Source organism: Hyperolius riggenbachi, chromosome 7 (assembly GCF_040937935.1).
Source record: "Hyperolius riggenbachi isolate aHypRig1 chromosome 7, aHypRig1.pri, whole genome shotgun sequence".
In the NCBI taxonomy this organism is placed as follows: domain Eukaryota; kingdom Metazoa; phylum Chordata; class Amphibia; order Anura; family Hyperoliidae; genus Hyperolius; species Hyperolius riggenbachi.
The window spans coordinates 11,534,898-11,679,076 of NC_090652.1; the positions used below are offsets into that span (position 1 = coordinate 11,534,898).

Here is a 144,179-nt window from a genome sequence, read left to right on the forward strand (position 1 = left end):
GTAAATAATTCATAGATTTGAGCTCTGGCATACTCAATGAAGGTGTCATTGAGCAGACATAATGAAACAGTAAAAACTTAAAAACTAGATTTAAATATAAAATAAAACTGTGGGATATCTTAAAAAGTCATTTTTAGGAGAAGTAGGATAGATATAATTGTTTTTCTCAGAAGTTTATTTTCACCTCGTAAGTCCTTTAAGGACTTCCGAGGCCAAATAAAAAAAAAAGTTAAATACCTGCATCATATTTGAAGGCACGGAGGACGCCGCCCGCGCCGTTCCGCCGGGTCCCCGCCGCTGAATAGCCCTTCGGCCGCCTCCTGACCTCACGGTCCGGGTCGGGCTCTCCTGCCTCTACAAACATGGCTGGCTGCGGCTACGCAGCTCTAGGGCCAACCCCCCCCCGATCCAAGCTACTGTAGCGTGGATCGGGGGGTTGGCCCTAGAGCTGCGCAGCTGCACTCACGGCTATGCGGACTGCGCAGACGCGACCAGCTCATGCATCCATGTTTGTAGAGGCAGGAGAGCCCGGCCCGGGCCGTGAGGTCGAGAGCCGGCCCGGGGGGCTATTGAGCGGCGGGGACCCCGCCCCCCTCCCCCCCCCCGGTTGGACCCACAAAAATCTGGTCACTCTATGTACATATGTACCTCCGTTGCTCCAGCACAGTATCCGCTCTCTGCACAAAGATAGGCGAAAATAGCCAATCTCCGCCAGGCCGCTCTACTGCGCAGGAGACTTGGGCCTGCGCAGTAGAGCGGCCCGACGGAGATCGGCTATTTTCGCCTATCTTCGTGCAGAGAGCGGATACTGCGCCTGCGCTGGAGCCCGAAAAGGTAAATATTGCACAGCCTGACAAATTGTCGGCAGTGCGTTCCGTGGGCTGCAGAGAGACCGCTGTGGGACACAGGAGGATGGGGGAAGACTCAATAGGATCCGGTGGCTTCCCCCTACCGAGGTAAGTAGCCCCCGGGGAGTTTTTTTTTCGTTACAGGTTTTCTTTAACACAGAAGGTATTTATAATTGTTCAGGTTGGAGTGAGCTCTGAGATGTCTGCCAGTGCCTCCTGGGAGTTCTGGTTCACCATGAGCTTGCTGGGTACTCTATAATCAAAATAAATCAAGCACATCATCATCATCAATCATCTAGAGATATCCTATTCAATTGAAAACATAAATATGCCAGTAGCTTAAACCCACATAAGGCATGCTGGGACATGTAGTGTGTCCGTCTATTCAGAGAATGAACGCTTTCTGCAGTGAGAGGAATGAGATCCTGGCCGCAGGACAGGTTTAGGCAGTATGCGGAACTTTGTGGCTTTGACTGTTTCCGGCCGGGACAGATTACACGCGCACACGCCGGTCTCCTGCTGCTGGAGGTAAGCAAGGGGCAGAGACGCGCTGTAGTAGTTGCCATGGTGATAGCTATAGTCCATTCTATGCGGCCCCGGGCGGGGCTGGGGGCGCGAGCCGCTGTTGCTAGACCGCGCGCGGAGGATTCTGGGAGATTCCCACAAGCCAGAAAAGGGCGCGGCGGGGATAAAATGGCGGCGCCCAGTGAGCTGCTGTGTTATGTCTTATTACAGCCAGGCTCTCACTGCTGCTGCATGTTACAGTGTAGTGACACAGTGCAGTGAAATATAATGTGTGAGGCTAGAGCAGTGCTGGGCAAACTATGACCCATGGGCTGGATTCTGCCCGCGGCCGCCATGATGCCAGCCTGGCGATAGAGGGCGGGATACCGCTCACCTTCTCGCTGTCCTTTAATAAATATACTGCTGGGCACATGTTGCGATTTCCTGCTCGATTGGCGGGATCGATCCCAGTCGATCGATTATTTCCGACACGTTCGATCAGGTCTCGATCGATACAGCCATTGATTTACTCATGTTAAGTGTGCAAAATCGACGGCTGTATCGATTGAAACCCGATCGAACGTGTCGGAAATAATCGATCGACCGTGATCGATCCCGCCGATCCAGCGGGAAATCGAAACGCGTGTACCCGACATTAGAGAAGCAACTTACCCAATGGTGATCTGCAGCGCCCATCTCCATAGCAGCAGTGGTGTCATGTGACCTGTTGTCAGTGTGTCACATGACGCTGCTGTCGCCATGGAAATTGCCGCTGGAAAGAGCGATTGGGTGAGTTACCGCCCAATCTTTCAGCTGTGCGCTTATTTTCTGAAGGGAGGGAGACAGTCAAGCTGTGCCCCAGGCTAGTCATTTTTATTTATGGAAGTATTTATATAGTGCCTTCATATTACGCAGCGCTGTATAGAGTATATTGTCTTGTCATTAACTGTCCCTCAGAGGAGCTCACAATCTAGTCCCTGTCATAGTCATATGTCTATGTATGTATCGCATAGCTCCCAACTGTCCCTCTTTCCTCCTCATTTGTCCCGCTTTCAGGACTTTGTCCCTCTTTCTATGTAAATATATATATTTCTCTACTAAAAAAATGTTTGACTCTAAACTTTATTCCCATCCTTTCATTTGATATATTACTAATTTTAAAATGTTACTATGAAGGAAAATTAAACAGGATAGAAAGGACCAGTGTGGTTTGAATTATAAAACAACATATTTTTCTTATGAAATCTTTATGGCGTGGCTTACGTGTCCCTCTTTCTCATCTCAAAAAGTTGGGAGGTATGTTCTAGACTGCAGCCTGACCCAAGAAAAGTTTTCCATCAGGGCTAGAGTGAGTCAGGGCCTGTTTCCACTACACGCAGAGTCTGCATGCAGAAAACTGACTCAAATGAATGTCTATGAGTCTGTTTCCTAGGGTTGCCAGGTGTCCGGTTTTACACCGGACAGTTCCGGTTTTTGTGCGCTGTGTCCGGTGCAAAAAGGCATGCTAAACCGCAGCGCAGGAGGAGAACAGCGCAGCAGAGAGAGAGCTGGGAGCAGCGGTGGAGAAGGGGGGCAATCTCCCCCCCCCCTTCCCTCACCTTAGGGTTCTCTCTCTCCCCCGCTGTCTCCTCCAGGATGATGTGCAGGCTGGCGAGTGGCTGCAGGCGGAACTTACCTCTGTGTCGCTCCAGCGCCGGAAGTTCGGGTCCCGCAGCCGCTGAGATTCGACTCAAAAAAGATCCGGATCAAAGATCCGAATCATTCATGAGCCGGACAACACTAATCAGTCTGAATAGTGTTGTCCGGCTCATGAATGATTCGAATCTTTGATCCGGATCTTTTTTGAGTCGAATCTCAGCGGCTGCGGGACCCGAACTTCCGGCGCCTGCGACACAGAGGTAAGTTCCGCCCGCAGCCACCCGCCAGCCTGCACATCATATTGGAGGAGACAGCGGGGGAGAGAGAGCACCCTAAGGTGAGGGAAGGGGGGGGGGAGAGTGCCCCCCTTCTCCACCGCTGCTCCCAGCTCTCTCTCTGCTGCACTGTTCTCCTCCTGCGGGGGGGGGGGGGGGGGCGGGGGGCACCTGGCTACCTATTCTGGGCACATATAGCCCCTGGCTACCTATTCCGGGCACATATACCCCCTGGCTACCTATTCTGGGCACATATAGCCCCTGGCTACCTATTCTGGGCACATATACCCCCTGGCTACCTATTCCGGGCACATATAGCCCCTGGCTACCTATTCCGGGCACATATAGCCCCTGGCTACCTATTCTGGGCACATATAGCCCCTGGCTACCTATTCTGGGCACATATAGCCCCTGGCTACCTATTCTGGGCACATATAGCTCCTGGCTACCTATTCTGGGCACATATACCCCCTGGCTACATATACTGGGACATATATACCCCTGCCTACGTATACTGGGACATTTACACCCCTGCCTACATATACTGGGACATATATACCCCCTGGCTACATATACTGGGCACATATATCCCTGGCTACATATACTGGGAACACTAGCTGTTTGTCATTATGTGCATTTAGTGGTGAAAAGCTGTCTCTTTTGTGCATTTACTGGTGAAAAGCTGTCTCTTATTATGTGCATTTACTGGCGAAAAGGTGTCTCTTATAATGTGCATTTACTGGTGAAAAGCTGTGTCTTATTATGTGCATTTACTGGTGAAAAGCTGTCTCTTGTGCATTTACTGGGGAAAAGCTGTCTCTTATTATGTGCATTTACTGGTGAAAAGCTGTGTCTTATTATGTGCATTTACTGGTGAAAAGCTGTGTCTTATTATGTGCATTTACTGGTGAAAAGCTGTGTCTTATTATGTGCATTTACTGGTGAAAAGCTGTCTCTTGTGCATTTACTGGGGAAAAGCTGTCTCTTATTATGTGCATTTACTGGCGAAAAGGTGTCTCTTATAATGTGCATTTACTGGTGAAAAGCTGTCTCTTATGTGCAGTTACTGGTGAAAAACTGTCTCTTATGTGCACTGGACCAGTACTACTGGTGAGGACAGTTAGTGACATGGCTATGTACTCTGTAAAGTGCTGCAGAAGATGTCAGTGCGATATAAATACTATAAATTTTTTTTTTTAAAAAGCCCATTGCTTAGCCCCACTCTACATAAAAGTGCGCTTCTGACTCCTCCCCTAACTCCACCCCTAACTCCACCCCCTGTCCGGTTTTCTCCATCAGCCGACCTGGCAACCCTAGTTTCCACTGAACGCAATTTTTCTGATGCAGATTTGTCATAGGCATTCATTGGAGTCAGTTTTCTGCATGCAGAATCTGCGTGTAGTGGAAACAGGCCCTCACTCTTGCAAAAAATCGCAGGTGTTTACCACAATGAGAAAACTCACCTAATGGTTCCCAGTGCACAACCGCAGCGCCCTGGGAGCAACTGCCGTTTTCTGCATTCACTGGCACTGTGCCATCACGTTACTTTTTATCGCACAATGCGTACGATTCCCATTGTACAGCTCCCAACTGTCCCTCTTTATAATTTGTCCGTCTTTCTTACCTCAAAATGTTGGCAGGTATGCCATTGCTGAAAGTCACCTGCTCTCACAGACTGAGACGGGCTGTTGAAATCCACGCCCTGGCAGAGATGGCGGCGTCTTGGCTGCAAACAGACGGGACGTAGATTTCTACATCTTGCATCTGGGAGAGGCTAAAATCAGCTGGTAAATTTGTGTTGAAATAGGGCCACTGGCAGTTTTGATAAAAGTAATTGAATCTGCCTTTCAGATGGACTGTCTTTTTTTTTTTTTTTAAATCAAATACCACCATTCACTTCATCCATAGCTCCCAACTGTCCCTTTTTCGGAGGGACAGTCCCTTTTTGGGAGCCCCGTCCCTCTGTCCCTCTTTCACCCTCATTTGTCCCTCTTTCCGGACTTTGTCCCTCTTTCTATGTAAATATATATATTTCTATACTAAAAATGTGTTTGATTGACTCTAAACTTTATTCCCAACCTTTAAATTGATATAATACTACTTTTAAAATGTTACTATGAAGTAAAATGAACCAGGATAGAAAGGACCAATGTGGTTTGAATTATAACACAATATATTTTTCTTATGAAATCTTTATGGTATGCGTGACTAGAGGCGTGGTGAGGGCGTGGCCAGGGGTGTGACAGAGGCGTGGCTTAAGTGTCCCTTTTTCTCATCTCAAAAAGTTGTGAGGTATGCTTCATCTGTTTAGACTGATGTGCCGCTGTGAATAAATAAATGTAAAAAAATGCATAAAATAATTTTATCAAGCGGGTGACAGCAGCTTATTCTGTGTCTTCTGAATTTTATCTCAGTTGTGCTGTGCTTCCATCTGCGTGGGTGGACGTTGCCAGGCTGCCACTGCTTACCTTAAAATAAGGCTATGTGTATTTTTAAACACAGCTACATTGTTATTATACTAAGAGGGGAAGGGCTCATTAGTTTCATATAATATTTGCCTATACTGAGAGGTCAGGTACACATAATGGGAAGCCAAAAGGAAAAAAAAAAGATACTTACCCTCAAATGGAAGAGCCAGTGCTGGAACGCAGGGACTATTATTATTATTATTTAGTATTTTATATAGCGCTGACATCTTCTGCAGCGCTATACAGAGTATATATAGTCTTGTCAGTAACTGTCCCTCAGAGCAGCTCACAATCTAGTCACTACCATAGTCATAAGTCTATGAACTGTATGTATTGTGCAGTAGTATATGCATCGTAGTCTGGGGCCATTTTTTTTTTAGGGGGAAGCCAATTAACTTATCTGTCTGTTTTTGTGATGTAGGAGGAAACCAGAGTACCCGGAGGAAACCCACACAGACACGGGGAGAACATACAAACTACTTGCAGATGTTGACCTGGTTGGGAATCTGGTATTTAAACCAGGGTCCCAGCGTTGCAACAGCAAGGCTCTACAGAACCCAGAGCCTTCCCTCTCTTTAGGTATCTGGGTTTTTTGGGGCTTCCCATTAGCTTTAATAAATGGCATGCTTCCACCGATAGATATGGGGGGAAGATGAGGTATGTGACATACGCATGTCTCCGCACCCCTCAACCTAATAGGAAGGGATAGTTTTAAGCCACGCCCCTGCCCCACCCCTAGTCATGAATACCTCATAGAATTTATAAGCAAAACATGTAGTTTTATCATTCTAGCCAGGTGGCCCTTTTTATCATAATTTGTTTTCCTTCATATTAACTTCTTGTTCACATACTAATAGTACGCACGGGAAAGTAATGTGCAAGGACATCTTATGGCCAAATAGTAAAATTACACCTAGATACATTATTTAAATTAAAGACCTACACTTACATTTAAAATTACCCCCTTACCACCCACACTCTCCCATAGTTACCTAAACTAATGCGTAAAAAAAATAAAATTATAATTTAAAAAATACATAAAGTTACCTTAGGGACTGAGCTTTTTTTAATATGTATGTCAAGAGGGTATATTAATGTTATTTTTTAAATTATGGGCTTGTAATAAGTGATGGACGCAAAACTGAAAAAATGCACCTTTTTTTCCAAGTAAAATTTTTGCGCCGAACATTGTACTAGGGAAATATTTTAAACGTTGCAATAACCAGGGAAAGTGGGCAAATAAAATGTGTGGCTTTTCCACAGTAGAATGTTTTATTTTAAAACTATAATGGCTGAGAAATGATTTTTTTTCCTTTTTTTTTCCTTATTATTCCCATTAACCACTTGCCGACCAAGTGATTTCCCATTGATCTGTGCTGGGTGGGCTCTTCAGCCCCCAGCACAGATCGTATTGCAGGCAGGGGGATCAGACTTCACCCCCTTTTTTCCCCACTAGGGGGATGTCCTGCTGGGGGGATCTGATCGCCGCCGCTCTGCTTTGCCTTGCGGGGGCTCCTCAAAGCCCCCCTCCGCAGCGCTATTCCCCCCTCCCTCTCCTTCCCTCCCTCTCCCTTGCTCTGTGGGCAGTACAGGACGGCTATACGTCCTGTACCGCCTCTGATAGGCTTCAGCCTATCAGACGGCGGCGATCCCCGGCCTATCAGAGGCCGGGGATCGCCAATCTCCTTTACAGCGCTGCTGCAGTGCCGTACAGTGTAAACACCGGGGATTTCTTCCCCGTGTGTTTACATTTCACCTGCGAGCCGCGATCGGAGGCTCGCAGGCAGTTCACGGAGACACCCTCCGTGAACTGACATGGAACGGCCGCTTCCATGGAAACACGCAGACAACCAGTTTACGCCGATACGGCGTTAGCTGGTCGTCAAGAGGTTAAAATGCATTTACAATAAAATAATTCTTAGCATAATGTATTACCCAAAGAAGGCTTAATTGGTGGCAAAAACCAAGATATAGATCATTTTGTTGTGAGGAGTAGTGATAAAGTTATTGGCGAAAGAAAGAGAGGAGCACTGAAAGGTGAAAATTGCTCTTGTCCAGAAGGGGAAAAACCCCTCAGTGCCTCTCTATGGCTGAAAGTATCAGCAGGACTGCCAGTTAACTGGTATTGTTTAAAAGGAATAAATATGGCAGCTTCCATATCACTCTCACTTCAAGTGTCCTTTAACACTTTGTTGCCAGCACTACTTGTTTTCAGTATTGTCTTATCTGCACAGGGGAGATTTTCCCTTACTTCCTGTTTCCTTGTTCCTTTAATTTGCATTAAAATGGCGCGCTAGAGCGATTTCAAGGGCGGTTTATGATAGCCGGCAATCCCAAAAATCGCTATGCCAATGAAAGTGCATGCAGGTGAGCCCACTTTGGCCAAATGGCAATCGTGGGTCCTGCAGCATTTTTTTGAGCTTTTGTAATTGAATGTGAGGCAAAGGAGAGCTGCAAAATCACTTTTCAATCACTGTACAAAAAGACTTTAGGCCCTATTCACACTTGTGCGTTTTCAGAGCGATTTCAGCATTGCTGAAAATCACTAGCTGTTTGAAAAACTTGTGTACAATGAAAGTATATTGAAGTGTTCTCATCTAAGCGATTTGCGATTTGCTGAAACGCAAACTCGAAGCCTGCAGCATTTTCTGGAGCGATTCTGCAGGTTTATTTTGAACTAGAAATCGCAAAACGCTAATCGCTGGAAAAACGCTTTCTATACAGTGAAAAATCGCTGGGAAGTCACTAAGAGAAAACGCCAGAAAATCGCTCAGCGTTTGCGTTTAGCGATTTCTAGTGTGAATGAGGCCTAACGGCGATTCTGCAGAACTTTTACTACCCAGAACCACCAGCTGTAAATAAAAACCCTTGCAACACCAATCAGTTTGTGAATTGCTTACCGCAATTGCTTTCAGGCTGGGCGGCCACTGGAAATGGTTAATCACAATCGCTCTGCATTTTGCTAGCGATTTGTAAAGTGATTCCCAGCATTTTTTATGGGGATTTTTATTTTAGTGCTAGTTGCAAAAGCGATTGCAATTAGTGATTATGATTAAGGTTTTTATTGTGTGGTTTAGGTAGTAAAATCGCTGCAAAATCACTTTTGTACAGCAATTGCAAAGCGATTTTAAGGCTCATTTCTATCCACTATTATTGGCACAGCGATTTTTAGAATCAATGGCGATCATCAGCGATTCCAAATCGCTGCTGTAATCGCTCTAGTGGGCTATCACCCTAAAAATCGATTCTAAGTGCTCGTTTACACCTAGGCCTCTTTTCAAGCGCAGGCGATTTTCAAAATCGCCCACAAAACGCTTGTGCAATGATTCCCTGTGAAAAGGTTCATATCAGCGCGTTTTGTCCGCTTTGAGCTTTGCAAAGCGGTGCCTGTACCATTTTTGGGGTGATTTTGCTGTAATGGACGATTCAGGAAGAGCGCTAACCGCTCACAAAATCCCTTTATGCGGTGATTGCATTTTTAAGAATAAATATATTGTATTTGTTATTTTCTGGATCAAAGAGTTCACTTTCTGACTCAGAGCGGAATCGCTCTGCAAAAGCGCTTTGCACAAAATTGTAGCGCGCAGGGGAGCGCCAGGAGTAGGGAAATACACGCGAAAAATGGAAAATCGATGGCGTCACCGATATCTTTTTTAGAACAAAGCCTCAAAGCGCCATAAATTGCTCCGGAAATCGCTGTACAAAACGTTAGCCAAAATGCAGAGCGATTACGGCAGCGACTAGCGATCTGTAGCGAGTCCCCTGGCCTTATTGATCAGGGGCAGTTTGGGGCTTATTTAATATTACTGTGGCTGCATATTTTATTCTATTAGCTGCTGTTCATCTCGGGTAAACTGAACCAAACTTATGCTACGTGCACACTTGTGACTATGGTCATTTGTAACAGCAGCTTAACGATCAGTCTGACGACAATCGGGGAAAGAACTTTACCAAACGATCATTAAGAAGAATGATGAACGAACGATAACATCCGTCAGGATGGATCATATTGAACGACAATCGTTACAAATCTATAGTGTGTACAGACACCGGCGGACAACGATTGTTACAAGGGCCAATGCGCCTGCGTTGGATTTTGCCCCGCTTCCGTACTTCCTGTGTAGCACTGTCGATTGTTACATTATAAATTTCAAACTTTGTTTTCAAGTTAACTATAATATATTTTTATCTATTGTCCATGTTTTTTTTTTTTATTTTATATACAGTGGGTTGCAAAAGTATTCGGCCCCCTTGAAGTTTTCCACATTTTGTCACATTACTTCCACAAACATGCATCAGTTTTATTGGAATTCCATGTGAAAGACCAATACTAAGTGGTGTACATGTGAGAAGTGGAACGAAAATCATACATTATTACAAACATTTTTTACAAATAAATAACTGCAAAGTGGGGTGTGCGTAATTATTCAGCCCCCTGAGTCAATACTTTGTAGAACCACCTTTTGCTGCAATTATAGCTGCCAGTCTTTTAGGGTATGTCTCTACCAGCTTTGCACATCTAGAGACTGAAATCCTTGCCCATTCTTCTTTGCAAAACAGCTCCAGCTCAGTCAGATTAGATGGACAGCGTTTGTGAGCAGCAGTTTTCAGATCTTGCCACAGATTCTCGTTTGGATTTAGATCTGGACTTTGACTGGGCCATTCTAACACATAGATATGTTTTGTTTTACACCATTCCATTGTTGCCCTGCCTTTATGTTTAGGGTCATTGTCCTGCTGGAAGGTGAACCTCCGCCCCAGTCTCAAGTCTTTTGCAGTCTCCAAGAGGTTTTCTTCCAAGTTTGCCCTTGTATTTGGATCCATTCATCTTCCCATCAACTCTGACCAGCTTCCCTGTCCCTGCTGAAGAGATGCAACCCCCGAGCATGATGCTGCCACCACCATATTTGACAGTGGGGATGGTGTGTTCAGAGTGATGTGCAGTGTTAGTTTTCCGCCACACATAGCGTTTTGCATTTTGGCCAAAAAGTTCAATTTTGGTCTCATCTGACCAGAGCACCTTCTTCCACATGGTTGCTGTGTCCCCCACATGGCTTGTGGCAAACTGCAAACGGGACTTCTTATGCTTTCTGTTAACAATGCCTTTCTTCTTGCCACTCTTCCATAAAGGCCAACTTTGTACAGTGCATGACTAATAGTTGTCCTATGGACAGAGTCTCCCACCTGAGCTGTAGATCTCTGCAGCTCGTCCAGACAGAGTCACCATAGGCCTCTTGACTGCATTTTTGATCAGCGCTCTCCTTGTTCGGCCTGTGAGTTTAGGTGGATGGCCTTGTCTTGGTAGGTTTACAGTTGTGCCATACTCCTTCCATTTCTGAATGATCGCTTGAACAGTGCTCCGTGCGATGTTCAAAGCTTTGGAAATCTTTTTGTAGCCTAAGCCTGCTTTAAATTTCTAAATAACTTGATCCCTGACCTGTCTTGTGTGTTCTTTGGACTTCACGGTGTTGTTGCTCCCAATATTCTCTTAGACAACCTCTGAGGCCCTCACAGAGCAGCTGTATTTGTACTGACATTAGATTACACACAGGTGCACTCTATTTAGTCATTAGCACTCATCAGGCAGTGTCTATAGGCAACTGACTGCACTCAGATGAAAGTGGGCCGAATAATTATGCACACACCACTTTGCAGTTATTGATTTGTAAAAAATGTTTGGAATCATGTATGATTTTTGTTCCACTTCTCACGTGTACACCGCTTTGTGTTGGTCTTTCATGTGGAATTCCAATAAAATTGATGCATGTTTGTGGCAGTAATGTGACAAAATGTGGAAAACTTCAAGTGGGCCGAATACCTTCACAACCCACTGTAAATACTGTATATACGCAACATTTCCCTCTTATCGTTCTTTTCTGCTAGAACGCTCGTTAATATGTGTATGATGATTGCAGTATGCCATTTTTGCATTCCAATTGTTCCAATATTGTTCATCTGGTAATTATCGTTCCTTGTAAACGATCGTTATCGCAAGTGTGTATGCAGCATTAGGCTGGATGATGACTAATAGAATTCGTGTGTCTCTGCAGGGAGGAATGGATGAAGATGGCGCGCTGGACGTGGTGTCGGAGCTGAAGGGGAAGTCACTCGGTGGATGGGGGCTGCTGCAGATAGCGGGGGGCACAGGCCTGGTGGCGTACTCTGTCTGGGCACTGGTGCTCATGCCTGGATTTAGGAGAGTGCCTTTAAAATTGCAGGTAATGCTTCCCACACCGAGCTCCCAACAAACTTTTTATTGTTAAAGTGTACCGGAGGCGACATGTGACTTGATGAGATAAACATGTGTATGGACAGTACAAAACATACTAATAACCAGGCTGTTTTGTTTTATTTTGCTGCCTGAAAGAGTTAATTTCCAGGCATGGAAGTGGCAGCTCCTGTCTTGTCAGTACCTTGTCCGGAATATAGTAATAATCACTGATAAACTAATTACAGCCATAAAAGTTTTTCTGGCAGAATACAACTTCTGAGGGCAGGGAGAGATAAAATACATGAACTTTTTACCTTTATTTTCTATCTCTGGGACACTTAATAGGTTGCCACTGAGCAGAGGCAACAAAACATTAAATGTAAATTTGTAAGTGTTTAACCACTTGGCCCTATCTGGACGGATATATCCGTCCAGATAGACTGTGCTGCTCCTGCAGCGTGGTGCGCGCGATCAGGCGCGCGCTACCGCTGCCTGCCGCTAGCCCCCGATCAGTGAATGGGAATATAATTCCCATTCACCGGTCTAAGTCCCCCGGAGAAATACCAACGCTTTCTAAGCAGAGAGCGTGGTATTTCTGCCCGGAAAAAAAAATTGCAGCCTCCTAATAGTTCCTGGCAGCGTGATCGTATGCTCCAGGAACTTTTTTGACTGTGGCTATCCAAATAGTAAACTGCACCCACATACATTTTTTAAATAAAGAATTACATTATATTACATCTAAAAATAGCTGTTTACCTCCCAAACTAAAATCACCCACATACATTTTTTTTATTAAAAAATAAATAAAAAAATTACAATTTAAAAAAAAAAAAAAAAAAATCTACATAAATAGTTACCTAAGGGTCTAAACTTTATAAATATACATGTTAAGAGAGCATCTTATAATTTTTTTTTTAAATTATAAGCTTGTAAATAGTGATGAACGCAAATTGAAAAAATGCACCTTTATTTCTAAATAAAATATCGGCGCCATAAATTGTGATAGGGACAAAATTTAAAAGGCGTAATAAGCGGGACAAATACGCAAATAAAATACATGGGTTTTAATAACGGTAGCATGTATCTATATATATAAAATCGGATGTGTGTATGTGTGTGTGTGTATGTATGTGCCGCGATCACGTGAAAACGGCTTGACCGATTTGAACGAAACTTGGTATACAGATCCCTTACTACCTGGGATGATATGTTCTGGGGGTCTCGCGTCCCCCCTGCACACGTGGGCGGAGCTACAAACAGCCAATCAGATTTCACCCATGCAAGTCAATGGAAAAAATGTAAAAGGCTGCCATTCTCACAGCAAACAAGCCAGAGTCCCCACACTTGGCACAGTTGGTCACTTGGTGACCGAGGTTACAAATCCAGGAAAAGTGGGCGGAGCATAAAACAGCCAATCAAATTTCAGCCATTCATTTTAAATGGGAAAATGTAAACTGCAACCATTCATAGACTGTTAATCGCAGGGTTCTCAAACTTGCCACAGTTGGTCACTGGGTGAATGCGATTAAGATTCAAGAAAGTGGGTGGAGCCTACAACAGCCAATCAAAATTCACCTATTGATTATCAAGGGGAATATTTAAACTGCTGCCATTCTTACAACTGTTAATGGCAGAGGCTTCAAACTTGCTACAGTCGGTCTTTGGGTGACTGGGGTCAAAATTCACAAAAGGGGCGGGGCCACAAACAGCCAATCAGATTTCCTTGGTGGATAAACTGCTTCCATTCACACATTTTTGATACCAGGAACCTGAAAGCTCACAAACTTGGCCATTGAGTGACTGTGTGTCCAGGTTACAGAAAGTGGGTGGAGCCAAAAACAAATTTTACTGGGAAAATATAAACTGTAGCCATTCTTACACCGTTAATGGCAGTGTTCTCAAACTTTGCACAGTTGGTCACTGGGTGAATGAGATTAAGAATTTGGAAGGTAGGTGGAGCCTACAACAGCCAATAAAAATTCACCTTTTTTCAAAGGGAATATTTAAGCTGCTACCATTCTTATACTGTTAATAGCAGATGCCTCAAACCTGGTACAATTGGTCACTGGGTGATTAGGGTTCAAATTCAGAAAGGGTGCGGAGCCACAAACAGCCAATCAGATTTGTTTATTTTTCAATGGGAATATACAAAGTATTGATACCAAGGACCCCAAAGCTGATAAACTTGATAATTGAGTGACTGTATGTCAAGGTTAGAAAAAGTATGTGGCGCCAACAACTTAATTTTTTACATGGCAGGGTTCCCAAACTTGACACAATTGGCCACTGGGTGACTGGGATTAATATTCAGAAATGTGGGTGGAGCCTAAAAACAGCCAATCAAAATTTACCTATTGATTTTCAAGGGGGAACATTTACATTGCTACCATTCTTACACTGTTAATGGCAGAGTTCTCAAACCTGATACAGTCAGTTATTGGGTGACTGGGGTCCGAATTCACTAAAGTGGGTGGAACCACAAACAGCCAATCTGATTTTTTTGATTGATTTCAGCCATTCTGTTATTGGCAGGGTTCTCAAACTTGACACAGTTGGCCACTGGGTGACTGGGACTAATATTCAGGAAAGTGGGTGGAGCCTACAGCAGCCAATCAAAATTAACCTTTTGATTTTCAAGGGGAATATTTACATTGCTCCTATTCATATACTCTTAATGGCAGAGGCCTCAAATCTGGTACAGTCAGTCACTGGGAGACTGGGGTTTAAATTCTGAAAAGGGAGTGGGCCAAAACAGCCAATCAGATTTGTTTAATTTCAATGGTAAAATGCAACTTATTGATGCCAAAAACCCCACAGCTCATAAACTTGGTCATTGAGTGACTGTATGTCAAGGTTAGAAATAGTGGGTGGAGCCTACAAGAGCCAATCAAAATTCACCTATTGATTTTCAAGGGGTATATTGAAACTGCTGTCATTCTTACACTGTTAATGGCAGAGGCCTCAAACCTGCTACAGTCAGTCGTTAAGTGTTTGGGGTTCAAATTCACTAAAGGGGTGGAGCCACAGCCAATCAGATTTGCTTTTTTTGGATAAACTGCTTCTATTCACACAATTTTGATGCCAGGAACCCAAAAGCTCATAAAATTGGTCATTGAGTAGTGACTGTGTGTCAAGGTTACAAAAAGTGGGTGGAGTCAAAAACAGATTTTTCTGGGAAATTGTAAACTGCAGCCCTTCTTCGCTGTTAATGGCAGGGTTCTCAAACTTTGCACAGCTGGTTACTGGGTGACTGGGATTAATATTCAGAAAAGTGGGTGGAGCTAAAAGTCAATCAAAATCACCTGTTGATTTTCAAGGGGAATATTAAAAATGCTACCATTCATTGCACTGTTAATGGCACAAGCCTCAAACCTGGTACAGTTAGTCATTGGGGTTCAAATTTAGAAAAGGGGACAGAGCCACAAACAGTATCATTTCTTGGGAAAATACAAATTATTAATGCCAAGGACCCCAAAGTTCACAAACTTGGTCATTGAGTGACTGTATGTCCAGGTTACAAAAAGTAAGCGGAGCAAAAACCGATTTCCCTGGGAAAATGTAAACTGCAGCCCTTCTTCACTGTTAATGGCAGGGTTCTCAAACGTTGCACAGCTGGTCACTGGGTGACTGAGATTAATATTCAGGGAAGTGGGTGGAGCCTATAATCGCCAATCAAAATTCACCTGTTGATTTTCAAGGGGAATATTTAAATTGCTGCCATTTTTATACTGCAAATAGCAGATGCCTTAAACCTGCTACAGTTGGTCATTGGGTGACTGGGGTTCAAATGCTGGAGAGGGGCAGAGCCACAAACAGCCAATCTGATTTGTTTAATTTCTATGGGAATATACAAATTATTGATGCTAAAGACACCAAAGCTCACAATCTTGGTCATTGAGTAATTGTGTGTTAGGGTTAGAAAAAGTGGTTGGAGCCGACACCAGCCAAATACATACCCGGGCAATGCCGGGCAATCAGCTAGTTAATTTTAAACTACAATGGCCAAAAAGTGAGAAATAATGATTTTTTTCCATTTCGTTCTTAATCTTCCTGTTAAAATGGATTTAGAAAAAAATTATTCTTAGCAAAATGTACCACCCAAAGAAAGCCTAATTAGTGGCGGAAAAAACAAGATATAGGTCAATTAATTGTGATTAGTAGCGATAAAGTTATTGGCGAATGAATGGGAGGTGAACGTTGCTAGGATGCATGAGATTTTCCACGCTGTAGGCTGAAGTGGTTAAATATAAAATAAAACCATGCATGCGATATCTAAAAAAAAGATATCAGTCATTTTTAAGAGTAGGAGGATAAATACAATTGTTTATCACATCAGTTTATTTTCACCTCGAGTATCCTTTAAATGTGGGCACTTCTCTGTCTTGTTATTGCTTTTCCTGTCCTAAAGAATTTGCCTAGTGACAAGGGATGAGCAGGCAAATGTTTTACTTTCCAAACTCGTGGCGAATGGGTCTATTTTCGCATACCGATGGTTTTGGTGAAAACGTTGCCTTTTTGTATTAAAATTCGCCTTTATACATTTCTGTAAATTCGCCGGCAGATTTTGAGGCAAAATAGCAGTAAAGAACACTGTGACTATAGAAGTTAATAGCAAATCCCCCACACATGCTACATTCACCACATTAGCTAGGTTTGTTCAGGAGAACAGTGGGAGCAAGGGCAAAAAAGGGTGACCTGGGTGTTAGCAGCGTGGATGCTATGTGTGTGTGTGTGGGATGGGTGCTGGTGGCAGTCACGTCAGGGCTTAAAGGGGTTCTCTTGGGGGGTTTTTAAAAATAAAAACGGACACTAACCTGGGGTTTCTACCGGCCCCCTGAAGCTGTAATGTCCTGCGCTGTCCTCCTCCGATGCTCTGTTCGCCGACGCCGGTCCCGGTCTGATCAGCACTGCGGATACGCGGCCGTGCCCGCCCACCTGCTCACTCCTGCGCGCGTCATTGGCAGCTTACTGCGCAGGCGCAGTACAGAAAATGCGCCTGCGCAGTAAGCTCCCGATGACGCGCGCGGGAGCGAGCATTATTTGTCTTAGACGAATATATTATCGGGACCAGCAGCGGGGAACCGAGGATTGTAGGAGGACGGCGTGGGACATTACAGCTTCAGGGGCTGGTAGAATAACACCAGGAACAAGCATGCAGCTAATCTTGTCAGATCTGACAATAATGTCAGAAACACCTGATCTGCTGCATGCTTGTTCAGGGGCTACGGCTAAAAGCATTAGAGGCAGAGGATCAGCAGGAAAGCCAGGTAACTGGTATTGCTTAAAAGGAAATAAATATGGCAGCCTCCATATACGTTTTGTTTCAGTTGTCCTTTAAGGGACTAATGAAGAGTGTTAGTGTTTATGGTTAATTAAGACTAATAAAATACTTTTTTTTAAATGTTACCGTATTTCTTTTGTAACTCTTTGTGGAAATGGGTGAGGGATACTTCAGTACCCCTATACCCACTTCACCTGGGGGGAGAGCATCTGGGGGTCCCCTTGTTTGGTGATTTTAGCATCTATAAAGTTTGGTATTTAGCCGGCGCCATTGACGTCAGTGTAATTGGCAGAACTGTTTTGGCAGTGGAGATGATGTCACTGAGCATGGAGTTTTTAGTTTAGCGGACAGTATGGCTGCCGCTGCCGGCGATGTCCACCATCCCTCGCTTATTTCCTGCCGTCTTTCCTCCGCCCAGGTGCCATACATTCCAGCCAGCGCCAGACAAGTGGAGAATGTGATGACGCTGCTGAAGGGCCGGTCAGGGAAGATGGCGGACCTCGGCTCCGGTGACGGCAGAATAGTGAGAGCACATAGCAATCTTGTATCCATCCTGCTCATGCTTATGTTTTGACTTCCGCTAGTTCTTAGGATGGGGGAGGGGCTTTGATTAGACGGCAGCTATTTCTGTTTTCTGTTTAGCAGAGTCTGTGGTTTTGGGCAGCTTTTCTGCTCAACTCAATTACGGAAGCATCTGGCAGATCAGTGGTGTAGGGACCACCATAGTGGCGGCTATGGGCCCCATAGTCACGGTGGGAGGGGGGGCAATGTGCATGGCCATTGGTGAAACGAAGGTCTGGCTACCTATACTGGTGGGGGCAAAGCTTCAATGACCAATTATACCACCTCCATGCAGTGTGAGGGCCAACAGAGTTTGAATACTATGAGCAGATTGTGTAGGCAAAGCTCTCGTACTACATGGAAGTGGTAAGACTGGCCAATTACAGGAAACATCCGGATATCTCCCAGTAAACATGTGCGGGGGGGGGGGGGGGGTGTCAGCCTTACCCGTCTGATGTCTTCTTAGGTCTGTCCCTCGGCGCCTTCCACGATGCGCTCCACGCGTGTCACGTGATTACAAACACTTCCTCCTTGAACCCGGAAGGAGGAAGTGTTTGTAATCATGTGACTTCCGCTTGGACTGCATTGTGGGAGGCGCCGAGGGACAGACCTAAGAGGACGTCAGACAGGTAAGATTGACCCATCCGCGCACCCCCCCCCCCCCCCCCCGGAGGTTTACTGGGAGATTTCAGGATAGCTACTATCCGGATGTCTCCCGGATCGGATATGAGCAGCCCTGTTGGCCAATTAAAGCTGGATGCATGTACTGGGTTTTAGTCGAGGTAAAACACCTGTCCGCACAGCCCACTAATCATGTGTGTAACCTCATATGAGTGAAGGGAAAGTTGTGGAGCAGAGAGACACCTGCTGGCGGCAGGGAAAAACAACATCAGAAATTCTCAAACAAAAAGTTAGTTCTGACTGTCCGACACTTTGGCCCAGTGCACACCAAACACCTAACCATTCTAGGCATGTTTAGAGAGGTTTTTTAAACATGCCTAGCGGTTTTTGTAGCGTTTTTGTGTAGCAGATTACAAATATTGCTACAGTAAAGCTGTTACTGAACAGCTTCTGTAACAAAAACGCCTGGAAAACCGCTCTGATCTGGCGTTTTTCAGAGTAGTTTTCCACTTTCCTATACTTTACATTGTGGCAGAAACGGCTCAGAAATGTAAAAAATGCTGCAGCCCCCGAGTTTGCGTTTGTGGGAAAAACGAGCCGCTCTGGTGTGCACCAGCCCATTGAAATACATTACCCTAGCAGTTTTCTATCCCCAAGCGTTTTTAAAAACGCTGCAGAACCGCTCTGGTGTGCACCAGCCCTTTGAGCTAAAGAGGATGACGCTGTGGCAAAGCGCCCCCTGCCAGCAGCTATTTTTCCTATGCCAGACTATGTCCAACATTTGGCCTATATTGGAAAAGGTCAATGGCGAACATAGTCCAACTATAGATTGGAAAGAGTTAAAGTGGACCTGAACTCTTGCACAGGACAGAAGGGAAACAGAGAGAAATGCACCCTGTATGTATTTAGAGAGTTTAGCCCAGGCATGGGCATACTTGGCCCTCCAGCTGTTACGGAACTACAAGTCCCACAATGCATTGCAGGAGTCTGACAGCCACACTCATGACTCATAAAGGGAAATGCATTGTGGGATTTGTAGTTCCTTAACAGCTGGAGGGCCAAGTTTGCCCATGCCTGGTTTCGCCTGTCCAATTCCCCCTCATCTATGACTAGTCACCAGTGTAATTTGATCTCTCAGCTGTGTCAGTTGGCTGCCTCGGCAGAGCAGCTAATTTATAAACACAGGATGTTAACCCTATGGGCTTGATTCACAAAGCGGTGCAAAGTGTTTGCACGCCTGTGAAAAGCCCTTTATCACGCCTAAACTTAGTTTAGGAGTGATAAGAAAAAACTCGCGCGATCTCCCGCGCGCAAGGTTTTGCGCGCTGCGCGCGCAGTGTGCCGTGCTTCGCGCGCAGCGTCCATTGAGCCCTATGGGACTTTGCGCGCGCAGCGCGGTGCGCTACGCGCGCAAAACTTTGCGCGCGGGAGCTTCGCGCGAAGAGCAGCACAAATCGGTGATAACTCAGCTTTGCACCGCTTATCACGCCTAAAGTCTTTTAGGCGTGATAACTGAGTTATCACCGCTTTGTGAATCAAGCCCTATGTCTGCTTCCATGAAAGCAGGAAGTGGACACACTGCAGAATTACTGCAGGATTTGTATCAGCTGTAACAGAAAAATGTTTTTCTTTAGAGGTTATTATGCTGTTGCATATCTTTTAGAGCAGAGAGGAAGTTCTGAGTTCAGGTCCACTTTAGAGCAAATTTTATACAGCTTAGAAATCGGTCACTCAGAATCATCAGAAAGTGTTTGATTGGTGATTGGTCCCGCCCCCAGCCGCATACGGTTTGTAATATATTTGCATGCCAGCAGCAAGAATCATCAGGAAGTCCATGTGATTGGTCCCGCCCCCAGCCGCATACGGTTTGTAATATATTTGCATGCCAGCAGCCGTTGACCATGTGTAATCATGCAGGTGCTGGAGGCAGCCAGGCGGGGGTTCTGTCCAGCAGTGGGGTACGAGCTGAACCCCTGGCTAATACGTCTGTCCTACTTCTATGCCTGGAAGTCCGGCTATCACAGCCAAGTGTCTTACCTGCGAGAGGACCTGTGGAAGGTAAGAGTCTTTGTCTCACCTGGAAGAATTATAATAATAATAATTCCTATATTTGTATAGCATTTTTCTCCTGTTGGACTCAAAGCGCCAGAGCTGCAGCCACTAGGGGGCACTCTATAGGCAGTAGCAGTGTTAGGCCAGAGCTGCAGCCGCTAGGGGCACTCTATAGGCATTAGCAGTGTTAGGCCAGAGCTGCAGCCACTAGGGGACGCTCTATAGGCAGTAGCAGTGTTAGGCCAGAGCTGCAGCCCCTAGGGGGCCCTCTATAGGCAGTAGCAGTGTTAGGCCAGAGCTGCAGCCACTAGGGGCACTCTATAGGCATTAGCAGTGTTAGGCCAGAGCTGCAGCCACTAGGAGGCGCTCTATAGGCAGTAGCAGTGTTAGGCCAGAGCTGCAGCCACTAGAGAGCACTCTATAGGCAGTAGCAGTGTTAGGCCAGAGCTGCATCCGCTAGGGGGCCCTCTATAGGCAGTAGCAGTGTTAGGCCAGAGCTGCAGCCACTAGGGGCACTCTATAGGCATTAGCAGTGTTAGGCCAAAGCTGCAGCCACTAGGGGGCGCTCTATAGGCAGTAGCAGTGTTAGACCAGAGCTGCATCCGCTAGGGGGCGCTCTATAGGCAGTAGCAGTGTTAGGCCAGAGCTGCAGCCACTAGGGGGCGCTCTATAGGCAGTAGCAGTTTTAGACCAGAGCTGCAGCCGCTAGGGGGCGCTCTATAGGCAATAGCAGTGTTAGGCCAGAGCTGCAGCCACTAGGGCACACTCTATAGGCAGTAGCAGTGTTAGGCCAGAGCTGCAGCCACTAGGGGGCGCTCTATAGGCAGTAGCAGTGTTAGGGAGACTTACCCGAGCACTCCTTACTGAATAGGTGCTGGCTTACTGAACAGCAAGAGCCGAGATTTCAGTCGTTTTCACTTTATGCATCCAAGCAATGTTCACCTCCCATTCATTAGCCTATAACTTTATCACTACTTATCACAATGCACTGATCTCTATCTTGTTTTTCCGCCACCAATTAGGCTTTCTTTGGGGGGTACATTTTGCTAAGAGCCACTTTACTGTAAATGCATTTTAACAGGAAGAATAAGAAAAAAAAAAACTGAAAAAAAAATCATTATTTCTCAGTTTTCGGCCATTTTTGTTTTAAAATAATACATGCCTCCATAATTAAAACCCACGTATTGTATTTGCCCATTTGTCCCGGTTATTACACCATTTAAATTACATCTTTATCGCAATCTATGGCGACAATATTTTATTTGGAAATAAAGGTGCATTTTCAAGCTTATAGTAAAAAAAAAAATTTGAAATATTTCATCTTTACATTGATATTTAAAAAGTTTAGACCCTTAGGTAAATATTAAGTGTTTTTTTATTTCTATTTATTGCAATGTTTTTTTTTGTTTTTTTTTAATTAAACATTTTATGTATTTTTGGGAGGGTGGGATCTAAATAGTAAATTTTTTTATGTAAATATATGTTTATTTTTATTTATTTTTTTACACGTAGATGTATTTTTACTTTTTGGCCACAAGATGGCAGCCATGACGTCACTCTAAGCGTAACATGTACGCTTAGAGAGACGTAGGGCGACGCAAGAGGCAGAAAAAGCGAGGCTTCTGAGAGAAGCAGACGCTTTTTCTGCGGGGGAGAGGAATCAATCATCGGGCACCATGTCCCGATTGATTGATTCCTGGGGTAACGATCCGTTGCCGGGAGCGCGCGGGAGCGCACATGGCCTTCTGGACGTAGCTTCTACGTCCAGAAAGCTTAAGTGGTTAAAAAGAGTCTGAAGCGAAAATAATTCTGGATTTTTACCTGCTATTTACTTTAGTATGAAAAAAGGTGAAACGCCGCATTCCTGCGGCAAAATGAGGGCTTTTGACCCCCCAAATCCCCGTGGGGCAAAATGCTGGCCGGCGCTGTAACTCTGCCTCTACTGTAGTCAATCTGTGCCGATCGCCGCCTCTCCCCGCCCCTCTCAGTCTTCCTTCACTGAGAGGGGCGGGGAGAGGCGGAGATCTGCGCACAGAATGACTTCATTAGAGGCAGAGCTACAGCACTAAGCTCTGCCTCCCCGGGCAGCAAAATCCACAAAGTTGTGGATGTTTGCCCCGGGATTTTGGGTGTTTAAACCCCTCGTTTTGTAGCAGGAATGCAGCGTTTCACTTCTCACTCCTCATACTGCTTAAAGCAAATAGCAGGTAAAAATCAAGAATTATTTTCGCTTCAGACTCTTTTTAACTATTACACTATCCAGCCACTGATTTGTTTTTTGTGGCAAAAAAGGGAGATTTGAGCGCACTGCAGTGCCTGATATCGGACGCCTCTGGCTTTCGGAATTTTTCTTTGCCGTTAAATGTGGCTTTGCGGCAGCGCCTTCGGGCACCCAAATTCACTTTTTTTGGGTGAAAATCGTGGCTCTGAGGCAGAGGGGGATTAAGGTTTAGTCATGGGGGACTAGGGTTAGGTGCCACCGGGAAGGGGGGTTAGGTTAGGGTTAGGCCCCTTTGTGGGGGGGAGGGGGTCTTAGGGTTAGGCACCACCTGAGGAATCTTAGGGCTAGGGACCACCGAGGGGGGGGGGGTCTTAGGGTCAAGCACCACCAGGGAATTCTTAGGGTTATGCATCAACGGGGGGGGGGGGGGGGGGGTCGGGTCTTAGCATTAGGAAAGATGTCTTAGGGTTAGGCACCACCAGGGAAGTCTTAGGGTTAGGCATCAATGGGGGGGGGGGCTTAGGGTTAGGCATGAACGAGGGGGGGGGGGGTCTTAGGGTTAGGCACCACCAGGGAGGTCTTAGGAGGGTTCTGTGGGAGAGTAAGGTTAGGTTTAGCAATAGTAAAATATCGGTAAAGATTACCGATACTTTACTATTGGAATCCAGCAGTGAAAAAGAAGAGAGGTCTGTGATCGCCACCGGAGCTGTTGAATGAGGTGAGCCAAGCTGCTGAGGGGAAGGAGGACTGGGAGACACAGGAGGAATCAGTAGACACAGGGGCAGAGCTGAGGGCAAATGGAGTAGCAGGTGACATGGGGGGACAATGCAGGGAGTTCTCGACAGTGTGGCGTGTCGGCGGGCAATCGTAAGTCGGGGACTCCCATTTGGGGGGGGGGGGGGAGAAAAAGTCTTATATGCAAAAAATCCTTTTTTTTTAACTTGTTAATATTACATATTCCCTTACATTTTTTATACAGGTGAGACTCCATGACTGTAAGAATGTCTCCGTGTTTCTGGCCCCAAGTGTGGTGAGTAGAAGCTGCATTTCCTGTCTCCGATATTCTTGTCTAGCACACTTACCGCGCCGCGTTGTGCCAGAAGTTTCCGAATCGCTACCGACACGGATTGTTACCGTATCACTTCGGCGGCGAAGTCATTGAAATCAATGGGGAATTTCATCAAGGGGAGTGCGTCGCGGCACGCATGTGCAGACTGACGGGAATACCAGTGACACACTACCTGCCCAGAGGTCAGCGTGTGGAGCGGGTCAATCAGATAGATCCCTCTTTGATCAGATAACAATCTGCCTCATAGACACCTCGACCCGTGTATGGCCTGTTTAACACGGATCATGTGACCACACAGCTGATTTCTAAAGTAAGGTATTTTTTTGTATCATTGCCGTTAGGCAACGTTACACTTATCGAAGCACACAGGTGGTAGAACAATAAAAATTGAGACCAGAGAGGAACTTCAAATTACACCTGAAGCGAGAGGGATATGGAGGCTGCCATATTTATTTATTTTTTAAAGCGGATCCGAGATGAAAAACTAACTATGACAAGTAACTTGTATACTAAAGCTCTAATACTTACCCGGGGCTTTCTCCCGCCCCATAAGCACGTCTGAGTCCCTCGCCGTCCTCCCGCGATCTGCCGTTCAGCCGTGATTAGCCCTAGTAACAGGCTCAATTAATGACAGTCATGGTCTACTGCGTATGCACAGACCTCCCACGCATGCGCAGTAGACCCGGACTGACATAATTGAGCCTGTTACCAGGGCTGAACGGCAGACCGCGGGAGGACGGCGAGGGACTTAGACGTGCTTATGGGGTGGGAGAAAGCCCCGGGTAAGTATCAGAGCTTTAGTATTCTTCGTCTCTGAGCCTCTTTGAGTTTGCGCAGCGTTGATAAATGTTCTATAAATACTTTGTTGACCAAGGCAGTTACAATTCAGCATGCTTTTGTTGTTACAGCTGTCCTTGCTGGAGAAGAAGATGCTGGAGGAGCTTCCTGATGACACGCGGGTGGTGGCCGGGCGCTTTCCTCTTCCCTCATGGGCACCCAGCACCGTCATTGGGGAGGGCGCAGAAAGAGCCTGGGCTTATGATATGAGGACTGTACGGCAAGCAGCAGCAGCCAAACAGCCCGGGACAGAGGTGTGACTTGTGTCAAAGCCAGCCCTAGTCACCTCCACGGACCCAGAACAATCACCGGGCATTAGAGATGTCCCAGGAAATACTGTAACGGCTGGACTGGGGGGCTGACAAGGGTTTGAAAAGTTGTATTTGTCTTTTATTTATATGCGTGTAAGTGTGTGTTGTCTTATATGGTCACAGACACAGCAGCACCATTTGGGAGCAGCTTCCCAACTTAAAGGGGACATAAAGTGACAGGAGTACGGAAGCTGCCATATTGCTGTCATGTTTTTTATCTGCCACTTGGTTTGCTCTTGTGCTGGCTTTTTGTCTTTAGGGCTACTTCCCAGTGCTCAGTGGCGTTGCAGATTCTGCATGGTAAAGTGGACCTAAACTCTTGCACAGGACAGAAGGAAACCAGTGAGAAATGCACCCTGTATGTATTTAGATAGAGTTTAGCCTAAACTCTAACACTCTAGTTTTCCCACTAATCTGTGACTAATCACAAATTGTAATTTGATCCCTCAGCCGCGCCAGCTAACTGCCACGGCAGAGAGCTCATTTGTAAACACAGGATGTTAACAATATATCTGCTTCCATGAAAGCAGGAAGTAGACAGACTGCAGATTTATTGTATTTGTATCAGCTGTAACAGAGAAATGTTTTTTTCTTTAAAGGTTATTATGCTGTTGCTTATCTTTTAGAGCAGAGAGGAAGTTATGAGTTCAGGTCCGCTTTCACTCACTGGCCGTTACCGGTGGCGTGGTAATCTTTGCGCCAAAGTGAACGTTACAGCATAGGGCAGGTTTGTGCATCAACTCCACAAAAGCAGAAATCTTAAAGGATACCCGAAGTGACATGTGACATGATGAGATAGACATGTGTATGTACAGCGCCTAGCACACAAATAACTAGGCTGTGTTCCTTTTATTCTTTATCTGCCTGAAAGAGTTAAATATCAGGTATGTAAGTGGCTGACTCAGTCCTGACTCAGACAGGAAGTAACTACAGTGTGACCCTCACTGATAAAAAAAAATCCAACTATAAAACACTTTCCTAGCAGAAAATGGCTTCTGAGAGCAAGAAAGAGGTAAAAAGGGGAATTTCTTATCAGTGAGGGTCACGCTGTAGTCATTTCCTGTCTGAGTCAGGACTGAGTTTAAGTTTAACTCTTTCAGGCAGAGAAAGAAAAAAAGGGACACAGCATAGTTATTTGTGTGCTAGGCACTGTAGATACACATGTCTATCTCATGTCACATGTCACTTCGGGTATCCTTTAAGGTGGCCACTAATGGTCCAATTTCTAGCGAAAAATCGTTTGAGCGATCAGAAATTCTGATCGGAAGTGAAATCGTTCACTACACCATCAACGATCCAATCTTTGCTTCCTATCACAACCAACAAGTAAATTCAAATTTTGGTTCAACGAAAATCCAATCGGACGACTGATTTTATAATCGTCTTTAATTGATTGTGCCCATCAACTGAGATTATTAACAACCAATCCGATCAGAATTTCTGATCGCTCAAACGATTTTTCGCTAGAAATTGGACCGTTAGTGGCCACCTTTAGAGAGGAGCTGTAGCGAAAATAACATAATAAATGTATTTATTTTTTTACAATATTAATTTACAAATTATTTACAATATTCATTTATAAATGATTTAGTCAGTGTTTGTCCATTGTAAAATGTTTCCTCTCCCTGATTTACATTCTGAAATGTATCACATGGTGACATCTTCACTGCTGGCAGGTGCAGCTCTGCGGAATATTCGGTTACTGAACGTTCTGAAGTCAGTGAAAATATACCTGGTCTCCCATAATGCTTTGGGAGGAGAATTATGCATAGCTAAACAGCCTAAGCTGTGACATCACTGGTAGGGCGTAACTATACACCAATATACAGCAAAATATACTGTAGATATAGGGAAGTGATTCTGATGCTGAAACCAGGATTATTACCATAAAAATGGGTATCCTCAATCATTTACTGCATTCTCCAACGTCACTACAGGGCCTCTTTAACCACTTAAGGACCAGCGGTCTCTGGGCACTTAAGGACCAGAGACCGCTGGTCCAATCCCGACGAAATCCCGACGAATCACCGCACATACCCGCCGCAACCGCCATCATCGCCGCTCGCCAGGACCCCCAGGACATAGACTCTGCCTGTCTCTATGACGGCAGAGTCATGTGAGCTGACCCTGTTTTTCAATGTAAGCCAATGGGAACGGCTTACATTGAAAGACTGGGCCAGGAGCCAATTAAATCGGCTCCTGCCCGGCTCACAAATGACTATGCCGTCATAGAGACAGGCAGAGCCTGTGAGATGCGGCGAAAATCGTCGGGTTTGAGCGGTGCGATCTTCGGGGAGCGGCGGAAACGGCAGATGCGTGCTGCGGACAGTGATTGAGATCTACGCCCTGCCAGCCAAAAGCGCACCAAAACAGGGCGTAGATTTCAATCACTGCGGTCCTTTAATGGTTAATATTATAACAGGAATATTATAACAAGGCCACCTGTAGCAGAATAATGCACGGCATAAACAGGACCCCAAATCATGTATGGCATAAATACTGTATTTGTTTCGGTCATCTTCTATTGTCATTTTCTGATACGTTTTGTTTTAAAATATTTTATTGTCATATTTATAGAAGAATACTTTTATCCTATTTTGATTTTTAAATATTAGATCTAATATATTTGTATAAAAAAAATACAAAACAACTATCTAAATATTTATATGCAATAAATAAAATTCTGTGATCTGGAACCTGAATCTTGTGGTGGCTTTGAGCATGTCGGCAATAGTGAATGACGGTGAAAGGGCCTGAGCTCCACAACAGACTGTTTTTGGGGGTAATGTCTATAAAACTGTACACAGCTGAAGTCAGCTTGGCCTCGAAGCAGGAAAAAAAAAAGGGAGCAGGAGCCCTTCCGGAAAAAAACAGCACTGCCGTAGGCGCCTATTATAAAAGCCGCAATTAGTGGCAAAGAAAAAATTTTGGGCGCATGGTGGCAGCCTCTTTTTGCACCTCCGGGTTAGGCACTACGGTGGGAGGGTTCTTAGGGTTAGGCACCACCAAGGAGGGTCTTATGTTTAGGCACTACAGTGGGAGGGATCTTAGGGTTAGGCACCACCAAGGAGGGTCTTATGGTTAGGCACTACGGTGGGAGGGATCTTAGGATTAGGCACCACCAAGGAGGGTCTTATGGTTAGGCACTACGGTGGGAGGGATCTTAGGATTAGGCACCACCAAGGAGGGTCTTATGGTTAGGCACTACGGTGGGAGGGATCTTAGGGTTAGGCACCACCAAGGAGGGTCTTATGTTTAGGCACTACGGTGGGAGGGTTCTTAGGGTTAGGCACCACCAAGGAGGGTCTTATGTTTAGGCACTACGGTGGGAGGGTTCTTAGGGTTAGGCACCATCAAGGAGGGTCTTATGGTTAGGCACTACAGTGGGAGGGATCTTAGGGTTAGGCACCACCAAGGAGGGTCTTATGGTTAGGCACTACAGTGGGAGGGATCTTAGGGTTAGGCACCACAAAGGAGGGTCTAATGGTTAGGCACTACAGTGGGAGGGATCTTAGGGTTAGGCACCACCAAGGAGGGTCTTATGGTTAGGCACTACGATGGGAGGGTTCTTAGGGTTAGGCACCACAAAGGAGGGTCTTATGGTTAGGCACTACGGTGGGAGGGATCTTAGGATTAGGCACCACCAAGGAGGGTCTTATGGTTAGGCACTACGGTGGGAGGGATCTTAGGGTTAGGCACCACCAGGGGAGGGTCTTATGGTTAGGCACTACGATGGGAGGGTTCTTAGGGTTAGGCACCACCAAGGAGGGTCTTATGGTTAGGCACTACGGTGGGAGGGTTCTTAGGGTTAGGCACCACCAGGGGAGGGTTTTAGCGTTAGGCACCACCAGAGGGGTCTTAGGGTTGGGCATCAGTAAATGGTGGGTTCTGTGTGAGAGAGTAGGGTTAGGTTTAGCCATAGTAAAATATCGGTAAATATGACCTATATTTTACTGTCGGAATTCAGTAGTAGAATATTGGTAATCTTAGCAATATTCTTCTATTGGCAAACCCCTGCATCCTTTTTTTCCAGGTGCCCTTTTACATGTATGTTGGCCTAGGCACAGGTGATTCTGCAGTGTCAGGCTATGGCTGTGTTGTGCAGTGCAGAGGAAGGCCTGCAGGGGGAGCTGGTCACATCTCATGGCTGGTCCGTCTCACTCTAGTTTGGTAGGAGTGCGGTGCTTCGGCGCTGAAGGCTCGCGGCCCCTCGTTGCCGAGAAGCTTGCGTAGACGCATGATCTCTTGTTTGTACCTGTGCAAGAAGAAAAATGCAAACATGAACCGGCCGGGTCATCGAGACAAATAGAAACGGAACTGAAACAACAGTGGAGCAGATGTCAGAGTAGTCAGATTTGCATGCTCATTGTATGCTGCTTGAATCTGGGCTAGTCCAATGCAGCTGCAGCGGGCTTGGGCATACAGCCAATCAGATTTCACCCATTCACCTCAATGGGATAATTGAAAAGGCTGCCATTCTTACAGTAATAAAGCCCCACACTTGGCACAGTTGGTCACTTGGTGACCGAGGTTACAAATTCAGGAAAAGTGGGTGGAGCCTATAACAGCTTATCAAAATTCACCTAATAATGTTCAAGGGGAATATTTAATTACTACCATTCTTGCACTGTTAATGGCACAGGTCTCAAACCTGGTACAGTTGGTCATTGGGTGACTGGGGTTCAAATTCAGAATAGGGGCGGAGCTACAAAGAGCCAATCAGATTTGTTTGCTTGATTTTAATGAGTATCTAATGCTGGGTACACACGATGCGATTTCCCGCTCGATAGACTGGGCGATCGATTATTTCCTACAGGTCCAATCGGGTCTCGATCGATACAGCGGTTTATTTTCTAATGCTAAGTGTGCAAAATCGACCACTGTATCGATTGAGACCCGATCAGACATGTCGGAAATAATTGATCGATTCCGTCCATCGAGAATCGAGTCCATCAAGAGATCGAGCGGGAAATCGCATCATGTGTACCCAGCATAACTTCTTTTCAGCGTTGCTTCAGCTTGAAGTATGAACTAGGCCATCGATTGACATTGGTTCTCAGTTGTCCTGTGCGTGTGGCACCCTTTATGTCGTAGTACACCTACCTTCCTAAGTGTTTGTCCACGTATTCCTGCAGCTCCACCACTTGTTCTTCCGCAACCACCGCCCGTGACATCAGCTGACTCCTCTCCCTCTCTAGCTCCTCCTTCAGGACAGAAGAGCACATTTCATTTGTACATTATTGACTTTATTTTAATAGAACTTGACGCCCAGTACAGTCTGATCTCAGTCATGTCAGGTGATAGCTTTACTAAACACCAACAGTCAAATGTTGGGTTTTTTTTGCATCAAGCAAGGCACCTGCAGCTAAAGCTCTGGTCATGTGACTCAGAATAGCACCTCCTACTAAACTTAAAGAGAATCTGTATTGTTAAAATCGCACAAAAGTAAACATACCAGTGCGTTAGGGGACATCTCCTATTCCCCTCTGTCACAATTTCGCAGCTCCCCGATGCATCAAAAGTAGTCAAAAAAAGTTTTTAAAAGTTTGTTTATAAACAAACAAAATGGCCACCAAAACAGGAAGTAGGTTGATGTACAGTATGTCCACACATAGAAAATACATCCAGACACAAGCAGGCTGTATAAAGCTTTCCTTTTGAATCTCAAGAGATAATTTGTGTGTTTACCTTCTTCCCCCTGCAGCTCTCATCCACTGAAGAATGACAGGCTGATCGTTTCTTGCTGCAGACAGCTCTGCAAGTGTCTCTAATTCATCAGTATGTGACAGCCCAGCCAGCTCAGAGGACGATTTATCCAGCTTGTAAAAGGCAGCTCTCTTCTCTCACTGACAAGAGAGCAGAGAGGCTGCCTAATGTAAATAACACACACGGGAGTGTGCATAGAGAGGGTGTGGGGGGGTCGCGTGCATAACAGATCAACAACACTGAAGAGTTGGCAGCCTTCCAGACTCAGGGCGACAAATCCGACAGGGGAAAGATGAGTTGATTTATTACAGAGACGATGATAGTAGAAAGTGCTGCAGTAAGCCAGAGCACATTAGAATAGGTTTAGGAACTTGTAGGATAGTAGAAAAAAGGATGACATTTTTTGTTACAGAGTCTCTTTAAATCTCTGGCAAACTTTAAGGTACAGTCCAGCATCTTCCAACAAGTATGTGGCATGACAGAGTCACTGGGTAGTGGGAGTTGAGGTCTGGCTATGTACAGCCTTCATTTACACAAATAAAACGTGTGCCCACTCTGTACTCGCCCCCACCTGACTGTGTGTAGCAGCCAGAAGCCTCCTGGCATGCCCAGTTCTGATTCTTTCCAATCTGTGCATGTCCAGGAGTAGTGATGGTCATGTTTAGGAGGAGCATGGGATTTGTTTGATCAGCTGATAGATTTGCAAAGCTCTGATTTTCTCTGATCACATCCTGCTTTAGCACATGATCATGACCAGCAAATCAGAGACTTACATATCTATCATCTGAATGACCTGATCACATACTTCTCCATGAGTTCTTCTAGAAATGACCACCACTACCCAGGGGGCTCTCGGCCACGGCCACCGTACACAGCCATGCAGGAGTATGATACACGGGTGCGCAGAGTGTACCATGCATGGGTAGGACTCAAAACTGGTTCAAGTCACAACCAGTTATGGGGTATACAGTGGCCAGATGGACGGGAGGCCGGAAGAAAGAAGTAGCTTGGAGGAATCAGAAGAGTCTATAGAACATTGAGGTAAGTACACACTGTATTCATAGTTTTCTCAGGTATACTTTAAATAGATTGTGTTTTACATCCATTAAAGTATACCCGAGGTGACATGTGACATGATGAGATAGACATGTGTATGTACAGTGCCTAGCGCACAAATAACTATGCTGTGTTCCTTTTTTTCTTTCTCTGCCTGAAAGAGTTAAATATCAGGTATGTAAGTGGCTGACTCAGTCCTGACTCAGACAGGAAGTGACTACAGTGTGACCTTCACTGATAAAAAAATTCCAACTATAAAACACTTTCTTAGCAGAAAATGGCTTCTGAGAGCAGGAAAGAGATAAAAAGGGGAATTTCTTATCAGTGAGGGTCAAACTGTAATCACTTCCTGTCTGAGTCAGGACTGAGTCAGCCACTTACATACCAGATATTTAACTCTTTCAGGCAGAGAAAGAAGAAAAAGGAACACAGCCTAGTTATTTGTGTGCTAGGCACTGTACATGTGACATGTCTATCTCATCATGTCACATGTCACTTCGGGTATCCTTTACTCTACTCTGGAATGCCCACCACTGCCACACGTGGCATCTGCCCAACATCATGCAGCCACAGTGTTACCATACCAAGAAGGAGAAGCTGGAGGTACATAGTGCCCCATTCAACCATTACAATGCTCATGTCCTGCTGTTTGGATATGAAAATAAAGACTTTAAAGACCACAGTTGGTTGAAGGGAGTGTTTTCGAATATGGCCATTTTTTAAGGCATAAGTTCTGAGAAAATGTGACTATTTCGCACCCCTTTGAATGTTGAGGTGTTTCTAGTTGCCGGAGCAGGGACTAAAGTAATGGATAAAGGGATGTTTAGGCTAAATAAAAGCCTGGTACTCACCTTCAATTTTGATTGGCCAATTTTACCTCCTCCATGCAGTAGGAGGGTCAACAAATATTGAATACTATGAGTAGATTGTGTAGGTAATCCCTAATACTACTTGGAGGTGGTAAAATTGTCCAATGATTGGCCAATCACAATTGAAGGTGTGTGCCAGGCTTTAGATCACCAGGAAGGCTAAAGCATATATTAGGAGGGTTGTGGTTAGGCTCAGGGACCACTAATGTTCTTTTGCTATAGTAAACTATCCTCAGACCATACTTCTATTACTGTCTGCAGCTGTGAATCAATCTGTGGAGTCCCTGCTATTCCCCTAGCTGGATTCTGATTAGTGGCTGCAGAGGAAGTTGTTACTGATAACTCTTAAGGTGGCCACTAATGATCCAACCTTTTTCATCCAATCTTACCATTTCTATGTAATATAAGGTAACTGCCTGAAGTATCCATTCAGTATATTCACTCAATTTACCCTTATACTACATAGATTTGGTAAGATTGGATGAAAAAGATTGGATCATTAGTGGCCACCATTAGAAGGTGTGGCTTGCTGTACATAGTCACATAGCTACATAGATATTTGGGTTAAAAAAAGACATACCAGAAAACAAAGTACAACACCAGCCTGCTCCCTCACATATCACTGCTGATCCAGAGGAAGGCACAACACCAGCCTGCTCCCTCACATATCCCTGCTGATCCAGAGGAAGGTACAACACCAGCCTGCACCCTCACATATCCCTGCTGATCCAGAGGAAGGCACAACACCAGCCTGCACCCTCACATATCCCTGCTGATCCAGAGGAAGACACAACACCAGCCCGCTCCCTCACATATCCCTGCTGATCCAGAGGAAGACACAACACCAGCCCGCTCCCTCACATATCCCTGCTGATCCAGAGGAAGCCACAACACCAGCCTGCACGCTCACATATCCCTGCTGATCCAGAGGAAGGCACAACACCAGCCTGCTCCCTCACGTATCCCTGCTGATCCAGAGGAAGGTACAACACCAGCCTGCACCCTCACATATCCCTGCTGATCCAGAGGAAGGCACAACACCAGCATGCTCCCTCACATATCCCTGCTGATCCAGAGGAAGGCACAACACCAGCCTGCTCCCTCACATATCCCTGCTGATCCAGAGGAAGGCACAACACCAGCCTGCTCCCTCACATATCCCTGCTGATCCAGAGGAAGGTACAACACCAGCCTGCACCCTCACATATCCCTGCTGATCCAGAGGAAGGCACAACACCAGCCTGCACCCTCACATATCCCTGCTGATCCAGAGGAAGGTACAACACCAGCCTGCTCCCTCACATATCCCTGCTGATCCAGAGGTAGGCACAACACCAGCCTGCACCCTCACATATCCCTGCTGATCCAGAGGAAGGTACAACACCAGCCTGCACCCTCACATATCCCTGCTGATCCAGAGGAAGGCACAACACCAGCCTGCTCCCTCACATATCCCTGCTGATCCAGAGGAAGGCACAACACCAGCCTGCACCCTCACATATCCCTGCTGATCCAGAGGAAGGTACAACACCAGCCTGCTCCCTCACATATCCCTGCTGATCCAGAGGTAGGCACAACACCAGCCTGCACCCTCACATATCCCTGCTGATCCAGAGGAAGGTACAACACCAGCCTGCTCCCTCACATATCCCTGCTGATCCAGAGGAAGGTACAACACCAGCCTGCTCCCTCACATATCCCTGCTGATCCAGAGGAAGGTACAACACCAGCCTGCTCACTCATATATCACTGCTGATCCAGAGGAAGGCACAACACCAGCCTGCACCCTCACATATCCCTGCTGATCCAGAGGAAGGTGCAACACCAGCCTGCTCCCTCACATATCCCTGCTGATCCAGAGGCACAACTCCAGCCTGCTCCCTCACATATCCCTGCTGATCCAGAGGAAGACACAACACCAGCCTGCACCCTCACATATTCCTGTTGATCCAGAGGAACACACAACACCAGCCTGCACCCTCACATATCCTTGCTGATCCAGAGGAAGGCACAACACCAGCCTGCTCCCTCACATATCCCTGTTGATCCAGAGGAAGGCGAAAAACCCTTACAAGGCATGGTCCAATTAGCCCCAAAAGGGAAAAAAATCCTTCCTGACTCCAGATGGCAATCAGATAAAATCCCTGGATCAACATCTTTAGGCATTACCTAGTAATTGTAGTAGCCATGGATGTCTTTCAACGCAAGGAAAGCCACCAAGCCCCCTTTAAATGCAGATATAGAATTTGCCATAACTACTTCCTGTGGCAATGCGTTTCACATCTTAATCACTCTTACTGTGGGCGGCCATTATTGTTGTACTGACCTGTGTGTTGTGGGTAAACTCCCTCAGCTGTTTCCTGATCTCTCCCCATTGCTCCTCATTCAGCTGTCCATGTCCGGAGCTGTACAATAAAGAAGACACTCCGGTTACTGGATCCCTGAACAGCCTTTGGGGGATTCTGATATGCAGAGGACTCTACAACGGTGCTGGTGAAATGGATTATGGGAGCTCCTGAGGGGAGCCGAGTTTTGGCAATGGCTGCAGCACATGGACACACACACCAGAGCTGGACCCACTTAGTTGGGTAGCAGGGCTGGTTCTAGTAACAATAGGGCCACCAAGAAAAATTAACTGACTACCCCCTGACCGACCCCCCGACCAACCACACCTCCCTCTCCCTCCTTCCCTAAAGCGGCATTAGGGGCCCTTAATCCCCAATAACCCCCAGGGCCCCAAAACTTGCCGCCGGCCCCCAGGTCAGCCCCCATCCCCCCTCACTTACCTGTTGCTCCCCAGGCCCTCGACAGAGTCTTCGGCAGAGTGGTGTCTCACCTGTCCCGGCAAGCTTTCTCCTTTGTCAGTCCATGGCTCTATGTTTCCCGTCTTTATCCTCGTAGGGGCGACTCTCTCATGGTATTATGTAATAACATGCAGCGGGTCACTGAGAAGATGCAGCCAGAAGTGGATGAAGACAGGGACTCACAGAGGAACAGCGCCCCCGCATGGACAGGGGAGACACTACTCTGTCAAGGATTCTGCGGGGTCCCTGGGGAGCACAGTTAAAGGGAACCTGAGCACTGGGTAAAAAATGAAATATTGAATTACCTGGGGCTTCCTCCAGCCCAGCGTAGGCCACAAGGCCCCCTGGCATCCTCCTGGCTCCTCTCCCGGTCCCGGCTAGTGGTGTTATTACACCAGCCAGCGTAAGAGTCCTGTACATGCGTGGTTCTCTAACATTGAACTACGCATGTGCAGGACTCTAGCTGGCCGGCGTGAAGGCGCTAAGTAAGGGAGAGGGAAGCAGACCTGATGACTTCGGGCCCAAGTCATCTGATCATGGAGCCGGGAGCGGGAGAGGACTACTTGCGGCCTACGCTGGACTGGAGGGAGCCCCGGGTAAGTCAATATTTCATATTTTACCCAGTGCTCATGGTCCCTTTAAGTTGTGAACCATACATCATACTTGCTGAAATCTGTCGGAAATCTATCTGTAGTGAGTGGGCAGGCAATAGATCTAATCAGAGAGGGATCTACCTATTTGGTGGTAGATCGAGAGATGTACGGCCACCTTAACTTCCCAGCTGTAGCCAGCTACATTAATACAGTAGTTGGCAAAAGTATTCAGCCCCCTTGAAGTTTTCCATATTTTGTCATATTACTGCCACAAACATTAATCAATTTTATTGGAATTCCACGTGAAAGACCAATACAATACAAAGTGGTGTACACGTGAGAAGTGAAACAAAAATCATACATGATTCCAAACATTTTTTACAAATCAATAACTGCAAAGTGGGGTGTGCGTAATTATTCGGCCCCCTAAGTCAATGCTTTGTAGAACCACCTTTTGCTGCAATTACAGCTGCCAGTCTTTTAGGGTATGTCTCTACCAGCTTTGCACATCTAGGAGACTGAAATCCTTGCCCATTCTTCTTTGCAAAACAGCTCCAGCTCAGTCAGATTAGATGGACAGCGTTTGTGAACAGCAGTTTTCAGATCTTGCCACAGATTCTCAATTGGATTTAGATCTGGACTTTGACTGGGCCATTCTAATACATGGATATGTTTTGTTTTAAACCATTCCATTGTTGCTTTGGCTTTATGTTTAGGGTCGTTGTCCTGCTGGAAAGTGAACCTGCGCCCCAGTCTCAAGTCTTTTGCAGACTCCAAGAGGTTTTCTTCCAAGATTGCCCTGTATTTGGCTCCATCCATCTTCCCGTCAACTCTGACCAGCTTCCCTGTGCCTGCTGAAGAGAAGCACCCCCAGAGCATGATGCTGCCACCACCATATATGACAGTGGGGATGGTATGTTCTGAGTGATGTGCAGTATTAGTTTTCTGCCACACATAGCGTTTTGCAATTTTGGTCTCATCTGACCAGAGCACCTTCTTCCACATATTTGCTGTGTCCCCCACATGGCTTGTGGCAAACTGCAAACGGGACTTCTTATGCTTTTCTGTTAACAATGGCTTTCTTCTTGCCACTCTTCCATAAAGGCCAACTTTGTGCAGTGCGAGACTAATAGTTGTCCTCAGAGCAGGGACAAGGTCATCCAGCAACCAAGGCTGAGACACCTAAGTGCGCCCCTCCATCCCTCCCACCCCAGCTGTCACACACTGATTGCTATTAGACTAAGAGGGCCACAGGGCCCACAACCTCACCAACACCTTAATCTCTAGTTATCTGGCTTGCAGTCACTGCTATGTATCCCCTTTTCTTATTTCTTTCTGCTTCATACACAATTAGGAATGACAGCTGAATGAATTGTGCGCCCCCTCCTACACTGCGCCCTGAGGCTGGAGCCTCTCCAGCCTATGCCTCGGCCCGGCCCTGGTTGTCCTATGGACAGATTCCCCCACCTGAGCTGTAGATCTCTGCAGCTCGTCCAGAGTCACCATGGGGCTCTGACTGCATTTCTGATCAAAGCTCTCCTTGTTCGGCCTGTGAGTTTAGGTGGACGGCCTTGTCTTGGTAGGTTTACAGTTGTGCCATACTCCTTCCATTTCTGAATGAGCGCTTGAACAGTGCTCCGTGGGATGTTCAAGGCTTTGGAAATCTTTTTGTAGCCTAAGCCTGCTTTACATCTCTCAATAACTTTATCCCTGACCTGTATTGTGTGTTCTTTGGACTTCATGGTGTTGTTGCTCCCAATATTCTCTTAGACAACCTCTGAGGCCGTCACAGAGCAGCTGTATTTGTACTGACATTGGATTACACACAGGCATACTCTATTTAGTCATTAGCACTCATCGGGCAATGTCTATGGACAACTGACTGCACTCAGACCAAAGGGGGCTGAATAATTACTCACACCCCACTTTGCAGTTGTTGATTTGTAAAAAAAAATGTTTGGAATGATGTATGATTTTCGTTCCACTTCTCATGTGTACACCACTTTGTATTGGTCTTTCATGTGGAATTCCAATAAAATTGATTCATGTTTGTGGCAGTAGTGTGACAAAATGTGGAAAACTTCAAGGGGGCCGAATACTTTTGCAAACCACTGTATATAGTGTGAAAGACACCTCGTTGTCTGTGCTATAAAAATGTATTATGGTGTATCCGATAATGCAGCCAGTTGCCAGAAAGATCAGAGCCTTACAAATATTAAAACAAATGAATAACTGACAGTCTTGTTTCTCTCCTTCCCTCCCAATACTTACTTTTGATTGGATATTCTATTCTCCTGTAGATGCTTCTGAAAATGAGATATTACACAGTTAGTAAAGAATGAAATTGAAGGCATATCAGACTTACCTACACTGGGGTCCCTCGGGCTGCCTATACTGAGGGGGCTACCTATACCAGTGTAGCAGTGGTGGGGACAATTTCAGGCTTTCTATACTGGGAGGGGCGGGGGGCCTACCTATTGGGAGGGTACAGCTGGCTACCATTACTAGAGGGCTACTTAAAACTGGGGTCCCTTTAACTTCTTTTTTTTGGGGGGGACACAACAAAAAGTTTGCTATGGAACCCCGTGATATGTAACCCCCTGCATACACCCTAGGTGGTTCTTGGCCGAGGCAGAGAGAGGGAGCTACCTCTATTCATAATCTAGCGTGTGTGTATGTCGCTGAGAGATCCTCATCCCCCTCCCACTGCAAAATGTTCCGCCTCCTCCCTCTTCCATAGCAACAGAACGCGTTGCTAGTCTGTGGACCAGTGATGTTGGCCACCCCTACAGTGGATCCTTGCAGAAGATCCCAGCATCCCATACCAACCTTCTCCTTCAAATCCTGGAGCTGTGTCTCCAGCCTGGCCTTGTCCTCCCGCAGACGGTTCAGTTCCAACACAGATTGGGTCTGCAATTCGGGGTCTGTAATGGAGAAGTGATGTTCTGGAGGTCCAGGATCCACATCACTGTTCCCCAGAGCCATGATCTGCTCCCTCTGCATCCTGCAAGACAAGACGGGATGGTTATCTCACGAGTATGGGCCTTACCCTAAACTCACCGAGCAGCAGAGCAACCATGGATGATTGTCGCTATACATTGACTTCCTCTGTTTGTACCACAGTAGTGCAGATTTTGGTGGCATTATAGAGCCAGGAGAATTTCAGGAGATGAAAGGTCATCATACACATGTATACATCAGTTTAGCAGAGGCAGCAGCCAGAGGCAATAAGGTTTTTCTGAAGAAAATTGGTATTAATAATTATTACACTGAGTGCCAAAAAAATGAGAGACACCCTCAAATAAAGAGTTGGTCCACCATTAGCTCTGATCACAGCTGATATTATTCTTGGCATGGACTCCACAAGACGCTGATACCGTTGCTGAGGAATGGTGGCCCATGCTGACATAATGGCAGCTCTAACTTGGGTTAGATTGGATGGTGGCGTTTCTAATCTTTGAAGTGATCTATTGACTATCGACTTCGTCCCACAAATGCTCAATAGGATTGAGGTCAGGGGACTGAGCTGGTCATGGAAGCAGGTTAAACTCTGACTGATGTTCATCAAACTATTTTGAGATTGATCTAGCATGGTGGCAATGGCCCACAACAGGTGTCTTTTTCTATTTTTCTGTTTCAAAGGCACTCTTGATGGTCTCCTGCTTCTGAAGCCCATCTTTTGCTAAAGTCCATCTTGTTGTGCACTGGGATATGCTTTGCAATACACCTCCATTGAATTCAGCTGTAGTATGTCATGTTGTTGCCCTTCTGTTGCTGCAGATGTGTGTTTCTCGCCTCTCTCTCGTTCACCAGCCTTTTTCCACCAGAATAGTCCTTATCATTTGAAGTTTTTTTTTTTCCCCCTCAACTACCACTCTCTAAACACCTAAGATACTGACATTAACTTCTGTAATTACTACTTTGTCTGAAACTGAGCGTTCCTTATATAAGCAACTCTGCATTGTTACGTCACTCTACACCACTGCTGGACTGGTTTTCGTTCAAGTAAGGGCGTTCTGTAATTTTTGGGCCACTCGGCATATGTACGACGTGCACTTCTAAAAAACATATAGAATACTTCTGCCCAGTATGGTCAAATAGTGTTTTAAAGAGACTCTGAAGCGAAAAAAAACTGCTATTTTTACCTGGTAGTTTGCTTCAGTGGTCTCAGTAGATGTAAACCGCAGCAAAACGAGGGGTTTAGACCCTCCAAATCCCGGGGCAAACATCCACGACCATCTTGGTCGTGGATTGTGCTGCCCTGAGAGGCAGAGCTTTCAGCTGCAGCTCTGCCTCTCCTGACGCCCATCACCGTGCGGATCTCCGCCTCTCCCTGCCCCTCTCTGTGAAGGAAGAGTGAGAGGGGCGGGGAGAGGCGGCAATCCATGGCGATTGACATCAGGAGAGGCAGAGCTGCAGCTGAAAGCTCTGCCTCTTTCAGGAAGTGCCAGATGGATTGCCCCCCGGGGATTTTGGGGGGTCTAAAGCCCTCGTTTTGCGGCGGTTTACATCTACTGAGAGTACTGAAGCGAACTAGAAGGTAAAAATAGCAATTTTTGTACACTTCAGTCTCTCTTTAAGGGCTGGTTCACTCTGCGCCACATTCAAACGCTGGCGTTATTTTACGCCAGCGTTTACCGCTAGCTTTTGAAGGCTTTTGGGAAGCTTTCAAGGCTAGCGGTTCGGGTCCCTACACTGGTTTCCCGGCATTTACCGCCTCTGAGAGCAACATGTTGCTTTTGAGACGCGGTGCTGGGATCTACCACCAGGCTTTCATGAAAACCTGCAAAAGCATGCCCCGAATAATCCCATTCACTTGAATGGGACGGCGGTAGATCCCGAAAAATGTTACGTCTAAAACGTCACATTAAAGGGACACCGTAGGGGTCGGGGGGAAAATGAGTTGAACTTACCCGGGGCTTCTAATGGTCCCCCGCAGACATCCTGTGCCTGCGCAGCCACTCACTGATGCTCCGGCCCCGCCTCCGGTTCACTTCTGGAATTTCAGACTTTAAAGTCTGAAAACCACTGCGCCTGCGTTGCCATGTCCTCAATCCCGCTGATGTCACCAGGAACATACTGGTCTGTGTCAGCGCAGTACGCTCCTAGTGACATCAGCGGGATCGAGGACACGGCAACGCAGGCGCAGTGGTTTTCAGACTTTAAAGTCTGAAATTCCAGAAGTGAACCGGAGGCAGGGCCGGAGCATTGGTGAGTGGCTGGGCAGGCACAGGATGTCTGCGGGGAACCATTAGAAGCCCCGGGTAAGTTCAACTCATTTTCCCCCGACCCCCCTACAGTATTCCTTTAAACATTGGAAAAACGTCTGTCTGAACCAGCACTAAAGTAATTTTAAAAGGGAAGGCTAACTGCTGGTTCTGTATACATATGGGCAATAAACGTTTAACAGGATTTATAATTCTGTGCTTCCTATGGATTGAAACTAATTGGTTTAACTCTGCCTGTAAAAGTGCCCATTAATGATCCAATTTCTTTCACAATCGACTAACCGATCTGATCATTATAAACGATTGGAAACGATCCTTCGGGCCCACCAACGGAGGGGAAAATGATAAGGGATCCAATCAGACTAAAAGAATCGTTCTGAAATTCTAATCGACAGTCGTCAATTGGCACCATTAGCGTTACCTGATCCGATCAATCGTTCGGAAGACAGATAAGGGGGCCCTATAATCACAGGGTAGTTTATCCAATCAGATTCTAGTGTCAGAGGGTCACGCTTCACCTGTAATGCAGAAATATCTCTCTGTGTGTGGATGCTGTGCACACGTTGGTAGTGCTCACCGATAGGCAATAAGAAGGCTCTCGTGTTTTTTCACCAGGTTCTGCATTCTCTTTTTGTACTGCCGGGTGGCGCTGGCGAGCTGCTCCTCTCTGGACCTGTGCGAGGATTTGATGTCACTCAGCATGCTGTCCACATACTGCTTCATGCGGGCGGGCTCCAGCTGGGATTTACCACCGGTGCCATTTCCCAGACTCCCATCCACGTAATCCTAAACATAAAAGACAACACACACGTCACCAACCAGCCACGGAAGGCCACGTAATAGACCGGGAGATGGAGGACTGCAGCACAGTTCTGCCGTGCCGAAACCTAGAGCTGCAGTGCAAGGAAATTCTCCTAACAGGCAGACGATATATACTCGAGTATAAGTCTAGAAATTTAGGCCTGACTCACTAAATAAAAGTATAGGTGTCGACTTATACATGAGTCACTGGCAACACTGAGCACACTGAGTAATGTGTGTACTATTAGTGACATTCCCATTTGTAGCAATTTACCCTGTGCTAAGGGGCACATTCTTGATAGTGGAAATGCCAAGAAAACACAGGTGTGAAAGTCCTGGCTGGCCACAACAGTTAACAAGGAAAGGGGCAGGGGAAGGGGGGGGGGGGACTGGGGTTCTGGAAGTGGAGTGAATAATAGCTGCACTTGGGGGCCTGGAGGAGTTATTGGCTGCACTTAAAGCGGAATATAACCCTGCATTTCAACTTTGCTCTAAAACATTATTTACTGCATATTATATGCAAAAAGCATTTTTTTTTACTAGACCAGCATTGGAAGGGTTAAACACAGAGGTTTAAAATTCCATGGAGAGATATGCAGAAGTTCAGGTTGTTACATTCTATTTAGTTATATGTATCTATTGAGAAATGTTACACACTCTTTGGCTGTCCTCCAACTCCTTCTCAGTCAGAGAGATGAGTCACATTCAACACTTAGATACATTTGTGTAAACAAAATGTATCTTTGTCAGCTTCGGATGCGTCTGCAGAAATCTCCAGGAACTTTAAAGCACTGTGTAACCCTTCCAATGCTGGTCTAGTAAAAAAAAAATATGCTGGTTGCATATAATATACTGTAAATAATGTTTTAGAGCAACGTTGAAATGCAGGGTTATATTCCGCTTTAAGGGTCAGGAGCGGTTAATGGCTGCAATACTGTATTCAGTGTGGTCATTAACTCCTCCTGGTCTCCAAATGCAGCCATTAACTTTGCTGGATAGACTTATACCCGAGTCAATAAAAAATTCCATTCTAGTGGAGTCGACTTATACATGAGGTTGACTTGTATTTGAGTATATGCAGTAATTATTGCTTTGGCTGGCTTCATCTAGTCCTGTTTGGGTCGATGGACATTTGCATCTTTTTCCTCACCGGTACAGAATCTGATGGATACTTACGGCCAGGTCTTGGATATAACGGTTGAGGCGAGATCGATATTCCTCGTTAAGCTCCTTCAGCTGCAGCTGGAGACGCGAGTTTTCAGCATCGATTTCTTTCTGCTGGCTCTGAGCCGTCAGGAGGACCTGGAAGAGGGAGAACTTTGATGTCATCGCTGTCGTCCAGAGCTGTTGGAGGCTCCAACTACCAACCTTCCCTTCCTCCGATACAGGCGACTATACTTCAGATCAGGTGTTTGTTTTGTGGCTATACTTGTTATGGGTGCGAAAATCATGATGGCAACACTTGTTTTATGACCCTTGTGAGATGGGCCCCCTATCTGTGAAGGGCACGATGGGGAGGCAAGGGAAGGGGTGTGGACATATGTTGACCCCATCAACATTTTGCTGCGGGCGGGGCAATGAATTTTAGTTGGAATTTGGTTGGCAGCATATTTTAGCTCTAGTTTATTCCTGTTCAAGCCTTTCCCTCACCCTCCACAGTGAGTTTACAGAAGACATGTGTACATCTCATCATCCTGTCTGCATTACGAAACCATTTCTCACTGCTCATCATTATCAGGGCGGAATTTACCATAAGGCAATGTAGGGACTTGCCTACAGGCGCCTGATGATGGAAAGACACTCGCCTCCCCAAGCGCCTTCCTCTCTCCATCATTCCCTATGCAGAGTACTAATAAGAGTGTATATGAGAGGTTACTCACTGTGGTCTCGGCATTCCACTGACCAGATCTCCCTTTAGTCAGGAGCACCTCTAGCTACTCAATACTGAGGTTCCTCTAGCTACCTAATACTTGGGGTCACCTCTAGCTACTTAATATTAACCACTTCAGCCCACAGGGTTGAGAATTTTTTACATCTGAGCAACTTTCACCTCCCATTCATTTGCCAATAACTTTATCACTACTCATCACAATGAATTGATCTATATCTTGTTTTTTCCGCCAACAATTAGGCTTTCTGTGGGTGGTACATTTTGCTAAGAGACACTTTACTGTAAATGCATTTTAACAGGAAGAATAAGAAAAAAACTGAAAAAATTCATTATTTCTCAGTTTTCAGCCATTATAGTTTTAAAATAATACATACCTCCATAATTAAAACTCACGTATTGTATTTGCCCATATGTCCCGGGTATTACACCGTTAAAATTATGTCCCTATCACAATGTATGGCGACAATATTTTATTTGGAAATAAAGGTGCATTTTTTCAATTTGCGTCCATCACTATTTAGAAGCCCACAATTTAATAAATCATATTAATATACTCCTTTGACATGAATATTTAAAAAGTTTAGACCCTTAGGTAACTATTTATGTTTTTTTTTATTTTTTTATTATTGTAATTTTTTATTTTATTTTTTTATTAAAACTTGTATGTGGGTATTTTTTGGTGTGGGAGGTAAACAGGGGATTTTACATGTATAAAAATGTATTTTATTCAATGTAAGGTGATTTTGGTGTAGTTTGCTATTTGGCCACAAGATGGCCACAGTCAAAAAGTCCTGAAGAAGAAGATAGACCACAGGGGAACTTTTTGATCTCAGAAAAACTGCAGTGTCTGAAGAGACGCTGTCGGCTTTTCTCCGGGGGAGGGGGAGTCCGATCAGTGAAAGGGATTTATAATCCCTTTCATTGATCGCTGAGCTAACGGCCCCCAGCGGGAGCGCGCACGGGGGGGCCCACGGGAGCGCGCACGACCCGCGGGAATGCGCGCAGCCTAACTGGACGAAAATTTTCGTCCAGTTAGGCTTAAGTGGTTAAGGATACTTCTGGCTAACTAATACTAAGGGGCACCTGTAGGTACCTATGATGGGCAAGGGAACTAAGAGAGAAGTAACCGATGGGACAGCCAGCATACTTCCGGTGTGGTTCGGCGGGGGTTTGTAAGTTCATGGAGGGCGAACTCTAAGGTGCCAGGACATCTGTGCCTATAGGCTCCTGTGATGTAAATCTGGGCCTGATCATTATTGTGTATTTATATGGAGCTGTTTCTCAACACTTTACATAGTATATAGTCATGTCACTGACTGACTTGCTTAGTTTATTCGGACTCCAATTTTTTGCTGCCTGTCCTTGACTTTCGGCTTGTTACTTAAAGGAGTACTATAGGGGGTAGGGGTAAAAACAGTTGAACTTACCCGGGGCTTCTAATGGTCCCCCACAACCGTCCTGCACCCACGCAGCCACTTACCAATGCTCCGGTCCCCACCGCCGGTTCACTTCTGGAATTTGCGACTTTAAAGTCGGAAAACCACTGCACCTGTTGAGGTCGTGTCCTCGCTCCCCCTGATGTCACCGGGAGCGTACTGCACAAGCGCAGACCGTACTGGGCCTGCGCAATACTGTACACTCCTGGTGACATCAGTGGGAGCGAGGACACGGCTGCACTTGCGCAGTGGTTTCCCGACTTTAAAGTCTGAAATTCCAGAAGTGAACTGGAGGCGGGGCCAAGCATTGGTAAGTGGCTGCGCGGGCACAGGATGTCTGCGGGGGACCATTAGAAGTCCCAGGTAAGTTCAACTATTTTTCCCCTGACCCCCCCTATAGTACTCCCTTAACTTTGTTATCTGTTTCTCTTCTTGGCCTCCTGCTTCTCCCTGGCTATGCGCTCCTGCTTGACATTGCTCTGTACTCCAACCAACCACCATTCGGTCACCATTTGTGCAATCCCAGGAGTCACAACCAAGTAGAGTAGGCCAGGGGCCACTGGGATCGGCGGCCCATCATCCCTTGCAGCGTGCTCTGGTGGAGAGATGTACCTACCTGTGCCTTAGGAGAGCGAACACCGACTACTGATGCCTCGATTAGCAGCTGGGTACACACGAGTTATAAATGTCTCTTAGAGACGAGAGACAAAAAAAAAAAAAGTCAGACAGTTCGTCGCCAGGTCCCTCTGTGCAACAGCCATACACACGGCCCACAGAGGGACAGAGATGCGGCGGAAGCTGTCGCCGAAGGTTCCTTTCCCCCGCCGGAAGCTCCATACATTGTGTATGAGGCTGCTGTCGCTGGTCTGCATACACACGCGGTACGCGTGGCGTAGTAGCGACAGTTGCGGTGAAGTTGAGGCGACAGCTGTTGACGGCGATTGGCGACAGCTCTGAGTAGCGACGGTTCGGGGTGCGCGCCTACACACGGGCGACCTGTCGCTGCAACACGCGTGTGCCAACAGTTGTAGCCCGTGTGTATGTACCATAAGGGCTGGTTCATACTTGTAGCTGATCCATTTATAATGGATCAGGGTTTTTTTTAAAACAAATCTGTTTTCCACAATTTTGTACATTTTGTAGCACCCGTTTCCAGTATGTTTTAACATGTGGAAAAAACGTGGTGCCTGTTCTTAATATGTTAATATAGTTTTTTTTTTGACCAATAGGAATGAATTGGGAGTGGTTATGCTGTACCAAGCAATTTCTCACCCATATGGCCTTGTTTAACCACTTCACCACTGAGAGGGTTTTACCCGTTGAACACCAGAGCAATTTTCACCTTTCAGCGCTCCTTCCATTAATTTGTCTATAACTTTATTATTACTTATCGCAATTAAATGAACTATATATTGTTTTCTTCGCCACCAATTAGACTTTCTTTAGGTGGGACATTATGCCAAGAATGATTTTATTCTAAATGTGTTTTAATGGGAAAATAGGAAAAAATGTGGGAATATTATTTTTCAGTTTTCGTCCATTATAGTTTTTACATAATGCATGCTACTGTAATTAAAACCCATGAAATGTATTTGCCCATTTGTCCCGGTTATAAAACCATTTAAATTATGTCCCTATCACAATGTTTGGCGCCAATATTTTATTTGGAAATAAAAAGGTGCATTTTTTTCAGTTTTGCGTCCATCCCTAATTACAAGCCCATCTATATATATAAAATCGGATGTATGTGTGTGTGTGTGTGTGTGTGTATGTGTGTGTGTGTGTGTGTATGTGCCGCGATCACGCGAAAACGGCTTGACCGATTTGAACGAAACTTGGTACACAGATCCCTTACTGCCTGGGATGATATGTTCTGGGGGTCTCGCGGCCCCCCTGCACACGTGGGCGGAGCTAAAAACAGCAAATCAGATTCCACCCATTCAAGTCAATGGAAAAAATGTAAAAGACTGCCATTCTCACAGTAATCAAGCCAGAGTCCCCACACTTGGCACAGTTGGTCACTTGGTGACCGAGGTTGCAAATCCAGGAAAAGGGGGTGGAGCATAAAACAGCCAATCAAATTTCAGCCGTTCATTTTAAATGGGTAAATGTAAACGGCAGCCATTCTTAGACTGTTAATCGCAGGGTTCTCAAACTTGCCACACTTGGTCACTGGGTGAATGCGATTAATATTCAAGAAAATGGGTGGAGCCTATAACAGCCAATCAAAATTCACCTATTGATTTTCAAGGGGAATATTTGAACTGCTGCTATTCTTACACTGTTAATGGCAGAGGCTTCAAATTTGCTACAGTCGGTCATTGGGTGACTGGGGTCCAAATTCACTAAAGGGGCGGGGCCACATACAGCCAATCAGATTTCCTTGGTGGATAAACTGCTTCCATTCACACATTTTTGATGCCAGGAACCTGACAGCTCACAAACTTGGTCATTGAGTGACTGTGTGTCAAGGTTTCAAAAAGTGGGCGGAGCCAAAAGAACTTTTACTGGGAAAATATAAACTGCAACCATTTTTAAACCGTTAATGGCAGGGTTCTCAAACTTTGCACAGTTGGTCATTGGTTGACAGATTAAGATTTTGGAAGGTGGGTGGAGCCTACAACAGCCAATAAAAATTCACCTTTTGATTTTCAAAGGGAATATTTCATCTGCTACCATTCTCTTATACTGGTAAAAGCAGATGCCTCAAACCTGGTACAGTTGGTCACTGGGTTACTAGGGTCCAAATTCAGGAAGGGGGCGGAGCCACAAACAGACAGATTTGTTTATTTTTCAATGGGAATATACAAAGTATTGATACCAAGGACCCCAAAGCTGATAAACTTGATAATTGAGTGACTGTATGTCAAGGTTAGAAAAAAAGTGGGCGGTGCCAACGACTTCATTTTTTACATTGCAGGGTTCCCAAACTTTACACAATTGGCCACTGGGTGACTTGGATGAATATTCAGAAATCTGGGTGGAGCCTACAACAGCCAATCAAAATGTACCTATTGATTTTCAAGGGGAATATTCACATTGCTACCATTCTTACACTGTTAGTGGCAGAGGCCTCAAACCTGATACAGTCAGTCATTGGATGACTGGGGTCCAAATTCACTAAAGGGGTGGAACCACAAACAGCCAATCAGATTTGTTAGATTGATTTCAGCCATTCTGTTATTGGCAGGGTTCTCAAACGTGACACAGTTGGCCACTGGGTGACTGGGATATAATATTCAGAAAAGTGGGTGGAGCCTACAGCAGCCAATCAAAATTCACCTTTTGATTTTCAAGGGGAATATTTACATTGCTGCCATTCATGCTCTCTTAATGGCAGAGGCCTAACATCATAAACTTGGTCATTAAGTGACTGTATGTCAAGATTAGAAATAGTGGGTGGAGCCAAAAACAACTAACTTTTTACATGGGGAAATGTAAACTGCAGTTTTTCTTACACTGTTAATGACAGGGTTCTCAAACTTCACACAGTTGGTCACTGGGTGACTAGGATTAATATTCGGAAAAGTAGGTGGAGCCTACAACAGCCAATCAAAATTCACCTATTGATTTTCAAGGGGAATATTGAAACTGCAGCCATTCTCACACTGTTAATAGCAGAGGCCTCAAACCTGCTACAGTCAGTTGTTAAGTGTTCGGGGTTCAAATTTAGTAAATGGGCGGAGCCAAAAACAGCCAGATTTCTTTGCTGGATAAACTGCTTCCATTAGCACAATTTTGATGCCAGGAACCCAAAAGCTCACAAACTTGGTCATTGAGTAGTGACTGTGTGTCAAGGTTACAAAAAGTGGGTGGAGTTAAAAACAGATTTTTCTGGTAAATTGTAAACTGCAGCCCTTCTTCACAGTTAATTGTTACTGGGTGACTGGGATTAATATTCATAAAAGTGGGTGGAGCCTAAAAATGCCAATCAAAAATCACATGTCACTTTTCGAGGAGAATATAAAAATTGCTGCCATTCTTGCACTGTTAATGGCACAAGCCTCAAACCTGGTACAGTTGGTCATTGGGTCACTGAGGTTCAAATTCAGAAAAGGGGACAGAGCCACAAACAGTGCATCAGATTTGTTTCATTTCATGGGAAAATACAAATTATTGATGCCAAGGACCCCCAAAACTCTCAAACTTGGGCATTGAGTAGTGACTTTGTGTCCAGGTTACAAAAAGTGGGCGGAGCCAAAACAAATTACACTGGGAAAGTGTAAACTGCAGCCCTTCTTACACTGTTTATTTCAGGGTTCCTAATCTTTGCCCAGATGGTCACTGAGTGACTGAGATTAATATTCAGGGAAGTGGGTGGAGCCTATAATAGCCAATCAAAATTCACTTGTTGATTTTCAAGTGGAATATTTAAATTGCTGTCATTTTCACACTGCTAATAGTAGATGCCTCAAACCTGCTACAGTTGGTCATTGGGTGACTGGGGTTCAAATGCTGGAGAGGGGTGGAGCCACAAACAGCCTATCTGATTTGTTTAATTTCTATGGGAATATACAAATTATTGATGCCAAGGACCCCAAAGCTCACAAACTTTGTCATTGAGTGTTTGAGTGTTAGGGTTAGAAAGTGGGCGGAGCCAACACCAGTCAAATACATACCCGGGCAACGCCGGGTCATCAGTGGGTGGAGACAAATACAAATTTCACTGGGAAAATGTATACTGCAGCCATTCTGTTAATAGCAGGGTTTTTAAACTTTGCACAGTTGGTCACTGGGTGACTGGGATTAATATTCAGAAAAGTGGGTGGAGCCTACAAAAGTGAATCAAACTTCACCTGTTGCTTTTCAAGGGGAATATTTAATTGCTACCATTCTTGAACTGTTAATGGCACAGGCCTCAAACCTGGTACAGTTGGTTATTGGGTGACTGGGGTTCAAATTCAGAAAAGGGGGTGGAGCCACACACAGCCAATCAGATTTGTTTCATTTCAAAGCAGATTATTGATACCAAAGACCGCAAAGCTCACAAACTTGGTCAGTGAGTAATTGTGTGTTAGGGTTAGAAAAAGTAGGCGGAGCTAACACCAGCCAAATACATACCCGGGCAACGCCGGGCAATCAGCTAGTAGTTTATAAAGTAACAGTGTTATACCCTCTTGACATAAATATTTAAAAAGTTCAGTCCCTAAGGTAACTATTTATGTTTTTTTTTATTGTATTTTTGTTTTGTTTTTTTAAATGAAGAGGAAAAAGAATGCCTATAAGGTCTTAAAACAGGAGGGGACCGAGGCTGCACTAAGCAATTATAAGGAGTGCAATAAAAATTGTAAAAAAGAAATTAGGCAGGCAAAGATTGAAGCTGAAAAACAAATCGCTAAGGATATCAAATCTAACCCAAAAAAGTTTTACAAGTACATTAACTCTAAAAAAAGAAAGGTTGACTGTATAGGACTCCTAAAGGATGAGGATGGGAACTCAATGGTGGATGACCAAGGTAAGGCAGAGTTATTAAATGCTTTCTTTGCTTCTGTCTTCACAAAAGAAACAGCACTGTTGCAAACTACAGAGGCAGAAGAGTCTCAATCTTCTAACTGTAATATTAAGTACTTAACGCAGGAAGAAGTGAAGGCAAGACTAAATAAATTAAAAATAGACAAGGCACCTGGCCCGGATGGCATGCATCCTCGGGTCCTAAGGGAATTAAGTTCAGTTATAGATAAACCCCTTTATCTTATCTTTTGTGACTCTCTTGCAACTGGCAGAGTCCCAGTGGATTGGCGTACAGCCCACGTTTTCCCATTATTTAAGAAGGGCAAAAAATCTGATCCAGGAAATTATAGACCTGTAAGTTTAACATCAGTTGTATGCAAACTATTTGAGGGGTTACTAAGAGATACTATACATGACTTCATAGTAGAAAATAATCTTATTTCTCAGCATCAACATGGGTTTACTAAAGACAGGTCCTGTTTGACTAACATGCTCAGCTTTTATGAGGTAGTGAATGCTAATATGGATATTGGGAATGCTGTAGATGTGATATACTTGGACTTTGCAAAGGCCTTCGACACTGTTCCACACAAAAGTCTGGTGCAAAAGTTGAGGATGCAAGGACTGGGGAAGAGTCTGTGTTCATGGATAGGGAACTGGCTAATGGACAGAAAACAAAGAGTTGTGGTCAATGGATCGTACTCAAAATGGGAGACTGTTAGCAGTGGGGTCCCACAGGGGTCTGTTCTGGGTCCAGTGCTCTTCAATTTATTTATTAATGACCTAGTAGATGCAGTAGTGAGCAATGTTGCTATTTTTGCAGATGATACAAAATTGTGCAGAATCATCAACTCTCAGGAAGATAGTGTCATATTGCAACAGGATCTGGATAGGATGGCTATATGGGCACATACATGGCAGATGAAATTCAATGTTGACAAATGTAAGGTCATGCATTTTGGACGTACTAATGGTCTAGCACCATACAAAATAAATGGGATACAGTTGGGGACATCAAACTTGGAGAAGGACTTAGGAGTACTCATTGACAACAAGTTAAATAATCGTACTCAATGCCAAGCAGCTGCAGCTAAAGCTAACAAAATTTTGGGATGCATTAAAAGGGAAATAAAAACTCGAGATGCTAGCATAATATTGCCCCTGTTTAACTCTCTAGTAAGGCCACATCTGGAATATGGAATTCAGTTCTGGGCACCACATTACAAAAAAGATATTGCAGTTTTAGAGCAGGTGCAGAGACGAGCAACAAAATTGATGCGTGGGATGGAAGGTCTCACTTATCGAGAAAGGTTAGATAAACTGGGGTTATTTAGTCTAGAGAAAAGACGCCTTAGAGGGGATCTAATTAACATGTATAAATACATCAGAGGGCAATATAATACCTTGGCGGATGAGCTTTTTGTCCCTAGGCCTTCTCAAAGGACTAGAGGACATGATCTGCGCATGGAGAAAAAACGTTTTAACCATTTATTTAGGAAAGGGTTCTTTACAGTAAGAGTGATTAAGATGTGGAATGCATTGCCACAGGAAGTCGTTATGGCAAACTCTATACCTGCATTTAAAGGGAGCTTAGATGCTTTCCTTGCGTTGAAAGACATCCATGGCTACAATTACTAGGTAATGCCTAATGATGTTGATCCAGGGATTTTATCTGATTGCCATCTGGAGTCGGGAAGGAATTTTTCCCTTTAGGGGCTAATTGGACCATGCCTTGTAAGGGGTTTTTCGCCTTCCTCTGGGTCAACAGGGATATGTGAGGGAGCAGGCTGGTGTTGTACTTTATACTGGTTGAACTCGATGGACGTATGTCTTTTTTCAACCAAAATAACTATGTAACTATGTAACTATGTAAATTATAAAAAAATAATAATTGGGGAGTGTGGGACGTAATGAGTTAATTTATTGTGTAATCCAATGTAATTGTATGTGTAAAATGCTTTAGGGTGTAGTTTACTATTTGGCCACAAGATGGCCACAGTGAGTCTGTTTACATGCGACCTGTAAGCGTCCGGAAGGATGCTTACAGGAAGCAGTAGGAGGCTGGGAGAATCACAATGATCGCGCTGTTTCTAATAGATGCAGCGGATCATTGCGGGGGCTTAGATCAACGAGCGGGAATGGATTTTCCCGGTCATTGATCTCCGGGCGAGCGGGCGGCGGTGTGCACAAGCGGCGGGTGCGCGCGCACGAGCGGCGGGAGCGCAGACAGCGGCGGTGGCGCGGAAGGTACGGATTCCTCCGTCCCTGGGGGTGAAAGGATGGAAAAAGGGACAGAGAAATTCGTACCGCCGGGGGTAAAGTGGTTAATGTACCACTTTATTTTTAATGTACCGTGTAATGTATAGTATACTGTTAATATACCGTTTTACATGTTAATGTGAGACTGCTGGTACGCAAGTGGTTAATATGCTGCTAAAATACAGCTGGGTCGGCATATCTGAAGCCCTGCACGAGCCCTGCTTGTAAACAGGAAGTCCGAAAGATAGCGCTGAGGGGAGGAGCAGGAAGTTTAGGCAATCCGCTTTGGCATATGATTTGTGTGCAAAGGAAAGTCCTTTTTTGCATTGACTCCATATGGATCCACTCTCTGGAAAAAAGTGCAAAGACTCTCCGCCAAGTCTTCAGGAATATATCCAACGTCCAATTTTTGTAACATTACGTTCCTCTCCATTTTTGATGGTTTGAAAAAGCATACGGAACAGGAACATTTTTATTGCAAGTGTGAACTGGCCCTAACAGTTTTTGTGGCACAGTCTGCAGAACCGAAGACTCCGGAAGTCCCCCCAATCCCCACCCCCATGCAGCCACGAGGCACGGCAAACACTGGAGGGTTTAAATGCTGGTTCACTTACCGCCGACTGTTCAGCCATCTTGTGCTGAGTGTTGCGAATGGCCCTCTTTGCCTCCTGTAGCTCCTTACCCATGGATATCCTGTTGATTGATTGACCACAGTTACCGCCAGATAAAATAAACACTAAAGGTGGCCACACACCATACAATTTTTTAAATATCTGTTCAATTTAAGAATTGCAATCAATTTTTCTGACTGATTGTAACGTTTCAAAAATATGACCAATGTACCACACACCTATGTTCAATTTTTCCCCAATTATGATAAAAATGATTGGAAACTCTGACAAAATTGCTAGGGTGTGTATATTAATAAATTGATAATCTAACACACACCATACAATCTTTAGAGAGATTGAAGAAAAATATCGGGCATTCCGGATCGATAAAAATCGCATAAACGGGAAATCCGATCGGATTTTTTAGTCGAATGAAAAAAAAAAGCTTTCGATTTTTTCGGGAAATTCAATAGTTTTTATCGAATTGCCGTAAAATCGGATCATTTTGTTGTATCGTGTGTGGCCACCTTAAGGCTCAACACACACCATACAATCTTGGTTGTACAGATTTACCAAATCTATGTAGTATAAGGGCCAACAGATTGAAAATACCTTGAGGCTAATTTCACACCAGGACGTTGCGTTAGAGGGGGCGTTAAGGTCGCATAACGTCCCCCTAACGGAACGCCTGGTGGTGCTAGATCTGGACGTCAGAGTGAGCCGCGTTGTGCAGCTCACTCTGGCGTCAGTGATGCCGTGATGCGCACTCTTGTGCGCATGCGGCATCACGTGGTCCCGCCGGCCAATCGCCGCACAGAGCGGCTGCTCCAGGAAGTAAACACTGCACGTCATAACGTGCAGTGCATATTAATTAGCCATGTGCCTGGCCGCTCTCCGCTCCTCCCCAACATTACTGAGCATGTGCAAGCAGTCTAACGTCTAAAGTACTGCATGCAGTACGTTGTCTTGTGACGCAGCGTTACAATGTAACGCAACGTCCGCACTGTGAACAGCCCCATTGATTTTTCATTACTGTGCGGTGGGCTGCGTTACAGGCTGCTCTAACGTGCGCCTGTAACGTCCCTCTGTGAAACCAGCCTGAATGATTGATTGGATAAGCTCTTAAGGTGGCCACACACGATACAATAAAATGATCTGATTTTACGGCAATTCGATAAAAATGATCGGATCTCCTGAAAAAAATCGAAAGCTTTTTTTTCATTCGACTGAAAAATCCGATCGCATCTCCCGTTTCCTTCAATTTTTATTGATCTGGAATGCCAGATATTTTTCTACAATCTTTCTAAAGATTTTATGGTGTGTGTTAGATTGTCAATTTATTAATATATACACACCCTAGCAATTTTGTCAGAGTTTCCAATCATTTTTATCATAATTGGGGAAAAATTGAACATAGGTGTGTGGTACATAGGTAAGAAAGAGGGAGACTTTTAGACACACCCCTGAAGCCATTGAAGAAAAAAAAAAGCCAGTTTAAAGAGGACCCGTGACAAAGAATTGACCTTCAGCCCAATCAGTAGCTGATACCCCCTTTTCCATGAGAAATCTTTTCCTTTTCTCAAACGGATCATCAGGGGGCGCTGTATGGCTGATATTGTGTTGAAACCCCTCCCATAGTGTTCCTGTCTGTGAACCTCATTGCATTGTGGGAAATAACAGTTGTTTTACTGTTTACAGCTGTTTCCAACTGCCAAAAAAAGCAAGCAGCATCTCCTTCCACTGACATCACCTGCCAGCAGTAAAAATGTCACCATGGGATGAATGTCAGAATGTAAATCAGGATGAGGAAAGATTTTACAATGGGGAAACACTGACTAAATCATTTATACATAATTATTGTAAAAATGAAGCACTTTTTATTATATTATTTTCACTGGAGTTCCTATTTAATTTACCTGGGGCTTCTACTGGCCCCCTGCAGCTGCCCTGTGCCCATGCCGGGACAAACCGATCCTCCGATCTCCTGCAGTGACCCACTTTAGTCGGTGGTAACTGCGCCTGCGTGGCCCTGGTCGCCCGTGTCCTGTATCGTGCTCCCATCGCCGGGAACGTTCCTGTGCATGCGCAGTACGAGATTTTTCCTGCTCCCAGGCTCAGTGGCCATCAACTGGCTGAGTCACCAAAAACGTAAGTGGGTCGCTGCGAGGGACCGTAGGATCAGTTTGTCACAGCGCGGGCACAGCGAGGCTGTTGGGGTGCAGGGGGCCGGCAGAAGCCCCAGGTAAGTTAAACTGGCTCTTCTCAATTACTTTAGGTTTCATTTAAAGGACCTCTGTCGTGAAAATCTTACAATTTAAAATACATGTAAACACATACAAATAAGAAGTACGTTTCTTCCAGAGTTAAATGAGCCATAAATTACTTTTCTCCCATGTTGCTGTCACCTACAGTAAGTAGTAGAAATCTGACATTACCAACAGATTTTGGACTAGCCCATCTTCTCATAGGGGGTTCTTAGGGTTTCCTTTATTTTCAAAAGCACTTAGTGAATGGCAGTTGCTCCGTCCAACTGCCAAAAATGTGTAAGGTGAGCAGGGAGGCTGGCCAGCATCTTTGTATAAATCTTTTTCAGGGAGTGTCTTTATAAAGAATAAAGGCCATGCTGAGATTCCCCTATGGAGAGATGGACTAGCCCAAAACCTGTCAGTAATGTCAGATTTGTACTACTTACAAGTACGTTACTTGTAAGTGACAGCAAAATAGGAGAAAGTCATTTATGGCTCATTTTACTCTGGAAGAAATGTACTTCTTATTTATATGTGTTTTAAATTTTAAGATTTTCGCTACAGTTACTCTTCAAATAGTTTCTCTGAAGCCTGATACACACCAAACAATTTCCATCCAGGATGACGGGTCGAATCGATAATTTACAACATGCGATTTATAGATTAGTACTGCACAAAATCAATCCCATTCTCCATCGGGAGCAGTCGACGGGAAATTGATTGGCGTGTACCAGGCAATAATTACACAATAATGATCTTACAGATGATGTTTAGATTCACTTTATTGAAAGTCCCTGATCACGACTTACACTCTCTCCTCCAGCTTCTGCTGCTGAGTGCCGTGGATCTTTTTCATGCTTTCTATCTCCTCCTTGATTTCATCTTGATTGCCAAAAAGCTGTAATAAAACAATAGAAGGCGTTACACTATGCAGGTAGGGCAGGATCATCCACCAGGCAATATAGGCGGGTGCCTGGGGCCTAGTGGTTTGTACCATCCTACTCTGTGGTCTACCAAAGACCAGACTGACACCTTTCCAGTCCTTACTGACCGCTGCTTCCCATCTCATCCACCTCTTCTCTCGCTCCTCTGATGCTGCACCTCTCTGCCAATCCCTACTGACCTCTGCTGCCCGCCTCATCCACCTCTCCTCCCACTCCTCTGATGTCACCCCTCCCTGCCAATCCCTACTGACCTCTGCTGCCCCTCTCATCCACCTCTCCTCCCACTCCTCTGATGTCACCCCTCTCTGCCAATCCCTACTGATCTCTGCTGCCCGCCTCATCCACCTCTCCTCCCACTCCTCTGATGTCACCCCTCTCTGCCAATCCCTACTGATCTCTGCTGCCCGCCTCATCCACCTCTCCTCCCACTCCTCTGATGTCACCCCTCTCTGCCAATCCCTACTGACCTCTGCTGCCCATCTCATCCACCTCTCCTCCCACTCCTCTGATGCTGCCCCTCTCTGCCAATCCCTACTGACCTCTGCTGCCCATCTCATCCACCTCTCCTCCTGCTCCTCTGATGCTGCCCCTCTCTGCCAATCCCTACTGACCTCTGCTGCCCATCTCATCCACCTCTTCTCTCGCTCCTCTGATGCTGCCCCTCTCTGCCAATCCCTACTGACCTCTGCTTCCCATCTCATCCACCTCTCCTTCCGCTCCTCTGATACTGCCCCTCTCTGCCAATCCCTACTGACCTCTGCTGCCCATCTCATCCACCTCTCCTCCCGCTCCTCTGATGCTGCCCCTCTCTGCCAATCCCTACTGACCTCTGCTGCCTATCTCATCCACCTCTTCTCTCGCTCCTCTGATGCTGCCCCTCTCTGCCAGTAACTCCATTGTCTACCAAATACCAAAAGGATCCAGTTTAAACTATATACAAACCACACAAGTTGTCACCGCCTTCAATTTCCTCATTAACCTCAAGAAACCAACTCGGGCAGAACCTCCTCTCCTCCCAGGAGACTCTCTTGTCCTTTAGCTTTGGTCACCTGCTCTTACTCTCACATCCAGGACTTCTCACAAGCCTCACCTCTACTTTGGAACGCTCTCCCACTGGCTGTCCGTCATACTTCAAGCCTGGAAACCTTCAAATGTACCTTCAAAACACACCTGTTCGGACAAGCCTACAATTTACTGTAGGTAGCATTGGAGGCTCACTGCCTCATCTGCTAACCCCTGGGTTTCCTCCCTAATATCTCCACCTCACTACCCTCTAGACCAGGCATGGGCAAACTCGGCCCTCCAGCTGTTACGGAACTACAAGTCCCACAATGCATTTGCCTTTATGAGTCATGACTGTGGCTGTCAGACTCCTGCAATGCATTGTGGGACTTGTAGTTCCTTAACAGCAGGATGGCCAAGTTTGCCCATGCCTGCTCTAGACTGTAAGCTCACAAGGCCAGGCTCCTCCCCTAATGGCTTCACCCTACTACCCTCTAGATTGTAAGCTCACAAGGCCAGGCTCCTCCCCTAATGTCTCCACTACACTACCCTCTAGATTGTAAGCTCACAAGGCCAGGCTCCTCCCTTAATGTCTCCACCCCACTACCCTCTACACTGTAAGCTGACAAAGCCAGGCTCCTCCCCTAATGCCTCCACCCCACTACCCTCTAGATTGTAAGCTCACAAGGCCAGGCTCCTCCCCTAATGGCTTCACCCCACTACCCTCTAGATTGTAAGCTCACAAGGCCAGGCTCCTCCCCTAATGTCTCCACTACACTACCCTCTAGATTGTAAGCTCACAAGGCCAGGCTCCTCCCTTAATGTCTCCACCCCACTACCCTCTACACTGTAAGCTGACAAAGCCAGGCTCCTCCCCTAATGCCTCCACCCCACTACCCTCTAGATTGTAAGCTCACAAGGCCAGGCTCCTCCCCTAATGGCTTCACCCCACTACCCTCTAGATTGTAAGCTCACAAGGCCAGGCTCCTCCCCTAATGTCTCCACCACACTACCCTCTAGACTGTAAGCTCACAAGGCCAGGCTCCTCCCTTAATGTCTCCACCCCACTACCCTCTACACTGTAAGCTGACAAAGCCAGGCTCCTCCCCTAATGCCTCCACCCCACTACCCTCTAGACTGTAAGCTCACAAGGTCAGGCTCCTCCCCTAATGTCTCTACCCCACTACCCTCTAGACCAGGGGTCCCCAAACCCTTTGGGTCGAGGGCCGGGTCATCATACTTCAGACTGCTGGTGGGCCGGAGTACACATAAAATGATGTAGAAGTCTTGGGGGGCCAGACAGTGAAGCATAACCAGGTGACAACCTGCAGTCCAATTGGACAACAGTGTCACCTGATGTGGAACTTGATTGGAAACCAGCGAATTACTGCTTTCTGGCTCCATTCTATATGCGGATCACCAATATTTAAAGATGTAACTGACCGCATCTATAATACATTTTGTGTGTGGGGGGCCATTAAAAAAGCCTCAGGGGGCCACATTCGGCCTTAGTTTGAGGACCACTGCTCTAGACTGTAAGCTTGTAAGGGCAAGGACCTCCTCCTAGTGTTTCTTATTCTTGCTGTAATTTATCCTATGAACATCCACCAGTATTGATGACGTCTCAAACCTCTCATCAGCCCTGTCTGTATTCGTATTGCTGGATGTCCTGATTGTACAGAGTTCTGAACGTCTCGTGTATCTATGCTCCCCAATATTTGTTTTGTACAGCGCTACTGAAGATGTTGGCGCTAAATACAAAAATAATATTAATAATAAAAGAGAGGATGTGAATATACTGTAGTGCCAGACAAAGTGATTCATATACATCTGTGGATAGGACTTGGGAAATAGGAGCATTACAGGGTTCTTACCTCAGTCATGCTGAAACAGAACCACTAGGATTTTGTAAAGGACTAAAAGGAACCTAAAACTGCAGATTATTTACAGCCACAATTTGGAGGGGTTGAAACCGCCGCCCCCCGAGGTGGACTAAACGGCCAGGTAACAATAGTGGCTGGACTGTGTACTGGTTATGGGCTCTGCCTCTGACACAGGAGATCTGGGCCTAACACTGCTACTGCCTATAGAGCGCCCCTAGTGGCTGCAGCTCTGGCCTAACACTGCTACTGCCTATAGAGCGCCCCCTAGTGGCTGCAGCTCTGGCCTAACACTGCTACTGCCTATAGAGCGCCCCCTAGTGTCTGCAGCTCTGGCCTAACACTGCTACTGCCTATAGAGCGCCCCCTAGTGGCTGCAGCTCCGGCCTAACACTGCTACTGCCTATAGAGCGCCCCCTAGTGGCTGCAGCTCTGGCCTAACGCTGCTACTGCCTATAGAGCGCCCCCTAGTGGCTGCAGCTCCGGCCTAACACTGCTACTGCCTATAGAGCGCCCCCTAGTGGCTGCAGCTCTGGCCTAACACTGCTACTGCCTATAGAGCGCCCCCTAGTGGCTGCAGCTCTGGCCTAACACTGCTACTGCCTATAGAGCGCCCCCTAGTGGCTGCAGCTCTGGCCTAACACTGCTACTGCCTATAGAGCGCCCTCTAGTGGCTGCAGCTCTGGCCTAACACTGCTACTGCCTATAGTGCGCCCCCTAGTGGCTGCAGCTCTGACCTAACACTGCTACTGCCTATAGAGCGCCCCTAGTGGCTGCAGCTCTGGCCTAACACTGCTACTGCCTATAGAGCGCCCCCCTAGTGGCTGCAGCTCTGGCCTAACACTGCTACTGCCTATAGAGCTCCCCCTAGTGGCTTCAGCTCTGGCCTAACACTGCTACTGCCTATAGAGGGCACCCTGGTGGCTGCAGCTATGGCGCTTTGAGTCCTCCAGGAGAAAAACATTATATAAATGTTCTGTGTCTTGTCTAGATTGTATGTATTCTGTACTACTGGGGATTTGATGGCATGTAGGTTAGGGGATAAAGGAATGCCACTAATGCCACTAAGGAAACATGCTGCAGAGACAGGTTGCCCTGTGATATAAGATAATGTTGTACATTTAATATATTTAGATTTTCTGTTTTATGGGCTCCCCAGTTGTGCTGATCTATGGGAGGATGGGGACTTACACTTCTCTCCAGTTTCCTCCTCTCGTGCTCGGAGGCAAGAAGTTCTTCTGGCTGAAAGAGAAGAGGACAGATGAAAATGCAATTTTATTTATTTTAAATTTACTTATTTTTATAAATTTTTATTGAATTTAATTCTAATAAAGTTTTGAATGCACTTAAAGTTTACCTGAGTCCAAAGAGATCTCAGGTTTTATACTCACTTTGGGCTTCCTCCAGCCCCCTTGAGGTCGCTTGGTCCCTCGCCGCCCCCACCCCCAGTTGGCTCTGCCTCTTCCTGGATGGCTTAGTACTCTGACCGAGTCGCGCTTTATTGCACATGTGCGGCCCAGCCACTTCCGCTCCCCTGTCGCACTCCTGCAACCAGGAAAGTTTTGTGCCTGTGCAGTAATTTACATGTGCGATGAAGCGCAAATCAGGCAGAGTACCGGGCCATCCAGCGGGAGACAAAAGCGCCCCGGGGAGCCTCAAGGGGGCTGGAGGAAGCCCCAGGTAAGTATAAAACCTCTTTGGTCTCAGGTACCCTTTAACCCTTTCTTATAAATAAGTAGAGCTGACCCCTTTACACTATTTACCTTGGAGAGGGCAGATATCTGGGGGCCCCTAGTTATTAAAGCTGGTTCCTTCTTTGGAAACCCAATCGCTCTGTCCTTCTTTCTCCCTCATTTGTCCCTCTTCCTGGACTGATGTGCAGATCTGTTTAAATATTTGTATTTTGTTACTGAAAATGTGTTTAACTGATTCTAAACTTTATTCTCATCATTTTAATCAATATGTTTATTTATTTCAAGTGTTATTATGAAATAAAACTACTGATGCTAGAAAGGACCAGTGTGGTTTGAATTATACAACTACATTTTTGCTTATGAATTCTTTGTGGTATACATGACTAGGGGTGTGACTGGGCGTGGCTAGAGGTGTGGCTGGGCGTGGTTAGGGTTGTGGCAGGGGCGTGTCTTAAATGTCTCTCTTTCTTATGTCAAAAAGTCGGGAGGTATGCCAGAAGCTTCCCTTTTCTTAGGTAAATATCTTTTTTTTTTCTTGTTTTATTGCTGCCTTTGGTTTACTTTAATATACAAAAACTTTAGAATGTTTTTTTCTTTAGCTCTAGCCCTTGAGTATATGTGTCATATTGGTTCCTTTACCTTGATCTTCCGTGCGGACAGCCGGTCCACCATGGCCCTCACCCTCTCCAGCTCCACAGCAGCCTCACTGACAAGGGCTCGGGACTGGGAGTAATTGTCCTCATCCCCCCTCTTGGCCAGGTTCAGCAGCTCCATACTCAGTTCATCGTTCTTGGCCACCTGCAAAAATAGACTCTCAGGGTTACTCCATAACGCTGGGAAAAAGCACAAAACAGCCGTGACTTCTCACAACCAATTAGAATACAGTTTACTGAAGTGAGATGAAGTGATGATGAACAAACAGCTGCTACTTTCGTTTTTGTGCCCCTGTGAGTAACTATTAATTATTATGTATGAGTTTTACAGAGAACAGTGGGAGGCGAGACATCTGCATGCACTGGCGTAACTAGAGGGGTGCAGGTATGGCTCATGCCATGGGTGCCACAGTCCAGGCATGGACATCATTGATACTTTTAACTGGAATTATGTGATTACTCTATTCTTGTTTGTGGGAGCATTTCACTTTTGATTGAATTTTGAGGCACCCGGCTACTTAATCCTTATATCTACCATCCATGACTTCTCAATTTATGTATCTGGGTACCTATTAAACTCTGTTATTTGGGTAACCCAGCTGCTTAATTCTGGTATTTAGGGACAACACAATTGTCTGCCTACAGACAGGCTCATGAGGCGGGGTGAAACATTTGCCTCTGGCGGCAAACTTCTAGGGGCGGCACCCGCCCGGGGGGGCCGGCCGCCGAGCCGGAGGGGTAGCGGGCAGGTCGGGGGTATTGGGCCTAGCGGTGGGGAGGGGGTCAGACCCCCCTCCCTCGCCTGGGTCCCCCGATCTGTGCTCCCCTCCAGCCTGTAATTAGGAAGCAGCCGCTGCCAGATCGTAAGAGGCACGGGCGGGGAGGACTCACCTTTTCCGCGTTCCAGCCAGCGCTCCACTGACGTCACTTCCTGCATCGCCGCCCACTGTATTGTAAGAGGGGCACATTTCAGTGTTTGCCTAAGGCTCTATATTTCCCAGATACGATAAGCTAGGGTGACGGTCATAGAAGTCTTCTAACAACAGAGATGGACAGTGACAGATAGTGTCAAACAGGCAAAGGAAGGATCCAAAAACGTCTTGCTTTTTTTCCATAGATACATATAGCCTGGTCAATGGAGGTTTCCACAGATCATTTAAGAATATAAGTTACCCATTCAATTCTGTCTGAACTCATGAAAAATTGTCTGCTAATTGACTGCAGAAGCCTGAAACCACCAAAAGTTGCAAAAAGGTCAATATAGGTGTGGACATATTAATAGGGAATTGACCTGATTTGGAATTGAGGATCCAGTTTGTCCATTCGATGGCCCAGCAGGAATTTGATGGGAGAAAATTGAATGATAAGCATTAGCTGTATCTTTTTTAGAAGCCCTGGCCACCTAAATCCTGAGTTTCATCCATCAGCCATGAATGGCGTACTTATGAAAGCACTACCTATAGAAATGGGCACAAAATAACTGCAATAGAGTATCTGTAATTTTACCAGTATTTTGCTTTGTCCTAACCTAACCCATTCTCAAACAGAATCCCCCCTCTTAACGCCTAACACTAATCTTAAACCCCCCCACGCTTAACCCTTAAAGTGACTCTGTAACAACATTTTCAGCCTTGTTTCTTGTATCCTATATGTTCCTATACCTGGTCTAATGTGCTCTGGCTTACTGCAGCCTTTTCTAGTTGCACTGTCTCTGTAATATATCTAATCTTCTTCTCTTTGTCAAGCTTTGTCGAGCCAGAGAGGAATGCACTGCCTCTGCTGTGATAGGGACAAGTTATGCACGCCCCCTGCAGGCTCTGTGTGTGTGTGCGGTGTGTATGAGTCACATGCAAGGTCTCTGCTCACAGCCAGCCTGTCTGTGTCCTCAGCTGTGAGTGCAGAAAGATCAGTTCAAAGCCCAGAGAAGCAGCTAAGGCAACACTTGGAGTAACATTCCAGCAGTCAAGTCACGTTTGAGAGGAGCCTCTGCAAATGGGCACCTGCTCTGATGATGTATTTCCTGTTTGGCGGCCATCTTCATTGTTTACAAAAACAATGAATAAAACAGTGATTTTAACACCAGGAAAGCAGCGGGGAGCGGCAAAAATGTCACAGAGGGGGCTAGGAGAAGACAACAAACAGGTTGGTCTCTTTAAGACCTCCTCATGCCTAACCCTTAAGACCCCCCTCCCCATCTTACCCAGTGAGGAGCAAGCACCCACTATATATCGGGCGCTGCAGGCTCCCCAAACTCCCCTCAATGCCAATATTTTAATGGGCACGCTGTCATAACCGCATAACTGCACCAAAATGTAACCGTATGCACCAACGACATACCGGCGCCCACATTTCATTGTGGCTTAATTGCTGTGACCGCCATAAATGTAGTCACATAAACTCATCTGCACTGGGACAAGTTATTTTTCATCGATTTAAACTGCTATAGAGTTATGTAAAAAAAAATTCTCCACTGAGTTCTGGGCCAGGAGAATTAAGTAAATGAAGTCCATAAACTCAATGCAGCTGATTTTTACCTATGTAAAGTTTGAGATAGGCTACTCACCTCCCGCTCATGCTCCTTGCTCAGTGCCAGGTAGTTGCTCTTCAGGACAATGTACTCGTCGGCCAGCTCCTTGCGGTTGGTCTCCACCGCTCGCAGACGTTCTTTGACGGCCTCATGTTCACCGGTCAGCTTCTCCTTCTGAAGCTCGAGAGACATCAGCCGGTTCTCCAATGCCAGGACCTGCAGGAAAGGTCAGGAGAGCTCAGACCGCAAATACTTATATCAACCATTTCTAGGCATGCTCTTCACACTTCTTCGGTTTCTTCAGATAAAGTTTTGTCAGGACAATATATGTAGCCAACGGTGGGTCTGAGTTATTAATGGCTCATTCACACTACATGCAATACTGTCTGTTATGGCGCACCGCACATTATATTCGATACACATGATCGCATGAAAGTCCATTGACTTTGATGTTACCGTTCACAGTACAGAGAGCATTCTTGCGCATAGTATAGCCGCGTTTGTACACGGAGGAGAGCACGTCCACTAAAACTTATCCAACAAGCTCTTGTTGGGTATGTTCCGAGGGACCCTGTGCAGCGACAGTGGGGTCGTGGATGGATTGGGGGGCCTCTGGACCACCTAGAGGCGCTTGCCTCTACATAGGTAAGTATCTAAATTTGTTGGTTTTTTGGGTGGGGGTGTCTGGGTGGGCACACTGCAGTTATGCTTTAAAATTCAGCTTTAAAGCTTGTTTTTTCAGTCTGTTGAGTTGACCAAAAAAGTGTTGCCTAAAGCTGGCCACTAACGGTCCAATTTCTAGCGAAAAATCGTTCGAGCGCTCAGAAATTCTGATCGGATTGGTTGTAAATAATCTCCATTGGTGGACACAATCGATTATGAACGAGTGAAAAAATGTCGCCCGAATGAATTTTCGTCGAACGAAAATTTGGATTTTCTTGGTGGTCGTGATAGATAGGAAGCAATGGTTGGTTAGTTGATGGTGTAGTGAACGATTTTTCGTCCGATCAGAATTTCTGATCGCTCGAACGATTTTTCGCTAGAAATTGGACCGTTAGTGGCCAGCTTTAATCTTATTGCTTTAAAGGAATACTATCAATTCACATATTTTTTTCAATTGACACAGGAATTGTTTGGGAAGTGCTGCTAAGTACTGGTGTATACATTTTAGTAGCAACTTCTTTGTTTACTGTTATCAAAATACATTCAAACTTTACTGATGCCAAAACTGACCGCTGACTAAGCCATGAGGAGAGGGGAAATTCCCCTCACACTTGATCAGTTAACTTTATGTGTAGCTCTGTGTGTGACAGAGAGAACAGCTGCAGCTCCTGTGTCCTGTGTTTCAGACTGACCTGTCTGAAGAGAGCAGAGGAAATGTAACTAATTGTCACAGCTTTTTCATACTGTTTTTGCTTTCAGAGTTTGATATGTTTGATATTTGCTTTCTGTAGTTTGATATGCAACTCTGGCTGTGCATTGAAGCAGACACCCCTTCTGCAATTGATTTGTCCCAATACAGCTAAATCCTACACTCAATAAATTACAGCTTTTGCCTCTGATATTTAACATGAAAAGTAGGAAAATGTTTACACAGCTACTTAGACATTATTTGCACACTGTCATTTTAGAACACTTGGGGACCGATAGTATTCCTTTAAGTACCCTATTGGTAAAGCGAGTAAAGCAAGTTAGAAGGGTGACCCACCTCATCACACCAATAAAACCGATAAAACATCCGGCATGTGGAGCACAGCTTACCGTGTTCTTCAGCTCAAACGTCTCCGCCTCATAATGCTCCCTTATTTTATTGGTTTCGATCTGAAGTTCAATCAGCTCCTTTGATATCTGCAAAAGTGGAAACAGATCATAAAACAGTGGAGAGGATTAACTGGAACCCGCGGGATTCAGGCTCATACAGATGTAGAGCAGACACCGAGTATCGGCAAACGGGCGCAACTACAGGAGAGTATCCCCTGCAACTGCAGGGAGGCCCAGAGCTGCAAGCCCCCCCCCCCCCCCCCCAATTACCAACCTTCCCTCTGTCCAATAAATGGGTCCATCCTTTAGAACAGATGTGTCTACACCTATTATCTACTTCGCATCCAGACCTTGTTTTCCCACTTATGGACCAGAGCAGTTTTCACAGTTTAGCTATGTCCTTATTTAATCAGAAATAACTTTATCCCTACTTATGACACAGAAATGAAATATATATTGTTTTTTTCAAGACAAACTAGGCTTTCATTGTATGCCATTTTTTCCCTCGAACAATTTTGTTTTCTATGAATTTTAATGGGAAAACAAGGAAAGAAATAGAAAAAACACATTATATCTCAGTTTTACCAAAATAAAAAGTGCTACTGTAGATAAAAAAACACAAATTTTGTTTGGCTATTTATTCTTACCGCTTATCACAAAAGTTAGATTAAGTTTCCGGTCACAATTTGTGGTGAAGATATTTGATTGTGAAATAATGCTACAGAGCGTATTTTTCACTATGAACTGAGAAAATAAAAGTACTTTTAATGGTAAAAATCAATCTTATTGGCTCAGGAAACATATATTCCCATTCACCAATTAGTGCTGCATCAGATAGTGCCAGAAATGTGCACAGGAGCAAGCCCAATCCTGCACAGCACTGCTTCTGCTACAAGACGTATATCTACTGACTCGTGGCTTAGATGAAGTCACAGAGGACGTGGTGGATAAAGTGGTTAAGAGTGTGAAGATCATGATGGTAACACTTGTGAGATGGGCCCCAAGGCCATGATTGGCACCAAGGGGGGGAGGGGCAAGGGAAGGGGTGTGAACACTGGGGGGTCCATCAAAGTTATACTGGAGGGCCCCATGATTTGTAGTTAGCCCACTGTCGGGAAATGATTCCAGCCCCATTGATACTATCAAAAAGGAGAAGAAAGAAAACCCGAACTCTAATTATCCGAATAATCCGAAGGTGATGAGGATGGCAAACAAAGCCAGTTCTGGTCACTGGTCTGATGTGCTCATCCAGTAACCAACCAATAGGGTGATGGTGTCACCTCTGTCCAGAGGTGGTCCAGGTTGGCTCTGGTTATCTATTACAAATCCTTCTATTGGCTGCTATTTTTTTCACTGACTTGGTTGGAGTGTGATGCTCCAACTGCTAGAAAAAAATTCATCAGGCCCATGAAGCTGTAGTGCAAGGCAAAATCATGGGAATAGGGCTGCCGTCAAAATTCACTGTTACCCATACAAAGAAAAGTTCAGGGTACCCCTCGGGCCCAAGTCAAGATTACATTATGGGCCTCATACAACTACAGGGACCAGTTGGTCCTTGTGAAAGTAAACTTCTGGGCCCACTTACCAAAGGCCCATTACGGAGATCTGCTTGTTGTCCACCCTCAATGGTGACCCTGTATGGCAGGAGTGATCAACTCCAGTCCTTGAGGGCCATATCCATGCCAGTGTTTAGGATGGACTGAGAAATGGAGAAGTGCTATATCTAATGAACTATGCCTTTCCTGATTCATCAATTAATTTGAGCTGTGCTAAAAATGTGTGAGGCCCTCGGCCCCTGAGGACTGGAGTTGGACAGTCCTGCTGCATGGGAAGTTGAACACCAGACATGGTGCATGGGTCACCAGCTGAGAGATCAGGGTGTTACTGTAATGAATAGCGGAGATGCTGCCGTGTGGGCAAGCGGCATGGCGGCTATCTTCGCGTTCCAGCCGGCGGCCTCTGCCGCGCAGCAACATGCTGCTGGTTCGCCTGGTCCTTCTAGTGCACACAGATTGAGAGCTACGCGCACGCGCGCCAGGTGACAGGACCTTTATGCTAGCAGAAGGGGAGTCAGCTGATCATGCCGATCAGCTGACTCCAGCTATGCTCCGGATTGGCTGAGTGACTGGGGGGGCGCTGTGGAGCGCTCTGGGTACATATAGGACTTGCCTGTCAGTTGCAAGTTGTCTGCTGTTGCGAATGCTATGTGTTGGCACTCAGACCCTAGTCAGATCTTACAGTGTGTTAGAAGCAGCCGGAGCTGGGAATTCACACTTAGTCAGATTCCGTTGATAGCCTTAAAAGTATTATTGTATTGTGAGACTTGCTTACCATTCTGTAGACTAGTTCCCAGGTGTTGAAACCAAGGACTTCACACCTAAGACTAGGAGATTGCTACATTGCTATTGTTTTTGTGTTAGACTAGTTCTCAGGTGTTGAAACCAAGGACTTCACACCTAGATTAGGATTGTTATATATATTGTTACCTGTTATGATCTCTGGCTTTCCTGACCACTCTCCTGCTTACTGATTCGGTACCTTTGCCTATCTGATAACCTGTTGCCGACATTGCCTGTACCCGGATACCGAATCAGTCTTCCGTCTCTGTACTTTATCTGTCCGTGTGTTGCCAACCTTGCTTGTCTGACCTTTCTGGCTGTCACCGAACCCTTGGGTGATCAGCCTTACTGTACTATCCGTGACACTTGCTCTTCAGGTGTTCATTAGCTGTAAGCTCAGTCTTAGGGTCACCTGCTCCTCAGGAGACCATCTTGCAGCTCAGTCAGTGGTCTCTACCCCTTAGGAGTCCACTGGCTGCAGTGCAGTCTGATTCCCTGCCCCTCAGGGAATGCTTGGCTGCAGCACAGTCTGATTCCCTGCTCCTCAGGGAGTCCCTGGCTGCAGTCCGATCATATCTCTCATTACACCAGTTATCACTCTTGCAGTCCAGTCAGTGGTCCCTGCTCCTCAGGTGTCCACTAGCTGCAGTACCATCTGATTTCCTGCTCCTCAGGGAATCCTCGGCTGCAGTTTTATCATATCACTCTTTCACCCAGTTCTCTCTCCTGCAGCTCAGCCAGTGGTTCCTGCTCCTCAGGTGTCCACTGGCTGCAGTACAATCCAAAATTCCCTGCTCCTCAGGGAATTCCCGGCTGCAGTACAGTCTGTATTTCCTCCACATCAGGAGATCATCTTGCAGCACAGTCAGTGGAAACCTGCCCCTCAGGGGTCCACTGGCTGCAGTGCAGTCTGATTCCCTGCTCCTCAGGGAATCCTTGGCTGCAGTAGTGTCTGTATCTCCCGCTTCTCGAGAGATAACTTCTCTGATTACTGTTGCACCGAACACAATATCACATTGGGTGTCCTGTGTCTAGCTATACTAGTATTATTGGTAATTCTGCAGATCACCACATAATCAGGTATAGCATCTGTATTGTTGGTGATACTGCAGATCGCCAATAATCAGAAAAACTCTGTGTTGCTGACACCAATCATTACAGAACGGCAGACCAAAACAATATGGATGCACTACACAGCCGAGTTGACGAATTAGCCACTCCGGTGGATAATCTCATCAGGGTGCTTGATGGCCAACAGACTCAGATCACAGCTTTGTCTGGGTCATTACAGGTCCTCCAAACGGCTGTGAATGCAGTGCGATCCCCTCCAGTTACAGACCTTCGCATGTCTGTACCTGAAAAGCTTTCTGGACATAGATCTGACTTTCAGAATTTCAGAAATCGAGTGCTATCATATTTTGAGTTGAGGGCTACCCTGTCGGGAACTGAAACTCAGAGAGTTACGTTTATAAAGACCCTTTTATCAGGGGATTCACAAACATGGGCATATAGTCTTCATGCAGAGCCTGAGGCTTTATCATCAGTTCAGGAATTTTTTAAGGCCATGGCCATTATATATGATGATCCGGATATTGCTTCCACCGCTGAACGGAAGCTAAAGACCCTGCGCCAGGGTCGAGATCCGGTAGAGGTTTATTTCAGAATTCAGGAAGTGGGCTGTATCAGCTAGATGGGGAACATATGCACTGTTGGACTGTTTTTTGTCAGGTTTATCTGATGCAGTTTCTGATTTGATGTTAGGACATCCTGAGCCCAAGTCCATTGACGAGGCAATCTCTTTGGCTGTACGGGTAGATCGCCGCTTACGCTATCAAAAACAGACCCGGGGTAGAAATGCTGTAAGATATGTCTCCTACGCCTCCTCTCCAACCTCGTCACCTCCGCCTGAGCCGATGCAAATCGGACACTCGAGATTGACGCAGGTGGAAAAGAATCGCAGGAAATCAGAAAGACTCTGTTTATACTGTGCGGAGGAGGGACACATGGTTCAGAATTGTCCTAAAAAGTCGGGAAACGCTGCCGCCTAGGTGTAGTCAGAGGTAATACCCTAGGCGAGCAGTCTTTACCTCTAAACAATGATCGTCTGCTCCTTCCCTGCTCTATCACGTGGGAAGGTCAGACTGTTCCCACAGAAGCCTTTATAGACTCTGGTTCTGCGGCCAACTTCATAGATTATGATTTTGTAAAAAGATTGGGAATTCTCTTACTCCCGTTAGACCGACAGATTCTGGTCACTGCAGTTGATGACTCTCCATTGCAGAGTAGACAACCTCTTTCTCAAACCCCCTTGTTGGTGTGTAGTGTAGGGGTGCTACATAAAGAGAGTTTACAATTCCTTGTCCTGCATATGGCAACCTCCACCATTATCCTTGGTATGCCTTGGTTGCAACTTCACTCCCCTCAGATTGACTGGGCTTCAGGTCAGCTAAAGAGCTGGTCGGCCCATTGTCATCATCATTGTTTGGAGAAAGTAACCGTTTGTGCTACCAAGATTCAGGTTAAAGGTGTGCCAGTACAGTATTCGGAATTCGCTGATGTGTTCTGTCCCAAATCTGCAGATAAACTCCCACCTCACCGTAGCTTCGATTGTCCCATTGATTTAAGATCTGGTTGTATGCCTCCTAGGGGTCACCTTTATAATCTGTCAGGACCTGAGAAAGTGGCAATGCAGGAGTACATCAAAGAGAATTTAGCCAAAGGCTTCATCCGCCCTTCCCGCTCACCAGCTGGGGCAGGATTCTTTTTCGTGCAGAAAAAAGATGGAGGCCTCCGACCCTGCATTGACTACCAAGGTTTAAATAAGATTACAGTGAAAAATCGTTACCCTTTGCCTTTGATTGACGATTTGTTCGCTCAGGTGACCAATGCCAGTATTTTTTCCAAATTGGATTTACGAGGTGCATACAACCTGGTACGGATTAGAGATGGTGACGAATGGAAGACGGCGTTCAACACGCCCGAAGGGCACTACGAGTATCTGGTTATGCCCTTCGGGTTGTGTAACGCCCCTGCCGTCTTCCAGGAGTTGATTAATGAAGTCTTCAGGGAGGTGCTGGGGAAATTCATGCTAGTGTATCTAGACGACATACTGATTTTCTCTCCTAATCTGACGGAACATCGTAAACATGTCAAATTTGTGTTAAAGAAATTAAGACAGAACTCACTCTATGCCAAGTTAGAAATTCGAGGTCACGTCCGTTCCTTTGTTGGGTTATATTATTTCTACATCTGGTCTCTCCATGGATCCAGAGAAAGTCTCTGCTGTTTTGGAGTGGCCTCAGCCTGTAGGTTTGAAGGCACTCCAAAGATTTTTGGGCTTTGCCAATTACTACAGGAGATTCATCGAGGGGTTATCCTCGGTAGTGTCACCCCTCACCAGTCTTACCAAGAAAGGGGCTGACACTTACCACTGGTCAGCAGAGGCACATTCTGCCTTTTCTACACTGAAAAAACTGTTCTGTTCTGCTCCCATTTTGAGACATGTGGATGTCACCTTCCCCTTTATAGTAGAGGTCGATGCCTCAGAGGTCGGGGTTGGGGCTGTACTGTCTCAACGCTCTGGTTTGCAGGGCAAACTTCACCTATGTGCCTACTTTTCCCGTAGGTTCTCTCCTGCAGAGAAGAACTACGATATTGGCAACCGAGAGCTTTTGGCCATTAAATTAGTCTTTGAAGAATGGCGACACTGGCTAGAAGGGGCAGAGCATACTATCACAGTCTATACGGATCATAAGAACTTGGAGTACATAGAAGGGGTCAAAAGACTTAGCCCTCGACAGGCCCATTGGTCCTTATTCTTTTCAAGATTCAGATTTGTCATAACGTATACACCAGGTAGTAAGAACGTCAAAGCTGACGCCCTATCTAGGTGTTTCAACCCCTGAAACCATCCTACCTCAGAAAGTAGTCTTGGCAGCTACTGAGACCTGGAAGGACTGGACAGCTACTCTGGGCCCTTATCAACAGGATGTTTCAGAGGGGAAGCCTGAGGGAGTTATGTTCGTACCACTGCCTTTCCACCTGCAACTCTTACAATTATTCCATTCCCATAAAAATGCGGGGCATCCTGGGGCTGCCAGAACTCAGGATTTGCTGGCCAGATGCGCTTGGTGGCCTACGCTAGCAACAGATTGTAAGGAGTTTGTAAGAGAGTGCTCAGTTTGTGCTAGAAGCAAGCCCTCTCACCAGGCACCAGTGGGTACACTACAACCCTTACCAGTGCCAAATAAACCTGGACTCATTTGTCAATGGACTTTGTAGGAGAACTCCCCAAGTCTGAGGGCAAGACGGTCATTTGGGTGGTAGTAGATAGGTTCAGTAAGATGGCTCATTTTGTCCCTTTAAAAGGACTCCCCTTGGCCAAGGAGTTAGCTGATCTCCTCATCCAGCACGTTTTCTGGCTGCATGGCATTCCGGAGAATGTGGTGTCAGATCGGGGAGTCCAGTTCGTGTCAAAATTTTGGAAAGCCTTTTGCCATCAGCTGGGTATGGACCTTTCATTTTCATCAGGCTACCACCCACAGACCAATGGTCAGACCGAGAGAGTTAACCAGTCCCTTGAGCAGTTTCTCAGATGTTATGTGGCAGATGCACAGTCCGATTGGGTAAAGTTTTTGCCATTCACGGAATTTGCACATAACAATCTGAAGAGTTCCTCTTCAGGATTTTCCCAGTTTCAGGAAGTTTCGGGAAGATCTCCCAAGTTTGCTCCGTTACCTGTGGCATCTACCCCATTTCTGGCCCTGGAGGATTGTCAGAGGGCGTGGAGGGAGATTTGGGGAATGGTTAAGAGGAATTTGGGGAAAGCCTTCCAGACCCAGAAGAAACAGGCAGATAAGAGACGGTCTGTAGAGTGGAAGTTTTCCCCAGGGGACATGGTGTGGGTATCTACTCGGCATTTAGCTTTAAAACAACCGTCACCTAAGCTGGGACCCAGATTTGTAGGGCCATACCCAGTGTCCAGAAAGATTAATGACGTCACTTATGCGATTGATCTACCAGCCAGCATGAGAGGTGTGAGATCATTCCATGTGTCTCTGTTGAAGTCTGCAGTGCAGGTGGATTCCTCTCCCCCCCCCCCCCCCCCTGTGATGGTTGACGACCAACCTGAGTATGAGATCGAGAAGATTCTGGATTCTCGGTTAGTGCAAAATTCTGTGCAGTATCTGGTCCACTGGAAGGGGTATGGTCTGGAGGAGAGAACTTGGGTGCCGGATTGTCGCATGCACGCTGAAGAATTAAAGAAAGAGTTTCATGACTTACACCCTGAGAAGCCGGGTAGGAAGTGTCCGGGGTCCACTCCTCAGGGGGAGGGGGGGGGGGGGTACTGTAATGAATAGCGGAGATGCCGGTGTGTGGGCAAGTGGCATGGCGGCTATCTCCGCGTTCCAGCCGGCGGCTTCTGCCGCGCAGCAACATGCTGCTGGTTCGCCTGGTCCTTCTAGTGCACACAGATTGAGAGCTACGCGCGCGCCAGGCGACAGGACCTTTATGCTAGCATAAGGGGAGTCAGCTGATCATGCTGATCATGCCGATCAGCTGACTCCAGCTATGCTCCGGATTGGCTGAGTGACTGGGGGGGCGCTGTGGAGCGCTCTGGGTATATATAGGACTTGCCTGTCAGTTGCAAGTTGTCTGCTGTTGCGAATGCTTACGTGTGAGCACTCAGACCCTAGTCAGATCTTACAGTGTGTTAGAAGCAGCCGGAGCTGGGAATTCACACTTAGTCAGATTCCGTTCATAGCCTTAAAAGTATTATTGTATTGTGAGACTTGCTTACCATTCTGTAGACTAGTTCCCAGGTGTTGAAACCAAGGACTTCACACCTAAGACTAGGAGATTGCTACATTGCTATTGTTTAAGTGTTAGACTAGTTCCCAGGCAGGGCCGGTTTAAGCAACAATGGGGCCCCAGGGTAAAATAAACCTTGGGGGCCCCCCCAACATATACCCCGGAACAAAAATCGGCATTAGGGGACCTTTTTTGCAGCTGGTATAACAGGGTGTGAAGTCCCAATCGGTCGGAGCTCCACATTCTGGCTATCCCAGCCTGCATGGGGGACAAGGGGTTAAAAAGGTTCAGGAGGGGGGACCCCACATAATTAAAAAAAAAAAATTCCTGCACTCTAAACATAAAAAAAAAATAAAAATTGGGAAAATAGGAAAAAATGCCAGGGATCTTTATACAGCCATATTGCGGCTGTATAGCGATCCCTGGCCAAAGCACTGCGGCTGCATATAGACCCCCTGGAAACCCCGTCAGGAAATTTATTGCGCTTTCGTTTGATGCATGTAAAATTATACTACCGTTAGGTTTGCTACTAAAAGTGACATTTACCGCATTTAAAAGTATACTTTTTTCCTTTGAAACTTTAGAATCGATTTTCTCAAAAACTAGAAGGTCTTTTTGAAAAAATGTTTTTTCCTCTTATTCCTAATGATCTCCTTAACATATCCTGCAAATTTAGGGTTTCTAGCATTTAAGGTGGATTTGCTATTAACCATTAAATTCGGCAGGTTTTTAAATGTGTTTTTTTTCCTTTGAAACTTTAAAATCGATTTTCTCAAAAACTATAATGCCTCCTTTGCCTTAATGAGCAAAAAGAAATGGTCCGCACTTGTCAATGAAGGTTTCCTTTATTGTTGGACATATCCAAAACATCTGAGGCAAACATCAGATAGCTGACATGTTTCGGACTAACTGTCCTTAATCATAGCGCCGGCCCTGTTCCCAGGTGTTGAAACCAAGGACTTCACACCTAGATTAGGATTGTTATATATACTGTTTCCTGTTGTGATCTCTGGCTTTCCTGACCACTCTCCTGCTTACTGATTCGGTACCTTTGCTATCTGATAACCTGTTACCGACATTGCCTGTACCCGCATACCGAATCAGTCTTCCGTCTCTGTACTTTATCTGTCCGTGTGTTGCCAACCTTGCTTGTCTGACCTTTCTGGCTGTCACCGAACCCTTGGGTGATCAGCCTTACTGTACTATCCGTGACACTTGCTCTTCAGGTGTTCATTAGCTGCAAGCTCAGTCTTAGGGTCACCTGCTCCTCAGGAGACCATCTTGCAGCTCAGTCAGTGGTCTCTACCCCTTAGGAGTCCACTGGCTGCAGTACAGTCTGATTCCCTGCCCCTCAGGGAATGCTTGGCTGCAGCACAGTCTGATTCCCTGCTCCTCAGGGAGTCCCTGGCTGCAGTCTGATCATATCTCTCATTACACCAGTTATCACTCTTGCAGTCCAGTCAGTGGTCCCTGCTCCTCAGGTGTCCACTGGCTGCAGTACCATCTGATTTCCTGCTCCTCGGGGAATCCTCGGCTGCAGTTCTATCATATCACTCTTTCACCCAGTTCTCTCTCCTGCAGCTCAGCCAGTGGTTCCTGCTCCTCAGGTGTCCACTGGCTGCACTACAATCCAAAATTCCCTGCTCCTCAGGGAATTCCCGGCTGCAGTACAGTCTGTATTTCCTCCACATCAGGAGATCATCTTGCAGCACAGTCAGTGGAAACCTGCCCCTCAGGGGTCCACTGGCTGCAGTGCAGTCTGATTCCCTGCTCTTCAGGGAATCCTTGGCTGCAGTAGCGTCTGTATCTCCCGCTTCTCGAGAGATAACTTCTCTGATTACTGTTGCACCTAACACAATATCACATTGGGTGTCCTGTGTCTAGCTATACTAGTATTATTGGTGATTCTGCAGATCACCACATAATCAGGTATAGCATCTGTATTATTGGTGATACTGCAGATCGCCAATAATCAGAAAAATCTGAGTTGCTGACACCAATCGTTACAGTTACCTTCGGAAACGTAAATTCGGGCGCCTGAGGCAAGTGGACAAAAAGGGCGCCGCCATTTACTCCCATAATAAATATTGTTTAATGGGCACCCAACAGGAAAAAAGGGCGCCGGAGAAAAATAACGTATTACAAGCGGCGCCCGGAGACTTTTAATGTTTTATAACTGCTTATCATGATCACACATTATTTAATGATTTATAATTTTTTAAACATTATTTCTAAACAAAAAACAGTACAATATTTTTTTACAACGTTATTAATGGTTATCACAGGGGGGTCTTAGGTTTAGGCACCAACAGGGGGGTCTTAGGTTTAGGCACCACCAGGGGGGTCTTAGGTTTAGGCACCACCAGGGGGGTCTTAGGTTTAGGCACCACCAGGGGGGTCTTAGCTTTAGGCACCACTAGGGGGGGTCTTAGGTTTAACAATGCAAGATAGTTCACCGGCCTCAGGATATTATCATGCAGATCACGGGGAGTCCTATTGGGATGAGGGGTCCATCACACCTCTCAATTTCAAAGTCCACAATCATAGAAATTCCCATCCAGGACTCGACCCACAGACGGATGTGATATAAATCACTGGTGTTTATTCCATTATAGCAGAAATGTATACAGTACAATGAGACAGCACGACGTTTCGGGCATCGGCCCTTTATCAAGTGCTCAAACTTCTGATATGACAGTGCAACATATATAGACACACCTTAACACACCACACCCAACAATTGGGGGGCGGGCACATGCTTAGTTACTAGTTAACCCTTTCCAGGGTAAAGAACTGCTACCTGTTAAAGAAAACATCTGAGACTAAAGTCTTCATTCAAGCCACCAGGTGATTGAGTCCCCAAACACTCCATCCAGTAGGCCTCACGTCTAAGGAGCGTGTTTCTGTGGGGCTTGCCCTCCTGAGAGGATACAACTTCCAATATCTGCCATCTTAATTGGCTCACGCTATGTCTTGACTCGACAAAATGTCGTGCCAGGGGGGACACTGTGTTTATGTCCTCTCCCCTATCCCTGGCTTTTTTCAGGACCTGGATGTTACTTTTGTGTTCGTTGAGCCTAATCTTGATTTCCCTTGTGGACTGACCCACGTACCCCAGGCCACAGGGGCACTTGATGTAATAAACCACCCCCTTTGTGTCGCATGTGGCAAAATCTCTAAGTGTGACAGCTGCTCCTGTGCGGGGGTGATGTACCTCTGGGCCCTTAATGATGTTGTTACAATGCTGGCAGTGGAGGCACGGGAATGTCCCTGTCTTAGGGGGGCCCAGAAATCTCTGGACTACACCCCCTGTCCTACCAATGTCAGCCCTTACCAGATGGTCTCTCAGTGACTTTGCTTTTCTATACACAAATCTAGGTGGAGCTCTACAGATTGGAGCAATTTGTGGATCCATCTCAATCACCGGCCAGAATTTCAACATTACGTCTCTCAATATTGCAGATTCTCTGCAATATGTGGTGACAAAATTTACTTCGTCTACTTGATCACATTCAACAGTTTTATATTGTCTCAACATTTCTCTGGTCATCCCTGACACCTCCAATGCTAACTCCTCACATCGCTTTCTGTTATACCCCCTACTCACAAAATCCTCAGTGAGGAGTTGCGCCTGTTTGTGATATAAATTATCAGTGGAGGTAATCCTCCTTGCCCTGATATATTGGCTCTTAGGGAGCCCATTCACCAATGGCCTAGGGTGACAGCTGCTGGCCAAAAGAAAGCCATTCTTATCAGTCTCTTTTCTGTATAGATCGGTTTCAAAACCATGTTCTCCCTTCCTGATCTCTACATCAAGGAAGTGTAAGCTGCTGTCACCATACTCCATTTTAAATTTTAAGGTACTATGTTTCTGATTTAAGGCATCAAAAATAGATGATCTATTTTTTGGTTGGACAGGAAGTGAGATAGAGTTGCGCGTGTTTTTTGATGCCTTAAATCAGGGCAAGGAGGATTACCTCCACTGATAATTTATATCACAAACAGGCGCAACTCCTCACTGAGGATTTTGTGAGTAGGGGGTATAACAGAAAGCGATGTGAGGAGTTAGCATTGGAGGTGTCAGGGATGACCAGAGAAATGTTGAGACAATATAAAACTGTTGAATGTGATCAAGTAGACGAAGTAAATTTTGTCACCACATATTGCAGAGAATCTGCAATATTGAGAGACGTAATGTTGAAATTCTGGCCGGTGATTGAGATGGATCCACAAATTGCTCCAATCTGTAGAGCTCCACCTAGATTTGTGTATAGAAAAGCAAAGTCACTGAGAGACCATCTGGTAAGGGCTGACATTGGTAGGACAGGGGGTGTAGTCCAGAGATTTCTGGGCCCCCCTAAGACAGGGACATTCCCGTGCCTCCACTGCCAGCATTGTAACAACATCATTAAGGGCCCAGAGGTACATCACCCCCGCACAGGAGCAGCTGTCACACTTAGAGATTTTGCCACATGCGACACAAAGGGGGTGGTTTATTACATCAAGTGCCCCTGTGGCCTGGGGTACGTGGGTCAGTCCACAAGGGAAATCAAGATTAGGCTCAACGAACACAAAAGTAACATCCAGGTCCTGAAAAAAGCCAGGGATAGGGGAGAGGACATAAACACAGTGTCCCCCCTGGCACGACATTTTGTCGAGTCAAGACATAGCGTGAGCCAATTAAGATGGCAGATATTGGAAGTTGTATCCTCTCAGGAGGGCAAGCCCCACAGAAACACGCTCCTTAGACGTGAGGCCTACTGGATGGAGTGTTTGGGGACTCAATCACCTGGTGGCTTGAATGAAGACTTTAGTCTCAGATGTTTTCTTTAACAGGTAGCAGTTCTTTACCCTGGAAAGGGTTAACTAGTAACTAAGCATGTGCCCGCCCCCCAATTGTTGGGTGTGGTGTGTTAAGGTGTGTCTATATATGTTGCACTGTCATATCAGAAGTTTGAGCACTTGATAAAGGGCCGATGCCCGAAACGTCGTGCTGTCTCATTGTACTGTATACATTTCTGCTATAATGGAATAAACACCAGTGATTTATATCACATCCGTCTGTGGGTCGAGTCCTGGATGGGAATTTCTATGATTGGGGTCTTAGGTTTAGGCACCACCAGGGGGGTCTAGGGGTTAGGGGTAGGTACAGGGACGGTTCTGTGTGAGAGTAGCGTTAGGTATAGTTTTAGTAAAAATCTTATTTATCTTTTATAAAACGTTATTATACATTTCACTTTTTAAACAGGGAAGATTAACGTTTTTACAATTGCAGATGTCATACACATAACTTTATTAAACATTATTTTTAAACGAAATATAGCACAATTTTTTTTAATAGTTATTCATGCTTATTGTTTAACCTCCTTGCCGGTCTAAAAAATCCGGCAAGGAGGCAGCACCGCACTTTTTTTTTTTTTTTTTTAAATCATGTAGCGAGCCAAGGGCTCGCTACATGATAGCCGCTGAGCGGCGGCATCCCCCTACCTACTCCGATCGCCTTCGGCGATCAGAGTATGCAAGAAATCCCGTTGAGAACGGGATTTCTTGCAGGGCTTCCCTGGTCGCCATAGCGACCGGGCGGGATGACGTCACCGACGTCATGGACGTCGTGACGTCAGAGGGAACCCCGATCCGCCCCTTAGCGCTGCCTGGCACTGATTGGCCAGGCTGCGCAGGGGTCTGGGGCGGGGGGGGGGGCGGCTCGGCGCGGCGGGTAGCGGCGAATCGGCGGCGAGCGGCGGCGATCGCAAGTTACAAGCAGCTAGCAAAGTGCTAGCTGCTTGTAACAAAAAAAAAAAATTATGCAAATCGGCCCAGCGGGGCCTGAGAAATCCTCCTGCGCAGGTTACCCCGAACTGTGTTCGGGATAACCGGCAAGGAGGTTAAAATCCTGTGCCCTTTTTTCCCGACGCCCTTTTTTAACGTGCGCGTTACCTTCAGCTTCTCTTCCTCGCTGAACACCAGCCTGGAGGACAGGTCGGTCTTGGAGCCAGCCAGTTTTCCCATCTTGTCCTGCATCTCGTTCAGCTTGGCGTACAATCTCTCATTGCGATCCTGCAGCTGGATCTGATGGACAGAAAAACAAGGCTGGATTTAACTCATGAATTACCTCTGCTTATAGCTGAGGCTATATCTGGCTTCTTATACTGGGGGCACCTACACCTGGCTACCTATACTGGGGGCACCTATACCTGGCTTGCTATACGGGGGGGGCACCTATACCTGGCTATCTATACTGGGGGGCACCTATACCTTGCTTGCTATACTGGGGGCACCTATATCTGGCTTGCTATACTGGGGGCACCTATACCTGGCTTGCTATACAGGGGGGGGGGCACCTATACCTGGCTACCTATACTGGGGGGCCCCTATACCTGGCTTGCTATACTGGGGGGCACCTATACCTGGCTTGCTATACTGGGGGCACCTATACCTGGCTTGCTATACTGGGGGCACCTATACCTGGCTACCTATACTGGGGGCACCTATACCAGCTCTCTAAACTGGGGGCACCTATATCTAGCTATCTTTATGGTATGTGTGACTAGGGGTGTGGTGGGGGCGTAGTTAGGGGTATGACAGGGGTGTGGCTTAAGTGTCCCTCTTTCTCATCTCAAAAAGTTGGGAGGTATGCCAGTAAAGTTGCTATGCACTCACTGCACCTTTACTGTAGGTTGGTGAATACACCCCCTTTATCGGTATAACTCATAATTTCTCTCTCCTTGGGGTGGATGCATGAAGCAGTGGTAGTATTGCTGTGCAGTGTGCACAGACAGCAAACGTCAATACTACCGTTACTACCGCCAGTAGCATTTTGTGAGTTACGTTACTACAGTAGCCTGCGGCATTCAAGTACTCGAATACTGCGGGATCGCTAATAGGTGGTAATAACAGTAATATTACCGCTGTGTCGTGCAAGGGAGGGAGGATAAGAAATGTTGTACCCCCCCATGGGCTAGCCCCTCATGTGACTGCAAGGCATTGGTCCCCCTCTACCCCACATCATGCATTATCGATAAATGTTGTCACCACCTCTTCTGATCAGTTTTCAATCACTAATTTGATTGAAATTGTTCGGCAGAAGCCCTCACTTTTACTTTTTTCTGTTCATCGTGTTTATCAAAATCAAAGTCCAATCGATTACAAAAAAAGTTGCATAGGGCTTGATTCACAAAGCGGTGCTAACTGCTAGCTTGTAAAAAAGCCCCTTATCATGCCGAAAAATCCTTTGCGCGTTCTAATTAGCGATCGGCCTTTGCGCGCGAAATGTCGCCTCAGGTGCGACGAAAGCGGTGCACCTGATGCACCTATAACGGCGCATTGGATGTGCCCTAAACGGCGCATGGGTGAGACGTTTAGGGCGCACCTACTGCGCCGTTATACGCACATCGGTGCACCATTTTTGTCGCACCTAATGCGACATTTCGCGTGCACCGGCCTTTGCGCCCACAAAGTTTTGCGCGCGATCTGATTCAGCTTGGAATGTGCTAACTACTTAGCACCCTAGTTAGCACGCCCAAAGCCTTTAGGTGTGCTAACTAGGTTAGCACCGGTTAGTGAATCAGGCCCATAGTGTATGGCTGGCTTTAGGGCCCATTCACACTTGAGCGGGAATCGCACGATTCCCGCTCACTGCAAACCGCTAGTGGTTCTGCAAGAACCGCTACACAATGTAGCGAATGGCAGTGTTCTCACTGCCACGGTTGCGGTTAGCGATAACCGCAACCGCGCTGCATGCAGCGGTTTGCCGGCGACGAGCGTTCCGCGATTTGCGATCGTGATTAGCGTGCAAAGCACGCTAATCGCGATCGCTCCAAAACCGCCGCAGTGTCCAGTGATTTTTCCGCGATAATCACGGGAAAATCACTCCCGCAAAACGCCGGCGGTAATCGCCGGCGTTCTGCGGTTCTAAGTGTGAATGGGCCCTTACTCAAGTAAAAAACTAATATATCTAATCTGTATAAAGTGTTCCTATAAAGGGAACCTGAGGTGAGAGGGATAGGGAGGCTGCCATATTGATTTCCTTTTAAACAATACACATTGCCTGGCTGCCCTGCTGCCACAGACCCTGAACAAGCATGCAGCAGATCTAGTGTTCTGACTGAAGTGCTTGTTTCAGGTGTGTGATTCAGACACTACTGCAGCCAAAGTGATCAGCAGGGGACAGCCAGGTAACTGGTATTGTTTAACAGGAAATAAATATGGCAGCTTCCATAGGTCTCACCTCGGGTTCCTTTTAAATTGCATTAACGAAGCCATACACTGTACAATTTTAGTTTTACTCAATTAGACATTTATTTCGAGGAAAATGTCTAATTGATCGTAAATTGAAGTGAATTTAAACATTTATGATTGATATTACGATTGACTTAAGGGCTAAAATTCATTGAAAATCCGCCATTCCAGTGTTTTGTAAGTCGAAAAATAATGTCTTGTTATTGTTGTATTTTATTATTATAATTTATTTATAAAGCACAAACATATTCCGCGGCGTTGTATATTGATTGTAATATCGATTCGATTGTAATATCGAGTGGTAATTGAGTTGTCTGTGGCCAGTTTTGCAGCAGTGGGTGAGACAGACAGCGCCGTGTGCGATAGCTGACGCTGGTGGAGACTGTAAGGCTGTGTGTAATCGTATATTAGGGATTTACTCACATTCTCATTGCTCAGCTGCCTGACTTGCTCTTTCAGAGGGAAGCCATCAGAGGTATCCATGATGGTTAGAGGGAGAGATATCGCAGCAGCAGGCACAATGCACCTGGGGCTGGTCTGTTTACCATCCAGCAAAGGGTTGCTATGGAGACCTGGTCTGCAGGCAATGGCTGAACCTCTGACGGGGAGGGGACGATGGCTGCAAACAGGACAGACCTGCGCAGGAAGCAAGCTAAGCCATCTCCTCCTGTGTAATGCAGGGAATACACCATGAGTTTTTTTTTTGTTTGTTTTTTTTTGTCAGGTTTACTTTCTAATCCATTTTCCAATTTTCTTTCTAATGGATTTTCCAAACGTTTTTTTCTGATTGATTTCCAATCTTTTCTATGAGAAAATCATAGTTACATAGTTATTTGAGTTGAAAAAAGACATACGTCCATCAAGTTCAACCAGTATAAAGTACAACACCAGCCTGCTCCCTCACATATCCCTGTTGATCCAGAGGAAGGTACAACACCAGCCTGCACCCTCACATATCCCTGCTGATCCAGAGGAAGGCACAACACCAGCCTGCTCCCTCACATATCCCTGCTGATCCAGAGGAAGGTACAACACCAGCCTGCTCCCTCACTTATCCCTGCTGATCCAGAGGAAGGCACAACACCAGCCTGCACCCTCACATATCCCTGCTGATCCAGAGGAAGGCACAACACCAGCCTGCTCCCTCACTTATCCCTGCTGATCCAGAGGAAGGTACAACACCAGCCTGCTCCCTCACATATCCCTGTTGATCCAGAGGAAGGCACAACACCAGCCTGCTCCCTCACTTATCCCTGCTGATCCAGAGGAAGGTACAACACCAGCCTGCACCCTCACATATCCCTGCTGATCCAGAGGAAGGCACAACACCAGCCTGCTCCCTCACATATCCCTGCTGATCCAGAGGAAGGTACAACACCAGCCTGCTCCCTCACTTATCCCTGCTGATCCAGAGGAAGGCACAACACCAGCCTGCACCCTCACATATCCCTGCTGATCCAGAGGAAGGCACAACACCAGCCTGCTCCCTCACATATCACTGCTGATCCAGAGGAAGGCACAACACCAGCCTGCACCCTCACTTATCCCTGCTGATCCAGAGGAAGGTACAACACCAGCCTGCTCCCTCACTTATCCCTGCTGATCCAGAGGAAGGTACAACACCAGCCTGCACCCTCACATATCCCTGCTGATCCAGAGGAAGGCACAACACCAGCCTGCTCCCTCACATATCCCTGCTGATCCAGAGGAAGGCACAACACCAGCCTGCTCCCTCACATATCCCTGCTGATCCAGAGGAAGGCACAACACCAGCCTGCTCCCTCACATATCCCTGCTGATCCAGAGGAAGGCACAACACCAGCCTGCTCCCTCACATATCCCTGCTGATCCAGAGGAAGGCACAACACCAGCCTGCACCCTCACATATCCCTGCTGATCCAGAGGAAGGCGCAACACCAGCCTGCACCCTCACATATCCCTGCTGATCCTGAGGAAGGTACAACACCAGCCTGCACCCTCACATATCCCTGCTGATCCAGAGGAAGGTACAACATCAGCCTGCTCCCTCACATATCCCTGCTGATCCAGAGGAAGGCACAACACCAGCCTGCACCCTCACATATCCCTGCTGATCCAGAGGAAGGCATGGTCCAATTAGCCCCAAAAGGGAAAAATTCCTTCCCGACTCCAGATGGCAATCAGATAAAATCCCTGGATCATCATCAACAGAACATTTATATCGCACTTTTCTCCTGGCGGACTGAAAGCGCCAGAGCTGCAGCCACTAGGGCACACTCTATAGGCAGTAGCAGTGTTAGGGAGACTTGCCTAAGGTCTCCTACTGAATAGGTGCTGGCTTACTGAACAGGCAGAGCTGAGATTCGAACCCTGGACTCCTGTGTCAGAGGCAGAGCCCTTATCCATTACACCATCCAGCCACATTACCTAGTAATTATAGCCATGGATGTCTTTCAACGCAAGGAAAGCATCTAAGCCCCCTTTAAATGAAGGTATAGAATTTGCCATAACTACTTCCTGTGGCAATGCATCTTAATCACTCTTACTGTAAATAGCCCTTTCCTAAATAAATGGCAGAAAAAATAAATGGCAGACAAACGATCGAAATCAGATTGGACCTGTCGTAAATTATCTATCAACACATCTATCTGCCAAAATATCTCATTGTGTATTCCCAGCATTAGGAGGCAAAAGTTTACTTTGCAGTTCTAAGAAAGAAAACAAAAAAAACCCAACATAACAGACGATAGCTTCAACTAGAATAAGACCAGATTTGTATTGTTTAACATAACTCATTTTTTTTACAAGAATGTAATGGAATTGTCACAGGATACATATTTTTGGGAAAACGAGACCTTTCTTGAACATGTGTTTTCTCCCGCTCACTGGCTTCAGTACATTTGGAGACATAAATCTTCTTGTGCCCACACATTTTTGCAAAAAATGCTTGTCTGCGCGGAAATGTATTACCTAATAGTAGGGATGTAACTATAGGGGAGAAGACCCTGCGATTGCACGGGGGCCCAGAGCTGTGGGGAGGGGGGGGGGGGGGTCCTCAACTACTAATCTTCCCTTCCTCCGATACTTCACATCTGAGCACTCATGCAATAAACTTTTTCTCTTAGGAAATACATTTTCATCTTCTAGAAATTTTCAGCACTTTGCAATTGAAAAGGTATCAAAAAGTAGTAGAAAAAGTACTATCAAAATTATTTTGAGTGTTTTCTTGCTTTACTGGTGGTTTAAAAGGTATTTTATTAACAGGTTTGAAAATGTCACCTAGGAGAGAGGAAAAAGTTATGGTAATAGCATATGGGCCCTGATTTTTTTTTGAGATGGGCCTGCAGGCTGTGAAGGGCACCAAGGGGAAGCAAGGGAAAGGGGTGTAAACACTGGGGGGGAGAGGGGCATCAAAGTTTCGCTGGGGGCCCCCCATGAATTCTAGTACCGCCACTGCCTAATAGTCAGGGCCGTTTCTTGTGCAGGGCGTCAGGGCAACCCCCCTGGGAGGAGACCGGAAAGTAGAAGAAGGGGGGGGGGGGGTGCAGGCAGAAGGACATAACCGCTAGGGAGCTGGTGACGCGTGGTGCAGCCAAATGGAAGAAGAAAGAAGAATACCAGTGCGATCACCTTCCTTGACTCCTCCCAGGCTGCCTGCATCAGACGTCAAGTCATCATCACGTCACCACCGCGTGATGACACCTGATGTCCTGTAGCGGTACTGCAGGCTGTCACCACCACGTGATGACACCTGCTGTCCTGTAGCGGTACTGCAGGCTGTCACCCCCGTGTGATGACATCTGATGTACTGTAGCGGTACTGCAGGCTGTTACCACCGCGTGATGACACCTGATGTCCTGTAGCGGTACTGCAGGCTGCCACCACCGCGTGATGACACCTGATGTCCTGTAGCGGTACTGCAGGCTGTCACCCCCGCGTGATGACATCTGATATCCTGGAGCAGTACTGCAGGCTGCCACCACCGTGTGATGACATCTGATGTCCTGTAGCGGTACTGCAGGCTGTCAGTGCGCGGCGCCCATGGACGACTCGGCTTTCCAGGCTCTCTTCACCTGTGTGTTCTCCTGGTCCTGCTTCCTCTTGGATGAGCGGCTGGTCACTAGTAAGTAGGCGGATCTACTTGTGACCTGTGACTGTGATCCGGTCCCTAAAGAGTAAGGGTTCGGGAGTCCACGGGGGGGTGGGGGGTGCAATTTTTACAGCCTAGAAACTGCCCTGCTAATAGGGATGACCGAAATAGTTTCTGGCAGTTTTGCAACATTTTCATCAAAACCTCCAATCGGTTAACAGAAATCTTGAAAATCAGTTTTGAGACACTGGCGCAATCGAATAGACAAAAGGATCATAAATCAAAGTGAAACGGTCCTAAATCAAAGTGAAATGATCATTAAGTCGTGTTTTTTAAATTATGCTAAGATCGCCAATAGATCAAATTCTGCTAACATTCACTTCAATTTATGAATGTTTTATCTATGATTTTTTATACGGAAAATCCTCATTTTTACTTCACGTGGCAACACGGCAAAACCGTCTGTCAAACTCGCGGGAATCTCTCTACAGGTGGCCACACACGGTTCAATTTTCATTAGATTCAAACATTCCAGTCAATTTTTTGGTTGGATGAAACTTTTGAGAGATCCACCCAGTGTATGACACACTTGTGTTCCATTCTCCCACAATTATGGAAGATTTTTTTTGAAAAACATGAAAAAAATCAATGCATACATAGTATCAACCTATCACAGACTATTCAACTTCAGAAAATGTGATCAGAACTATATATATATATAAATGTAAATATTAAAGAGAACCAGAGATGAAGCAACCTCATGTATTTTACCTTATAAATCAGTGGGAACATGACAGTAAACACCTAATCTGCTCTTGTTACATTGTTCTCTGTTTAATTTGCCTGTTATCACCTCTAAGATAAGAATCCCGACTAAGCAGTCGGTCTGGCTTTGCTACAGAATAATTATAGCTGAGACTGTGTTCTTTAGGGCTCGTTTCCACTAGTGCGGCGTGCGTCTCGTAGACGCACGCCGGCACTGAGCGGGTGGGCGGGATCGCAGGCGATTCCCATCAGCCGTGCCATGCACGGCTATGGGAATCGCAGCCTCCGCCGCGAATTCTGTGGGGGTTTCCGGCCGAATCGCTACTGCAAGCGATTCGGCCGGCGGCGCCGTTATCCTCTATGGCAGAGTTTCCCCGCGCGATTTGCCTGCGGGGAAACTCTGCGGATTCGCGGCCGTTTCCGCGAGAGTGGAAACGGGCCCTTGCTGTCTTCAAGTCCAAGCCTGCCCCCTGCTGGCTTTGCTCAGGAATCATTATAGCTGAGTCATTATAGCAAAGCCAGACTCAATGCTCAGTCCGGGATTCTTATCTCAGCTAGATAACAGACACTTTTAGCAGTGAGGATGGAACAGAGAGCATGGTAAATGTTTTCTCTAATGTTCCCACTGATTTCTATGGTAAAATACACAAGGGTGCTTCGTCTCTGGTTCACTTTAAACATTTTGGTTGAATTGTGCGTGGCCATTTTAAAGAGAGCTACACACCATACAATTTTTTATACTATCTTCAATTCGAGAATTATGATCAATTTTTCCAATGTATTATAACCTTTTAAAAAACATCTGAATAATGCTGTGTGTGTTCAATTTCTCCCCAATTATAAAAAAAAATGATCGAAAACTCAGAAACAAGAAAATTGCTTTGGTCTGTAAATCAAGAAATTTCCAACCTATCCTACACCATTGCATTTTCTGAAATATTTATCAGAATTTTCAGCCACAAATACTTGTGATCGATTTTTATAGAAAAAATAATTGATCACATGTCTCACTAGAAAAAAAAATGAAACTTTACAAAACTTTAAATTTTTCTGTACAAATGATTATTTATAGAAAAAAAAGAAAAAGAAAATGTAATCTTTTTATTGTATCGTGTATGTGATCACGTTAAGGGGATACTGAGCACCTTTTAAAAACACAATTTGCACTTAAAGTGGACCCAAATTAAAAATACAAGATTTCAGAAATAAAATCAATTTTCTAAATTATAATAATAAATAGCAGCCTTTTTTCAGCTGCATGATGACAAATATATAATATTTTACATTTATTGGAGGAACCCCTCCCTTCCTTTCATATTTCAGGGATTTTTCCGGCAAACTGGTGGAGTAGGTGGTGTCTGGCGAAGGAAGAATTGCTAATGGCTGCCCCCAGTATAACCCTAGTTATGGAAAGAGAAGGGTGAAAAGCATGCACTGAAATGCTCATAGGCTTGAAGGAGTGTTTATTTATCTTTGTATGTGTCAGAGTGCTGCAACTAAATATGTTTGGTTTGGGTCCGCTTTAACTGGTGCTTCCGGCCGGCGCGATGAGGCGTAGTGTGCGCGGCTGGGACGCGTACTGACAACTTCAGGCGGAAGCCGCTGATTAACGGATCCACCTGCGGGACCGAGACAGGAGTCAGGAGGATGCCAGGGGACCTTGTGGCCTACGGTGGGCTGGAGGAAGCTTTACGGTAGGCCCACCGTACGGTAGGCCCACCATAGGCCCACCGTAAGTGCAAATTGTGTTTTTTAAAGGTGATCAGTATCCCTTTAAAGTGGACCTGAACTCTTACACAGGAGAGAAGGAAAACAGAGAAATGCACCCTGTATGTATTTAGAGAGATTAGCCTGTCTAATTCCCCCTCATCTGTGACTAAGCACAAGTTGTAATTTGATCCCTTAGCTGTGCCAGCTGACTGCCTCAGCAGAGCAGCTATTTTGTAAACACAGAATGTTAACCCTATATCTGCTTCCATGAAAGCAGGAAGTAGACACACTGCAAACTAGTTGCAGGATTTTTATCAGCTGTAATAAAGAAAGGCTATTATGCTGTTGCTTATCTTTTAGAGCAGAGACAAAGTTTTGAGTTCAGGTCCGCTTTAAGGGCTGGTTCACACTACGAGCGCTTATGTAAGCGCCAGCAATTTGAAAAGTGCTTGCTATGTGTGATCTAAAAAAAAAAAAAAAAAAAATCACACGGTTCAAGTAAGAACGAAAACTGTACAAACTTTTATCGACAAACGTTTAATGACAGTGAGATGAGACGTTACTGACACAATGCTCAAGCATTCCGCCTGAGCTTGAGTTGCCAGGCAACCAGGACTCATTGCAGCAGACAGGAAGTACGAAGGTTGTGTATTTCACATGACCGAGGACGGGCGTGGCTCTTGAAGGAATTGTTGCCTAGCAACATGACAAGCACTTGGAAGTATGCACTGTGGGGTGATTGCTGACAGTCGCGCTCGCTCGGAAGACATGAGCTTATAATTCAGCTGTAGCCGGTGATTTCCTGATAAGCTCTGTACAACGTTCCAGTTCACACGCTGGCAATTATAGAGGAAAAGATTTACGGCTATGAGGAATCGCAAAAATATGCTGCCAACCGTTTTTTTTCCCCCAGCCGAATTCGCATGCGGGGAATTGCACCGATTTGCCTCTACTTGAGTCGCTTGCATACATGAAACAAAAGTGCCTGGGAAAAAAAGGGTGCAGGGGATTGCCGCTGGTAGAATCTCGCTAAAATCAGCGATATTCTACTACTGACTTACAATTGTAAAATATCGGTAATATTTACAGATATTTTACTATGGCTAAATTTAACCCTACTCTCACACACAACCCTCCCTCTATTGATGCCAACCCCCCCGGTGGTACCTAACCCTAACACCCAGGCAGGGCCGGGCCGAGGCAAGAGAGGCTCCAGCCTCAGGGCGCAGTGTAGGAGGGCGCAGGGCAGGGCTGAGGCAGAGGTGAGAGAGGCTCCAGCCCCAGGGCGCAGTGTAGGAGGGGGCGCAGGGCAGGGCCGAGGCAGAGGCAAGAGAGGCTCCAGCCTCAGGGCGGAGTGTAGGAGATGGTGCAGGGTGGTGCAGGGCTGGGCCGAGGCAGAAGTGAGAGAGGCTCCAGCCTCAGGGCACAGTGTAGGAGGAGACACAGGGCGGAGCAGAGGCGAGAGAGGCTCCAGCCTCAGGGCACAGTGTAGGAGGGGGAGCATAACTCACTCAGCTATCATTCCCCTATTGTGTTTGAAGCAGAGAGAAATAAGAAAAGGGGTACATGGCAGTGACTGCAAGCCAGATAACCAGAGATTAAGGTGTTGGGAGGGGGGTCACTGGGACACTTCTTAGTCTAATAGCAATCAGTGTGTGACAGCTGAGGTGGGAGGGATGGAGGCAGAGGCGGGACAAGGTCCTCCAGCACCCAAGGCTGAGACACCAAAGTGCGCCCCTCCATCCCTCCCACCCCAGCCGTCACACACTGATTGCTATTAGACTAAGAAGCGCCACAGGGCCCACAACCTCCCCAACACCTTAATATCTAGTTATCTGGCTTGCAGTCACTGCCATGTATCCCCTTTTCTTATTTGTTTCTGCTTCAAACACAATTAGGAATGACAGCTGAATGAATTGTGCGCCCCCTCCTACACTGCGCCCTGAGGCTGGAGCCTCTCCAGCCTATGCCTCGGCCCGGCCCTGGATGGAGGGGTGCACTTTGGTGTCTCAGCCTTGGCTGCTGGAGGACCTTGTCCCAGCTCTGCCCCCTTGTGGTACCTAACCCTTATCAGTGAGGGTCACACTGTAGTCACTTCCTGTCTGAGTCAACCACTTACATACCTGATATTTAACTCTTTCAGGCCGAGAAAGAAAAAAAGGAGCACAGCCTAGTTATTTGTGTGCTAGGCACTGTACATACACACGTCTATCTCATCATGTCACATGTCACTTCGGGTATCCTTTAATGTTAGGGGGAGTGGGGTATTATAAGGGGAGCGCAACTGATAATCATTTTTATAATTAATTTTCTTAAAAACGTCTTTTTGCAAAATTATTTTTTTTGCCTCCACTCCTCCATGAGGAAGCTGGTGGATGTTAGGGACATTGCGCTCCTCCACCTTCACTATGAGGATGCCCCACAGACACTCCACAGACATGCTTGGCCAGTCCAGCACCTTAGGGTTAGTGTCAGAGTGTGTGTGGATGTCCTTAGGGGTTAAGATTAGGCATCATTGGGTTTAAAGAGACTCTGTAACAAAAAATGCATCCTGTTTTTTATCATCCTACAAGTTCCAAAAGCTATTCTAATGTGTTCTGGCTTACTGCAGCACTTTGTACTATCACAGTCTCTGTAATAAATCAATGTATCTTTCCCTTGTCAGACTTGTCAGCCTGTGTCTGGAAGGCTGCCAAGTTCTTCAGTGTTGTGGTTCTGCTATGCACTCCCCCCTCAGGGGGGAAAGAAACACACAAATGATCTCTTGAGATTCAAAAGGAATGCTGTATACAGCCAGCTTGTGTATGGATGTATTTTCTATGTGTGGACATACTGTACATCAACCTACTTCCTGTTTTGGTGGCCATTTTGTTTGTTTATAAACAAACTTTTTAAAACTGTTTTTAACCACTTTTAATGCGGCGAGGAGCGGCGAAATTGTGTCAGAGGGTAATAGGAGATGTCCCCTAACGCACTGGTATGTTTACTTTTGTGCGATTTTAACAATACAGATTCTCTTTAAGGTTAAAGGGAACCTTAACTGAGAGAGATATGGCTGTTTCCTATTAAACAATACCAGTTTCCTGGCAGTGCTGCTGATCTCTTTGGCTGCAGTAGTGGCTGAATCACACACCTGAAACAAGCATGCAGCTAATCCAGTCTGACTTCAGTCAGAGCACCTGATCTGCATGCTTGTTCAGGGGCTGTGGCTGAAAGTATTAGAGACACAGGATCAGCAGGAGAGTCAGGCAACCGGTATTATTTTAAAAGGAAAAATTCATATCCTTCTCAGTTTAGGTTCCCTTTAAGGTTAGGCACCAGGGCAGGTTTTAAGGTTAGGCTCCACCAGGGAGTCTTAGGGTTAGGCAGCACCAGGGCAAGGTTAAAGTTAGGCATGACTAGGAAGTCTTAGGGTTAGGCATCGTGGAGGGTGACCTCTGTATGAGAGTATGGTTAGGTCATAGTAACATTTCAGTAAAGGTACTGATATTTTACTAGCAGAATGAAGTAGTACAATAGGAGTAATTTCACCGTTATTCTACTATCTGCACTTTCCTGCGCTATTTTTATCGGGTGCCTTTTTTACATTTGTGCTAATGGAGGCCTCCGTATGATTTTATAGAATTTAAAGTGAATAGATGACTATTAGGGTATTTTGTGCTGGGTCAGTATTGATCACTCGTTCCTCAAAGTGCTGGAATGTTTGTCCTTGTACAGGTCAGCCGTTCCAGGACATCATGTTCTCTATAGAGTCCTAGAAAAAGCTGCTACATCAGTGTTTTACCCTGACACATAGCAGTATTATCTTAGGTAAATACACAACTGTACCTGACATTCACATTCCAACCTCTAGTGGGCGTCAGTTCCCTGATCTGAAAAACCAGCCCATGTACCTGAAGTCGCTTAAAGTGAATCGGAGGTGAGAGGGATATGGAGGCTGCCATATTTATTTCCCTTTAAACAATACCAGTTGCCTGGCTTTCCTGCTGATCTATTTGGCTGCAGTAGTGTCTGAATCACACTAGAAACAAGCATGCAGCTAATCTTGTCAGATCTGACATTAATGTCAGGAACACCTGATCTGCTGCATGCTTGTTCTGGGTTGATGGCTAAAAGTATTAGAGGCATAGATTCATCAGGACTACCAGGCAACTGGTATTGTTTAAATTGAAATAAATATGGCAGCCTCCATTCCCCTCTTGATTCAGTTGTACTTTAAAGATTTCAAAGGTTGGAGAGTGACGGATGTGTTTTGGAAGGGGATTCCAGAGGAAGGGTGCAGCATGTGGGAAATCTTGTGTACGTGAATGTGAGAAGGTGATTCTAGAGGAGCAGAAAAGAAGTTTGTGTGCAGATCTGAGATTGCGGTTGGGTCGGTATCTGAAAAATAGTGAGGAGATGTACAGAGGAGAGAGATTGTGGAGAGCTTTGTAGGTTAGGGTTAAGAGCTTGAACTGGATCCTCTGGGTAATTGGCAGCCAGTGAAGAGCTTGATGGAGAGGAGCAGCAGAGGAAGAGCGAGAGGAGAGATGAATGAGACGAGCAGCGAGTTCAGTACAGATCGGGAGCAGTGCCATTTTGGTAGTTGGTAGCACGTCCAAACAAGCCCTCAAAACTTACCTCTTCATGGAGGCCAACCCCAACTCACTGCGATCCTACCTCTCTCCTCCGGTAACCTCTTGATACAGCCCCCCTCCAATCATGTCACCACCCCTCCCTTTAGATTGTAAGACTTCAGGCAGGGCCCTCCCTGCTTGTGCATCATACTTGATTGTGTATCCTGCCCACAGAATAACGTGAACTTGTATTATTGGGACTACTATACTACTATTGGGCAGCACGGTGGTGTAGTGGTTAGCACTATCGCCTTGCAGCGCTGGGTCTCGGGTTCATATAACATCCAGGGCACCATTTGCACTGAGTTTGTATGTTCTCCCCATGTCTGTGTGAGTTTCCTCTAGGCACTGCAGTTTCCTCCCACATCGCAAAAACATACAGATAAGTTAGTTGCCTCTCCCTAAATTGGCCCTAGACTATGATACATGAACTACATGATACATACATAGACATGTGACTATGGTAGGAATTAGATTGTGAGCTCCTCTGAGGACAGTGCTATATAAATACATAATAATAATATGGTAGGACATTACACTATGACTATGGTAGGATTAGAGTGTGAGCTCCTCTGCGGACAGTCAGTGACATGACTATGTACTCTGTAATGTGCTGCAGAAGATGTCAGTGCTATATAAATACATAATAATAATATGGTAGAACATTAGACTATGACTATGGTAGCATTAGATTGTGAGCTCCTCTGAGGACAGTCAGTGACATGACTATGTACTCTGTAATGTGCTGCAGAAGATGTCAGTGCTATATAAATACATAATAATAATATGGTAGGACATTACACTAGGACTATGGTAGGATTAGATTGTGTGCTCCTCTGAGGACAGTCAGTGACATGACTATGTACTCTGTAAAGTGCTGCAGAAGATGTCAGTGCTATATAAATACATAATAATAATATGGTAGGACATTACACTAGGACTATGGTAGGATTAGATTGTGTGCTCCTCTGAGGACAGTCAGCGACATGAATATGTACCCTGTAAAGTGCTGCAGAAGATGTCAGTGCTGTATAAATACATAATAATAATATGGAAAGACATTACACTAAGTCTATGACTATGGTAGGATTAGATTGTGAGCTCCTCTGAGGGCAGTCAGTGCCATGACTAATATGTACTCTGTAAAGTGCTGCAGAAGATGTCAGTGCTATATAAATACATAATAATAATATGATAGGACATTAGACTATGACTATGGTAGGATTAGATTGTGCGCTCCTCTGAGGACAGTCAGTGACATGACTATGTACTCTGTAATGTGCTGCAGAAGATGTCAGTGCTATATAAATACATAATAATATGGTAGGACATTACACTATGACTATGGTAGGATTAGATTGTGAGCTCCTCTGAGGACAGTCAGTGACATGACTATGTACTCTGTAATGTGCTGCAGAAGATGTCAGTGCTGTATAAATACAGAATAATAATATGGAAAGACATTAGACTATGACTATAGAAGATTTAGATTGTGAGCTCCTCTGAGGACAGTCAGTGACATGGCTATGTACTCTGTAATGTGCTGCAGAAGATGTCAGTGCTATATAAATACATAATAATAATATGGTTGGACATTATACTATGACTGTTAGGATTAGATTGTGCGCTCCTCTGAGGACAGTCAGTGACATGACTATGTACTCTGTAATGTGCTGCAGAAGATGTCAGTGCTATATAAATACATAATAATAATATGGTAGGACATTACACTAGGACTATGGTAGGATTAAAGTGTGAGCTCCTCTGAGGACAGTCAGTGATATGACTATGTACTCTGTAATGTGCTGCAGAAGATGTCAGTGCTATATAAATACATAATAATAATATGGTAGGACATTAGACTATGACTATGGTAGGATTAGAGTGTGAGCTCCTCTGAGGACAGTCAGTGATATGACTATGTACTCTGTAATGTGCTGTAGAAGATGTTGGAGCTATATAAATAATAATTTGGACACACTACTCCGGTGTATGATCTGGCATTGTGTATCTTATTACCTCTATTGGGCTGTTGGTCACCCCTTTTATCACTGTCTGTAATCTTATTTATTGTCCAGTGTGCTGTTTAACCACCCTGGCGTTCTATTAACTGCGCCAGGGTGGCGACGCAGCAGTTTTTTTAAAATATTTTTTTTTTTAAACCATGTAGCTAGCCTAGCGCTAGCTACATGATGCCCCCCTCCCTGCGTACCTTCGATCGCCGCCGGCGCGTACCTTCCCAAGGAAATCCCGTTCTGAATGTGATTTCCTTTAGGGCTTCCCCCGTCACCATGACAACGATCGCGATGCCGTCATACGGAGTCCCGATCCACCCCTTAGCGCTGTCTGGCACTGATTGGCCAGGCTGCGCAGGGGTCTCGGAGGGGAGGGGGGGGGGCGTTACGTGGCGGGTAGCGACGCATTGGCGGGTAGCGGCGGCGATCGGGACCAACACGCGGCAAGCAAAGTGCTTACTGCGTGTTTTAAAAAAAAATTGTGAAAATCGGCCCAGCAGGGCCTGAGCGGCGCCCTCCGGCGGTCATGGATGAGCTGAGCTCGTCCATACCGCCAAGGAGGTTAATATGATGGCGCTATATAAATCCAATAAATAATAGTGATAGTAATTTAGTCACAAAGCAGACACGGCTACTTGGAGGGTGTCAGGAATGTTACCTCTCATGTGGTCATGTAATTGCGGTTGACTACTTCTTTTCTTTATACCTGTTTGACACGGCAGGCGGACAGAGAAGGGCAGTGACCTGCTGGGCATCATCATTGATTTTTATGGTGACCATCCCGCTTTAAGCAGTCGATTGCTCTCTCCCCGCTGGGGGTCAGTGACCGGGCAGGTATCCATGGTCGGTGCTCAACCCAAATCTCTGATAAAATTAAAAGGATAATTTCGAGCAGCAGCGGTATTGTAAGATTACAGGAAGGTCCTGTCCCAGGGCGAATGACCTGGAGGACAACGCAGAATCCTGCTGTACAGTATGAATATAATAGCAGCTGCTCTGACTGTCTATACCTAGAGAGAGAGAGACAGCAGTAAAGGGCAAGTCACTGTTTGACAATTCAATTCATAGTTCACAAAGTGCACGAAAATCCAGTGTCACGAAATTAACTACCTACCAGATGACCAGTGGCGTAACAACAGGGGCTGCAGCCACTGCAGTGGGGGAGGGGGGGCAGGGCAGTTTTGGGGGGCAAGAGGGGTCGCAGCATGAGTGGAGAGTATGGCCACACATCGAACAGTCCCCTCACCTCGGGGCTCTCCCTTCAGCGCTCCCCTTCAGCATCAATCAGCAGCATGCGTTCCATATGCCGGAGATTCAGCGCTCTAAGTGTCTTACGCTACTTCCTGTTTACACAGGAAGTAGCTTGAGGCACTAAGGCTTTGCTCACATCATAAATCGCCTGCGCTATCGCTTTTCTAAGCACTTTTCTAAGCGCTTTTGCAGATCGATTTGTTTTTTGAACTCTTTCACCTGGAAATGAATAAATACAATTGGCTCGATTCAGTAAACGGTGCTAAGTGTTAGCACGCCTACTTGGCATGCCTCTTCACGCCTAAACCAGCTGTTCGCGCATTAAAACGCATGCGAAACGCATTGTGTGCAAAACTTTGCGCGTGCAAAGTCCGATGCGCGCAAAATTTTGCATCGCGGTGCGACAAAAATGTCGCACCTAATGGCCCTATAACGTCGCATTGGAAGTCGCATGCATGCAACGTTAAAATCGCAGTCAATGCGACGTTATAGGGCCTTCGCGATGTGACGTTTCGCGCGCATCGGATTTTGCGGGACTTTGCACGCGGACTGATTTGGAAAACGGTGCTAACCTAGTTAGCACCCTAGTTAACAAGCCCAAAGTGTTTAGGCGTGCTAACTGGGTTATCACCGCTTACTGAATCGAGCCCAGTGTATTTTTTCATGAAAGCGCTGGGGAAATCGCTATACAAATCGCTTTTTCAAGCACTTTGCAATTTCCCTACACCTTCCATTGAGCCAAATCGCCCAGAAAATGGTACAGGCATCGCTTTGCTGAGCGGATCGGTATTGAACTGCTCAGATGTGAACTCTCTCATAGGGAATCATTACACAAGCGCTTTTAGAGAGATTTCTAAAATCGCCAGTGCTTAAAAAATCTGCAAAACACAGTAGGTGTGAACAAGCCCTTAGAGATTGGACCTCCGCGGTGGATGGAGGTATGTGTTCCTGCCGCTGCCACTGATTGATGCTGGAGGGGAGCGCTGAGGGGACAGCCCGAGGTAAGGGGGGGGGGGACGACTGTCCCCGGCGATGTGTGGCCATGCTCTCCCTTCATGCTGCGACCTCTCCTGCCCCCCAAAATGGCCCTGAGTGGCCTGGGGGGGGGGGGGTGTACACATTTTTGCAGGGGAGACCAGTGATTTCTAGTTACGCCCCTGCAGATGACTTGGATTACTTAAGTCTTAGATGATTTAGAAGCTTAGGACCTATTTCTTCTCTATTATTATTATTATTATTTATTTATAAAGCGCCAACATATTCCGTGGCGCTGTACAATGTAAGAAAACAAACAAGGGATACAAAATGATACAGACAATGATATACATCAAATATGAACACTGATACAAGATACCAGGGATGCTCGGATGTGCCTCATCCACGAATTCGGAAATCCGCGTGGTTGCAAAAAAAAATCCGCATTCGGCCCCGCCGCATGCGGATTTTCGTTTGCGTCCACGCAACCACGCGGATTTTCTGCCGTGAATGGCGTAATCACGCGTGGATTCCCGCCGGGAGGCGGAATTTCTTTTAACGTTAATAACAAAGCCCCCATACATGCTACAATCCCCCAAATTGCATGGATTATCGAGGTGATAAGGGGCAACATAACTTCAACATAAAAAATTCCCCAAAATTTTTTTTTAATGGCTTTTAAAGACAAATCACCACTGTAAATGGGGCTATTAATTGGTAATACGTGGTTTTAAAAAGGGATATACGCGTTAAGCAATCAAAGAGGTGAAGGCGAGTTCCAATGGCACTTGGCGGCGAAGGTACCGCTGGAGGAGGATGAGTGGCTGACGCCAAAAAGGCCCCAGAGAGGTTTTTGTAATTTTTTTTTTGTTTTTTTTGCAGCAATTAGCAATGACATCGCAGCAGAGTTGTCAGTGGACACGGGCAGTGTGAACGCAGAGTGCAGTGGTGGTAGCGACTGAGTCAGGAGAAGGACTATGCGGGCGGTCAGTTCAGCAGCACAGAAGGACCACGGCAACATACTGGTAGTAGTAGTAGCAGCACAGCGTCATAGTGCTGGCCAAAAACTGGATATACAACTAGGTCACTGAAGGATGCAGTGGGCACAGTACAAGGTCACTGAAGGATGCAGTGGGCACAGCAGTGGGCACTGGATATACAACTAGGTCACTGAAGGATGCAGTGGGCACAGTACAAGGTCACTGAAGGATGCAGTGGGCACAGCAGTGGGCACTGGATATACAACTAGGTCACTGAAGGATGCAGTGGGCACAGTACAAGGTCACTGAAGGATGCAGTGGGCACAGCAGTGGGCACTGGATATACAACTAGGTCACTGAAGGATGCAGTGGGCACAGTACAAGGTCACTGAAGGATGCAGTGGGCACAGCAGTGGGCACTGGATATACAACTAGGTCACTGAAGGATGCAGTGGGCACAGTACAAGGTCACTGAAGGATGCAGTGGGCACAGCAGTGGGCACTGGATATACAACTAGGTCACTGAAGGATGCAGTGGGCACAGTACAAGGTCACTGAAGGATGCAGTGGGCACAGCAGTGGGCACTGGATATACAACTAGGTCACTGAAGGATGCAGTGGGCACAGTACAAGGTCACTGAAGGATGCAGTGGGCACTGGATATACAACTAGGTCACTGAAGGATGCAGTGGGCACACAAGGATGTCACACTGTGTAATGAGATGCTTATATGCCAGCGAGCGAGCAGTGGGCACTGGGCACGGCACAAGGTCACTGACAGAATGAATGAACAGCGCTGGCAGAGAGTGGCGGTGCCGGCGGTGTGACTGGCTGCCTGCAAATAGTACAAGTGTATAACTGTCACTGGAATATACAAGTGAACACTGCAGCTGCACTAACCTGCCTGCCTGCACTACACACAGATAATCCCCACTCCCACTACACTGACTACACTGCAGCACTGAACCTGCCTGCACTACACACAGTTAAATAATCACTAGACTCCCACACTCCCACTACACTACACTGACTACAACTAACTACAGCAATCACTCACTGACTAGCTAACTGTGTACAGTATAGGAGCAGTGTTAGCAAAAAAAACGCTTTGTTTTTAAAGAGGAACTGTAACGACAAAACGGCCCCTGGGGGGTACTCACCTCGGGTGGGGGAAGCCTCAGGATCCTAATGAGGCTTCCCACGCCGTCCTGCGTCCCTCGGGGGTCTCGCTGTAGCCCTCCGTACAGCGGTGACGCAATATTTACCTTCCTGGCTCCTGCGCAGGCGCTCTGATGGCTGTTGGCGCCGAAGTAGGCGGAAATACCCGATCACCGTCGGGTCTGCTCTACTGCGCAGGCACAAGTTTCCGGCGCCTGCGCAGTAGAGCGGACCCAACGGAGATCGGGTATTTCCGTCTATTTCCGTGCCGAAAGTCGCCACAGCGCCCCCGCTGGAGCCAGCAAAGGTAAATATTGAACTGACAGTCGGCACAGTCGCCGGCTGTTCGGAGGGCTGCGGCGAGACCCCCGTGGGACAGAGGACGGCGTGGGAAGCCTCATTAGGATCCCGAGGCTTCCCCCACCCGAGGTGAGTACCCCCCAGGGGATGCTTTTCATGTTACAGAGTCTCTTTAACACAATAAATGCACTTGCTCAAACAACAATGGCCTGGAGATAATCCTCTCAGCACCACAGTCTAGCAAGGACTAGTGTTGTCCGGATCATGAACGATTCGGATCTTTGATCCGAATCTATTTTGTGAGTCGAATCATCCGAATCATCAAAATGAGTGATTCGGATCGCAAAAGGGACGGGGCCAGGAGAGACACGCCCCCTCTCAGCGGGCAGCGGGGTCCTGGAAGCAGAGCAGAGATGGATCGCTCTGTTGGAGGGGACTCAGGGGAGCCAGCCTTGCACAGGGACAGGTAGATGAGAGAGGGGACATGGGTGCCACTGCCAGATATGTGTAGAGCACACATACTGGCTGCAACGTGCTGCTCATTATAGGCTGTCTGTTCTGTAGTGCTGCACAGTGAACACATTCAGAGCCGGATTAAGGCTAAATGGGGCCCTAAGCAAAGTAACTGATTTGGGCCCCCCCATCATGTCGTAATAGAATCAGAAGATGCAGCTGCACAGCAATATCCCGCACACACCGGGCAGCCGAGCTACTAGTTGCTATGGGCAACAACACGCTTTCCTCTGTGGGTGCACAATGCAGGGAATAGCAGCGGCAAAATGCAGAGTGAGAGATGAATGGCTGGGACATTTGCACTCAGGGGCTGGGGCACCCCTGTGAAGAGGGCGCCAGATATCACAGCAGCAGCACAATCCCCCTGCATCTCCAGCCTGGCAATAGCAGAAAGCTCTGGACACCGCCAAACCGGAAGCCGTTCCCCAGACAGAATTACATAACCACTCCCACCACCGAACAACCAATTTCCTCCCAAACTAGACAGCCACCATGCAGCCTCCATCCCAGTGAATACGATAGTCCAGCAGAGAAGGCAGCCGCAGTGGGGGAGAGTGACAGCACCAGATGAATCACATTCACCTATTGCGATCCAAGCAATAGAGGTCCCGTCATCCGGAGCCCATCTGTCTCCTCTAGAGTGCTGCCGCTCTGTTACTACTACTATTACTACTTCCTACTTCCTGTCTGATCTGAGAATCAGGAAGTTCAGAGCGAGCGGCTGCACTGTAGAAGAGACAGATGGGTTTCAGATGACGGGATCGCTATCGCTTGGATCATGGATAGGTGAGTGAGCGTTTGCCATCTGCTGCTATCATTCTTGTTGCAGCTGTGGTTCTCTGTGGGAAGGGAGGGTGGAGTGGGCAGCGGCAGAGCGCACAGTAGCAGGAGGGGGACCTAGGAGGAGAGCCTGGCTCTGAAGACAATCAGCAGCGCACGGCATCATTTGACAAGACAAGACAAATAACATTTATATCGCGCTTTTCTCCTGGTGGACTCAAAGCGCCAGAGCTGCAGCCACTAGGACGCGCCCTATAGGCAGTAGCAGTGTTAGAGAGACTTGCCTACGGTCTCCTACTGAATAGGTGCTGGCTTACTGAACAGGCAGAGCTGAGATTCGAACCCTGGTCTCCTGTGTCAGCGGCAGAGCCCTTAAAGGGACTCCAAGCAGTGCCTATGGATATGCCTTTAAGCATACCCACAACTAATTCATTACATCCTCACACCTACCAGCATGATGTTTGTAATTATATCCCCCTGGGTTCCTTATATTTCATTGCATTGTGCTGAATCGAGCTGCCAACTTTGGAGAAAAGTCGTCCTGTGGCCGTGATTTCGATCGCGAAAATATCGAAAACTAAAAGGCATAGAGCAGCTGTTTATATATCATTGGAAAGAGGAGAAAGAGAGCTTTAAAATGATATGCATCTTTCCATAGTTACTGCACTGCTCAGAGTCCCTTTAACCATTATACCATCCAGCCACCGCTGACTTTGGAGAAAAGTCGTCCTGTGGCCGCGATTTCGATCGCAAAAATATCAAAAACTAAAAGGCATAGAGCAGCCGTTTATATATCATTGGAAAGAGGAGAAAGAGAGCTTTAAAATGATATGCATCTTTCCATAGTTACTGCACTGCTTTAACCATTATACCATCCAGCCACCGTTGACAGGATGGCAAGGGCTGGTTTATGTGCTGATGGGGCCCCTTTGACTCTGAATGGGGCCCCAAGCTACTGCTTTTGTTGCCTGGTCGGTAATCCGGCCCTGAACACATTGGAAGCTTTTGGCTCAGCTCAGTAACTTTGCAGACAGTGTGATTGGCGGGCAATATGATCCTCCTGCACTCGCTCTAAACAGCTGCACTTATCTTCTGGGAATGCTTTCTTTCACTGTGCGACGTTTCCATTCAAGGTATACAGATGAACATGTAGGTAAAATATATGTAAAGCATATGATTGCAGCATGTGGGTATTACGTGCAAACAAACATTTCTGCTCTCTGCTTCCCTCCTCCCTTCTCTGTCCACTCCCTGCCCTCTGTCCATCTTTCCCCCTTCTCTGTGTGTCCACCCCCCTCCCCTTCTCCTGTCCTGCTAGCCATTTCACCCCCCCCCCCCCGAATGCTTCCCTTGTAAAATGACCCGAGATTCGGATCAAAGATCCGGATCTTTTCAATGATCCGATTCGAATCATCCGGATCATTGAAAAGATCCGAACTTCCCATCTCTAGCAAGGACAGAGCTTTTCCATCATGGCCGCCGCTTTATATTCAGGAGGGGAGGGCATAGCTCCCCTCCTGTGATTGGTTGCTAGGGCCTGGCTGGGGCCCTCTGATTGGCCTGCAATGTGTCACTTCCGCATAGTTTGATGCATTTCCGCTAACCACGACTTCAGCGCCGGGTTTCACGTGCGTGAATGCGGATTTCTGTCCGCATTCACGTGAAGCCGAAGCAGATTTTCGTGGTTGAAAATCTATTCACGGCTTAGCGTGTCCGAGGCGGAATGCGTCAAAATGGTCGTGAATCCACGCGTAAGCGTGATCACGACCTGGCGGTGAGCACCACTGCAAGATACAGCACTGCTGATTACAATAGCAAATTTAACATGATGACTAAAATGTATAAATGTCTAACAGTGTGCAAGCAATTAAATTAATAACATTCCATGACACAAAAGGGTGAGAGCCCTGCCCTTGCAAGCTTACAAACTAAGGAATGGGGTGGAAACAAGAGGTGGGGATGTATACAGTATATGTACAGGCAGTGCGTAATTAGGTTATTTAGTGGGTGCATGGCCTAAGCTAGAGAATATGCTTGTCGGAAAAGGTGGGTTTTGAGAGAGCGTTTAGAGATTTCAAAGGTGGTAGAGTGGTGGATGTGCTGTGGAAGGGCATTCCAGAGGAGGGGTGAGGCACGTGAGAAGTCTTGTACACGTGAATGTGAGGAGCGGATTGTAGATGAGGATAAAAGAAGCTCGTGTGCAGATCTGAGATTGCGGTTGGGTTGGTATCTGGAGACTAGTGAGGAGATGTACAGGGGAGAGAGATTGTGGAGAGCTTTGTAGGTTAGGGTTAAGAGTTTGAACTGAATCCTCTACCACAGTAGCAGTCGTCTAAGGCCTGGTCCCAGGGCCGGCCCGCCCATGAGGTGGGGTGAAACCTTTGCCTCAGGCGGCACTTCTGGGGGGGGCGGCACCCACCCGTGGGTGTGGGGGGGCCGCCCGAGCTGGAGGGGATAGCGGGCAGGAAGGGGGTATTGTGCCTAGCGGCGGGGAGGGTGGTCGGACCCCCCCTCCCTCGCCTGGGTCCCCCGTCCTCCGCTCCCCTCCAGCTTTAAAGAGTTACGTCGCTGGCTGCATTGTAAGAGGCAACGGGCGAGGATCACTCACCTCTTCCTCGTTCCAGCGTGCGCTCCACTGACGTCACTTCCTGCTACGCCGCAGGAAGTGTCGTCAGTGGAGCGCACGCTTAACGAGGAAGAGGTGAGTGATCCCGCCCGTTGCCTCTTACAATGCAGCCAGCGACGTAACTCTTTAAAGCAGGAGGGGAGCGGAAGACAGGGGACCCAGGCGAGGGAGGGGGGGTCCGACCCCCCTCCCCGCCGCTAGGCACAATACCCCCTTCCTGCCCGCCATCACCTCAAGCTCGGGCGGCCCCCCCACACGCACAGCTTGTGGGGGGGGGGGCGATTTCTTTCAAAATTGCCTCAGGCGGCAAACAGTCTAGGGCCGGGCCTGCCTGGTCCACACATGCATCCAATGTTCATTAGTCTATCACTGGCCAATTTTACCACCTCCGTGTACAGTCCTGTCAAAAAGTTTTGAGGATAGCACAATTACTGTTTTTCACAAAGTTTGTTGCTTCCGATTAGGAGGCGGGTGATGCTTGAAATCATTGTTCTTCATTGCTACAGTAGCAGAGAGCCAATAGGAACAGCCTCTGTCTCCTGCAAGTCCCTGTGATTGGATACGAAGGCTTCTTCGGCGGGTTCAGCTTTTCTACCCCACAGGCAGCGAGCAGAGAGAATGGAACAAAACAGGCTTCCCCTGCGGCCGTTCGGCTGTTTAACCCTTTACTGTCCATTCGTGATGCCCAATGGCCAGCACGAATGGACAGTATATTATCCTCTCCGATGGTCCATTGTAGTCCGGTTGGTGCCTGCTGGGGCAGATACTTTTCAACCATAGGATATATAGGAAATGCATTCGCTCTCTGGGAATAATCACAGACTGTACAAGCTGACCGCTTTCCACAGTGGATACAACGGATCGTTGAGTCTGGGGTGGGGTGGGGGGGAGGGGCGCAATTTTTACACCCTCGCCCTGGGTGCAATTTAGCCTAGAAACTGCCCTGTCGATAATTATTATTATTATTATCGAAGAGCATAGCTGATCGACAATGCAACCAATTTCAGGTGGAAATCGGTTGCCTGTATCGATCAGACGTGTTACAAGATGTTGGGCCGTCGTGGTCGATCGGGTGCACAGCAGTAACAGAGGGTGATATTGGGATAAGTGACGATCGTGACAAAATCCCCAATGCATCCCTATATGTAACTTTATTGGATAATATTATTTACCAGGACCTATTGCTCCATCTGTATTTAGGGCATTTGAATCAAAATCCCCGATGCTGCCCTCCTAGTGTATAATTTACCCCCCCCCCCCTGTGTGCAGTTATACATTACCTGTCCTGTGCCGCCCACCACGTGGCAGCGATCTGTCTTCGGCATCCCCCGCACTCCCATTGGCGGTTTACACGCCGTCGGCGTGCCGCGAGTGTGACGTCAAACACGCTACAAGTCGCCAAGTGTCGTGTATAACACTAACAGAAGAGTGGCGGGTTCGGGAGATTTTGAAGATGGATGGTCGATGCGCAGTGGGCGACACAGGACAGTTATAAATGCATGCACGGGGTACACTAGGGGGGCAGTGGCAAGGCGGGGGGCTTGGATGATTTCGGGGAGAGTTCATGCTGAAATTGTTCGTGAATCAGCCATGAGCGTTTTCCTGCGATTTTGGTAGCGATTTTAAAAAGTGTAAGCTTTTTGCCACCGATTGTGATAGCGATTTGTGATTAGCGATTTTAATTCTGAGTGGTCCTTTCAATCTATTATCGTTTTTTTTACAGTTAGCAGTAATTTAAAATCACACACAAATGGCTCTGTGTAGCGATCATGAGCGATTTGCCAGCACTTCAATACTTTATACATTGAAACGCCAATGCTCTCAAAATGCTGCATGTCCTGCTGTGGGGATTTTGCTGATCACAATCACTATTGTGGAATTTGTTACATTTATCTACATTGGCAGAGTGTTTAGGGAAATCACTAGCAATTTAAAGCTCTCCCTAAATGCTTAGGGCTCGTTTCCACTATCGTGAATTTGCATGCGTCCAACGCATGCGGATTCGCACATGTAATGCAAGTGGATGGGCCTGTTTCCACTGAAGCGTTGTTGAGGTACATTTTTTTCAGCGGTGAAAGAGCCGCAGAATTCGCCTGCGAGTGGAATGCATGCGAATCGCCGCTAATGTATTTAATAGGGAAATTCGCATGCTGTTTTGGTATACGAATTTTCATGCGAATTCGCATGAAATCAATGGAAAAGCACACCGGCATTGCCATGCGGATGCGAATTTTGCCGCAGCGATTTTGCAACGCAATAGTGGAAACGAGCCTTAAAAAAAGCGCTCTACTGGGTCCCGGCCTGATGGAGTGTATTTCTATGCAGTATATTGCTATGGGGTATATCAGCATTATGCAGTGTATATCTATGGGGTATATCAGCATTATGCAGTGTATATCTATGGGGTATATCAGCATTATGCAGTGTATATCTATGGGGTATATCAGCATTATGCAGTGTATATCTATGGGGTATATCAGCATTATGCAGTGTATATCTATGGGGTATATCAGCATTATGCAGTGTATATCTATGGGGTATATCAGCATTATGCAGTGTATATCTATGGGGTATATCAGCATTATGCAGTGTATATCTATGGGGTATATCAGCATTATGCAGTGCATATCTATGGGGTATATCAGCATTATGCAGTGTATATCTATGGGGTATATCAGCATTATGCAGTGTATATCTATGGGGTATATCAGCATTATGCAGTGTATATCTATGGGGTATATCAGCATTATGCAGTGTATATCTATGGGGTATATCAGCATTATGCAGTGTATATCTATGGGGTATATCAGCATTATGCAGTGTATATCTATGGGGTATATCAGCATTATGCAGTGTATTTCTATGCAGTGTAATTCTATGCAGTGTATGTCTATGCAGTGTATGTCTATGCAGTGTATGTCTATGCAGTGTATGTCTATGCAGTGTAATTCTATGCAGTGTATTTTTATGCAGTGTAATTCTATGCAGTGTATTTCTATGCAGTGCATTTCTATGCAGTGTAATTCTATGCAGTGTATTTCTATGGCGTTTAGTTTGATTTGCGGAGAGCTGTTTCTGCACAGCGGGGTACTGATTAATCTGATAATCACATGTTGTGACTACTTAGCATTGCTGCTGTTTGATAACAAAGTCCTCTCAGGCTGGCTGTGTTCAGTCTGAGCTGTGCAAACATCATTCCTGGCAAAGCAAAGTAACTGCCTTTGTGTCTCCTCTGCAGTCCGATCTCTCTGCTGCACTGACATATGGCAGGATGGTGGAATGTAATACAACATAAAGACCAGGATCCATGAATTCAATTTTTTTAATTATTTTTCCCTTTCACCTACCCTAGCCAAACTGTCTTGTGGCTCTCTTTCCAGCAGCCCCTGTCCCATTCCATGTGCAGCCCCCTCTCCATTGTGTAACATCCATGTGCAGCAGCCCCTCCTATTCCATGTGCAGCCCCCTCTTCCATGTGTAACATCCATGTGCAGCAGCCCCTCCCATTCCACGTGCAGCCCCCTCTTCCATGTGTAGCATCCATGTACAGCAGCCCCTCCCATTCCATGTGCAGCCCCCTCTTCCATGTGTATCATCCATGTACTGCAGCCCCCTCCCACTCCATGTGCAGCCCCCTCTTCCATGTGAATCATCCATGTACAGCACCCCCCTCCCACTCCATGTGCAGCCCCCTCCTCCATATGTGACATCCATGTGCAGCAGGCCCTTCCCATTCCATGTGCAGCCCACTCTTCCATGTGTATCATCCATGTAAAGCAGCCCCTCCCATTCCATGTACAGCCCCCTCTTCCATGTGTATCATCCATGTACAGCAGCCCCTCCCACTCCATGTGCAGCCCCCTCCTCCATATGTGACATCCATGTGCAGCAGCCCCTCCCATTCCATGTGCAGCCCCCTCTTCCATGTACAACAGCCATGTACAGCAGCCCCTCCCATTCCATGTGCAGCCCCCTCTTCCATGTGTATCATCCATGTACAGCAGCCCCTCCCATTCCATGTGCAGCCTCCTCTTCCATGTGTAACATTCATGTGCAGCAGCCCCTCCCATTCCATGTGCAGCCCCCTCCTCCATATGTGACATCCATGCACAGCAGCCCCTCCCATTCCATGTGCAGCCCCCTCTTCCATGTACAACATCCATGTACAGCAGCCCCTCCCATTCCATGTGTAGCCCCCTCTTCCATGTGTAACATTTGTTAACATTTATGTACATCAGCCCCCCCCCCCATTCCATGTGCAGCCTGCTCTTTGTATTAGAGGCAGAGGATCAGCAGGACAGTCTTGCTAGTTGCGTTGTTTAAAAGGAAATAAACATGGAAGCCTCCATATCTCTCACACTTCACGTGTGCTTCAAAGGACAACTACAGTTAAACAATAGCAGTTGCCCGGCAGTTCAGCTGTTCTATTTGGCTGCAGTAGTGTCTGAATCACACCAGAAACAAGCATGCAGCTAATCTTGTCAGATCTGACAATAATGTCAGACGCACCTGATCTGCTGCATGCTTGTTCCGGGGCTATGGCTAACTGTATTAGAGGCAGAGAATCAGCAGGACAGCCAGGTAACTGGTATTGCTTAAAAGGAAATAATTATGGCAGTCCCCATAGCCCTCTCACTTTGGGGGTACTTTAACAGCTAAAATCTGACCGTTAAAGGGGAACTAAAGAGAGAGGTATACGGAGGCTGCCATATTTATTTCCTTTTAAGCAATACCAGTTGCCTGGCAGCCCTGCTGATCCTCTGCCTATAATACTATTAGCCATAGCCCCTGAACAAGCATGCAGCAGATCAGGTGTTTCTGACTTTAAAGTCAGATCTGACAAGACTAGCTGCATGCTTGTTTCTGGTGTTATTCAGATACTACTGCAGAGAAATAGACCAGCAGGGCTGCCAGGCAACTGGTATTGATTAAAAGGAAATAAATATGGCAGCCTCCGTATACCTCTTCAGTTCCCCTTTAACCCGTCACATCTGCTCCCTCTTGCCCCAGCTCTCTTTGCACCTGTCCTGATCAGCCCTCTATCCAGGGCTTTCCTGCAGACAATGGGTTTGGTTCTCCTGTTGTGGCAGTGAAGGGGTTACTGAGGCAAGCTCTCGGCAGGAGCCAGCCTCCATCCATCTGGCCAGGGGTAAGCTGAGTGTGTGTTATCATCACCCAGCCCACTGTTCCCAGCAGTGTCCAGCAGCCCTGACCCCAGCCAACGGAGGACTGAGGACACAAAGCTATGTGACAGTCGGTATGGGACTCACGGGCGCAGGTAAGCCTCCGCACAACCACCTCCTTTCCCGGGGTGAAACACGGTGACCGGCACTGAGGGCGAAACCCGAGAGATCGCAGGCGCAAAGTCGAAATATTCCCCGAAAAAAGTGAGGGTAAAAAAACCAAAAACACAACCGGGAATCGAGGAAACCTCAGCTTCCTGATCTGTGGGGAGCGGAGAGAGGTACAGGCGCTGGGAACTGTTGTCAGGCGCCTGTCCCCGGAGGACGACGGGTCTGCTCAGCCGGCTGCATTATTCTACGAATAACCGTGAATATTTTCCCCTGAAACTTCTCAGCAAGCGCAGCTCATGTTTCAAAGCAAATCTGTAGTGATTAAAAAAAAAAAAGTCAGATCCTATTGAGCCTTCCCTGTCCCCTCTCGGTCCCCTTGTTCCCCCGCTGTCCCCCGGTAAAGTTACACTGCCTCCGGGAGTTATGTCGTCTTTGTGTTCCCGAAGACGGGTGGCTCTGTCCTGCGTTCGTGTATGACCAGTACAGAGCCGCACGTCTTGGAGGGGGGAACGAGTGCCCCCCAAGCCTTCTGAGGGTCCCTAAAGGCGTATTTACTTTTATACAATGGGGGTGACAGTGCTGGAACGAGGGAACAGGAAAGGCTCAGCAGCATTTTTTTTTTTTAATATCTTATCAGTTTTAGTTTAAAGGTTATCTGGCTGGATGGTGTAGTGGTTAAGGTCTCTGCCTCTGACACAGGAGACCTGGTTTGAGTCTCGGCTCTTCCTGTTCAGTAAGCTGTACTAAGGAGACCTTGGGCAAGACTCCCTAGCAATGCTTCTGCCGATAGAGCGCACTGTAGTGGCTGCAGCTCTGGTGCTTTGAGTCCGCCAGGAGAAAAGTGCGATATAAATGTTCTGTTTCTTGTCTTGAGACGAAAGAAAAAAAAATGTATACATACCTGGGGCCTCCTCCAACCCCTTCCAGGCTCATCAGTTCACTTGCCGTCCTGGTAATTCCTCCAGTTGGTGTGAGTTGGCGCATGTGCAGTCCACTCCTATCTCCAGGAACATTCTGCGCTGGCGCCGTAGTACTGGGCAAAATGCACCTGGCAACAGGAGCGCAATGGTGGTAAGCATGCAACCGATCTGCGCATGCACCCACTCACCCCACCAGGGGATCTTAGGGTTAGGCACCACAGGTAGGGGTGTGATAGTAGGGTTAAGGGGCCCATACACCTAACGATTTTCTTGCCGATATACAGCAGATTTGATCACTGTGATTGAATCTGCTGTGGAATCGTTGCACAAACGCTGACAGAACGATCGATTTCCGTCCGAAATCAATCGTTCCCGTCGATTCCCGTCCATGCGGAAGATTTCGCTTGATTGCCGGTGGGTCGGGAGTGCGTTGATAGCAGCGGTCGAATGCCCCACGACTGACACTAGCTGCAATACATTACCTGCTCCGCCTGGAGCGACTCCCCCGGTCTCCGCTGTCTTCTTCTCCGCGCTGGTCTCCGGGTCCGGCTGGCTTCACTGAACTTCCTGTTCCGGCAGGAAGTTCAAATAGTAGAGCGCCCTCTACTGTTTAAACTTCCCCCGGCAGGAAGTTTAGTGAAGCCAGCCGGACCCGGAGACCAGCGAGGAGAAGAAGACAGCGGAGACCGGGGGAGTCGCTCCGGCCGGAGCAGGTAATCTATGTCGGGGGGGGGAGGGGGAGGGGGGGGGGGAGGTCAACGGCACCACCACCACAGATTGTGAACGGTTTCATGCTGAAATCTATTCACAATCTGTTTGCAGTAAAGGCAGCCATACGATCCCTCTCTGATCAGATTCGATCAGAGACGGATCTAACTGTTGGTCGATCTGATGGCAAATCGACCGGCGTATGGCTACTTTTAGGTTTAACCATAGTAAAATATGGGTAATTATTACTGATACTTTGATATCAAAATCCAGTAGTAGACTATCGCTAACTTTAGTAATAGTAATTTTACTAGCGGCAATCCCTGCGCCCTTTTTTCCGAGCACCTTTATTTCACGTATGCATAGCCAGTATCAAAACTACCTGGTTCCCTCTAAAAAAAGGAATACATGAGAATCAAAGAGAAACAGCGGGGGCCGTATGCAATTCACTTTTTCAATTTAGTTTTCTCTTAGGTGATATTTTAACTTGTCATAAAATGCTTTTTAAGCTTTTAGACCAGGGGTCAGGAACCTTTCTGGCTGAGACAGCCATAAACGCCACATATTTTAAAATGTAATTCTGTGAGAGCCATACAATATGTTTCAAACTGGGACAGTGCGCATGCGCAGCAGAGGGCTCACGTCCCTGTTGCAATCAAAGGCCTAGTGCACACCAAAAACCGCTAGCAGATCCGCAAAATGCTAGCAGATTTTGAAACGCTTTTTCTTCTTTTTCTGTAGCGTTTCAGCTAGCGTTTTGCGGTTTTGTGTAGCGGTTTTGGTGTAGTAGATTTCATGTATTGTTACAGTAAAGCTGTTACTGAACAGCTACTGTAACAAAAAACACCTGGAAACAGCTCTGAAGTGCCGTTTTTCAGAGCGGTTTGCGTTTTTCCTATACTTAACATTGAGGCAGAAATGCATCCGCAATCCAAAATCTGCAGCAGCCCGGGAGTATGCGTTTCTGCAAAACGCCTCCCGCTCTGGTGTGCACCAGCCCGTTGAAATACATTACCCTAGCGGATCCGCACCCGCAAGCGGATCGCAAACCGCAGCAGAACCGCTCTGGTGTGCACTAGGCCAAAGTGTCCTACAAAGTCACTGGAGCTGACAGGGTCCAGGGTGGGACAATTGGAGCGGCCGTTAGTTCTGGGTGTAGCACGAGTAAGTTAGTAGTGTATGCTACAGCAGTAGGGTGCCTACTCTGATAATGCTACTTGCTCTGTCACACTACGTGGCGCTGCTTGAGCAGTGTAGCTTAGTAAATCAACACCTAACTGTGAGCCAGATGCAGCCATCAAAAGAGCCACATCTGGCTCCTGAGCCATAGGTTCCCTATCCCTGCTCTAGAAAGTAGAAAAAATACTAAAAACAAATGTAACAGTACTTTTTCACAAACTTTTTGGTACTCTTTCAATTGTAAAATGCTGAAAAGTTAGTTTAAAGAAAAGATGAAAATTATCTCCTAGGTGATAACTCAGGTGAAAAAATGAATTGCATATGGGCTCGAGATTTGTTTCCAGGCAGGGATGTCCAACTCCAGTCCTCGAGAGACGAGGTCCTCACACGTTTTTGGCAAAGCTCTTATGAATTGATGGGATTGACTCAGGAAAGGCGCGGTCCATGAGGTAGAGCACATTTCTCCATTTCCCAGCCCGCCCTAAACCCCGGCATGGATACAGCCCTTCATGACTGGAGTTGGACATCCCTGCAAATGGGAACTGTCCCTCCTAAAGTCCACTTGGGATGGATGGTGGCCGGCTGGTACTCCCTGTTGATTACTGCTATAGTTGCACTGTTCACTGTGAGTTTTAGAACATTTTACCTCTCTGAAACCTGAAAGGGAGAGTTCATTTCTAATGACGTAGAATTGCAAAACAATTAAAACATTTTTTTTAATTAAATGATGGCACATCGCATATTTATGACCAGTTTGGCCTGTGGAGAGGCCTCGTACGATAAGAGTTAACAGAAGCCGTGTGCCGCCTCCTCCTCTGAGTATTCCCGCCACATGCTGAGTCAGAAGCTGGTGGCCAAATGCCAGCTTATTTTGACACCTTCCCAAAAACTGCAGCTGGATAAAGGAGGTATTGTCTACTAATGAGAGCGGCGAGTTCGGCATGTCATTGTGAAAATAAGCAATGCTGAAGTGTTGGATGGAGACTTCTCAGATGGCGAGCAGGTTGTGTAAATAAAAACATTACCTCCGTTACCTTTGAGGACCTAATGGCCCATACTCACGGGCAGCATTTGTAGCCTGTCGCCAGCACACGTGAGCGTGTGGGCGACAGGCCGGCAACAGCTCCTCGCCAGGTCCCTCCGCGTACACACGCGGAAGAGGGTCCAGCGGCACGACGGAAGCTGTCGCCGACGTTCCTCCTCCCCCCGCCGGAAGCTCCGTAGACTTCAATGGAGGTTGCTGTCGCTAGTCCGCGTACTCACGCGGACTAGCGACAGTTGCGGCGGCGACTGTCGCCAGGCGATTGACTGCGCCAATCGCCTGGCGGCATCAGCGACGGGCGACGGTTCGGGGTGCGCGCCCGTGCAACGGCGCATACTCACGGGCGACCTGTCGCCGCAACACGCGCGCGCCGCATGTTGCGGCGACAATTGTAGCCCGTGAGTATGGGCCATAAGCCTCTCGCTGGGGATTCTGGGAAATTCCAAGATTCAGAACTATGGCTTCTCCTGGGGAGGTGGGGGTATCATATTCCAGATGGTAATCTGCCCCCCAGACAAGAGTGCTCAGTCATGTATAATTACAAATCTCTTTTAGCCCCCTATACATTCCTAGTGGTTTGGGGCACCCCGAACTGCTTACTTACTCTGTTGTACTGGTCCAAGCCCTATCCCATACAGACATATCAATCCCTGCCATGCACTGATGAGGGCCAAAAGCCCGAAACAGGCTGTCTGCATGTAGAGTTGATGTGGCTCTGTAAAATGTAAAGGTATAGGCTCACTACACACCAGCGGTTCTGGATGTAAGCCTGGCTACAGGGGCAAAAAGAGATAATTTGTATATTCAGCAGAGGTGCATTGTGGGAAACCACAGTTACACACTTTAAAGGGGAACTGAAGTGAAAGCGATATGGTGTCTGCCATATTTATCTCCTTTTAAACAATACCAGTTGCCTGCCTGTCCTGCTGATCTATTTGGCTGCAGTAGTATCTGAACAACACCAGAAACAAGCATGCAGCTAATCTTGTCAGATCTGACAATAATGTCAGAAACACCTGATCTGCTGCATGCTTGTTCAGGGGCTATGGCTAAAAGTACTAGAGGCAGAGGATCAGCAAGATAGCCAGGCAACTGGCATTGCTTAAAAGTAAATAAATATGGCAGCCTTCACATCTCTCTCACTTCAGTTGCCCTTTAAATCTAAAATATTGCAAATACCTTCTTTTTTTGTTTATCGCCCATGAAATATTAGTGCATGTAATAATACACTAGGGCCTCTTTCACAGTAGATCGTTGTGTTTGATGCGACGTTAAATTGCAACGCAAATTACAACGTAACGTCCCCAAAAAGTTGCAACGCATACAGTAGAGCATACAGGCAATGAAAAGTATGCTTCCAAGTCATCACTGAGCGTGTGCAAACAGTCCAACGCAGCTAATAACATGTATAACGCACAGCATGCAGCACTTTCACTTAACGTGCAGCGTTAGACACCAACGCAACGTGTGCACTGTGAATGTCGCACAGACTTAGTATTGCTGTGCGTTAGTCTGCGTTGGAACATTTTGTAACGTGCGACTATAACGTCGCACTGAGAAAGAGGCCTGAAAGAAAAGTAAATCCCTAAAGAATTTCTCCAGGCAACAGCTGTAATATGATCTAAACAAGGGGAAAGTGCTGACAATCGCTCCAGCTTCCACTTCTAATAATCACGAGTAACGAACATGACGAAACCGGCCACTTCCCCCTAAATGTAAATATAACCCCTCCCCAGGGCCTGTGCAGTAATACTTTACCCCTCCGGTGTCAGCACACTTCTCCCTCATAGGCACCCCACATGGTTGCCGGTGTATTGCAAGTGGGACGCGTGTGAGACGTCACACACACACACACCCCATGTGTCCTTTAAATGCATATATGAAAGCTTTAAGCTGGCCATACACTAGGCTGATTCCCCGCCGATCGACAGCAGATTCGATCACTGGGATCGAATCTGCTGTCAAATCGTTAACGTTAACACTAAATTTCGATCTATTTCGTCCCGAAATAGATCGATCGCTCCGTGTGGGAAATTACCGTCGATCGCCCGCGGGTAGGGAGCGCGTCGCTAGCGTCGTTCGAGTTCCCGACGACCGACGCAATAAATTACCTGCTCCACCGGCGCGACTTCCCCGGTCACCGCTGTCTTCTTCTCCGCACTGGGCTCCGGATCCAGCAGGCTTCACTTCTTCCTGTCCCGGCAGGAAGTTTAAACAGTAGAGGGCGCTCTACTGTTTAAACTTCCCCCAGACAGAAAGAAGTGAAGCATGCCGGACCTGGAGACCAGACCAGAGCGGAGAAGACAGCTGGGGGGGTTGCGCTGGCGGAGCAGGTAATGTATGCGGGGGGGGGGGGGGGGAGCGGCGGCAGCAGCATTACCACAACAGATTGTGAACGGTTTCAGGCTGAAATCAATTCACAATCTGTTTGCAGTAAAGGCAGCCATACGATCCCTCTCTGATCAGATTCGAATCTTATGGCAAATCGACCAGTGTATGGCTACCTTTAAGGTAGCCATACACTGGTCGATTTGCCATTAGATCGACCAACTGACAGATCCCTATCTGATTGAATCTGATCAGAGAGGGATCGTATGGCTGCCTTGACTGCAAACAGATTGTGAATCGGTTTCAGGCTGAAACCGATCACAATCTGTTGAGTTGCTCCTGCAGCCTGTGCCCCCCACCGTATACATTACCTGAAGCTGGCTCTGGGTCCTCTTCTCCGCGCTGCACCGCATCCCAGCGTACACTGTGTCACTCCGTGACCAGGAAGTTCAAATAGAGCGCCCTCTACTGGTCACTGGAGTGAAACAGGAAGTTAATGTACGCTGGGATGGAAGCAGGAACAGAGCGGTGCAGTGCGGAGAAGATGCCCGGGAGCCAGCGTCAGGTAATGTATACTTGATCGGATCGGCCGCCGCTAACGACGCGCTCCCTACCCGTGGGCGATTGACGGTAATTTCCCGCACGCCGCAATCGACGGACCGATCCGATTTCGGGAGGAAATTGGATCAGCGGGTGCGTTTAGCGCGAACGATTGGCAGCAGATTCGATCCCAGTGATCGAATCTGCTGTCGAAACGGGCGCAAATCGGGCCAGTGTATGGCCAGCTTTAGAGATGGGCAGGAAGAAAGCAAGCCCACACCCAACATATTGCATCTTCCATTGTGATTTTCTCCTACCTCCCTTCAGAGAGGATCAAAACTAAAAGTCTTAAGGTGGGCATACACTCGTTAGATTAGCAGCAGATAGATCATCAGATAGATTTCTGATCAATCTGATGTGTTTAGGAAAATTTTTACTAGGAACAGATTTCCAATAGATTTCAGTTTGAAATCTATTGAAAATCGATCTGATGGCATTTTTTTGCCATCAGATTTCCATTAGGGCCAATGCAAAATGGTAAGCATTCTCAACAGATCTAGATTTTCCAGCATGTCAGATCGATTGAAATCGGCTGCAAATCGGTCGACTGGTCAATCGATTTGCAATCGACCGATCGATTTTGATTGCTCGATCGGCCAAAAATCGGCTGAGTGTATGGGCCCCTTTAGAAGATTTTTTGTAGTGCCTGAAGAGCTTGGTGTAAGGGTATTTTATATTACTTTATCCTGCACATCTCTTGATAATGCCTTTGTTACAGTGACAGCTCTTCATGCTTTTTGTTTCTTCTCTTCCGTGCAGGGTTTCTGACAGCGGCCATTGCTTGCTTTCTCGTCTCAAGGCCTACTCTGGCCTCTGATTCCAGGCCTTCTGGTGGAGATGCATCTTCAGCAGGTTCAGAGTCCAAATGTCCAACGCTGTGTCTCTGCAGCTACGATTACAACGATGAGTACAATGTCTTCTGTAGTTCCCGCAACCTCTCCCGGATTCCGGAATCTCTTCCCAACCATGCTCGTTCATTGTGGATTGATGGAAACAACCTCACGATTGTGCCGAAAGAAGCCTTCAAAAATTTGTCTAACCTCGACTTTCTCAACCTTCAGAGTAATCAGTTGGCTAGTTTAGAGCAGCATGCTCTTCATGGACTCAAATCCTTGGCTCATCTACACTTGGAAAGAAATTTGCTGAAGTTCCTGGCTCCTAACACCTTTCTACACACTCAGAACTTGGTGTCTCTCAGTCTCAACAATAATTACTTCACAAAAATTGAGGATGGTTTGTTTTCTGGACTCTCCCATCTTTGGTACCTAAACCTGGGTTGGAATTCATTGGTTTTGTTGCCAGACACTGTATTTCATGACCTGCCGAGTTTACAGGAGCTTGTATTGGCTGGAAACCGCCTAACCTATCTTCATTCTCCTCTGTTTCTTAGTCTAGCTGAATTAAAGGAGCTTGATTTAAGCGGGAACAGCTTGAGAGGAATAAAGGCTCACATCTTCTCAAGACTACACAAGCTACAAAAGCTGTACCTCAACCACAACATTATTTCTACCATTGTTCCAAGGGCCTTCACAGGCATGAAGTCTCTCCGATGGTTAGACCTGTCTCATAATCGTTTGTCTTCCTTATCTGAAGATACCTTTTTTGGGCTGTTGAGCCTTCACGTGTTGCGCCTATCCAACAACTCACTTACAGGTCTGAGACCAAGAGTTTTTAAAGATCTCCAGTTTTTAGAAGAGCTAAATCTAGGGCACAACAAGATAAGGATCCTGATGGAAAGGGCATTTGAGGGTTTAGATCAGCTGGAATTTTTGTCTTTGAATAACAACAACATCCAGGAGATACGTTCGGGGGCTTTCTCTGGACTTCTCAGTGTGGCGGTGATGAACCTTTCAGGGAACTGTTTCAAAAGTCTTCAAGAACATTCCTTTAGAGGCCTCGGTAAGCTTCACAGTTTGCACATGGAAAATAGTTGTATGAGCAAAATACATCCCCATTTGTTTTCAGGTCTTTCAAACCTCCGAAGGCTCTTTCTCCAGCGCAACGAGATTTCAGTAATTGAAGAGAACAGCTTCTCTGATCTTAAAGAGTTGCTTGAACTTGACCTCAAGTTCAATAAATTGACCCAACTCCCCGCCAAATCTTTCATTGGGATGAATAGCCTCTCTTATCTCTTACTTTCCAATAACCAGTTGCTGACCATTTCTTCTGAGACCTTCAGTCCGTTTCAGAGGCTCCATTGGCTTGACCTTTCAGATAACCAGCTCACTGTCATCGCTACGGATGCTTTTCAGCCTTTATCACACCTGAGGTATCTCAGTTTACAACAAAATCCCTTGAAAACTATTTCCGCTGGCTTTCTGGTCTCTAATTCCCAACTTCAGCAGCTGTGGTTGAATGGAAATCACTGGGACTGTAGCTGCTCCCTCAAAGAACTCTGGGACTTCTGTTTGAGGAATGCCACCACTGTGCCACGACTGGTGCAGTCTGTGTCAGAGGGTGATGACACCAGTCCCCCCAGTTATATCTACAACAATGTCACCTGTGCCAGTCCTCCTGAGGTTTCAAGTCTGGACCTGAGGGACTTGATGGACACACACTTCTCTCAGTGTCCCTGAGTTAAAAACAGCTATGAGAGACAATAAACAGACATCTGAGTTCCAGTACCAAATATCCATTGTTGTGTCCAGAGGACATCTATTTAGGAATAGTTCTTATACAGCTCTATGTATGAAATTTCTTAAAGAGAACCCGAGGTAGGTTTGAAGAATGTTGTCTGCATACAGAGGCTGGATCTGCCTATACAGCCCAGCCTCTGTTGCTATCCCAAACCCCCCTAAGGTCCCCCTGCACTCTGCAATCCCTCATAAATCACAGCCACGCTGCTGACAAACAGCTTGTCAGAGCTGGCTATGTTTATCTCTATAGTGTCAGTCTGCTGCTCTCCCCGCCTCCTGCAGAACTCCAGTCCCCGCCTGCATCCCTTCCCTCCCTGCTGATTGGAGGGAAGGGACGGGGGCAGGGACCGGAGCTATGCAGGAGGCAGGGGAGCAGCTGAGACTGACACTACAGATGTAAGCACAGCCTCACAGCACGGCTGTGATTTATGAGGGATTGCAGAGTGCAGGGGGACCTTAGTGGGGTTTGGGATAGCAACAGAGGCTGGGCTGTATAGGCAGATCCAGCCTCTGTATGCAGATAACATTCTTTAAACACACCTCGGGTTCTCTTTAAAATAACTCATACCTGATATCACGTAGCTTGTAGTTACTGTAGGTCACTTGTGGGTTAGCGCTATGGGCACCATTACAGCATAGTATATGTGGTCTTATCATTTTTCTTCCTGTTTACCTTATTTGACTACCACTAGATAGATAACCATTGACCTTTGTAACATAGACATGTAGTTGTTATAGGTTAGCTTGCACCAGTGCCCGGTAGCACGTTAATAGTAAGATAATCTGTCTGTGGGCTGGTGCACACCAGAGCGGTTCTGGAGCAGTTTTTAAAACGCTTGCAGGGGGAAACTCGATTGGCTAATGAAAGTGAATGGGATGGTGCACACCAGAGTGGCTCGTTTTTTCCCCAAACGCAAATTCGGGGGCTGCAGCGTTTTTTAGATTTCTGAGGCGTTTCTGCCTCAATGTTAAAGTATAGGAAAGTGGAAAACTGCTCTGAAAAACGCTAGATCAGAGCGGTTTTCCAGGCGTTTTTGTTACATTAGCTGTTCAGTAACAGCTTTACTGTAGCAATTTATGAAATCTCCAAATATATATCCACAGCGCTAGGCGATCACACTGTTATCTGTAGTCACACCACAGTGTATGTTCTCAGACAGTGACCATCACCGAGGATAAAAATCACCAAATGGTCACTTACTGTCATGAAAAGCAATATATTTTAATAGATTTCAAACAGTAACACATATACAATATCTTACTTTAGGGGTCCTTTTGACAGGGACCCTTAGTAGTGATAAGCATATAGTGTATATAAATACACAAAACGGTCTCACGGTCTCTTTGTACAATTGCCCAGTCTCCAGTTGCCGTTCCGACCGGTTTCGGCCTTTCGCCGTCGTCAGGGAACACTCAGCGAAAGGCCGAAACCGGTCGGAACGGCAACTGGAGACTGGGCAATTGTACAAAGAGACCGTGAGACCGTTTTGTGTATTTATATACACTATATGCTTATCACTACTAAGGGTCCCTGTCAAAAGGACCCCTAAAGTAAGATATTGTATATGTGTTACTGTTTGAAATCTATTAAAATATATTGCTTTTAATGACAGTGAGTGACCATTTGGTGATTTTTATCCTTGGTGATGGTTGCTGTCTGAGAACATACACTGTGGTGTGACTACAGATAACAGTGTGATCGCCTAGCGCTGTGGATATATATTTGGAGCTTCTTGATACCTATTGTGGATATGGTCATCCTGAGCAGCTGGTGAAAGATATATAGAGGAATTTTCAAGTTGGAGCAACGCCTGTATTTCACCTTTTAACATGACTAATTTATGAAATCTGCTTCACAAAAACGCTCCAAAAAGCGCTAGGCATGTTTAGAAAACATCTCTGAACATGCCTAGAATCGCTCTGAAATCTGCTTCAAAAACCTCTAGCGTTTTGCCGATCTGCTAGAGGTTTTTGGGGTGCACTGGGCCTGAGACCAGAAGTTTTGAATGTGAACCTCTCTCCTGACTATTCTACCAGCATTTGCGGCAAGAAGGCACCTAGATGTGCCTCCATGTGTGGTCACTGGGCAAGCAAAGTGCCAGACATTGGAAAAGTGGCCTGTACGAGTTAGTAATAAGTTTGGGGTTATGCCCCTCCCCACATTTAATTTGATTTGTGAGGCTGCCCATGAGCTGGGAAGGTGGGGCTAACTAAAGGAAAAGGCGGGGCTAAACTGACAGCTTGACAGCTACCTTTATGCAAATCTAGGTAAAAAAAAGGCAGAGCAAGAAATTAGAAACTTGATATTTGGAGGATACCTACAGAGAAAGGTGGAGGCACTGGCATAACTATGGGGGAGCATCCCAGCAGGGAGGAGGAGCCTGGACTTCTTCCTTGCTCCTCCTCCCCTCCTGTGCTCCTCTTGTTATATCCTTTCATTTAGACCTACAGATCAACTACAGTGATGGGGCTTTTTTTTACCCTCTGACGCGTTTTTGACGCTGACGCTGCAGGCACTAGGTGTCACTGTCTTCTCTGCCTTCCTCTCGGTCTGACGAACATGGCAATTCAGACCGAGTGGAATGCAATGAGCAGAGAGGACAGTGACACCTAGTGGCTGGAGAGACCCAACGGGAAGAGGTAAGCTCCGTCACTGCCACAGCGCTGATCTGTAGGCGTGGGTGACAGTCAGGTTAGTATAAGTGGGGGCCCCAGTGGTGGAAGGAAGAAGTCTTGGCCCCTTCTCCCCACTAAGCAAGGAAGTAAGGGGGCGGGGCGCTGAATTTAGGAAAGCAGCCCCCCTTAAAGTTTCACAGGAGGGCCACGTCAGGCATAGTTATGCCCCTGGGTGGAGGTCTGAATATTCAGTGGTTCCACAGATTTGAGCTGATGGAATAACACAAGCTAGAGATGAAAGTTGAGATCCTGATATTTATTGGTCAGGAAAACTAACTATCACATTACAGGACCAAGAGAAGGGCTTGAACGGTCAATGGGAATGGTCTTCCTCCTGACACCAGAATTCTTCCTCCTGACCCATCAGGATACACCTCCCCTCCTGTGCCTGGAAACCCCTTGTCAGAGCCATTGGGTGGTCCTCACTGTCTGGACAGGCTCCCTCCCCAATTAGATTTACGGCTGCGGAAGTACAAGGCTGGATTAATTCTTCTTGTTGCTCCTTATATGCAACCTCTGTATTCTATTTGCAGCAATCCCTCTTCCATGTCCAGCCACCCCTGGCCACCTGCCGCCCAAGGCCATGGCCTTCGTGGCCCTTCTAGAAATCCGGCCCTGCGTAAGTACAGAGGTAAATAGGAGAGGGGGGAGGTTAGTGTGAGGCAGAGGCCAAGGTGAAGGTTAGTATGAGGCAGAGGAGAGGTGGAGGTCGCAGATTCAATATATGCTCTGTTCACACTGTCCAGGCACCTGTCAGTTTCTTTTACGCCCCTTTTACACTATAGTGTTGCGGTAAGCTATTTTACTGCAAGAGGCCGCTACGTCAATGTAAGTCTGTAGAGACTTAGGGCCCATTCACTCTAGAAGCGCTTTTTTAAGCATTTTGCGATTGATTAGCGCTTTTTAAAATCGCTCCCATTCACTTTCATAAAAATCGCAGTAAAAATCGCAGAAAAATTGCCACGATTTTCGCATTCGCGATAGCGAAATCGTGGCCTTTTTCCACAATTTTTACCGCAATTTAACTGAAAGTGAATGGGAGTGATTTTAAAAAAACATTAATCAACTGCAAAAATGCTCAGAAAAGCGCTTCTAGTGTGGATGGCCCCTTAAACACATAATGTGAGAAGGTGTGACGAAAGTAGTAAAATGGCTGAAATGCAAATGTCAACAGTGCATTGCTGCATGATCTATGCCTACTGCTGGGATTATGCAGCAATGCAAGTCTATGCAGACCAGGGCCAGATTTACACTTCAGGAGCTTGGAGGCACAGAGATTCTAGCACCCTAAACTCCGCCCCTCAACACAGGCCACACCCCCAGTCCCAGCCCTTATTTTTTTTTTATATCACATAAAGAGCTAAATGCACATCAACCTAGCAGCGGTGTGATTCAAATAGTGGCCTGCCCAGCAAATTATTAGATAGAGACCCCTCTACTTTAATAATAAAAAAGTATAATAATATATATATATATATATATATATATATATATATATATATATATATATATATATATATATATATATATATATATATATATATATATATATATATATATATATATATATATATATATTATACCTTGCTGAGAATCCCTTATGAAGAGATGGACTAGTCCAAAACCTGTCGGTAATGTCAGATTTCCACTACCTACTGTAAGTGACAGCAACATAGGAGACAAGTAATTTATGGCTCATTTTACTCTGGAAAATACGTGCTTCTTATTTGTTTGTTTGCACATATTTTAAATTTTACAATTTTTCGCCATAGTGCCCCTTTAAGCCTAGGATCTCCGCCCCTAACTATGTGCCTGCGGCTGCTGGACTGGAGCTGGGTGGTGAGTGACATCACCCTTTGTCTCTGCTAAGAGAAGAGACATTCAGGAAGGGAGGGGAGCCACCTCTGCCACATAAGGCATCTGTAGGCACGTGCCTACAGTGCGTTATTGTAAATCTGCCCCTAATGGCGGCGCAGTCATGTGCAAAAGACAGAGACTGGTGCACATGCACAGACCGAAGGGAATCCCAGCGGCATACTTCCTGTCCAGCAGGAAGTGTGTCACTGAGCGGGGGGCTTTCTGACATATGCATATTACCCTGTCGGCACAGTCTGCAGCGCAGAGTAATGTGAAAGGGGCTTTGGTGAGGGCTCTCTTACCGTGGGAGAATCGCACCGCACACGTGTAAAAGGGGCATAAAGTACCCTCTCAGCTCACCGTTAGAAATGGTCAGTTTCTTCAGAGTGGTGCAATACTTTGCCGAGTGTCTTGTAAGTTCTGCATTGTGTGAAATAAAAGTATCATTTTACGTTCCTCGCTGGTGACTCTTTCTGACATCAAAAAAAAATCTGTTGTTTTTTCTGTCAGTTTAAAGTGGACCTGAACTCTTGCACAGGACAGAAAGGAAACATAGAGAAATGCACCCTGTATGTATTTAGAGAGTTTAGCCCAGGCATGGGCAAACTTGGCCCTCCAGCTGTTAAGGAACTACAAGTCCCACAATGCATTGCAGGAGTCTGACAGCCACAGTCATGACTCATAAAGGCAAATGCATTGTGGGACTTGTAGTTCCGTAACAGCTGGAGGGCCGAGTTTGCCCATACCTGGTTTAGCCCCCTCACCTGTGTCAGCTGACTGCCACAGCAGAGCAGCTAATTTGTAAACACAGAATGCTAATAATATGTCTGCTTCCATGAAAGCAGGAAGTAGACACACTGCAGATTTATTGCAGGATTTGTATCCGCTGTAACAAAGAAATGTTTTTTTCTTTAAAGGTTATTATGCTGTTGCTTATATTTTAGTTTATCTTTTAGAGAGGAAGTTCTCAATTCAGGTTCGCTTTACACTCTTGTTGTCACATTCCCACAACCAAAGGCTGGTGCGGAACAGGTTTTTGCAGTCTAATATTATAAAAAAAGTTATGTTTTTTAGTTCGAGCTGCAGCCCGCTAGTAGTGTACAAAACTAAAAGTACTCTTCTGTGCTACTATGGCAACAACACTCTCTGTAAGGAGTACTGTTGTTAGAGGACTAGGGAGGAGCTCCCATTCAGCTGTAATGCTGGATACACACCATGCGTTTCCGCGTTCGATGCGTCCGTCGATACGCATCGATTCGATTATTTCCGACATGTCCGATTCACGTTTCGATGGATCGTTAGGTCGATTTGCCATACTTTACATGGCAATCGACCTAAAAATCATCGAAATGCGCTCGGAAATGCTTGGAAATAATTGAATCGACGCGTATCGACGGACGCATTAGACGCGGAAACGCATGGTGTGTATCCAGCATAAGAGTAATTAAAAGCAGGAGGCTATGTTTCTCATTTTCAACACCTGAACTAATAATGTACTGACTGATGGCAATCTCTGACATTCACCCGTGCCAGATTGTGTTACAAGTGTTGTGGGATGTCCGTGTTTTAGGCCTCTTTCACACCAAGACGTTGCGTTTTAGGGGACGTTAAGGTCACATAACGTGCCCCTAACGCAACGTTTGGTGGTGTTGAAGGAGGACGCTACATAGAGCCGCGTTATGCAGCTCTTGGTGCGCCTTTTTTGTTCTATGGACTGCGGAGACCACGTGATCAGAACACTCCGCATCACGTGGTCCCGCCAGCCAATCGCCGCACAAAGCGGCCGCTCCAGAAAGTAAACACTGCACGTCACCCAGTGCAGTGAATATTAATTAGCCATGTGGCTAGGGGTACTAGCGGACTCTCCCCTCCTCCTCCAACAAAACTGTGCATGTGCAAGCAGTCTAACGTGGCTAAAACCGCGTATAACGCACAGCATGCTGCACTTTCTCAGAACGTGCAGCGTTACAATGTAACGCAACGTGGGCACTGTGAACAGCCAACTAATATTTCATTACTGTGAGTTGGGCTGCGTTACAGGCTGCTCTAACCTGCGCCTGTAACATCCCACTGTGAAAGCAGCCTAATACATGCATACAAAGTAATCAAGATGGAAATGTCATTAGCCCTTGCAATATATTAAGCTGAATTGAATTGTGTTTCTACACTCCTCAGTATGTTCACCTCTGGCTGCCTGACCCAGGTTCACATTAGCGTTTTTTTGCGGATCGGAACCGGAACGTATACTGTACACACGGAACGTATATGAATGGATCCAATGCTAACCTATGGATCCATTCACATGCGTCCGTTGGTACGGATACGTTCCGAACGTTCCGGTCCCTGGATTGAAAAATCGGTGCGGGCACTAATTTTCCGGACCGTTCTGCCCAGCGGAACGGATCCGGACGAAAAATGCTGCAGCACTGGGGCAATGGAAAATGGAATGTTTCTTCACCCTAGTGAAGAAACGGACCGTTCCACGGGGATGGGGGGATGTGTGGTCGTGAACCTGAGCGACGGGTGGGCGAGGGCAGGGTGCAGCAGCCAGGCGGGTGAGGGAGGGTTTATACAAACCTAATCTTCTGTAGCAGCCGGCAGTGGAGGCTTCCATCTTCTTCCGCGTCATGTGACTACATGACTAGTCACATGACGCGCTGTGTAGTCACAGCGGAAGAAGAGGAAGTCTCTACCGCCGGCTGCTGCAGAGCATTAGGTATGTATTTGCCGGCAAAACTGAGTGAAAACGGATCCGATCAATCATTGATCAGATCTGTTTTCACTCATTTTTAATGTGAACCGGGCCGCGGACAGAGCCATCCGGATCTGGAAAAGTGGAGACTGGATCTGCTCACCGGATCATCTTGGCTCGAAACGCTAATGTGAACTTAATACTTACCAGGTGTCCCGATGTCCGGCTTCTGTCTATAGCCCCGCCCCCAATGGAAGCGGTCATAGGTGCTTCTATTGGACCAATCAGAGAATCGCCTGTGACCTCTTCCGCTAGGGCAGGCATGGGCAAACTTGGCCCTCCAGCTGTTACGGAACTACAAGTCCCACAATGTATTGCAGGAGTCTGACAGCCACAGTCATGACTCATAAAGGCAAATGCATTGAGGGATTTGTAGTTCCGTAACAACTGGAGGGCCATGTTAGCCTGTGCTAGGGGGTGGGGCTACGAGCAGAAGCGGGGCTAGGGAAGGGAATTCTAAGCGCTTGGCCCCCAAAATTGCTGCTAAATCGCTTTTCAAAGTTTTGAATAACCTTAAATAATTCCCCAGTGAGTTCCCCAACATTTAAATACATTGGCAAAGCATGTTTTTTTTAATCACCAGCGACTGTCGGTGATCCAAAAATGATGCCATAATCACCATAGTGGGTTCCAGCCCTTATAGCAGGGGCTGCTCAGTGATGCCATATAACCCCCTATTCACGCAGGAGCAAAAGGGTCTCCCTATATATCAGGTGTAAATCTGCATACACACCTCCAATCTTGATTGACCGATTTTACCACCTCCATGTAGTATGAGGGGGGCCAGAGATGGATTAAGATGTAATGGGGCCCTAGTAGATTTGGAGCCCCTGGTGGTCATTTTGGTAAGCTGAAGAGAAGACCGCAAGCACCTGCCTAGGTTGCCTGGTGGATGATCCTGCTCTGTGAGGGCCAACCGATTTTGAATACTTTGAACATATTGGGGTCAATTTATAAAAGGCTTTGCGGTAACAAAAATCTGGTCGAGAATATACCGCATTCGGTATTTTAGACTTCTAAACAATTTCAAAGGTGTGGTAGAAATGCAGTGTTTTCTAGAAGCCCAAAGGGTAACATTGTTACAACATTTGTTACATTCATGTGCTCTGTGCAGAGACAGCATTACAATAAAACAGGCATCCCCAACTTCCCTTTAGATGTGCATCTTTGTTATACTGCCTCTGCTTGCCCTGAATCTGTCTTTAGTCTTTCTAACAATGTATTTAATTGCCGCAGCTTAGAAGAACTTCAAGAAATGTTACACATGCAGGCTTTCTGGTGTGAAATATACATATGAAAACAGGTACCCAAGAGGTTAAACACACAGCCTAAGGTATTCAGGGGAAGCCTTGTTTGTTCCGCTCTCCCGCTGCTGCTGCTGCCTGGGAGATCTGTCTCCATTAAGGCTACTTACACACCAGGACGTTGCGTTTAGGGGACGTTATAGGGCACATAACGTGCCCCTAACGTAAGGCCTGGTGCTCTCTGGTGTGCACGTCAGAGTGAGCCGCGTTGTGCAGCTCACTCTGGCGTCCGTGATGCTGTGATGCGTACTCTTGGACGCATGCGGCATCACGTGGTCCCGCCGGGCCAATCGCCGCACAGAGCGGCCGCTCCAGGAAGTAAACACTGCACGTCACACCGTGCAGTGAATATTAATTAGCCATGTGCCTGGCCGCTCCCCACTCCTCCCCAACACTACTGAGCATGTGCGCACAGCATAACGCACAGCATGCAGCACTCTCAACGGATGTGCTGCGTTACATGTAACGCAACATGGGTACTGTGAATGGGCTGATTGATTTTTCATTACTGTGCGGTGGGGCTGCGTTACAGGCTGCACTAACGTGCGCCTGTAACGTCTTAGTGTGTAAGCAGCCTAAAGGGAACCTAAACTGAGAAGGAGAAGGATTTTTCCTTTTAAAATAATACCAGTTGCCTGACTCTCCTGCTGATCCTGTGTCTCTAATACTTTTAGTCACAGTCCCTGAACAAGCATGCAGATCAGGTGCTCTGACTGAAGTCAGACTGGATTAGCTACATGCTTGTTTCAGGTGTGTGATTCGGCCACTACTGCAGCCAAAGATTAGCAGGACTGCCAGGCAACTGGTATTGTTTAAAAAGGAAACATCCATATCCCTCTCAGTTTAGGTTCCCTTTAAAGGGACTCCGAGCAGTGCAGAAACTATGGAAAGATGCATATCATTTTAAAGCTCTCTTTCTCCTCTTTCCAATGATATATAAGCCGCCGCCCTACGCCTTTTAGTTTTCGCTATTTTCACGATTGAAATTGCCACGGCCGCGATTTCGATTGCGAAAATAGAGAAAACTAAAAGGCGTAGGGCGACGATTTATGTGTCGTCAGAAAGAGGAGAAAGAGAGCTTTAAAATGATATCCATCTTTCCATAGTTACATTGTATTACACAGGGCGACTTTTTCTGCTGAATGGAGCTGCTGACTTTAGGAAAAAGTCGCCCTGTGTAATACAATGTAACTATGGAAAGAAAGATGGATATCATTTTAAAGCTCTCTTTCTCCTCTTTCTGACGACACCTAAATCGTCCCCCTACGCCTTTTAGTTTTTTCTATTTTCGCGATCGAATTAGCAGCCGCTGCAATTTCAATCGCGAAAATAGCGAAAACTAAAGCGTAGGGCGGCGGTTTATATATCATTGGAAAGAGGAGAAAGTGAGCTTTAAAATGATATGCATCTTTCCATAGTTTCTGCACTGCTCGGAGTCCCTTTAACTTTGCTCTTATTGCTTCCCTAAGCCTTCCTTGTGTTTGGCTTGCGTGTCCGTCCACGGTGGGCTACTTTTGCAGCTTTTTTTTAAAGCTTTTTCTGGCGATTTTCTGCGCGTTCGCTCATTTTTGTGGGTGTTTTTGTAAGCGCTTTTGCAGAGCGCTTAGGTCTTTTATCCGGGGAAAAAATCTGGAAACAATAAATACAATGTATTTTTTAAAAAAGGCTCACGCCATCGCTTGCCAACGCGATTTTGTGAGCGTTTTTCCTATACCTTCTATTGAGGCAAATTGCCTCAAAAATAGCCCAAACACTGCTTTTCTAAACAGATCGCAAATTAACCGCTCAAATATGAACTCTCTCATAGAGAATTATTGCACTTGCATTTTCAGGGCGATTTTGAAAATGTAATTTCTATGAGAAGGTTCATATCCGCACGAGTCGTGCGCGGTGCGGCTAGCAAAGTGGTGTATGTATCATTTTCGGGGCAATTCTCCCTCAATGGAAGGTATAGGAAAATGCAAAACGCTGACAAAATCGCTTTGTGCAGAGATTGCGTTTGCGTTTTTAATAATAAATACATTGTATTTATTATTTTCCGGGTCAAAGAGTTCACTTCCAGACTTGTGCCAGGGAGTGAATTAAAAAAAGCATCCGGGAAAAACGCTTAGAAAACCGCTTAGCACAAAAACGAATCGCCCACCCAAGCGCCAAAAAACGCCCAACGCAGATGGACACGCGAACAGAACGCAATGTGATCAAGGCCTAATTGACATGTGTTGGAGGTGTTTACCGCACAAGTCGGTAATTTACCTCACTGCTCAGGAATTTCAGCTTTTCATGCGGTAACAGCTTTTATGAATTAATATTTTGCTAAGTGCTCAGTAAAGTCATCTGTACCGCATGCGGTTATGCTTTATGTATCGACGCCATTGTATAGGTAAACTCTCACACTACAGGGACAATCAAGATTGTGTGTGTGTGTAAAGGTCATAAATACATCAGGCGACTTGGCAGCTGTTCGACCATCTGATTTAATTATTATAATCGAATCGGAGGAAAATTGGTGCCGCCAAGTGCATGCCAGACCGACAATGCGACTAACTTTGGGGAAAAATTGGTTGCGTAAAGTCGATTGCACATGCTGCAAGGTGTTGGGCCGACTTGCTCGATCGGGTGCACGGAGGAAACGGCATGCAATTTCAGGAGGATCGACGAACATGATGAAACCCCCGGCGCTGTGCCCTCTAATGTTAAATTCCCCCCCCACCTCCCCCAGTGCAAGTGATACATTACCTGTCTGCGGCCCCCACTTGTCCTGTGGGCGCACGCCGCTCTCCATACACCCCATGTGGTTCCCTAGTAAGGACGCACATATGACGTCAGACATCACATACGCGGACCCGTTACTAGGCAACCACATGGCATGCATGTATGGAGAACATAGTGCAACCGATGCCAGCAGGGGACAAGCGGAGGTCGTGGACAGGTAATGTATAACATGCACTGGGCACCGGGGGGGAACGACATTTAACATTAGGGGAGAGCATTGGGGCGGTCGGATCCTGCGTCACAAGGCCGATTCCGTATCGATTGCAGCATCAAATCGATTGGGAATCGTTCTACAGTGTATGGGCAGCTGACAGATATCTCTCTGATTCGGTTAGAGAGAGATTTGTCTCTTGGTCGAATCTGCCCATCATCGCTAGATGTATGACTAGCTTAATTGTGTATGCACCTTAAAGTGTACCTGAGACAAACCTACAACAGATACTTACCTAAAGGTCCATACCATACACAAATTTTATCTGCAGATGACTGGCCAATTTTACCACTGCCACGTAATATGAGGGCCAACAGATTTTAAATACTAAAGCTGGGTACACACAAGATCCAGACTTTGTACTGAGCGTGACTTGCTGGTGTCATGTGGGCTGCTGCTAGGACTTATGGTCGGGGGATGTCTTATATTTCAAGCATGCTAGGAATTCCTGCTAGGTCTTATTCTCAGGGGATGTCCTTTTGGGGAAGCACGGTACATGGAAGGGGGTCAAATTGTGATCTTCCAAAGACTTTTATCTCATGTGTGTACTTAGCTTTAGAAGAAGGAAGCCTCGGGTTCCTGCAGGGGCTTCCCACGTCGTCCTGCCCCCACCATTGCTGCGCATGGACCCCCGTAAGGATAGAGCTGATCGTGACTGTGCTCCTCACCTGCAGGAGAACGTGGGAAGATCCAGAGACTTCTGTCTTAGGTAAGTATTGTTTTTTTACTTTAGGATCGCATTGGGTTCACTTTAAGAGCCTTTTTCCACTGAAAATCAACACCACAGAGGCCGGTGTCACCGTGGGGGGACTTGCGGTGTGTCAGGCAACATAATCGCACTGCCAAAGCGATGTGATTACAATGTAACGGCTCGCTAACAGCGACACAACAGTGCAGTGAGGTGGAATCACTGATCACGTGCGTATTTACAGTTTCCAGTGCAGCACACTTTTCATTGAGGAGGCTGATATACTTGTGCAGTGTGGTGGTATGGCAGCCTGCCACGGGATCACCGCACTGCGCCAATCGGTAGTTTAATTTCCTAACGACCGCCTAATGCCAATTGGCGTCAAGTCCTGGGGTCGGCTACTGCAGGAGATACGCGCAGGCTGCGCGCGCATCTCCTGCTTGGGGGGCGGAGCCCCGCCTTCAGTCTCCGAGCGGCGATCGCCACGCAGGAGACTGTTAACCGCCATCAATTTACATAGTACATCACTGCAATCTGCAGCAGCGCTGTACTGGGGACAGCCGTGTGACACAGCTGTCCCCCGGTGGTACGCAGGAGCGATCGGCAGTGATAGGCTGAAGCCTATCAAAGCCGATCGCTATGACTGTCTGACTGAGGGAGGGAGGGAGGGAGGGGGAAATGGAAAATTATGAAAAAAAAAATGTTAATATTACAAAAATAAATATTTATTTAAAAAAAAAAAAAACATCTGGGGGGGCCATCAGACCCCAATAACAGAGAACTCTGTTGGTGGGCGGGAAAAGGCAGGAATCACTAGTGTGCTGAGCTGTGCGGCTCTGCAGCTTGACCTTAAGGGCCGGTTCACACGGACGCTTGGCGGCGTCTACCGTCAAGCGTTCAGGACCCATCGGCTAAACTCTCCCATTCAAGTGAATAGGAGCGTTTAGCATTGCGCGGTTACCGTCGATTACCGTCGATTGCATAAATGCGGCGTTCTGATCCCGATTTAACGCATCGTTTCGGCCGTCCCTAGAAGCCGCATGCAACGTCCAGGGACGGCTAGCCGGCGCGGCTTCATGTCCCCCTGCGGGGACGAGAAACGCCGATCGCGACGATCTCTGTACCGCCGCCACCGAACGGGACGTCACAGGACGACACGACTTCCTGGCCGCCTCAGCGCCGCCTGCCGTCCGTGTGAACCGGCCCTAAAAGCTGCAGTGGCCATTTTAGTAAATAAAGGCCTGATCTTTGGGGGGGGGGGGGGGGGGTAACTCTGCAGTCCTCAAGAGGTTAATGACCCTGGGGCAGAGTGTGCAGACAGGGTTATGCATAGGCCCCGCCCCCATTCAGTGACGTATACCCTGCTGGGCAGGAAGTGCATCATAGGGATACCCATCTGTCCGCGCATGTGCATTACGCCGCACCACGCTCTGTCATTTAACACTTACAGCGCCGCACAATGCTTGCATTACGGCGGTAGGCACAGATCATGCGACAGTGCATGAAAGACTTGTGATGATTTGAGTACTTCCAGCGCATCACATAAGCATGAAAGACTCCATAGACTTTTATTGCCCTTGGGACGGAGGGGCGTATCGCACGGCAACGTAACGCAGTATTTGCAAAACTTTGCTATGCAATTTGTTTGCTCTCTCATTGACTTTAAACGGCCCCTGAAGTGAGAGGTATATGGAGGCTGCTATATTTATTTCCTATTAAACATTACCAGTTGCCTGGCAGCCCTGCTAATCTCTTTGGCTGCAGTAGTGTCTGAATCACACCACAAACAAGCATGCAGCTAATCCAGTCACCTTATCTGCATGCTTGTTCAGGGGCTATGGCTAAAAGAGGGCTATGGAGACTGCCATATTTATTTCCTTTTAAGCAATACCAGTTACCTGGCTGTCCTGCTGACCCTCTGCCTCTAATACTTTTAGCCATAGCCCCTGAACAAGCATGCAGCAAATCAGATGTTTTTGACATTATTGTCAGATCTGACCAGATTAGCTGTATTTGCCGTTCAGAAAGTGACATGATTGAAAGATTGGTTCACAAAAAATAAAGTGGCTGGCAGAATGAGAGTTATTTTACTCTGTACACCTTCTCCCTCTGCTTCCTCCGGTGGGCAGGGTCAGCTCTGTGTTCAGTGGAATAGACTGGCTGGTCTCCCCACCCAGCTCCTCCCTGACTACTTCCTATTGGTGATGGTTGGATAGGGGGAGGAGTTTGGACAACTCATAGACTGCTGTTCAGTCCAGGAAATTAGTATCAGACATCAGCACTGCAAACCCACCCATTAAAGGGGAACTGAAGAGAGAGGTATATGGAGGCTGCCATATTTATTTCCTTTTCAGCAATACCAGTTGCCTGGCAGCCCTGCTGATCCTCTGCCTCTGATACTATTAGCCATAGCCCCGGAACAAGCATGCAGCAGATCAGGTGTTTCAGACTTTAAAGTCAAATCTGACAAGACTAGCTGCATGCTTGTTTCTGCTGTTATTCAGATACTACTGCAGAGAAATAGACCAGCAGGGCTGCCAGGCAACTGGTATTGATTAAAAGGAAATAAATATGGCAGCCTCCGTATACCTCTTACTTCAGTTCCCCTTTAAAGGGAACCCAAGGTGAGAGGGATCAATGCAGATTGCCTGGCTGTCCTGCTGATCCTCTGCCTCTCATACTTTTAGCCATAGACCCTGAACAAGCATGATCAAATGTTTCTGATTGGATTAGCTACATGCTAGTTTCAGGTGTCAGGCACTACTACAGCCACAGAGATCAGCAACTGGTATTGTTTAAAGGACCACTACAGCGGAAAAAAAGTAAACAGTTAAAATCTGACAGAAGTAGAAGTGATGGGTTTTGTACTAGTCCATCTCCTCATGGGGATTCTCAGTGTTTTGTTTGTTTTTAAAAGCATTTCCTGAATGGCAATTGCCAAGTCTAAGGCCTGGTGCACACCAAAAACCGCTAGCAGATCCGCAAAATGCTAGCAGATTTTGAAACGCTTTTTCTTCTTTTTCTGCAGCGTTTCAGCTAGCGTTTTGCGATTTTGAGAAGCGTTTCTGGTGTAGTAGATTTCATGTATTGTTACAGTAAAGCTGTTACTGAACAGCTACTGTAACAAAAAACGCCTGGCAAACCGCTCTAAAGTGCCGTTTTTCAGAGCGGTTTGCGTTTTTCCTATACTTAACATTGAGGCAGAAACGCATCCGCAATCCAAAATCTGCAGCAGCCCGGGAGTATGCGTTTCTGCAAAACACCTCCCGCTCTGGTGTGCACCAGCCCATTGAAATACATTACCCTAGCGGATCCGCACCCGCAAGCAGATTGCAAACAGCAGCGGAAACGCTCCGGTGTGCACTAGGCCTAACTGCCAAAATAATAAGCTACCAGCCAGCCTCACTACTCACTTGCACGCTATTTTTGGCAGTTAGGCATAGCACCGGCTTTACAAGGAATGCTTTTCAAAACAAAGAAAACCCTGAGAATCCCCCATGAGGAGATGGACTAGTCCAAAACCTGTCCGTTCTGTCAGATTTCAATTTCTTACTCTTTTTAGCTATAGTGGTCCTTTAAAAGGACATAAATATGGCAGCCTCCATGTGTCTCTCACCTCGGGTCCTTTAAAAAAAATGACAAAATAAGTAGTGATAAAAATGTTGTACAAAGCTTCGAACGTTACAAATGATGTTATATTCCGCACAATACAACCATAATATACACCATCCTTCCACACCAGGCAATATATACATCCCAGATAATTACAGCATATTTTATTGTTATTTCTGATTCATTATCTATAGTGGTACTGCATGAACACAGATGAAAACTTCAATCAATAATACAGAGATCTGAAAACCACAAAAGTAACAAAGTAGACCGAATCAAACGTAAATACAGCGCTGTAAAATGGTAGGGGAGACATTAAAAAGGAACTATGATGCAAATAATGTAATAAAATTAGTTATTTTTCTACAATATTCATTTATAAATTGAGTCAGTATTTGCCTATTACAAAAGCTTTCCTCTCCCCGATTTACATTCTGACATTTATCACATGGTGACATCTTTACTGCTGGCAGGTGATCTCTGCTCAATGTTTGTTTACTGAGAGTTCTGAGGCCAGTGAAAATAATGCCTGATCTCCCAGAATGCTCTGAGGGAAGGAGAATTCTGCATAGCTAAACAGCCTAGGCTAAAGGTGCATACACACATCAGACTATAGTCTTTGGAAACTGAAAGATCACAGACCAATCTTACCCCCTTCCATGTAGCATGAGAGCCATACTCTACACAGTCTATTCTATGGAGCTGAACTCCCCATCAGACAGAAATCTTTCCAAGATGCTGCACACACAGATGCTGTACAGACACAAAAGATCAGTATCTGCAAAAGATCTGTTCCTGCCAAAGATCTGTTCCTGCAAATTGCAATGATAGTCTATGAGATCTGCAGATCATCATACACACGATTTAACTGACATTCATCTGCAGATCAGACAATCATCTGCAGATCTGAAAACCCATCCTGGTGGATCTGATCTGCAGATGAATGTCAGTTAAATCATGTGTGTATGATGATCTGCAGATCTCATAGACTATCATTGCAATTTGCAGGAACAGATCTTTGGCAGCAACAGATCTTTTGCAGATACTGATCTTTTGTGTCTGCACAGCATATGTGTGTGCAGCATCTTTGTGTGCAGCATCTTGCAAAGATTTATATCTGATGGGGAGTTCAGCTCCATAGAATAGACTGTGTAGGTATGGCTCTCATACTACATGAAGGGTGGTAAGATTGGTCTGTGATCTTTCATTTTCCAAAGACTATAGTCTGATGTGTGTATGCACCTTTAGCCGCACTGGGAGGATGGGGCTACATGCCAATACACAGCTATATATACAGTAGATAAAGGGCGTGTTTCTGATACTCAAACCAGTATAATTGTCATAAAAGTGGGTGCCCTGAAAAATTTACTGCAGTCTGTTATAGGTTACTACAGGGCCTCTTTACTGCAGTCTGCTATATGTCACTACAGGGCCTCTTTACTGCATTCTGCTATATGTCACTACAGGGCCTCTTTACTGCATTCTACTATATGTCACTACAGGGCCTCTTTACTGCATTCTACTATATGTCACTACAGGGCCTCTTTACTGCATTTACTATATGTCCCTACATGGCCTCTTTAAAGGACAACTGAAAAGAGAGGTATATGGAGGCTGCCATGTTTATTTCCTTTTAAGCAATACCAGTTACCTGGCAGCCCTGCTGATCCTCTGCCTCTAATACTATTAGCCATAGCCCCTGAACAAGCATGCAGCAGATCAGGTGTTTCAGACTTTAAAGTCAGATCTGACAAGACTAGCTGCATGCTTATTTCTGGTGTTATTCAGATACTACTGCAGAGAAATACACCAGCAGGGCTGCCAGGCAACTGGTATTGATTAAAAGGAAATAAATATGGCAGCCTCCGTATACCTCTTACTTCAGTTCCCCTATAAGGGAGTGAAATGTTTAGCAGGTACAAGTAAATGCTTTCTATTCTACAGGGCTGGACCAGTGACCAAAGGGAATGTCCCGGCCTAAAAGTCATAACATTTTTACATTAGAAAAATAACTAGCATAAAAGTATACATTTTTTATATCTTTCCTATTCAAGAATGGCTATCGATTTTTCAAATTGATTTTAACTTTTGAAACATCTGAACAAAGTATCACACACACACGGGATTGATTTTTTCCCAATTATGAAAAAAAAAATCAGAAAAAATTGCTTGGATCTATAAATCAAGATATTAACAATCTACCCTACACCATTCAATTTGCTAAGAAATGCATCTAAAATTTCCACCACTCCCGTTCAACTTATATAGAAAAACACAAAAACATTCAATCACATTTCTCACTCAAAAAAAAAAACAAAAAAAACCTTTGTTTTTTCTGTACAATCAATCGTTTTTATCGAAAACTAAGTAAAATCAAATTCAGAGTTTACAATAAGGCCCCTTCCCTACTTGATCAGGAAACACAAGTGTCACCAAAACCCACGGCACTTGCGTTTCTATGCACTTCTGCACGATGCGGTTGCCATTTCCATTGATGGTGAGTGGAAATTGCAATACGTTTGTGTATTTTTGTCTGCGACAGCAACCATGCGCTGTGATGTCACAATGCATTGTTGTGGACACCAGATTGTGCAGTGTATGCACTGTACGCGTTATTCCGCCGACGGTGAGTAGGCCGCAGGTAGAGCCGAATGACTGCAGACCCTACTGCTGCTCAAATTCCCAACGGCGCAGCAATTCGGTGGGAGAAGTAATTTGGGGTCCTGCAAGTGCTGGAACCCCAAATTACCGCGGGGTGCGGAGTATAGCATCAGTGCTATAGAGGCACCCGGTGCAGATGCTGGGCACTGAGCACCGAAACCACCTGCTTTGGTTCTGATGTCCCTGTGGATCGCGTCACCGGTGTGGGGGAAGGGGGCGTAAGCTGGTAGACTTCTGAGTTGATAATACCATGGAATGCACACTGCAGAGATCACTGGTTATGGAGTAGCTTGTGGCAGAAGCTACAGTAACCTGGATCCAGTTTGCGTGATGGTGTTCCGGTGCCGTGATGGATGAGGCCCAGCTCACTGTGGAGAACCTTCTGGGCCAAGGACACCACCGTAGACCACACTGCCACCACTTCTGTAGGGCGGCCTTGTAAAATGGGAGCGAGGATTGGTGGTAGTAAAATAACAGTACATTTACTGATATTCTACTGCCCCCAATAGTACAATATAGGTGATTATACTGACATGCCACTATTCCCCCACTGTAATCTCATCCTCACTCTAGCTGTCCCCTATCTATGCCTAAAGCTACATACACACGGGCTACAACTGTCGCCGCAACCACGTGGCACGCGCGTGTTGCGGCGACAGGTCGCCCGTGTGTATGGCGCGCGTGCCCCGAACTGTCGCTATTCAGAGCTGTCGCCGGGCAATTGGCGCGGCCAATCGCCTGGCGACAGTTGCCGCCGGAACTGTCACTAGTCCGCGGGGGGGAGAGGAACATCGGCGACAGCTTTCGTCGCATCACTAATCCCTCTGCCGCCGTGTGTATGCGGAGGGACCTGGCGACGAGCTGTCGCCGATCTGTCGCGCAAACGCTCCCGTGTGCTAGCGACCAGCTACATTTGTAGCTCGTGTGTACCCACCTTAACACTAACCTCCCCCCAATATATGCCTAAAATGTTCTCCCCTTATCTACATAAACCACAATAAAGCAGCTCAAACATCTCAAACCCCCACAGCGCACTCTGCTTTACTACAGCCAAGTATCTGATGCGTTATTACAAAACCCCACACCGAAATGCCTGTCCTATGCTTCATTACATTAATCTGGTGCCTATATGATAACCCGGTGCCTAAATCACCCCCGCCCCCAGTTCCCCTATATTGTAGTCAAGCATATATTCCCAGAGTTAGCCCATGCTGTACACTATACTAACTGCAAAGCAGCCTTTAGCGCCACCCAAAATATCAGGCACGACTAGGTCCATTTTAACTATTTAGGCCTACAAACACACAATTTCTTTCCTTTCGCCTGCATGGATCAGGACTTGATCCCACTGGCAACAGTTTGGGGCAGAGTTCTGTACACAAGTGTTGCTAGCCTAGAGAATAGCGACACGTTCTGTTGCTATGGAGCAGGCCGGTGGCACAGCACACAATGGAACGATACTGTGCGGGAGAATTAGGGAAGAGAACGTATAGTGTGGGGACTGGGGAGGCAAATAAATATGGAATTTAGTGTCCAGTCAGTCCAATCCTAAAGCATCAAGAATTATTTTAGGAGCCATGTTCTGGACAAGTATTAGAGAAAAATTTAAAAGTTAGATGCCATCTGTAGATCTTAAAGTAAACCAGAGCTGTCATTACAGTAAAGCTGGCCATACACTAGGCCGATTCCCCGCCGATCGACAGCAGATTCGATCACTGGGATCGAATCTGCTGTCAAATCGTTAACGTTACCGCTAAATTTCGATCTATTTCGCCCAGAAATAGATCGGTCCCGTCGATTGCTCCGTGCGGGAAATTCCCGTCGATCGCCCGCGGGTAGGGAGCGCGTCGGTAGCGGCGTTCGAGTGCCCGATGACCGACGCAATACAGCTTGATACATTACCTGATCAGCGCCGGCCGGATCAGGTAATGTATCAAGCTGTATTGCGTCCGTTATCGGGCACTGGTCACCGCTGCTCCGTTCGTCTGCCGTTCAGCCGCAAGCAGTCCCAGTAACTGTCTCATTCGCATCAGTCGGAGGGCCCGCGCATGCGCAGAAGACTACGACTGATGCGACTGAGCCAGTTACTGGGGCTGCTTGCAACTGAACGGCAGACCACAGGAGGACGGTGAGGGACTCAAACATGCTTATAGGGCTGTAGGAGGCCCCGGGTAAGTATCGAATCTTACTATGCTACCAGCTCTGGTACTCTTTAAGTCTTGGCTTCTGGGATTTGTCCTGCCCTGAAGTAAGTGTCACCTTGTTACTGTATAATTTTGATGGTGGAATCTTTAAACAGAAAGAAAGCAGCATGGAGTGGTTCCTTGAAGGTAGCAGTGAAGGTGTGTAGATGTCCCATGGGGTCACACATCTTGTAGAAGGACAGACGCCCTGCTTCATAATCCAGATAGATCCCAACCACCTTCAGGGCAGATTTGGAGTCAATTTTTTTAAGGATATTTTTGTGCCCGGCTTGAAGACTCACTCTTTGCGTCAGACCCCACGATTTTCCATTGTAGCCAATAAAGGACTCATTGCCGTCGATCTTTCTCTCTATACTGTGATTGGCCACCCCTATCAGCCACTTCTCTGCTCCGCTCACATCCACCTCCCAGTAATGTTTCCCCGATGAGAAACTCTGTGTGCTTAGTACTTGCTTCGATTTGAACCTCAATGGACCCTCTGCTCTAGGCTTCGGTTTTTCAGAGTAAACAGCCGACTTGAGATCCTGAGATATGTAAATGTAATTGTTGGCTGTTTTAATATCCAATGAAATGTCCGATTTCTTTGTTCCCGAGATCGCTATCCCATCCTTTGGTTTATTTAGATTATCGATAAATTGGTGGAAACCTGTTTGTAACATCAGTGAGATCATCACTTCATCCACATGTAAGACATCTCCTGCCTCCCCGAGATTATCGTCACTTTTGGGACTTTTGTCATCGTAGCTAAGCTCTTCCATAAGGATGTGGGCTGGATCTTTGATTTCACACACATTTTCCATTTGGGCAATCTTTCTGGACAGTTCTTCCTTCTGTTTTTCCAGTTGCTGGATCAGGTTAGAAAGGGACTGTGAAACTTGCTTCTCCTGCCTGGAAATATTATCCAGTACCTTCTTCTCTAAGTCGTCTACCTCTTTTCTGATGTCTCGGAATAACTTGGTGATCCTCCCGGTCATCGAGTCTGCTTTTTCTTTCTCCTGTGTCCTCTGATTGTTCAGATCTTGTATCCTTTTCTCGATGCCATGTCTCTTGGAACTAACTTTTCTCTTAGCATTGTTAACTTTCTTTTTCTTCTTCTCAGAGGCTTTGTTTAGGGGTTCCGCCTGGTGTCCCTTGTGGTCTCCATCCTCCAGGCATGCTGAGCAGATACAGGTGCCATCCTTCGTGCAGTAATACTTCAGGATCTCATTGTGAACGGGACATTTTCTCTCTGTAGCTGGTGTGGTAGGTTCAGCAGAAGCTTGGTCCCCCGACTTAGGAGCAGTAAGATGTTGATCACACGTGGAGGTCTCACACTGCACACATGTTCTAGCGGCTGATGCTAGATGGTCCACACAGGGCGGAAGGAGAACCTCTGGCTTTTCCTGCTCGAGCTGAGTAGAGTGTGTACTCTTGGCCGTGCTGTGTAGATTCTTGTCGTCCTTTAGCAGAGGGCGTTCTGGATACACAGCTCTGCACTTCGGACAGGCGTAGACTCCAGTCTCCTCCTGTGTATCCAGCACGGTCACGAGACACCCCCGGCAGAAGTAGTGGCCACATCTCAGGGACACCGGCTCGGTATAAAGGCTCAGGCAGATGGAACAGTTCAGCTCCTCTCTCAGATCAGCAGATGCCATGGTGGGAAGGACACAACCTCCTCCGGTATATTCTATTCACACTAGATGAAAGTGGAAGTGTTTCAGTGAAGCCTTCTCAGGAAGTGAGACCTGTGACATCACAGGAAGTAGAGTCTGCTCAGTTAACCCTTTCTCAGCCTCACAACCACAGTTCAGTATTCAGGGATTCCTCTCATTCAAATCACAGCAGGTTTTGCTCCCATTGTAATCGGCAGCTGTCGTTCACATTGTAATTAGTACAATACACAATGGCCTCAATTCACTAAGCTTTATCAAACACTTTATCAAACATTTGATAATTTACCTTATGAGTAAAATCTAATTTTGAATTCAGTAAGGTGTTTTAGAATTTATTGAATGTTTTAATCGATAAAATGTTCATTAAATCTATAACACCTTAGTGAATTCAAAATTAGATTTTACTATTACTCGTGAGATAAATTGTCAAACAGATAAGATAATTTCCAACAGGTCCGATCTGATTTTGATCGTTTTTCTAAATGATTTTTTGATCACTTCTATACAAATAGATAAAAGAGAAAAAAAGGATCGAAAATCAGATCAGACCTGTCGGAAATTATCTATTGAGCCATCTATCTGCCGAAAAAACTCATTGTGTATTCCCAGCATAAATCTAGTGAGATGAAAGACTTAAAGGAGAACTGTAGTGAGAGGTATATGGAGTCTGCCATATTGATTTCCTTTTGAACAATACCAGTTGCATGGCAGTCCTGCTGATCCTCTGCCTCTAATACTTTTAGCCATAGCCCCTGAACAAGCATGCAGCAGATCAGGTGTTTCTGACATTTTTGACAGGCCATCTTAAAGGAGAACTGTAGTGAGAGGGATATGGAGGGTGCCATATTTATTTCCTTTTAAGCAATACCAGTTGCCTGGCAGCCCTGCTGAGGTATTTGGCTGCAGTAGTGCGAATCACACCAGAAACAAGCATGCAGATAATCTTGTCAGATCTGTCAAAAATGTCAGAAACACCTGATCTGCTGCATGCTTGTTCAGGGGCTATGGCTAAAAATATTAGAGGCAGAGGATCAGCAGGGCTGCCAGGCAACTGGTATTGCTTAGGAAATAAATATGGCAGTCTCCATACACCTCTCTCTAAAGTTCTCCTTTAAGATGGCCACACACAATTCAATAAAAAGATTTGATTTGACATCAATCGGTTGTATTTTTTTTTTTTTATTTAAACAAGAAATCTGTTCAAATTCATTAATATAAGTCGAAAGGGAGCGCCTGATTTTTTTTTTTTTTTATGAAAATTGAGTGGTGTAGTATAGATCGCTGAAAACGACGAACGAACTTTTAATTGATGAAAGAACGACCTAAGTAAAGTTAGTTTTAAAAGGTGTGTAATGATCTGATTGTTAGAACGAACGTTACATCACGTAAAGCAACTATTGCGCTTGCGAATAAAAATGAGAAGTTTCATGAAGAAATAGCGAAATGCGCATGTCAAGCCTAGTACGAACGACCGTTTCCAACAATGTACTACTTTTGCAAACGATCGTCGTTGGTAAAAATCCGCCAAGCTAGATCGTTAGTTTTTAACGATTTAGCTCGTCCGTCGTTAGACTTAATGATCGTTGGTTGCTTTTTTTTAAACGATCGTCGTTTGAAACGATCGGGGAACGATCGTTTCAAACGACTAAGTCGCATGTGTGTACGCACCTTAAGGGCCCATTCACACTTGTGCGTTTTCAGAGCGATTTCAGCTTTGCTGAAAATCGCTAGCGATTTGAAAAACGTGTGCACAATGAAAGTGTATGGAAGTGTTCTCATCTAAGCGTTTAGCGATTTGCTGAAACGCAAACGCGTTGCATGCAGCGTTTTTTGAGCGATTCTGGAGCGATTAGCGTTTTAATAAAAGTATTTGCATTGAACTAGAAATCGAAAAACGCTAATCGCTGGAAAAACGCTCTCTATACAGTGAAAAATCGCTAGGAAAAAACGCCAGAAAAACGCTCAGCGTTTTGCGTTAGCGTTTAGTGATTTCTAGTGTGAATGGGCCCTAAGGGCTGGAACCCACAGGAGCGCTTTTGGCAGCGTTTTGGCAGCACTGCGATACGCTAGCAGTTTGCCAAAACGCTCAGCTAATGTTAATGGATGGGGCAACTTCCACAGGAGCGTTTGCGTTTCTCAGAAACGCAAACGCAGGACCTGCAGCATTTTGGGAGCGTTAGCGCTTCAATGTAAAGTATTGAACCGCTAGCGGAAACGCTCAGCAAAACCTAAACTGAGCGGTTTTGCTAGCGTTTTGCGGTTCAGCACACTGTAAAAGTATTTGAATTGAACTAGAAATCGCAAAACGCTAATCGCTGGAAAAACGCTCTCTATACAGTGAAAAAACGCTAGGAAAAAACGCCAGAAAAACGATCAGCGTTTTGCGTTAGCGTTTAGCGATTTCTACTGTGAATGGGCCCTAACAAAAGGAAAAATAATTCACAGGACCAATCAGGATAAAAACGCAAAACGCTACGCACTCGCTGGGCAAAAAAATACAATGTTGCAAAACATGACCAAAAACGCACATGAATCCGCTTGCAAACCGCTCAGACAAAACGCTAGCGGTTGCGTTTTGCGTTTGCTGATTTCAGTGGGTTCCAGGCCTTACACAGTACCCAGAAAGCT

At 46.4% G+C, this 144,179-nt stretch overlaps 4 protein-coding genes across 8 annotated transcripts; 2 read left to right on the forward strand and 2 right to left on the reverse strand.

The window, feature by feature from the left end:
* Positions 1-1,334: 1,334 nt before the first annotated feature.
* Positions 1,335-25,735, forward strand: ANTKMT (adenine nucleotide translocase lysine methyltransferase). 5 transcript variants are annotated; one of them, XM_068246441.1, is made up of 6 exons: positions 1,335-1,376; positions 11,784-11,951; positions 17,644-17,748; positions 20,325-20,465; positions 23,660-23,710; positions 24,658-25,734. In XM_068246441.1, exons 2-6 carry the CDS (start codon positions 11,790-11,792, stop codon positions 24,844-24,846), a joined length of 648 nt encoding a protein of 215 aa, XP_068102542.1. In that variant the 5' UTR covers positions 1,335-1,376; positions 11,784-11,789; the 3' UTR covers positions 24,847-25,734. The 5 variants fall into 5 exon arrangements, with proteins under 5 accessions (XP_068102542.1, XP_068102541.1, XP_068102545.1 ...); XM_068246440.1 differs by lacking the exon at positions 1,335-1,376 and adding an exon at positions 1,473-1,554; XM_068246442.1 differs by lacking the exon at positions 1,335-1,376 and adding an exon at positions 4,797-5,052.
* Positions 25,736-27,466: 1,731 nt separating this feature from the next.
* CCDC78 (coiled-coil domain containing 78) lies at positions 27,467-83,274 on the reverse strand. The gene is made up of 15 exons (XM_068243581.1): positions 83,121-83,274; positions 80,397-80,528; positions 66,310-66,396; positions 64,585-64,764; positions 62,008-62,166; positions 60,866-60,916; positions 56,658-56,746; positions 53,606-53,684; positions 43,131-43,256; positions 41,731-41,939; positions 38,755-38,929; positions 38,197-38,231; positions 34,855-34,933; positions 30,001-30,101; positions 27,467-29,152 (listed from the first exon to the last, which is right to left on the reverse strand). The coding sequence occupies exons 1-15, from the start codon at positions 83,178-83,180 to the stop codon at positions 29,032-29,034; spliced, it is 1,683 nt and encodes a 560-aa protein (XP_068099682.1). The 5' UTR covers positions 83,181-83,274; the 3' UTR covers positions 27,467-29,031.
* Positions 83,275-109,625: 26,351 nt separating this feature from the next.
* Positions 109,626-119,155, forward strand: LOC137525379 (insulin-like growth factor-binding protein complex acid labile subunit). The gene is made up of 2 exons (XM_068246445.1): positions 109,626-109,733; positions 117,286-119,155. The coding sequence occupies exons 1-2, from the start codon at positions 109,715-109,717 to the stop codon at positions 119,100-119,102; spliced, it is 1,836 nt and encodes a 611-aa protein (XP_068102546.1). The 5' UTR covers positions 109,626-109,714; the 3' UTR covers positions 119,103-119,155.
* Positions 119,156-137,538: 18,383 nt separating this feature from the next.
* Positions 137,539-141,614, reverse strand: LOC137524089 (E3 ubiquitin-protein ligase TRIM11-like). The gene has a single exon (XM_068243582.1). It carries the CDS (start codon positions 141,531-141,533, stop codon positions 139,959-139,961), a length of 1,575 nt encoding a protein of 524 aa, XP_068099683.1. The 5' UTR covers positions 141,534-141,614; the 3' UTR covers positions 137,539-139,958.
* Between the last annotated feature and the right edge of the window lie 2,565 nt (positions 141,615-144,179).

Excerpts from the sequence above, each read along its gene's own strand:
- ANTKMT (XM_068246441.1), top strand. The coding sequence starts at position 11,790 with ATGGATGAAGATGGCGCGCTGGACGTGGTGTCGGAGCTGAAGGGGAAG. Across the intron at positions 17,749-20,324 it reads GCTCCGGTGACGGCAGAATA|GTGCTGGAGGCAGCCAGGCG; the intron begins GTGAGAGCACAT and ends GTAATCATGCAG. Across the intron at positions 20,466-23,659 it reads TGCGAGAGGACCTGTGGAAG|GTGAGACTCCATGACTGTAA; the intron begins GTAAGAGTCTTT and ends TTTTTTATACAG.
- LOC137524089 (XM_068243582.1), bottom strand. The coding sequence starts at position 141,533 with ATGGCATCTGCTGATCTGAGAGAGGAGCTGAACTGTTCCATCTGCCTG.
- CCDC78 (XM_068243581.1), bottom strand. The coding sequence starts at position 83,180 with ATGGATACCTCTGATGGCTTCCCTCTGAAAGAGCAAGTCAGGCAGCTG. Across the intron at positions 43,257-53,605 it reads AGATGGCTGAACAGTCGGCG|GTCCTCCTGACGGCTCAGAG; the intron begins GTAAGTGAACCA and ends TCCCTCTTCCAG. Across the intron at positions 38,930-41,730 it reads AGCCTTCTTATTGCCTATCG|GATGCAGAGGGAGCAGATCA; the intron begins GTGAGCACTACC and ends CTTGTCTTGCAG.